Below are 144,179 nucleotides of genomic sequence, written 5' to 3' on the forward strand. Positions count from 1 at the left end.
AAACATCTATAGACTTCAGCTACAAAAAAAAGCTTTGTGAAATTTTAATAAAAATCTAAGCAATGAATAAATAATTTAGCTGAATTAAAGGGCTAAAACCCTTTTTGATTTATGTTCAAATTGGGTTTAGAAAATATACATTCTGTAATACTAATACCAAACATCTTTAAAGTGGGAAAGGCGATACGTTTTAAAACTACAGAGCTGTCTGCCCCTTTCCCCCTCCTCCCCAGAGACAAAGCTTAACCAGGTTGCCAGCTTGAAGGAAAACTATCCCTATCCTTAAAACTGAACAGAGTTTCATTTGTCAAAATGTATTCATAACGGGTGTATGAATGGAGGTTTCAGGGTGTCTTTGGCATGTTGAAGTATCCCCATACTGATGCAATGTGATTTTAGAGTTGAAATGTCACGGATTAATGGTGGTTTTGATCTTTTGCAGCAGCCCATTGAGGATGTTCTTCACATCATGCTTTGTTTGTGGGGTGTTGTGTGGGGATGGAATGACTGCCCAGACTTAAAAATCTAGGCACTGCTCAGGGACACTTCAGCCATGGATTGAGATAGGAGTGTTGTTTCTTCTCTCCCCCACCCCCAATTCTCATGCTGGTCATGGGGATTTAACTGGCAACCTTCCAGTCCGAAGCTAACTTCTCCAACCATTAGGCAATGGCTGTCCCTAAAGAATGGATACAAAAGATTGAATTGTGTGATGACTTTCAGGGGATCTCAGTGGAGGAGCTGCTGTGTCCCTTACAGCTCCTTGACCCAGGATGAGGTCATTTGAGTCATTTAGCACCACATTCAGCACAACTCTGCTACACAGAGGAGATGCGGCCCTCATCTGGCAATGCCACAACCTGTTCACGAATGGCTTTGCTCACTATGACCCCTGAGACAGACTCCCAGGTGTGCCAGACCAACCAAAGGTCTGCTGCACTCAGGGATGGGTGGTATACACATTTCTCATACCGTCTCAAAATATTATTGCGGTATATGGTATTACTGTGGGGAGGGGGTGCTCTGTCAGGCTGCCTGGAGCCTTTTATGTGTGAGCACAAAGTTGAGTGAATTTAGCTAAACACTGCTCAGCATTTCACACTGACACGTGTTGACAATAAAAACCCATTTCTGAGAAAGCACATTTCAGCAACTGGTGGTGAATGAACAGAAAAGTTTATTTATTTATTTTTTTTAATTATGAACACATTACACCAGTTTCAAGTACACAGACTTGAGAGCTAGCCAATGGTGAGGAAACATCTGAATGTTGTGTTTTGATGAGTCATGAATTTGGCTTTTTAAGTTGATCATTCAGTTCCTGTAAAATTGTATAGTTGCATGAATTGACACCAAAGCAGTTCTACTAATATTGTATTACATTTACATTACATTTACATTTATGCATTTGGCAGACGCTTTTATCCAAAGCGACTTACAAAAGAGGATCTAACATTCAAACTACAGCACAATTTATACAAAATACCTTACATGCAATAACAAGTGCAATATGCCAGGAAGTAATAAGTGCATTAAAGAAAGACATTCAGTGCAAAAGATACTCTCGGAAGAGTTGGGTTTTCAATGATTTCTTGAATGCAGAGAGGGTTTCTGTTGCTCTGATAGTGCTTGGAAGCTCATTCCACCAGTGTGGTACCAGAGATGAGAATAGCCTCAACTGACCTGTACGGGGGTTGGTCGTGTTAGTTGGCGCTCCTTTGAGGAACGGAGAGGGCGGGCGCTAACGTATGGTTTTAAGAGTCTATTGAGGTAGATGGGAGCAGAACCAGTGAATACTCTGAAGACCATCATTAGTGATTTAAATTTGATTCAAGCAGCTAAGGGTAGCCAATGCAGCTCAACTAATAGGGGCGTGACATGTGCTCTTTTTGGTTGGTTGAAGACCAGGCGTGCTGCAGCATTCTGGATCATCTGTAGCGGTCTCACAGCACAGGCCGGAAGACCTGTCAGGAGGGCGTTGCAATAGTCTAGACGGGAGATTACTAACGTCTGAACGAGGAGCTGTGCTGTATGTTGAGTTAGATATGGCCTAATCTTCCTTATGTTGAATAAGGAGAAGCGGCACGATCGAGCTACAGCAGTAACGTGATCTGCGAAGGTCAGCTGGTCATCAACCATGACACCTAGGTTTCTTACAACCTTGGTGGGAGCCACTGATAGGGACTCTAGCTTGATGCTGATGTTGTGGGGAATAGCTTGCTTGGCTGGGAGGACCAGTAGTTCAGTTTTGGATAAATTCAATTGGAGGTGATGTTCCTTCATCCATGTAGATATGTCAGAGAGACAGTCAGAGATTCGAGTTGCCACTGAAGTGTCTCCTGGAGGTATTACAATCTACAGTAAAGTAAACATTTTACTGTCAGATGTGAGATGTAAAATAAAAATTCCTGTCAAAACTAAGATGGATCTCTCAGAATTATAGACATTTGACTAGCATTTCTTTTGAGTTATTGTTGATGTAATTTCATTCACATGCAGACAATATTAACTTGAATATAAAGGAACAAATTTTCCACATAGAGTCAAATAAGTTTGGCCACCTGTCTTTCTCTTCTGAAAAAAGTTTGTTCAACTACTTTTGTGCCAGAAGCAATGTGCTGGCCATGTCAGCAACTAGTGCCGGGCAATTTACCACGATTACGATTAATGAACGAATTTATTTTTGAATTTTTGACCCTCATAATTCAGTGACGAGGCTTGTACTGTAAAAATGAGATTATTATTAAACATGAGATATGTTTTCTAATGTTGCTGGGAGCTTGTTCCTGTTTTTTGAGTGCTGTTTATAGTCTGATTGTGCTTTGGTCTTTTCTCAGCGTTTTCATTTGACTTTGTTCAGTGTCATCTTAATTATAGTCAAAACACACCACATCCAAACAAGACGCTGTGTTTTTCTTTGGTAGTAGCTGCTCAAGTTGCTTTGTCAGCCTTGGCTTTAGGTTGTTTCCATGTGTCAGATCGGGGCAGAATCGTGACTACAGCTTGGTAGCATGGTTTTAAAGGGACAATACATGAACACACAGTGGGGATATAACAGAATAAAAATAATCAATATAGACAAGATTGTCGATTAGAAGTGCTGAATGTTGATTTTGATTAATTTTCTATTAATTGCCCAGCCAAGGTTCTCCAGCAATGGTTAACTTCTCCTCTTCCAGTACATTCTGGATTTTGCCTTAAGGAATGGAAGAAAGTTTCAAGCTTGTTTTGGCTTTGAAGGTTGAATTCAGAATATCCAGCTACAGTTTGTTACTGTAATCTCACTGATTTTTAAACTAAATTTCCAGCAGTACCACCCTTTAGCAGATCTAGGCTCCTTTGGGCAAGGATGTTTAAGAAAATTGCTAGGGCATTGTGACTTAAAATAGCACACACAGTAAACACACAGCAGTAATTGTCCTTCATAATGACCACCGCTAGATGCCTAATCACATTTTGAGTATTGTTTAGGTGCAGAACATATTTCCTCATCATACATTAAGAGTTGCCATAGCATTTGCTCATGGAATTAATGGTAAAATCAGATTATAATGGCAAAAGATGCCACAACACACAAACCTAAAATATTTTGGGTAACTAGGGCAACCACTCAGAAAAATAGATATGCTTTTCCTGCCATTCTTTTTATTTTTTTTACAACATTTTATTTTTTGTTTCTAAGAAGAGGTGATATTTTGCTGGCCTTTCTCTTCAGTTTATACTTTTGATTCATATTTTAATTTTATGCTCAATTTCAAAGGCTTGAATGGTCAAAATTTGGACTTGCCTTTTAACTCACAAACTTGGGGAAACTTGCAAGCTGGTGGTCAATGTAGGTTCAAGTCCTATTGAATTAAGATGTTTGTATTAAGATGTTTCATTACCCTTGACACCAGTGATCTAGTGCAACAGTTGTTAGAACCTTGAAGGAAAATCAAGTAATTATGAATCAAAAACAGCAGGTCACTGTTTTTTTAGTCACTGATGTTGCACCAGATTCAGTTCACATGTTTTTGCATTCAATACACATTCACTAAACTCAAATCAAGGCCAGGCAACTATGAAACCCTGATATCTATTTCTTCCCTCCTCACCCATTCATGCCACCTTGAAGTTTGTTTTGGATTCTGCTTATTAATTCCCAACAGAATTCCTATATGAAGTGCCAAATGTTACCCACATATATATATATTTTTAGGGGGGTTTCAACTGTGGTTTATGAATTGTAGCAATTTTGTTGCCAAATCCAGGTTTGTGCAATTATGAACAGGAATAGCCACAATTTTAGCAATTAAGCCAAATTCTTGCTAAATGTCATCATCTTCAGCTACATAGCCCTCTTTTTGCTATGTAGACTGCTTTTGGTTTTAGTATTTTGTCTCACTTTTCCCTAACAAGGTGTGCTGTCACTTTCAGGTAATCTTGGCTGTCACTGTTCAAGGCAACTTTGCTAAATGTACTCAGCTCTTATGTTTGTCTTTTCTACCTTTGTACCATGCAGGGATCAGTTGGTTAGTCACAACATCATGCTAATTGGGATTTAAAATGTTATCTAGCAGTATTTAGAGGATAGTGACTCAATTGAGGCTGTAGCAGTTTGACTACTGTCATGATTGGACAATGTCTTCCGTTTTTGTACCTGGTTTGTTTTCAACTCATTTCTAATGTTGAAAGGGTTGTTATAAACTGGCTGTACTTGATAGCATAGCTATGGATCTGGCTACTGCAGCATCTGGGCTAGGAAACCACTATCAGTTTAATACTGTACACTGCTGAAGCTCAATCATACTTTGTTAGATTTGCCACCTCCTTTACAAAAGATCAACTTTCCATGGTCCATCTTCTTCTAATGCTACAGCAGAGTATGTTGATGTAAAACTGTGTGAGGACGTATTACACAATGTCCTGGCAGATAGGTAACTCCTTACAGATGTACTTTTGCATTAATCTCAGCCTTGTAGTTTAAACACAATGGCCCTCGTTCATGAATATCCGGATTTTTCAAAATGTTTGTAGTCTCAATGTTCGTAGGTATAATTTACACCAGGTATAATTAGGTAGAATTTACACCTGCTCCAGCAAATGTGTAAAGTGTGCGTAATGTCCCAAAGACGCTGAAAGTATCATCTGAAATGACTGAACATTAAATATATGTTACTATAAATATATTATAAAGATTCCAGCCTACCTGGAATCTTTGGGTGCAAGGCAGGAATACACCCTGGAGGGGATGCCAGTCCTTCACAGGGCAACACACACACTCGCACATTCACATCTACAGATACTTTTGAGTCGCCAGTCCGTGTGTTTTGTTGGACCGTGGGAGGAAACCGGAGCACCCGGAGGAAACCCACGCGGACACGGGGAGAACTCACCAACTCCTCACAGACAGTCACCCAGAGCGGGAATCAAACCCACAATCTCTAGGTCCCTGGAGCTGTGTGACTGTGACACTAGCTGCTGCGCCGCCATGCCACCCCCCTGCAGTTAATCGAAAGTCTGCTAAATCATTTTGTTACTCAGTTACTTAATGTGGATCATTGCAATATAAGAGTTTAGTCTGTAACCTGTGTAAATAGCTGCTGCTGCTAGATTTAACAGACAGCTCTGCACAGAGAATTTTATCGTTTTTGGAGAGGATACAGGTTTATGGTTTCTCAGTGGTCAATTCACTTTCGAGAGCCATTCTTTGAGACTGGAATGTTTAATACATTAATTGTTAAGCCCTCAATCATCCAAGCATCATCCCAGGAATTTTAAGCTGTGTTATACTTGACGCATTGTAACTTGTGCAAGGGTTTGCATGTCAAAATTATAAAATCGCAGTGTAGTCTCTGAAATAAGTTTTTCCAGATGTTTTCCTTGATAGTATGAATTTGTGAAATCACACTATTTACTATAATGAAGTATGATAATATCAAAAAAAAAATAACTGCACTGCCACAAGGAGATATGTTAAAGGTTAAACAAATACATTAACACAGAGAATATCACTAATGTTATTAGTTTTATTTTTATTTGAGCACGTAATCTCACTGCTCAGATAATAGCTTCTTAAATGTTCTTTTCTCAGGTGCCTAAAAGCTTTTGCACTGAACTGTAACTCAGATTTCCCTCACTGTAATTTTCCATAAGTGAGTAAAACATATACAAAGAATGAAACTAAAGTGCAGATTTGAATGCACGTCAATAAAACAGATTTCTGCTCAGAACATTTGTTTCTTTTTGCTTTTCTGTGGAGACTTAAAGCTTTTAGCTGTGGTTCCTTAGTCCGAGCACTTCCTTATATGGCGGTCATTGAAATTAATGGGTGGAGATTATGGTAATGGAATGTTAATTGCAAAGAAATGGGCACGTCCTCCCAATTTGTGAACATTTAGTATTCACTAACATGCACACGTTCTACTAAAAAAAATTGTGATAATTCAGCTTTTGTGAATCTGGCGTTTGCTCTTGTTTTTTTACGAAAGTTTCATGAATGAGGCCCAGTGTGTTTGTAGGAAGTGTAACTTTATTTTTTTTTTCTCTCTCTCCATCTGTTTAGAGTTAATATAAGCTTCGAGTTTAGTTTTGGGTGCTTTTAAGCAGGTTATGGGAGACCTTCAAGTTATGTCCGTGATACCTTGTGTTGGGATCTCTAAAGATCTATTTAACTTTCCTTAACATTACAGACCTGCGTAGCTTCTTGTTCCTTTGATTTTGGTTCATTTTTTTTATTCCACCTTAAATGGTGCAGGCATCAGAATGTAACTGCTGTGGAATGGGAAATTCGAATAAGAAGCTGGTGAGGTTACCAGTCTTTTGTGCCTTCTTTATTTAATTACCATAAGAGAGGATTTCTTACTTTTTAGTAACTTCCACACTTATCTGCATTCTCCCATTCCACCTTAAAGGATGCAGCAATTAAGTTCTGACACATGCACTCTAAGATGGAATGGGAAAATTCTAACAAAGCATGAAGATGAATAAGCAGCCTTGTAATGTTTAGGAATATGATGCAGATCTTTGGAGGTGCTTCCCAACATAACGTAGAAGGGACATAACAGGAAAAAATCATTTAACATTCTTTAAGAACCCAATGCTAATACCACAGGTTGTATTGACTCAGATGGCTGTGGTGGGCAGGCAACTCCAGTGTGTTTGAATTTGTATTTTGAATGTTCTATCTAGCTTTCCATTCCTCACCAATAGAAGTACGCTATATTTAAGTGACTTAACAACTAACCTACTTTAGTGAGTAGCTACAGAAGGTCAGAAAACATCCATTTGTCTTAACTATACCACTTTAAAAGAATTGTAAGAATGTTCTACAGTCTCAAAGATGTGGAGTGAAGAATTTACATATACCTGAAAAACAGCTGCCAAATTAGAGGATAATCTCCCAAAACTGCTGGCAGAAAGGAAAATGGCCTGTTTTATCAATGTGCATGTGGAGTAAATGGTAACAATGTTACAACACGTTATTGAACTATTCAGTTGGTGATTCTGATTGTTTTAAAAAGCTACATATATAAGAAAAATAATATAAAAATGAAATATAAAGCTCTCTCTCTCTCGATATATATGTATATATATTATTATTATTATTTTTTTTTGTATTTTGGGTGGGTATGCAAAGAATCCGTCCTGTATCTATTCATCTTTAAATTGCCCAGCACCTGAATACATACCTGAATATTTAATTCTATTTCAACAAACAATATTTGATCAGAAATTAGTGGCCTTCTCCAGATACCCAGTGTAAACCAAAACTGTATTTTTTTTCTTTCTGCTTTTGTTTTTAAAAATTTGGAACTCTACTCCAATAAGGCAGTCAAGCTCAGTACAGCTTTACTAAAAATACTCTTTTTTTTCTTCTCTTCTCTGATAATATTGTGGGGGGTGATGAGGAATATGTAACTCCTGAAGTAGTAACAATTGACAATTGAGCAGTGTGAGAGCTTGTGAAGTAGCCCATTTAGTATGCACTCAATATTAAATATGAATAAACCAAGTAATAACTGATTCATGCTCTCTAAGATTATTTTTAATGTACTCAAGAAATGCAGTGCCTTTGTTGAATGTGGTCTATGACTCAGTTGCTTTCAGCAATGTGCACAATAAGTTCTAACCTAGAAGAAATACCTCCACCTCTTTCTAAGAGACAGACTTCAGTTGGTATATCTGCACATCTGTGTGAATATCTGTTGAAGACTGCATTGAATCATTAGGCAAGACTTATATTAAACTAGCTAGTTTGTGCCTGATTTTTAATTTTTTTTATTATTGTGTGTATATAATTTTTTTCCCCCTAGCAGCTTTATCCAACTTATTAAAATAGTTGAGTCTGCCTGTTTGGCCGGTACTGTAATAACCTTTTCACAATAGCTTTACTTAGTGATGCAATGACTTTATGCTGCAGCTGAATGTAGCTTTAATTAAGTAAATGTAAGTGGATGCATTGATTTTGTTGGAATGGCTGATATTAAAGTACAATTCATGCAATTTTGAATGATTTTTGCATTTTATTTGTAGAACTTTTGAAGCAGTAAAAGACCAAACATCAGTTCTTTAATTCGGACTCCAATTTTTCTTCTATGTCTATAAAAATAACACTGCTGGAAGACAGTTAACAGATTCCAGCTAATTGCTAGAGTATAATACTGTCAAATCATTATCTGAGTGTACTCTGTAATGACTTGTAAAGTTCACTTAAACTTAATATTGTCTTTGTTCTCTAGATAGTGATCAAAATTTATACTGGTAAACTAGTCAGTAATGTCAGGTGTACGGCCATATGTAGGTGGCATGTAAGTCTGCCTTATAACTAGGGCTGTTGCATAAGAGTAATCACCTCACAGTCAAGGAAAAATCTTAACAAAATCACATGGGATTGTGGATGCAAAATCCTGTGTCCAGGTGCAGTGGCCATGACCTTCACATGGGTGTCTACAAACATGTCACTCCTGGAGTAGCAATATCCTAGGACTGCTAGGGTTTACCTATTGCACGACTTTTCCATTCTGCTAGTAGCATGTGTCTGACTGAAAGAACAATGGGTTACTTAAGTTCATTGCAATAATGAATGGCTTTTTTTTAATTTGTAACCCACATTTGTGATTTCATTCCACCAATCCTAGCTTTCTCAACATTGCTCAAAGTTCTCAGGTAAGCAAAGAGGTCAGTCAGATTTCCATTTCTAATTTTTGTTCATTACTATTCTTTCTGGGAACAATTCAGAAGCAAAATGAAATGAGTTATATGATAGTAGGGGTCAAAAACTGCCTGGAAACAGCAGTGTTTTAAAAATTATACATTACTACTATTTAAACAGATCATGGAAATCAAGCAACAGGTGCTGAAAACAGTCATTCTTTGTGAGCTCTGTACACTCTCAGGAAAAGGAAAAAAGTACTGTAAGGTACAATATTGGTCACTAAAGGTACAGAATGTGTATATGTACCTTTAAAGGTAGGACACTGTTTAAAAGTCCAGTTTTGTTCCTTAAAGGTACATTACGGGGCGTTGAACCTTGTGGGGTTTTGAGCAAAGCATGTAATGTTTTGTTAAGTCACCATAGAACTAAAATTGTGGAAACGTGGTAGAATATCTTCTACAAGGTATGTATTAAGGGTCTTGTTGCCTGAAAGTTTTTAATCAGGGGAGATATCACATTAGTGCTTGCTGAATATCATATTTCAAAACATGATCATATTTACATTATGTCAGTTTTAAACAGCATATAATTGTATGCTGCTGCATTTGCTTGTTTTTTTGCTCCTATAATAATAATAATAATAATAATAATAATAATAATAATAATAATACATATTATTATTATTGTTGTTGTTGTTGTTGTTATTGCAATTATTGTTATTGATTTTTAAACACATGATGGAGTGTATTTAGACTGGTGATCTCCAGCATCCACTAAACTCACTCACCTGTAAAACTGCTAGAGTGAAGCATGATCCATTGCTCCAGAAAATGCATTCCCTCTGCTCCAGTGATGTGCTTTACACCTCTCCAGATGCCCTTTGGCACTGGATGTTGTGATTTTTAGACTTCTATTCAGCAGCTAAACCATGGAAACTCAGGCGTAGTTCTTATGACCTTACTTGAGGCAGTTTGTTACTCAATGGTGAGTGTTGTAGCTTTGGAAAGGCAATTTTTATGCACTTCAGCACTCTGCAGTCCCACTTTAAGCTTGTGGGGCCAGCATTTCACAGCTGAAATGTTCCTAGTAGACTTGTCTACTGTACAAGTACAGCATTTACTCATTCCTAAGAGAATAGAAATGGTTGGGGTCTAAATTATTTTTTTAAATACTGCAATGCTTCACTCAACATTGTTTTGTATACTTGGCATTTTATTTAGAATGTTACTTTTTTGTCCTAAATGTAGCACAGTTGCTTACTTGAAATGTGAGCTGTCACCGTCTCCAGTCTATCAGTGTCTCCAATGAATGCTCTAATCCATCAAGAGATCTGTATCTGACCTTTTTTATCAAACTGTGCCTAACATGGTCAGTATCAGCTTTTGCAGAACCTTAATTCCTTCGTTCCACCTCACACATTTTGTATGCAATATCTAACACTATAAGGTCTGTTTCCCAGTTTTTAACGCCACTTGTGTCTTTTTGTGGATAGAATATAAAATGGCTAGTTAAGTTGCTAGTTCAACTAAAGCAGTAGTTTGCCATGTTTACACTTTTGTAGATAAAAGTGGATTCTTTAGATACCTGCGTTTTATAAACAGTATAGCATTGCAGTTTGTGTGGCGTGATCTTGCACACTGCTCACATATCTGAGATAAGAGAACAACGCCTTTCAGGATCAGTTTTCTCAACCCTGGGTTTGACCAAATCCTCATCGAAAGAAAATCCCACTGCTTTGCCAGCAGTGGGTGTCCTGTGAGTGCGACTGTGTATCTTTGGTTTATAAAGAGGAAAAATCTACCTTTATCCAGCATGACAGGCCTTGTTTGCACCATCAGACAAAGCTTTACTACCACAAACAAAGTCCTGTGTGAGGCAGCAGTGACATTTTCAGAGTTTTAAATAAAACTGAAATAAAACTGGCTCCCCCTGATAATGTATATATTTAACAAATCAAGTGACTTGGTCATCTCAGAGAAATGCTGCATCTTTAATAAACACATCCCTAAATTTTTCTCAAACCCTTTTTGAGTACATTTACATGCATGCCAATAATAGTTATAATTATTGGATTTTGGCAGATATATGAATTTCAAAAGGAAGTGTTAACAGGTTCAAATTTCTCTTTATGAAATTAAAGCAGGTATAAGAATTACCCATGTTCCTCACAAAGCAATAAGGAATAAGGACCTAAAGGAAAATGGAGAAGCATTTTTCATCTTTACCAAGACTGTGGGACCACTCACTCACTGGGAACCACTCACTCTCTGTTGTGGCTTTAAAAATCCATAGTTTTCAGGGATTTGTGATTTAAGCTGTAGTGGTGTACACCTGAAGGGCACCAGTGTCCCATTCTGTTAATGCTTTGAAACCTTACTCCCCTTTTGCTCACTCTTTGACGTCTGATGTCATTGACAGAGTCCCCACTTCATGGAAGGCCTTTGGAATTAGAACGAGTGGTAGTGACTGTTAAAGCAGGGAAACCATTAAAATATGTAGTGCCCGATGCCTCAAGGACCAGAGTGGAGAAACTGGTGTAGAGCACAAATGATGTTTGAATGTGAACTATTTAAGATGGAACTTAGGAGTGGCAAATTATTACCAAGCACTGTTTAACGTGGAAAGATTCTTCACTACCCAATCTATGCCCAGGCATGGCTAATCCCAAAATGTAGTTCTCTGAACCCTGCCCTGGTCCTCCTTTTCAATTGGTTCAGTTAGACTTGTGAACCCCACGTCAGTGTGATCGCTAACTAGAATGTGATACTCAGTGTAAACATAATGGCAAAGGGGTCACTCTGATCTACTGCTGAGTGTTCCTTGCAAGTTTGGGGGCTACATTTTAGCAAATACAGTAGGGGATTCATTCAAAATTAATGGTGCCCTCAATGCTGAGAGATAGAGGCAGACTGGCTCAGTATATTCTGCAGCAGGACAATGATCCCAAAAATAGTCCCCACAGAGCCCTGATCTGTCTGTGATTACAGGAGGCAGAAGGATGTGAGCAAACCATCCACAGAACTGTTGTTAGGTATCTAAGATGTTTGCAACAATCTACCTGCAAGTGTACTTATATTTGGTGATTAGTTTGAAGGCAAAGGGTGATCACGCAAATATTCATTAGATTTAGATTGCTGTTCATTCACTTTACATTTAATTTGACACAAATAAATTAAACACTTCTATTTTATAGCATTTTTTTCCTATAGCTGAAGCATTTTTATTCCTTACCTGCCCAAAACTTTTACACAATACTGAAAATAATTTTGAAACAATACGTGGTCAGGAATTTTAGTGCAGTCTATAATTTTTTTATGTGTACGTGTCATTCAGTGTGTGGTAAATTCAGTATGTTCCTAGTTAGTGCAAGAAACACTTGTATCTTGGCAATAAATTGTCATGTTTTTGTCAAATATCTGGATTAGTGTAGACCTTTTTTGTTAAGAGTTTTTATTTTTTATTATTTATTTATTTATTATTATTATGATTATTATTTTTGTTTTTTCTCTTTTGGGAGCTTACCAAGAACAGTTTTAGGCAATTCACATGGAGCCTAGTAAGCTGTTTACTCACTGGGTATTATGTCCCCAAGCTTTTTTTTCTCTGAGGTATGCTTAATCAATTCACTGATAAAATACCAATGGTTTCTTCTAGATCCCTGAAAAAAGCTTCAGTTCTGGCATTTAAGCTCAAGGTTCTTCAGCAGTCTGAGATTTTAAGCGACATTCAAAACCAGATACTCCCTTTACTGTAATAAAATCAGTTATGCAAATGCTTTTGCATGCAGTCATGGCCATGATTAAAAGCATCCTGCCTATCAGTTTAGTATGAAATGGTCTTCAGATTTGAGTGCATGATTATGTGATTCAGCAAATCCTAACATCTTTAGCCCAGAATGCAACAATTTCAAGTTGGCCACACCTTATATTCCACTGTTCCCTTCTGCTAAAGATTTTGTTCTATTCAGATAAATTCCCAGAAGCATCTAACAATGATCAGTCCAATTCACATCAAGTTCCCCCCAACACACACACACACACACACACACAAAGACTGAATTTTAACATACTGAAACCTTAACACCAAATCCAACATGTTTTTGTCGCAGCACTCTAGAAGTCATGGGAAGACACTGATAGATGAAGAAAGAGAAAGGGATTCCTTGTTTAGGGGCAATAATATTTTATTTTGAGCACTGCAACTAAATGCTACCCTGGATTCACCTCATTCTATAGAACAAAGTGGGATACAGCACTTCATTCAGAATTTAAAGCAGTAAGGAGATGTTCTGAAGGTGGCTCCATAGGTCAGTGGAGTTTGAATCTCTGCTTTGGTGTTACGCCTCTTAAATAAAGATATTTATTTATGCTTTAACTTTATTTTATATTTTAACTTCTGCATTTTTATAGTCAGTGTGAATGCATCCGGACAATAAAAAAAAGTTGGAACTTTGATAAACAATATTTGGCATTGATAAGTGTTTTTCAAAACCTGCATTTTTCTCATCCGTGAAAATTGCATTCCATGTGAATATGCCTCAACAATTTGATGTTTACTTCATTGAGAAATGTTATTATGAGGATGAGTTCACAAACTATTTCACTATTTCAGTGTAGCACTTTAACATTGTGCAATGTTGCTGGACAAAAGTGTGAATATTTAATTATATTAATGAGGCATAGCCACTCCATATGTTCGTGTGTATTCAGAGTTTGAAAGTTGAATAGAAGTGGATAGTATTCTCTTTCTGAAAGGACTGTTGCACTAATGTTGCAGGAAGCTCTTGCCTGGGGCTGTTCTTAGCCTTAAGCTCAGGGTAGCTAGGTAAAATTAATTTATCTGTAATCTGTAGCACTCAATTTCTGTTCTGATATCACTGTTCAGGGCACTACATGTAGGACTCTTAGGGTTGCCAACTTTCTGAAATGGAAATAAGGAACATGGGGCCTAGGGTGACGGACCACTTGTAAATCCTTTTCAACTGCAATCAGTTACAACATAAAGTTAAATGCCTTCTGGACATACCTGTCATTTTTCCAAGAAAAGGAATAGTCAGTAGCCTTTCTGAACAGAGGCCAAGCAGAATCAGTCCATGTATTTGGTCTAAAAGACTTTACATTATTACATTACCATATTTAAATGATGTCCAGTAAAATGTCATAGAATTAATTAAAACAAATTTGCTGTTAATGTCTTACTTTTATATCCTATGTGTTAATATATAAACTAGTCTGATTATTTAGGACACTAAGAATAGTTTGATGAAATATAACAACCTCGGTTATAAAGACACTAATTCATTAAATGATCTAAATGTGATTTTTGTTTACAAATGACTTTGATTCTAAATGTCAGTCGGGTTTGTCATCTCCCATCATTATTTCTCCCAAAATATGGTGCTAATATTGTCTAAAAGCTGAGCTGCAAGATCCGAGTTACAGCACCAACCTGTTGCTTTTAGCACAGCTGCAAAACAAACCCCTGTAGGAGGGACTGTCTATTCAGTCTTGAAGTTAAGTGATAATCAATGAGAAGCACATTCTCTATTTAGGAGGTCTCTGCCCCTCACTCCAGCTAAGGAAACACATCTGAGCTTCTGTCTCAATCAAATCTTAAATCTTAAGTCTAAATGATACTGACATTACTAATGGTAGGTTATAACATGTGTAAACCTCATACAACCATATTGCTTAATAAAATTTAGTTCACAATGAAGCTGAATTGAACATCACTCAATTGTTATATTTAGATAGATGCAGTAAATCAGTATTCCCTGAACCTGGAAATGTGCCAAGTGCCGTAAATCCATAAATAAAATGACTGACAAATCAGCATGGGAAATTAATGTTCATGCCAAGCTTACTAATGTGTTCTGATCACCAGTGCATCCTAAATGTTACACTACATTTCTCTTTTCCTGAAACAGAGTATTCCTAATATAACTCATAAAGTAAATTCTGGTGTTGCAACTGGGTATGATATTCATGCACCTTAATTAAAGAATATAGTACAATTTTCTAGAAGTACTGGAAACCGTTGAGGGTACCACTCTTTTATTTGGATTTTGTCTGCCTCCTCACAGGATATAGATCAAGGCTAACATTAAAATGTTAAAGTAGGTTTGTGTACCTGTTCAGGTTGCCTAAATTTACATTTTCATAAAAAAATGCACATTTTAACTTAAAATTACAAAGCACCTTTTCTAAATTGTACAACTATAAGCACAATTACTCTATTTTTATTAAGTTTTATTTTGATGACTCCTTTTGAGTCCAGACAGTGATGGTTTAATGTGTCCATCTGGTGAAAATGCGTGTACGCAAGTGTGTATACTTGCAACCTTGTGATTCAGCTTTACTGACACAGCATGAAACACAGCTGCAGCAATCAAGGGAATCTGAAGATGCAATTGCTGGAAATAATGAAGTAATTACAAATGAAATGCCACTCATAAAAACAGTAATCTTCCGTCCAATCCTTCAGCATTTATTGTGGTAAAACAGAATTTTTGTGATTAGGACTGCAAAATGTTTACTGCCATTCTTTTGAAAGGTGGGAAGCCCTCTTTGTTGCTTTAGAATTTCCTATTTCCTCTCAAGTTTTCCAGAAGCAATTACATCTCCAGTAATGACGTGTGTTGTGCTGAATTTTAATGACTCCACAGATGATGGTTAATGTAGTGTGTGATGTGCTTTCAGAGTAAACTGCAAATGCTCTCACCTCAATAACTGCTATTTCTTATCAGTAAACCACATGTGTGAAACAAAAGAACACTTTCTTTTACAGCCCTCCAGTTTCTGGTTATTTACTTGTAAATGTGAGATACTCCAGTACTAGATTAATTTTATTATATTTTTTTAATAAATTGTATGGCAATTGAAATGACAAACAAGGTACTTGACTTATTTATTTATTTACCCCCCCCCCCCCTTGAACCCTGTGAGATTTCTAGACTTTTTTGCATAATACTAAAAATAGTGTGCTATCTATGTATTTAGAGTCATATACAGTATTGTATCACATTTTGATTTAGAAATGTGTGTGAGGGCCTTTAGGCCTTCAGTAATTCCTAAATCAGTGAGGCTCATTTATATTTGATATGGTTAAGTTCATGAAAATGTTTCATTCCAATGTTGCAAATGTTATAAATTGTTTAACCAGAGTATGTGTCGTTAGATTTAGCTACTTCCTTTTCATAATTAAGACGTTTAATGAATAGAAGCATGTTTAGTAATTTGAATTGTCTTCATATTCAGTTCAGTGCAACACTGTAGTGCAGCAGGTAGTGTCACAGTCACACAGCTCCAGGGACCAGGAGGTTGTGGGTTCAAGTCCCAATGTGGGATACTGTGAGGAGTTTTTTGTGTTCTCCCCGTGTCCATTGAGGTTTCCTCCAGGAGCTTTCCTCTCACGGTCCAAAAACACGTGTTGGTAGGTGGATTGGCGACTTCAAAGTGTCCATATGGGTGAGTGTATGATTGAATGTGTGTTGCCCTGTGAAGGACTGTCACCCCCTCCAGGGTGTATTCCTGCTTTGTGCCTAGTGATTCCAGTTAGGCTCTGGCCCACCACGACTCTGAGCTGGATAAGCAGTTACAGATTATGAATGAATGAATGGTATTCAGTGCATTATATAGTAGTTACATTTTGGAAGTAGATTTATAGCACCTGTGGTACCCATTAAGGTACTGTAAAACAAGAATTAACAAAAAAATTACCAGGAAAAGCCAAGAGTGAGCAAAAAATAAATCCATTATAATGCAAGGTAACATAACCAGGATGTTATCTAATTTAAAACTCTAGCTTTGCTAGATATTTAGCCCATTTACTAGCCCATTCCTTCCGGTTATTGTATAACATTTTATATTGTCAAATATATCCAACAACTAACTACAGCTTAATGTTTTGGAATCAGGACTTTAATGTCACTGAATTAAATCATGGCAGACATCTGCAGCCGAACATTCTACCACCAGTATGTCAATACCCAGGCAATAATTCCTGCCACCCACATAATTATCTTACTTATGGCAGAAATAATTATGAAATGCAGAAAAGTTTGACTCATAACAATAGTGGAAGACTTTGTGACATATTACATTTTATGCAAAGGCAAGTTTTCATTAATATTCTAGTCTGGCAATGACCCATCACTTTGAAGCCATTAATGAATTACTACTAGCACATTGTGTGGCAAAAAACAGTGCACCAAATGGTGTTAATGCTCGTTGATATATGGGAGGAATATCCACAAAAAATATGCCATGAAGATGATAAAATGAAAATGCAAATAACATTTTACCATCATGAAATAATAACATTTAAAACAAATATATTCTTTTTCAATTTAAAATTTCACTGAAACATGGGGCATCTGACAAATGAAATTACATTGTCTTCAGACATGGCTGAAAGGCCTCAGACCACAGGGGGTTAGCTTGTTCCTCGTTTTTTTGCCAACTGTTTATATTTGTCGTGAGATTGTGCTTTGGTCAGAGTTTACATTTGACTTCTTTTTGTCCAGTGTTCTCTTAATTATAGTCAAAACACAGCACGTCCAAACCAAAGACCAAAACCAAGCTCCTCGAGTTGCTTGATCAGCCTCTGCGTTTACGTTGCTTCCATTTGGCAGATAGAGGCAGAGTCATGTGACTACAGCTTGGTAGTGTGGTTTTAAAGGGACAATACATGAACACACAGTGGGGATATAACAGAATAAAAATAATCAATTCCCCTGCCCCATTACCTACCTAAAAATACTATAATCCCAGAATGTTGCACAAATTTAGCAGCAATGTGAGAGTAGTTAATGTAAATCTATTTTGTTTGAATTAATTATGGAATGGCTGTTTATAGTGCTGATGTTATGAAAAAACAGAGATTTTGTAGCTGTAGAAATATTTGAAAATATTTGAATGAAATTATCATCAGGGAGCTTTCGCATATTTGAGATACAGGCTTTGTTCGTTTGTATACAACACCTGAAGTAAAAAAAAAAACACTCTCATCCAGTATGCCAATTATATATATATATATATAATGTGTGTCTTCTAGAGTATCACCACCACAGGAATGCTTAAGGTAAAATGTATGTTCTTTCTTTAGGCTCTCCTAGCCAGTATTCTAACCAGCTATGTGTGAAAAGGAGTTTTCTAGTTATTTTTGAGCAGAGGCTATGGTTTAAATCTTAGATTCAGGTTCCAGGATTTTAAAATGACTGGCTCACATGAATGTACTAGGCCATTCAGGTACTCTAGCAGTTGCAGCTGTCTCATACTTGCAGGCCATTTTAAAATCATGGCCTGGAACCTGGATTTAAGGTCTGGATTGAAGATCTGGTTTATAGTGGTTTATACTACAGTTTGTACAGAATTTGTGGAGACACCTATAACTCATGAATCCAGCTGCTTTCTTGAGCACTTTTGTGTTTAAATTTGTTCCTTGTATCCTCATATGTAGAAAATCTTTGCCAAAAGCATGGAATGCACTGGAGAATTTGGTTAGGGCCTTAAGCTCACCATGTTCAGTTAAGGTGTCTGCCAGAAGTTTATAAAGACTGCATGGGCTATGGAGCAGTGTAATTGTGTTATTTGGACTGATGGTGCTACTTTCAATATGTATGATGAGTTCCCGCTCACATTCCTGTGTGCAGTCAATCTCACAGCAAGGTTACATATCAGTGAAGAGTTGCCTTAAGAATATGTGCTGTTACTGCAGCAAAGAGGACAACTCCCTATCAGAATAAATGTTTATTTATTAATAACACCTGCTATGTTCAGGTGTTGATAGAGTTGCCTATAACCTAAATGAAACCTTTTTGCACACTTGAAAAGGAGGATTTTAATGTTTGTTCAGTAATATTTGCACTACAAATTCTGAAAAATACATTCTGAGTACTTTTGGAAGGCACCCTTCTATTAAACAGAAACATGCAATCAGATTCCAGTGATGAATGAAAGGACACTAAGAACCTCTGAGTGCCTCTTTGTAGCAGTGATGGTGAAAGCCAAGATGGAGCCGTGAGGTTCAGTGGCTTCAGAATGATTAATGAGTCCCCCACCCCTACTGTGAACTCCCCTCAACGACACTTGTCCCTGAGTGAAAGCAAATTCCTGGATGTTCCTGCTTAGTGTCGTTGTGGTTAAAAAGTCAGTGTTAACCCACCAATTGGATCACTTGGAAAACAGACACACAATTTGTCGTAAAACATTTCCTTTTAGGAGAATGTAATGCTGATGCTTTGATCTCCCCTTTGAGAAGGTTTTTCCCCCAAATTAAAGTGCTTCTTCTCAGCATCTAAAACCTTCAGCTTATTGTATATTTAGTTGAGTACTTGCACTGATACTAATTATTATTGGATATATTCAACAGGATATATATCTAATGTAAGTGGACTTAACCTTCTTTATACTCATGGACTGAAGCTATTCATTCATTAATTCTCTATAACTGCTTTATGCAATTTAAAGTCATGGTAGGTCTGGGGTCTAGACAGCTTTACTGGGCGCAAGGCAGGAACACAACCCTCTGGTGACAGTCAATCACACACCTATGGACTAATATTTACACAGCCAATCCAACTACCACCTTGTTTATTTTAGATTGTAGCAGGAAACTGGAGGGCCTGAAGGAAACTCTTTGCACAGACAGTTCCAGGGTCTTTGTTTGTGGGTTCAGTCCCTGCCTTGGGTCACTGTGACACAAACACTACCTGCAGACTGCCACCTAATTATGCATTCATTTTAAATTAATGGAATTCTAGTCTCTAAATTCAGCATGTGGCCTCTCCTGGTGCAAAGTTTTTTGTGTGTACAGAGGGGCATGTAGACTAATCATAATTTATAAGGACCTTAAAGGAGCAATGCATGAAACAAAGAATCTAGCTGCTTTAAGCATAAATTGGTTCACTATAGGGTGGCACGTTGGCGCAGCAGGTAGTGTCGCAGTCACACAGCTCCAGGGACTTGGAGGTTGTGGGTTCGAGTCCCGCTCCGGGTGTCCTCCCTGTGTCCGTGTAGGTATCCTCCGGGTGCTCTGGTTTCCTCCCACAGTCCACAAACACACGTTGGTAGGTGGATTGGCGACTCAAAAGTGTGTGTGTTGCCCTGTGAAGGACTGGCGCCCCCTCCAGGGTGTATTCCCGCCTTGCGCCCAATGAATCCAGGTAGGCTCTGGACCCTCCACGACCCTGAACTGGATAATCGGTTACAGATAATAAATGAATGAATGCATAATGGTGATGGTTCATTATAGGACTACATATAGCAGGTCCCCAATGGGGTGGCTGTGTTTAAAATAAGTCTGACAAGACTGAGCCACTAGGTGTCAGTATACTGTTCAATAACAGAATGAATCATTGGTAAAATGACTAACTGCAGTTTAGAAATATATTAATTCCCAAAACAGTCTTCCTCTAAGTGCTATCAATTATTTGACATTGAGTGTAGTAATGAATTAATTGCCTGATCTGTTTATTTGCTGTAGTTAAAAGAAGCCCGTGAGAGATGTTTTATTGAAGCCATGTAAACCACTTGTTGGTGGGTAATGCATCCTCTATCAGGGCCATTTGCCCCAGGCCTGACAATCACGCTTCTCCAGCCTCCATAATCAACCTCCGTCTGGCTCCCGAACCTGCTCGTTATTAAAATACATTGCTTATTTCAGTCCCCACTGTGCTTAAAAAAAAAAAAAATACAGAGCACGCTTGGCATTAAAAGTTAAGCAGTAATTAAAATAAATAAAGAAATACAGCTGATATGGCACCCTAGGGGGAAAAGAATCTGTTGTAAATTGAGCACACCTAGTAGCTCCCATGCAGAATAATAAGGCACTGGAGGATGAACATGCCAACTGTGAAGAATGATAGGTTCACAGTGGGTCTAAGTTTTATGAACACACTGAAAATGCAGATCTTAAAGGACCCATAACCCATTACAGCCACCTCCACCCCACATACTTCTATCAAGAGGTCCTCTTAGAGCATACTCTACATAGCCAAAAGGTCTTTAAATGAAAACTCTGATTGTGGGGAAATGCTGTTCTCTGGTCTATTCAGAAGCTGACTTTTAAGATGGAATCATATGTTTGAGGGGGGAAATCACTGTTTGTATGTGACTGAAATTGAATGTCTTGTTTTTATTCACTGTTGTATTCTTGTTTTTATTCACTGTTGTATTCTTGTTTTTATTCACTGTTTAAATAATCACAAACTATTTTGTAAATAGTTTAGATTTGTAGCTTTTGGCACTCTTTTAAATGTTTCAGTTTAACAGTGAGGGACGTTTTTTGATCATAGAGAAATACTGAACATCAGCTTTGTATTACTTTCACAGCACTCCCCTCTATGATGACTGATTAGATATAACTTTTACTGTTTAAGCTCCCAATCACTGCTAATTCAAAAATACAAACATATGTAGGACGTAAATATGTAATTATTGAATAACATTTGGTGGAATGGTTTAATGAAAATGGGAACCCACACATACAAAATAGTTACATTTTTGTATCTAAATATGGTGCAGGAATTAAACTGCAGGCTTTTTCACCAAGATCAAAGCATCCTTTTTGGATTTGAAGCTTAAATAATAAATGTAGTGTAGGTGTGACAGATATGGCAAAAATACATTATCACAATTATATATTTTGTGGGATCACGATCTTGATTTTATCACAAAATTTTTCATTCTTGTTTTTGACCTCAACACTTCCGGTATTCTTTCCAAATTCCACCTGAAATAATACCCACATCTGGAGGCAGTGAATAAACTAGAGGCAATTTTCTGAAGTAATGTTACTGAAAAGCCTTCAGAATTTTTAAATATATTGAAATGAATCTCCCTGTGAAGGACTGGCGCCCCCTCCAGGGTGTATTCCCCGCCTTGCGCCCAATGATTCCAGGTAGGCTCTGGACCCACCGTGAATTGGATAAGCGGTTACAGATAATGAAGGAATGAATGAATGAATGAATGAAATGAATCTTTAGTGGTCAAAATATGATCAAACAACAAAATATTTTAGGCTTTTTTCTAAATTTAATTTGGAATCTTCAAAGACCCCAATTTCTCCATAAGGAAAATGATTAATTTTACTACAGGATTTTTTTTTTTTTTTATCTAAGCTTAATGGCAACATTTCACATTTTAACTTTCTTGACTAATCTCATACACCTCTCCAAATGGCTTTTACCCTCACCAAACAGGAAAAAAGTTCTGACTCACTTAGATTTATTGATATTTAGTTTTGTTTTGAATTTGAATACTTAGTTTTATTTAGAATTTGCATCCACCCCACCCCCCCACTCATAGCACACACCGCTAATGCAGTGTCAAGATGCTAGTTTACACACTCTGTATAGTTTTTAAATATCCTGTTGTCCAAGCTTCCATATTAGCTGAGTAATGTAGCCTGCAATTAAAATGTACCCATCTTGTGATTTTGAAAATTACAATTTTTTTAAAATACGTAAATCCATTTCTATGTATTTTTCCCTAATGTTAAATTTGTAATGTAAAGAGTGATTGTAATAATTATACATAAAGGAATTATAAATCTATAGAATAAAAGAATTAAAAGTAATATATAATGGATATTTAGTGGAGTCCCATCACATGTTTTAAGCCTGGGCAGTCCATCAGTGACCTTCAGAGAAAGGACCAAATATACTGATTGTTGCCACTTGTCAGTTTAGACTCCTCTCCCACAGAATTTCTTTTTTTTTTTTTTTTCTTGAGGATTATAAACAGACCAAAATGGTATCTGTCATTTTTCCCCTAATCTGTGATTCTGCCAATGCTCTGCTTGCAGCACAAGCAGGAGCATAGCACAGGGCTAAATGCTTTCTACAGCCTTTCAGTGCAATTCCGTTTCTGCTGAACTTTCACTGAATGTCTCCACAGAGGAAAGACCTCTACAAACTTTCACTAAGAACAAACTAAACACTTGATGTTTTTATAGTTAAGCAGACCTGTACCAGATTGAATTACAGGGAGCCTGTCCTCAATGGATTTGTACCGTTTTACACAATGATCACTGCCTTAAGAACACCTGGCTAATAACAGTTAGGTCTATGTTTTTTAATTCATTTCAGCATGGAAACAAAGTGGATAAAATCCTCCATATGCAACTCAACGCATGTCTGATGCAGCAACTCTGTTAGTGGACATTTTGTGGGTGAGTGGTTTTGGACTGCACAGCCCCATCCAGCATATCCCAAACATTTAATGGGGTTGCAATCAAGGTGAGTTTAGAGGCCAAGGAAGTGTTGAGAATTAATTGTATTGTTCCTCCAATTCTTGAGTGATTCACCATTTAAGAATTGTAGTAGGATGGCATTCCTAGTGCATACCAAGAGAATGCTTCCCAGACAATTACACCACTGGCCTGTAGTATTTCAGTATTGCAACCAGGAGATGAGGATTCATTCGGTTTCCACCACATGCGGACACGTCCATTATTGTGGCTCAACAGGAAACTGGACTCATCACTCCATAAAAGACATGCGTCCAATGTCCATCCATGCCTTGCTTTTGCCCATGTAAGACATTTGTGATGAGGTGTGGTCAACAAAAGCCCACGTGGTGTTCCATGGCTGTTGTACCTGAGTTGGTTCAGGGTACATTGCATGGTTGTATTGGTGGGTAAACTACTCTACTGTGGCATGTCGCTTCTTTAATACTAGTCATGATACGAGATGCTTGCCCCTCAGACCAACCATGTGGCCAGCTGCCATGTGACTTTTGGCTGGATGTTTGATGATTCCTCCATTCTTGGTACAACTGTGATACAGTGGTACAGGAGCAGCCCACATGGAGGTGAGCTGGCAGTGTTTCATCAACAGCTGCACAACATTGCTGGTAAATGTTGCCTTCTGCAGTGGACAGGTCAACAACTTTGAGTGTTGTCTGTGGCGTAACCACCAATTGGGGCAATTTTATCAGAGATCACATGCCACCTGCCAGGTTCTTCTAATCCAGTTCAACAGGAATTACCATTATTCAGCAGTTCCTCCTTGAATGGGAATGAATGCAACTAAAAAAGAATATTTAATTTCAGATAGAAGGAGGTATTATTTTAAAAATCAAAAAATAATTTAACTGGGATGTTAGTTTCTTTTCAGCATATAGATATGTGGTAACATTGAGTAGGCATTAGTGCTACACAGTACTGACTGGCTGCAGAGCTGAGGCAGGGCTTTGGTGGCAACCATGCAACTCCTGATGGGTTATACCTGTGACAGAGGCGATTGCTCTAAGACTGCAAGGGAAGCTCAGCTTCCCCTAAAATGTCAAAAAATAAGTGATCAAATATATTCTGTTGTGTGTACATGTCATTGAATAAATATGCACTACAATGGGCTTCAGAATCAGCTTCTTATCACTAGTAAAGACTAGCTTCACGGTGCTTTAAACAGCGTCCACAGAGTTCAATAGCGAAGCAGAGAAACGAGGCGAGTGATTGGATAAATGCTGGGCTTTGTCCCGCCCATCGGACGCTCAGCGTCTCTGGGGGTCTATGGGGCAGTGGGCTGGCCTCGGCTGGCCTGGACGCTCAGATTCTGCATGATGATTGGATGATCTGTCTGAGGCTGAATCCCTTTTTGATGGACAGCGAAATGAGCGAATCAGCGATCCTTTGGTGTAAAGATCCGTGGGAGCATTAAATTTTCATTCTGTTCTGAGTTGAACCAGACTTTCTTAATCCTCTTAGCGGCATTTTCTTTGTTAAAAACGACTAGCGACAAATCGAGCTTCTACTTCTGGTGGGTTTTTTGTAGCTGCTTGTGTTCGGAGACTGACTTCTATCACTCTTTCTGACTTCTATCGCAGTTTCTGTCCAGCGGGTGCTGCTGAGCCCCTCCACCGTCACAAAGCACTCACAGGCGGACACACTTCACATGGGCCAAGGCTGTTTAAGTAGCCTAGCTCTGCTGGCCATTGAGAGGACACTAGTCCCTGGAAAAGACGCCTTGTTGGTACAACAGGGTCACAGATCATTTTCTTGAAAAGGAACGGAGGGTAGAATTTACGTATAAATAAACCGACACATTTTATGATGTAGGCCGAAATTGAGATTCCCCTCCCTGAAAGACCAGCAGCCGCCACTGACCTGTGACTATCCTTGTTAAACATGTTTTACAACAAGACACACTTATTAATCTTGTTACTATCATAAATTTTAAATAAAAAGATACATCACTAGTAAATCCATTTTTAGTAACTGGGTTTGGATACATCTTTTAAAATTGTTTTAATGTTCAGTGAAACCTTGACTTATGAGTGAATCGCCTTGCGAATTTTCAGAGATACGAGCTGTTGATAGGTGTATTTTTTTTTAAGCTTCATGATGCGAGATCAGAGTTACAAGCAAGCAAGCTTAGAGCTACCCACCACTAGGTAGCCCAGAGAGCATTGAGTTAATCTGATTATCTTGCCATGCAAGCATGTCGTATCACTGTTTTTTGTTTTTTGTTTTTTTTTGGTATCATTGTACAATTTAAGTGTGTAGTGAATGACTTAAACAATAGAGCAGAGAAAACTCCCCCAACCTCCTCTGATCTTCAAGGTAAATACACCAATTTATTGCTTTACATTTTGTTTCATACATTATATATAAAGTACTTTTTCTCTTATTTATGAACACATAACTAAAATTTGTGTGGTTTTTATGGGGCTTGAACGAATTAATACCATTTCAATTAATTTTAATGTGGAAATTTTATTTAATACACGAACAATTGTGTTACGATCTCGGTCACAGAACAAATTAAACTCATAAGTCAAAGTATTACTGTATTCTGAATATCCCTTTTAAATTAGGCCTTTTGAAATAACTAAAGCGCATAAAAGAGCAGTTACATTATCTTTATAGGAGCTATTCAGATTCATCCTTATCTGTAAGTTTCATAAAGTGCATATACAAATTTGAGTGCTTATACGGGTGGTTGTCATGGCCAGAAGAACTGTAGAGGTCAACACATTGTTGTTTTTTATATATATACATGACAGTGCATAGAGTGAATCATTACCTAGAGATTAGTCTTTAAAGCAAGCATAATGAAAGCGATTAACACCCCCCTCAGTCTGTACCTATCCAAACACATGCACCTCAGACAGATGGTTTAAGACTATGGTGTCCCAGGCCACATACTGGGGCAAGGTAGTGGAAGTGCAAGCTGTACAAGCTGCACAATGCACCTGACGTATTGGTTTTCTTTCATCGTATTAACCATTTACAAGTAAGTTTTGCATTAATGCTTCATAATCCCTAATTAATTTTGCACTTGCACTGTAATGACCTTAAAGGCCAATTCCTTTAAGTCTGCAGATGTGAACATGGCACATCACATGCGTCACACCAGACTGTACACATTGGTCATACCTTCTGCGCAGCTGTCACCAGGGGCTATATTTTTAATGGACACCACTGTTTTATAACGCAAACACCTGAAGTTCTGGTTGTAGTGCATGTGTAGATTATTGTATGTATTGTATGCACAAGTCATACTGGAAATGTCATTCATATGTACTTGGTGTTTACAAAACAAAATACAGAGAACCCTTAACAAAAGAAATCTAAATTGATGATATCAAACATTGAGTTATGCTCTTCATGCCGATTTTGCTCAATCTGATCCTGAACGTGAACCTGTTTCCATTGTGTTTTACATTTTTTAATTCCCAGTTCCAACATCTGATGTAACACACCATACCACCATGACTACTGGTACTGCTGCTATTACTAGTACTTCCTGCTTCTGATACTTAATGCTATGACTAGGACTAATATTGCTACTGTTAACCCATCTTTTCCTATCACTATCAGTAATCCTACTATAGCTACTGCTAATGCTGTTTGTTAGCTACCTCTATCCCAGCTGCTGCTAATGTTGCTATCACTATTGCTAATGCCACTGCTAGTGATTGTTAATACTATTCCTGCTACTATCTCAACCACAGTTTCTGCTATTGCCAGTTTTTTTTTTCTTTTACATCTGCTAATGCAGTCACTACCACAATTGCTACTGATAGCTAAAACTACTGCTAATTCTGCTATGGATTTTACTGCCACAAGGTTTGCTGATTGTAATTACTATTCTGCTAGCTGCTGCTGCTCCAACTACTGCTATTAGCTACAGCTACTGCTGCAATGATTATCACTAAAGCTACTGTTACTGCAGCTATTAGTATTTCTGCTACATTTCTTTTGCAATATTAATGCTTATGCCACTTCAGAATTTAATGAAATGTAACCATTGAATGGAGATTTTAATCTGAAATGATCTAGTTATTCATTTAGAAAGTTTTGGCAATTGTAAGGAAAATTGGCAATTTAATCAAGTCCATTGCCACATTAAAATTTTTGACAGTTGTTTGTAATGGAGTTGTGGTGCTGCACAACTCTGAACAGTGTCCAAATTGTCAGCGCCACAACTGAGCACACAGCATTTTCACAGATCTGCATTAAATTAAATCCATATCCAAACCACAAAACCACAGTAGAGCATAAAATTACACAAAAAGCCAAGGCCAGGTTATTCCAATTAAGTTGCTATTCTTGTATTGTACAACCTGTCTTTTTTTTTTTTTTTTTTTGTCAACATCATTAGTGTAACTTTTTCTCAGTTGCTAACCAGTTATAATTACATCTATGCTGTAATGTAATCACATAACTCCAAAATGTTCCTACTTGCCAGCACCTATGTTTTGCATTATAATATTCCTGATCAAATTTTCTGATTTTCTTAAAATATTTTCCCAAGAAGAGGAAGAATGCCTGATGAAGTTAGTCTTGTAACCTTTAGATGAGTTTTCCTTTGAGAGCACTAGAGTAAAATGAACTGCTCAAATCCATTGGCTGCAATTTTTGCCAATGAGTATAATGCTCAAATTCAATACGTATAAAAGTAACTAAACGTACAAAGTTTGCATTGTAGTTTCACAGTATTTCATGTCTTGTTATTTTTATTTTATTCATGTTGCTTATTAATGCTGCATCGTCCATAATGATAGTAATAGCTGCAGCATTGGTTGAAATACTTTGTCAGAATCCATTGCAGCAAAAGTTGGAACTTATTTATTTATTTATTTATTTTTATTTTTATTTTTTGACAAGGGTCTTTGTTCTTCAGAGGCCTGTTTCTAGTTTAACTGAGCAAGCGTAGGCTCATAATTGAAAGACAGTGTAACTAAATGCTGTTAGCTTATAGTGTGTAGAAATTACTACACACTAATACTGTTCCTACTGCAACCTCTACTACTAATGTCCTGCTACCATTAATGTTGCAGCTATACCTACCAATATTGATTACTTCTACTAATAGTAGTAATGAATAGTTTTGCAACACATTAGCAAGCGTATGACGCGTATAAACCTAGCTCTCATGATAATCCTTGCTCTTAAATATAATCATTTACATTTCTTTGTAATGACTGATTCTGAATTATTCTCAGAATTCTGACTTTATTCTCAGAATCTATTTTTCCGCATGCCGTGGGCCTAAAACTCTGTCGTAGAAAATATAACTGGATCTAAAAGTAAAAACAATATTCTTGGAATCTCTGAATAATTGAGTAAAAAGGTCTGTATAATTCCAAGAATAAAGACAGAATATTTGGAGAAACACTGTTTGGGTTCTTATTTTCTATAATATACAGACAGACTCACAGTCTGTGCACAATGTGTGAGTTGTGAAAGCAGTCAGTGAAGCAAACAGAATTATTTATTAAACGCATCCACACGACATGATGACTAAACCCCGTCAGTGCAGCCCCTGACTGCGATGCCTAAGGCTTTAGTTTATTGTACGAGTCCATGAACCATAATGCGATGGAGCCTTGTGGGCACGCCAGTGTTCCACTCGCTCTGGATCCATCATTTTCGTGATCATTAATTGTATCCTGTGAAACTACATGCCCTCTTCTGAATAAACAGGTTAGTGCACCAATTCAGGGTTTATATACTAATCACAATCTGGTCCTGATGTGGAAGAGAACTGAGTGTTTATTCCTGAAGTCTATACCATAGCATCACTTAAGCAACACACTGCATTCCACAATTACAATGTTTCTGCCCCATTATATGTGCAGCTAATTATTCTTAGATTATTTTCTAAATTACTCAGAGATTATTCTTGGAATTCTGACTTTATCCTCTGAATTTTAAAACTCCATCATACTTTTCAGAGAGGGTGGTTGAACATTAATATATTGTGTATTTGCTTTCATTATATTGGAAAGACCACCTCACAAAGCTTGACATCCTAAGTACAGGTGTTTATTGCACATATGGGTTTCAGTTTCTCAGCTCTGCCTATTAAACTCTTTGTACCTTTGACAGGCAGATTAATTTCTCATGTACAACAATAGCCTACCTTCCTGTAGAAAATAACCTGTAATTCCCAACAGTGGCTATTTGCTTATGCAGAATCCCAGGGCCCCCAGGGTAATTTATGAGTTTGTGGGCAGGCAATGAATTTTCCCACCTCAGTGCCATAGAGCTTCTACAGGAGCATGAGAAGATGCTGAGGTTGTTCTCAAACACTAGACCCCTCTGATCAGTATGGCATTTTCCCCATTTTCGTCACTTATCTCCCATGCCCTTTAGTCGCTCAAATCCTTGCAGATAAATTTCCCCGTGTCTCCAGCTCTAACTGGGTCACTGCACCAAAAAATGTGATGCCTCAATATTGTACCTTAGACACTTTACCGAACTCCAGTGGATAATGCCAGGATGGCATTGAACACGATTATTGTCTGCCATGTTTCTGCCTGTACTTCACACAACAGCACGTTGGTAGTTAGGTTCATTTGTCTGTATAATGGCTCTGCTGCCTTAGGCCTGGTCTAATACCCTGCATTGTCTCTTCTCCATGCGCAGGACTGTCAAAGCTCTGTTGTAAAATATAATTGGATTTTTGTGCTGGAAACGAACATCCTTTCACTGCATCAGCCTGGAAAAGGAGTAATTCAGCTTTTTTCCCCTCCCCCATTATTTTTTGCTTTCCACAGCTACAGCACTTTTTGGAGATCGACCATACTACGGCTCAAAGTAATATGTAAGAATTTCAATGAAAGACAAAGGTGGATCAGTAGATCAGAAGAGAGATAGACAGATAGGTCCTTTTCCTCAAACAAGCAAAAGATAAAAGCCTAAGGAAGCAACCATCCACAAGCGAGATAGTGGAAACATTTTGAACACAAAAGGAAGGTACAGTAAGCACTCAAGCAGAAACCTGAAATCATACTTCCCACATTACATGTTTTAAATGTATTGGAGACCTAGAGTTCAATCGCAAAAAAAAAACAAAAAAAAAACTCCTAACAGCCATGCAACACTTGGTACACTACCAAAACTGACACCAAGTAAGCAGTGGTCATGGTCACTTAATGATCTGGGAAGAAAACGGTTAAGATGTTTGGGCAGCAGAGATTGTTTACAGATTCTAGAGCAGTCCCAGATCATTAGCTGCATTCTCTCAATGGACACAGTGCGTTAGCCTGATTGCTTTCTCATGCATATTCATGTAATCCATTTCTCAAGCATGCTACACTAGAATGTGTCAAAACGTGTGCCTCAGCATCGTCAGTTGGTTAAATGTCCACAAGCTTTAACATATGGCTAGAATAATAAAATCTTATTGTAAGCATGTAATGCAGTATTCATGTTATTGCAAATGGATTGCTTTGTATAGATTTGTGTTGCATACTAAGAGGAAATTGGTGTAGTACCAATAAATTTTCCTGAAATATTCTGTAAACATTTGAACCATTCTCTAGTTTAAAATTGGCAGCATGGTGGCGCAGCAGGTAGTGTCACTGTCACAGAGCTCCGGGTGACTGTCTGTGAGAAGTATTTGTTCTCGCCTTGTGCATGTGGTTTTCCTCCAGGTGCTCCGGTTTCCTCCCATGGTCCAAAAACACTCATTGGTAGATGGATTAGTTTGTAGGTGTGAGTGTGTTGCCCTCTGAAGGACCGGGGCCCACTCCAGTGTGTGTTCCTGCCTTGCGCCCAATGACTTTGGGTAGGCTCCGGACTCACCGCAACCCTAAACTGGATAAGCGGTTACAAACTATGAATGAATAATTTGATATTTCAATCTGAATAAGTATAAAAATAGCAACCTTACTCAGATCCAATGGCTAATATCAAGTAGAGGTAAAAGGAGACACCAAAGGTCATAGGTGCCTCTCACAGTTCAATATTTCATGTTTATTAGAAGGATGACTCCTGACAAAACCACCTCAACACAACTCTAAAATGTCAAACGTTGCCTATAGGTCACATTTTACTCCATCAGCAGAGCAAATGGTATTCATGGAGTTAGATGAAGAAAATATGAGAATGCATAAGGGGAATAGATGGAAGGAATGCAAGAGGGGACCAGAGCAATAGAGAGAACAAGAGTAAGCAGACAGAATAGACAGAAGAACAAGAGCAGCAGGAGAGGGAAACAGCAAGGGAGTGAGAGAGAAAAAAGGGAGAAAGAGACAGATGGAGAGAATAAGCAAGTCTGATGGAGAGACTGAGGGAGGTAGAGGGTGAGTTGGAGTTGCGATTCAGTCCAAGCTTTTAATAAAGCCCAGATTGCGCCAAATGTCTTCTGGCAGAATTATTATTAGTAATAACAGACACAGAGGTATTCTGGGATAGGGGTAATAAAAGCAGTAATAGAGAGGGGGTGGGGGTTGAAGGGGAAAAAAATCCTAAGCTGGTCATTCTTTTAATGGAGTTTACTTCAGCTACATCTTCCTGCACAATAAGCAATTCTGTGCAGTCGATAAAAGGTCTGCTAAATTGTTTACTTCCCTTGCAGGTAAATCATCTCAAAATTGGCTGCATATTAGTTTTTCCTCTCTCCTCTCCCCCCTGGGTGCATGTATATGGGTCTTCTGATTATGAAACAGAATGCTACAAAGCCATGACTCAATGTGGCCACTTGAGTAATTACCCTCTCCTCCTCACAGGAGAGTGAATAATGTCCATGTTTAATGCTGTATGTAAAAAGGCTGAATGAAATCAATAGATTTTGTACAGTTACATGGCAAGGGGCTATTCTCACTGAAAGAAACCTGCATGCAGTGCTTTTCAGGAACGTGGCTCATGACTGCTTGTGAAGCTGTTTGGAGGCCTTGCTTTGTCACTAAACATTAATGAACCTTAAAGGACTAGTTCACGATTGTTATTAAGACACTTTTCTTCACCAATTTTTTAGCTCTCCAATTTGTGAGCTCGACTGATCTAATGTGTTTACGAAGCCCCAGTGGCTGTAAATGAATGAAAAAACAAACTTGCTCAGTCCGGTATGTTAGTCTAACTCTTCCACATTTTCAAATAGAAATACAAAACCCAGTCCTAATATTTTGTTTTTCTGTGTAAGATAAGTCCCAAATTAACAGATGTTAAATTTCTAGAACAGTTCTACAAAATATGTAGTTTATAATTTAATAATATTCAGTCATAAATGTTATTCTTGTGTCAGGACTGGTGCAAAACCTGTAATACAATTGAATAGAGAATTAATTACCAGAGATTAAGTTCAGTGTACATTAAACGAGGGATGGGGGGGTTAACTAAAGCAGCCAGAATAATTCACTCCTCTCTTCTTGGATATTAATACTGTCTGTCCCTTATTATAAAAACGGCATCAAATTTCATATTCTCTCAATTTCTCAAGGATGTTACTTCTCAAGAACAAACAAGTGCTGTATATTTCATAGTTTGTCCACTACAGCTTACACCAGCTCCTCCTGGTTGATTCCCCAGGTATTCCCAGATGAGCCAGGAGATGTATTCCCTAGAGCAGATCCTGGGTCTATCCCTGGGACTCATTCCTGTTGGCCATGGCTTTTATACCTCTAACATTTCTGTAGATGCTGCACCTTTGCATCGGTTGATCTCATGCTCGCCTCACTTGTGAACAACACCAAGATTCTTGGCTGGTTCTCACCCTCTAACTGAAGGGAGCATGCCATCTGTTTCCAGGAGAATACCATGGCCTCAGACTTTGATCTGCATACCGACTGCTTCACACTTGGCTGAAAACCACTCAAGTGTATGCTGGAGGCCTTGGTACAAAGATGCCAGGATCACAAAGTTAGCAAATAGCAAAGATGACATCACTGAACCCCCTGACAGAAGCCCTCCTGTCCCAGAGTGTGCCTGCCTCCCTATCCCTATTTCCACTATCAGGAGTGGAGACGAGCCACAGCCAAGACCAATGCCATGCTGAACAAGCCTGACTTACTAAGCACAGCTTGGAAGCTGTTTATCTAAGGCTTAATTAAGTGTCATAAAGTGAGGTTTACACACAATACAGGGTGGGCCATTTATATGAATACACCTTAATAAAATGGGAATGGTTGGTGATATTAACTTCCTGTTTGTGGCACATTAGTATATGGGAGTGGGAAACATTTTCAAGATGGGTGGTGACCATGGTGGCAATTTCGAAGTCAGCCAACTTTTGTTTTTTCAATGGGAAGAGGGTCATCATGTGACACATCAAACTTATTGGGAATTTCACAAGAAAAACAATGGTGTGTTTGGTTTTAATGTAACTTTATTCTTCATGAGTTATTTACAAGTTTCTGACCACTTGTGTCAAAATGTGTTCAAAGTGCTGCTCATTGTGTTGGATTGTCAATGCAACCCTCTTCTCCCACTCTTCACACACTGATAGCACACGCAGGAATGCTAGCACAGGCTTCCAGTATCCATAGTTTCAGGTGCTGCACATCTTGATGGTAAGGTGTGGTATATGGGGTACAAAGATAGTGGGGCCATTCTTAAGGCCACTGGATATGCGGAATGTGCTCTTTATGCACTGAAGCTGGCACATTCCCTGAGTTTTTCCAGCAAGATGGTGCACCGCCACATTATGGGTGTCAGGCCCGAGCATTCCTTATTAATCCATATTAACAGTTTCCTGGAAAGTGGATTGGTCGTCGTGGGCCAGTTGAATGTCCCCCAAGGTCTCCCGATCTGACCCCCTTAGACTTGTATCTTTGAGGTCATCTGAAGGCAATTGTCTATGCTGTAAGGATACGAGATGTGCAGCACCAGAAACTACGGATACTGGAAGCCTGTGCTAGCATTTCTCCTGCTGTGTTGCTATCAGTGTGTGAAGAGTGGGAGCAGAGGGTTGCATTGACAATCCAACACAACGGGCAGCACTTTGAACACATTTTATAAGTGGTCAGAAACTTGTAAATAACTCATGAAAGAATAAAGTTACGTTTTTCTTGTGAAATTCCCAATAAGTTTGATGTGTCACTTGACCCTCATCCAATTGAAAAAACAAAAGTTGGATCCAAAATGGCCACCATGGTCACCACCCATCTTGAAAATTTCCCCCCTCCCATATACTAATGTGTCACAAACAGGAAGTTAATATCACCAACCATGCCCATTTTATTAGGTGTATCCATATAAATGGCCCACCCTGTATAATATTGCGGCATGGTGTTGGTGTCACTGTCACACAGCTCCAGGGTCTTGGGGTTGTGGGTTCGAGCCCCACTTAGGCTGACTGTCGTTGATAGGCGGACTGGCTGAGAGTGTCCATAGGTGTGAGGGAATGTGTCACCCTTCGAAACATTGGCCTTGCACCCAGACGTGCTACCATGACACTGAACTGTATATGTGGACAAGGAATTGAAGAGATGATGAAGAAATTGAATGTTGATCATTGTAATACGGGTGCTAAATGGCCTTCTTTTGTGAAAGGTTTTATAACCACTTGTAAAACTGAGCTGGGGCCTAGTTTTATGGATTTTGGGCCATCCATGACCTTTTATCTAATCCAGCCCACCTCAGATTGGTGATTGAATTCTTAAGGCATGAAAACTCTGCTGTGTCCTGAGTTCTGAATCATCTTTGACCATTGTGGTATCCTATCCTATCATGTCTTCTTAACAACAGCTTCCAGTAAAGGTTGGTTTTGAACTTTTAGCAATTACTAAATGTTGCAAACCAAGATCACCCACATGACCTACCATTTAAGGTGCTTTTACCCAGTCCATTATCTGTCATATTTTGGCCTTAGTCAGATTTGTTTAGATCCTAACACTTGCTCACTTCCAAAACATCTGCTAGAAGTACAGACTTATTGCAATGGCACATGTTCATTTTTGGCATATACATAAAGTGGTCTCTTCATCTGTCAATGGTATTAATGTTGTGGCTAATCAGTGTATATTAGAGGTTCTGATACAACTCATAATCTGATAAAATTCAAACAAATCCCTTCAAATCTACACTCTGAAGACCTAAAGCTGTAAAAATGAAATATCCTTAATTCTACGTGCAATTGTTTTTCTGCCTTCCCCCAGCATCTAAACATCTGCCTACAAGCCTCTGGGACTCATTCAGGAGTGAAACAGCAGACTTAACAGCTTCTTAGTCAATAGCATTCACTGCACTAAAAAGAAAACTACTTTGCCAGTAAAACACACTGTAAAATACTGTATGTTCTACAACCGCCCACACCACTGCCTCGGGCAAAAACACCCTTCCATGTCTCATCAAAATAAAGTAGAAACACCTAGATGTTTATAGAAATCTACACTGACACATTACCTTTGAAAGGTATAGAGGTGTTTCATAATATATTTGTGTACATGAAGTTGCCATAAGAATAATCCATGATTAAATCCCTATAGTCTGTGAAAAATACAGTATAGCAACTTGGGCCCATTGAAAATATGCACCAAATGTCATATTCATATTTAATTGCCTGAGGCATACAACTTCTAATGAATATGCCAAGGCATGGCCAGCACGTCATTCATCAGCAAGGACCAAAATATTAATCTTATACATCTGATAATTATTTAATCAGCATACCTTGTTTTATCATCCATCTTTAGTGTCTCTCCTCTTCCATTTAATACTGTAGTAGGCTGGTGAATATGCTCAGAGCTAAATTGGCTCATCAGGACTGATTGGGCCAAACACAAATGGAAAATACAACTTGGCTTCAGGCTAATTACATAGCAGCGCTATTTGCTTTCTCCATGTGGCTGGCTTGCTTGTTTCCATGGATGTTTAAAGAAATTGGATGGCAGAGAAAAGTGAAAGATGCAGTCAAGGGTCTTGGGATGGCCAGCGGCAAGTGCCAAGTAATTCACCCGCTGCAGACTGGAGAAGCACCTAACTGGGTCCTGACCTTAGAGACACCTTGTTCATTTGTATCAGTGTCTGGTTCCATATCAAGCAAAGCTTAACAGCATCCACTAGTACAGTGCATCAGCCTTTTATCCACTTTTATTGCAGCACTATGAGACCAGTCAAAATGGCCCTTAATTACAAGTTATTTGTTTTCTACTTTAGGCAGAAAAAGCAGAAACTTTTTCACAGAAAATTAGAGGTCTGTAATATATTGTCTTCACAGGATTTTTTCAGAAAACTTCAGTTTTCCAAGGTCAGTCTTAGCAGTTGATTGCATGTTTTTTTTTTCCTCTTCCCAAATTAATTTTTATTCTCCATGCATACTTTTAGACTCCATGCATACTTTTAGACTCAATGCACCCACAAAATTGTCTACTCACATTAAAGGATGAATTAACCCCTGTGGAATTTCTCAGAAGCATTTATGTTGAGATTTAGCCGTCTCTTGTACTACTTGGAAAACATGTTTTGTTTTATTGACAAATTTCTGCTCATGCATCTGCTACAGTTCAAACATCAGTGATATACAGGTTCTGGTCAAAAAATTTGAATATCATGAAAAGGTTGGGTTATTTCAGTAATTCCATTTAAAAAGTGAAACTTGTATATTATACTCATTCATTACACAGAGACTGATATATTTCAAGTGTTTATTTCTTTTTATTTGATGATTATAACTGACAACTAATGAAAACCCCAAACTCAGTATCTCAGAAAATTAGACCCAGTATGTTTACAATCTGCTCTGACTTAAATTCGAGATGCATCTAGTGGCGTGCATGCGCGTTAGTATGAACCATGTTCTCCATATTGGAAAAGTCAGTCCAGAAATAATTCATGTCTCTCTCAGTTGCTGTTTTTACAGAAAAGCATGTTTTTACTCAGTGGATGAACGTGAATTGTCTCATTGGTTGTTGTCTCAGTTGTGCCTGTCTCACTGGGGAGGACAAAACAAACATGGGGAGGGCCCAGGTTTCCAGAGGGCAGGGCCCAAGGGTGAAAATAAAGCCATGATAACAGCAAAACGGAGCAGTGTGGCCTCATTTTCAGCTCATGACGCCTTAACCCCACTACACCTTTATATAGAAATTAGTTGTTTAATGATGTATACATGTGTAAAATCTTGGACAATGCACTTTATGATATTATATTTATTTTATTTTTTTTTGAGCTACTATAACATAGATTATAAAACTGTAAATCATTTCATATTTCAGCAAGAATCAAAGTCAAAGCACATGTGGTATCAACAACAGTTTATTACATCTCCACCATGAAAAACAAGCCATCATTGGAAATTCAGTCTAATATAATAGTGCCAGGCCTCAGCAAAATAAGTGCTATATTCAATATTGCTGTTCCGCCACCACAGCGCTTTAATGGAAACGGGCTCGATGAAAATCCCTAGCTGAGATGGGTCTGTTGAAATAGAAGACTGAGTCTAGTGGTCTGTCTATCTTTGGTGCATTGCGTATGATGATTAAATTAGTAGAGGATCAGATATCAGGTGTTTGGGAGATTTACTTGTGAATGTCAAGAGATAAACAAGCACCTTTGTGGATGGTAGATTGATATGAAGAGGGAAATAATTTCTGCATTACGGGTGGCATTTACTGAGCTTACTTTAGAGTGGAAATGCAAATTCAGTTTAAGTTGTGCTCCTTTCCATGAAATTCCACTGTGGCATTACATTCACCTCAGCTCAAAAGCAGGATTATGATAATTTGTGGTCTTGAATGGGAGCTATAATTATTAGTGATCTGGAGCATGCTCACTGTTCACTCTGTTCTTCAACATGACATTAGTGAGAGAAACACTGCTGCTCTATATGGAACAGCTAAGAACAGATAAGCATGCCCCTAATGAGATAGTGAGTTACCATGTCTCTATGCATCCGGTCATGTTTATACATGAGAGCATATCCTTCTGATGTGTAGATGCTGATAAGTGCTACAGTGAAGGGGAAAATGTTCAAAAAAAATTTTGAATTCATATGGCATGTTTATACAACAAAAAGTTAAATATTGCAAACTGTTTTCAACATCTTCAGTATTTTCAATTTGCTGTTCAGTTTTGACCCATTTCCCTTGGCCATTCATTTTTAATTCCCCAAATCTGACAAGAGTCCTTGCAAGTCTTCCATGTTTTCAATGAAATTAATAGTATGAATTTGCCAGGCACTTATTTACAAAATAGTCTTTGAATTTTGGCTGTTTGGTTTTATGGTCTTGCTAAAATCATTTTCATACCAGAAATGTTCTTTACTTTCTTGGTGGACGAGATGAAGGCTGCATGATTTCTTTATTTCAACAAGCATTTCCTACAAGCCTTCTTTTAGCTGTATTAATGGTGCACTGTCAGACATTTTGTTAGAGGTCACACTAGAGCACCAGTACGCTCATCCCTTCAACTATGCCGGCCCTATCCTGTTTTCAGCTGCTAAAAGTGCAAAAATTTAAAGGTTGCAAAACTTTAAGCCAAATGGAGCACATTTACAACAAATTCACAATATTAGTTACAGCTAACACACTCATACCAGTCACTCATGAAAACAGACATGGAACATACTAACATTTTTGCAAACAGAGTGGAGAGCTGGTAAATGGTGAGGGAACATTGCCTTTCAACCGAGAAAGGTAAATGACGCTGAAGAAATGAAAGTAAAATGCAGTGTACATGCCCTGAATTAAAAAGGAACACCAAACTGAGCAACAGTACAAATTGTATTTAGAGCACATTCAAAAGTGCAACAGTAAATCCAAAAGATGTCTGTCTGCTCTCCCAGTCTTCTACCATTCTGAACAGCAACATGGGAAAAGGGAAGGGAAGTTATCTGGAGAGGAGAACTAAGTAGAGTAGTGCCAGTGAAAGCAGGCTTTCCCAGTGTGTTCTCACAGGCCACCATTATGCCACTCAACAGGGTGGAGGAGGCAGCCTCCTGGGCAGCAGAGCACATGAAGTTTCACTTTGAGGAGAAAAAACTAGAGTCCAGAGTCATGTTGGAGGCTTTCAGTAGTGCTTGGTGTTCTTTTCAGAAAAGCCAGTCCAGTGTTGAGTCTTCTCTTGCACTTTGTCAGAGGCTGTTTTGCTAAAGATTTTGCTGTTGTTGTTTGCTTTGTGCTTGCAGTCACTCGCTTGTCTCTTGTCTCTTGGGGAGGGCAAAATTTGTGTGGCCTAATGTTTCCTCAGGGTGGGACCAACGTGCACAAGTGTCCATAACATGAACACAAGGGTCTGAGAACAGCTTTTCACAGGACGTCTACTCCACTATATCTTTGCATAGACATTAGTTGTCTAAAATGTCTGATGTTGCACTTTTAAGTATAGCTTTACAGGTTAGACTTATACTAAAGTTTCCTGTTGTGCACAGTGTGTTGACAAGAAATAACGAGTGAAGTGGAAACTTGTATGGAGCTCAGGGGGGGCATATGTTGGCCTGTGTTCTGACCCAGTGTTAAACACCTTATAGATATGAACACCTGTATTAGTCTGAAGTGAACTGTGAGGGGAAAACAAATGAAACAAATTTCAATGGCCAAAAAAAAAAAATCTCCTCCCACGTGCCTTTGATTTTCATTTGCAGTCTGTGCTGAGCAGAATGTTAAGACATGATAAGGAAATGCCAAGCGTGGAGAATGATGGGGAAATGACTGTCCAACATGGTTCATTATGAAGAGTACATACTCTTAACCTCCTAGTGCACTTCCTCCCAAAAGCAAAAAAAAGAAAAAACTATCAAGGATGCATCCTGCTCCAGACTGATAACTGCAGCCAAGAGACTCAGCTAGTCCTCCTGCTTTTAAAAGAAACCTACAGTGAAAAGCAAAGGAGAGAGAAGTACAGAGAATGTGAGAAATATGGGAAAAGGGTGTTGATGAAGGGAAAGGGGGTAAGGGAAGAGCATGAGGAAGTGTGAGGAAAAGATAAGAGAGGAAAGGGGCAAAAGTAAGTATGAGGGAGCAGTGGGGAAAGAGGTAGAGAATTAGGGGAAGGCGCAAGAGTCGTGAACAAGTTTAGAAATAGTAGTGTAGCTCAGCTGAAAAATGGACATAGAATAAAGGGAAAGGAAAGTATCTAATAAGGGAAAGATCGAAAAGGAAAGGTAGATGGTGAGTTCATAAGGGGGCCATATTGTAGAATGAGGGGAAGAGGGGAAAGAGGAAATGTACTGATAGTGGGAAGTTGGAATGGAAGAGAACATTGGAGAAAGCAAGAGAAAATGTGTTTGAGCAAGAGGGAAATAGGGAAAGTATAGAGTAAGTGGGCGTTGGGTTGAAAGAGTTATATAGAAAAGGAAAAGAGCAAGGAAAGGAGGGTAGAGAGTATGAAGAAAAATACAAAAGAGCACGAAGGGTGAGCGTGAACTGGAGGGTTCGTTCTTTTCCAGCATGATTAGTCTGGGCAGCGGCTCTGAAAGCCTGTGCATAATGTTCTCATCATTTTCACACCACATGTCTCCGTAAATAACAGCAGCAGCAGCCTTGGTTACTGCTCACACAGCTTTCTCTCTCCCTCACTCCCTTCCTCCCCCTCTCCACACACTAATGCACAATACCAGTGTGATCAGAAGTTTACCACATCAGCAGAAGTTGTGGTCTGTGTGAATGTGTGCATAAATAAGTTCAGGAAAGCAGAAGATCCTATAAACATTTCACTTAGCGTTTACAGACAAATGCCAAGTGCATGCTGGCATCCCTTCAGTCTCCACTGTCGGATATGAGCTCGAGCGTTCTTTAAATTCACTACAGTGATAAATGTCCTAAAAGGTGCCATGCTGAGAGGCAAAATTGCTTTTCAGAAGCTAGGCTTCAGCATATCCGGTAGAAACGCGTTCATATAATGTCTTTTTTTGTATATCACCCTCGCGAAGATGGTGCGGAGTTGTCGACTCCACCCGATGACAGTGAATAAATGGATTTCTGTCACTTGGCTACGTTGTATTAAATCAGCTGTCTCTTTGCTTTTAAACAGAACTCTTTAAATGAAGGCTGAGTCTGAAGAGGCAACTCAATGAATTTCTCCTAAATATTATTAGCCTTAGGCACAGGATCTCATCAGTTTACTACCACAAAGCAGAAATGATTTGAGCATTTCTCCTTACTCAGAACTCTTTGAGAAGCAAATGGCACCAGAAATGTGTATTTAAAGCCACTGTCCGCTCACTCTCTTCTATACTGTCCTTTTTGACCATGAATTGCACAATGATCCAAACTTTTCTTATTAGAGGTGGGTTATTTGTTTGTTTTGAGATTTTCCTTTCCTTCTGATGGATTTAAGCTGAGCTGGACTAAATGTTTTGCATGTCTGCTCTACACAGCTGTAGTTAGTGATATGTTTACATCACTGACCTCTATAAAGAACATGCTTTCTAGTCTATCTAGGTAGGGATGGTGGCTGTGCTTAATTACAAATATTGTTTAATTTATTAAAACTCATGGATCTTGACTGGATTGATTTTTTTTTATGTTTCTCCAAATTCACTGTAGCCAAACCCCCCCTAAATAGCAGCTAGAAATGATATAACAAACATTAGCATTTCTTGTCAACAATTTTCCATAGTGACTGCAAGTTTTAATGTGTGCGTAGTATAACTGATGTCCCTAAAACACTGTGGCTGTGGATTCTTACTGCAGCCATAGAACTGTAGTTTTTTAATAAGTTCCTTTTGTTGCTCTACTACTCAATGATTTAGTATTAATCTGCCAATGCCATTCCACCCCCCCCCCCCCCTTTTGAGAATTACAGTCACAGCTTCTATCAGAATTTGTGCAAGCAGCTGGGCTGCAGACTGCATGGATTATTTAAACTAGGACAACACTTTAATTAGTGCCATTAATAATTTATTACATTGAAAGGTTAAAATATCCTATTCTTATATGAACTTTCCATAATGTAGATATAAATAATTGAAAGAATCTTAACTGAAATATATGTTGATGTGACATCATTGAGTTTTGTATCATGAACTGTTAACACAATGTTAAAAGCAGCTGGTGTCTTCAAATGGCAGAAACAAACACGCTCATAGACCAAAGCAACAGCATTATGTTTTATGCAGCACTACATGACAGATTAGTTGAGGCAGGCAGTAAATGTTGGGCTGCGTGTTTGTGATGTTGTGAACTGAGGCCCTCGGGTGGGACTCACAAACCCTCATTCACCCCTTTTAGCAGTACTGGTTTTGGGTTGTGTTTTTTTTTTTTTTTTTTCTCGTTTTTTCATGGCCAGTGATGTCAGGGAGAGCCTAAGAACCCTCAGTCTTTCAAAGTCCCCTAAATATTTCACTCCTCCGTCAGAGGAACACTGACTCTTCTGTTTGTCGTCTTTGTGCTGTGCCTTTGCACCTGTTCCAGCTCAGAGTCCTGAACTGTTGCCCCACTGCCTCGCTCCCTCTTTCTCTCCCTCCCACCACAGAGCTCTCCTCCCTTTCAGAAATCACTCCCTCAGTCCAATGCTATGCTAATTCCTTCCCACAATACATGAGGTGAAAGAAACACATTGCTTGTTATCCCAACGATGACTACTGCTTTCTCTGTAGGTAAGTCTGCTGATTCTTTTGTTTGGCTCTGGTTTATTGCAGGCTCTTTTTATCTATAAAGCAACATGTGCACACATGCATATAAATGTGTAAAAAGAAAGCTGAGAAAGGTTGAAGGTTAGTATAATAAGGCCAGAAGTTCTGATCCTGAAGTAAAACAAAGCCCATGTAAACAAAGTCAAGCCAAAGTACATGGTCCCACTCCACCCCTCTTTGTACATCACTCACTCACGCTTACCCTTTTGATTTAGTTCCTGAGAGAGTGATGGAGAGCACAAGAGGCGGCGCGACAGACAGAGCAAGAGAGACTCAGGGAGAGTGAGGGAAAGGGACAAAATGATTCAGGAGTGAGAGAAACAGATATAGAATGTGAGTGAGACTGAGTGAAGGGGAGAGCAAGACTGAGATGGGAAGAGTGTGAAAGAGAGTGCGCTAGAGAGATGAGGTGCTAGAAAGCCACTGAAGGGTGTCAATATATTCTAAAATTGAATTAAACTGTTATTAGGGAAATCATTATCCTACACTTGAGCTCTGGGATTTGGTTAATTTACTGTGCCACCCTGCACTAAATGGAATAGGTCCTGTAAGACTCCACTTGCCAATGATGGCTATATTAGACAAAGGCTCAGTTCTAATCAGCAGCCTCAACTTTTGTGCTGTTGTTGTCTAAAGCAATATTTGTTCCAGCCATTGTCACTACATTTGCCATGGTGACATAATGTGCTTCAGCAGACTAATTGCGCCTTATCTGAATGGCAACATTTGCTGCAATAAAAGCTGAGACAGATCATTAAAGTGACACAATTATGTAGACGGTTTCCATGAGGTAAACATTAAACATTTCACTTGAGTACTCATTAGGATGCTAAAAAACTATGAACTGGCAAAAACGGGCAGCAAGTGGCACATTGTAAATAAATACCCCTCTGCCAAAGCTGCAGACAACAGCATCCTGACCCATGTGTTACAATGCATCACTGACCTAACTTGTTTACATTATCAGTAGCACATATGGGACATTAACTGTATATTGGAGGCTTTTGTGCCAAAATGGATTTTATCAACTCAGTTGCCTGTAATATGTATTCTCCAACAGGATCCATATAGCAGTGGAGATTAATATCTCTAGGGCAATTTCCCAGCCATAAATGAAGCCCACTAAAACATAAGATGATATTTTTAATGGAGAACCATTAACACCAGAATTAGTCAGGAACTATAGTTAATCTGTCTGCTGAATGTTTCAAAACTTATTGTTTAATGGTAAATATTTACAGCATATGGGACACAATCATAAAATACAAGTTTAATATTTGATGTCTTGGTCTGTGGCTGTAATGTGAAGAAGGTTTTCAAATGGAATTCAATTTACAATTAATAGAAAATCTCACACTGCAAGAAATATATAACACTGTTGTTATTTTTACAACTACTGAACTGTGCTGCATTTATATACCCCCCCCCCCCTCCCTCATTTATTACATTTCCAGACATATCAGGACAGTCATGTAGATGGTTGGGTAATATCTGATGGAGGTGAGTATTTTTCTTATTCTGTGATCATCCACAGTAGTGTAACAGTTAAGCTGTGCTAGATCTAAATGCCTCAGATGTTTGACTTGGTGTCACAGACAATGAAACAGAGTCCACAAGTGAAACAAAGGACCTGCTACTTTTGCACAGTAACTGGCTATTCAACCTTTAGCTGCAATAACTGAAAAAAGTATTTTTCTTTGGCCTCACATGCTTTTTCACCATGAAAATTATTTTGTTTCATTTTGTGGCTGGATTTTTGGGTCTGTGACTATGAAGGCTTTAAATTAAGCATGTATAGGTCATTTCAACTATTAGCAGTATCTTTAATGCCATTTTGGTCTGCACTGGGACCTTAATAAAACTATTATAAACTTGTTTATTTTGTGGTCTTGGATTCCACTTTTTCTTTTTTAAATGACCTGAACCTGAGTTCATATCCTCCTAAAGATTGAGGAACCTTAGTCAGGTTTGGATTTGATAAAGAATTCACTTTCATAACAGTTCAGTGTTAAACTGTTGGTTCCACATCTGACTCACTGACATTGTCTCAACCCCCTGGAGGATAATGTGTTTGCATTTTGGCAGAGTTTTCTGAGACTCCGTGGAAGCCTTTAGAGCTTTGTTTGGAAGGGTTATTTTTGTGTCACAAGATGTTGGATTCTGCCTTCTTCACTTTGATGTTCTGAGGCAGAAATATTCAAATTGATGTTGTCTTTTGGGCCTAAAATAGACCAGTTTATCCAGCAGTATATATAAATATATTTCTAAAACGCAAATTAGTACTTGGTGTAGAACTTTAGCTGCTCAGATTTTGAAACCAAATTGAATTTCATTTTCTTAGGGTGTTAAAAGTAGTTATTCTGTAGTATTGCTTTATAGAACCAATGCCTGTAAATTTGTTTTTCAGAGTTCTGGATTAGATATAAATTGGGCTGATACCACATGCCAAAATCTATGAAAATCCAAGGCAAAACCTGCAGGATTATCAGATATCGGGGCATTCGGGAAAAAAAAAAACATTCCCTCTGGGATCAATAAAGTATCTATCTGTCTACAAGTTAGTAACATGAGATGCAGCAAGCTCTTGATATGCATTTGCAGTGTTGCAGGAAATGGCTGGGAAGTTCTGCATTTGAGTGTTTGTTTATAGGCTGTGTTTATTTAAGAGCAGCAGCCTGATCTATGGCATTGGATCGAGTGGATCACGAGTGGAGAAAATTTAGTCTGAGGAAAAACCACGTCAGGCAACAGTGCTTTCACAAACGAGAAAACATTTACCGGAAGGAAAATGCATTTTGAGTGAAGAAAAATCCAGCTTGTTTGAGGACAGTCAAAACAGTGTGGCATACTCATTGTTCTCAGGTTCTCCCTGCAGTCCACTCGGGTTGCCATTACTGATTGTGAAATATTTCTAGATTGCACATTTCTAGACATTTTTAGTCGTCTGCTCATTAGCGCAGCAACGTGCACTAGGCTCAAGGTATTAGATTTTGGTATTGGAGACTTGTTTGCGAGTACGAGTAAATGAACACAGTATCGGGCAAATACCTAATACTAGTATTGGTATTCATGCGTCTCTAGTTCAAAATGAGTAACATGTTTCTATGTAAACTTTCAGTACTTGTCACCAATTTACTAGGGGAGGCCTTTCTACTGCTGACATCTTCAGATCCACAGTTAATGACAAGGCCATGAAGGGCAACTAATGACAACAGGTCAGTCTTTTCCATTGTCACCAACACTCTTCAATCCACCTATATCCTCTGTCCAAACACACCTAAACACACTAGTTTACTGTATCTTGATCCATTTTAGCTAGTATTTGTTTAAACTTCTTCATTGTTAATGTACAGAATGATTTCCATATGTTTGTCAGAGATCACCCTTCCTTTAATTTCTACTTCAAATGACAAATGCAGGGGTGCGTCTAGGGCTGAGCATTCAGTTTGTCAAGGAAACTAAACAAAAGGGAAAAATGTTGCCTTCTGTTTGCCCATATGTTGTATCCACCCCCACTCCTAGACAAAACACCCACCCAAACTGTACACAAATGAGGACAAGATAAATATTTTGGACCTAAAATGTGCCAGAATCCTTTTCCACAGAAAAGTGTACATCGTTGTGCTAAAACATCTGTAAATGCCAGCAAAAGACAAAAAATGGCCTAGCCAGCACAGTTTTTCCAGTTTACAGCTTCATAGTTGGCCTTCCATAACCACCTTAAATGTGTCCTTACAGATGGATGTATTTTTTTTTCCCCCTTATTGATTTTTCCATTCTACATTAAATATCATTTTAGGAGTCAAATGTTTGCTTCTTATTTTTGTATTCACACATTAAGTTCCAATTTACATGTCAATTTACAAGGGTAATATTGGTGTTATTCACCAGCTTCTTATTTGATTAACTTTAAATAGATGACTAGCCTAGGCTGAATTTAGCTTTGAAAGACAGTGACACACCCCGGTCACTTTGTTATTTAGAACAGTAAATAATTCATAATGCTCATTTTAACAGACAAATGTACCAGATTTCCAGTGTTTTCATTGACTCACTTGGTTGTATAATGTGAAACTCTCAATAAATTTTAAATTTGATGCCTCCACCCAAAACCACAGGCTTTGTGAGCAAAGAAGAGTTCATGACTTGCTAAACTTTTGAGAAAAATGTCAAAGTTCAAAAAGGAACATGAATCCAGATATTCAGTCCATGTAGGGCAAGGCTGGAGAATGTGGCCTTTTGAATGTGTTTGACTGTACAGCTTCGCTCTTTGTCCCTAGGGATACTTTTCCAGCTGCACATTGGTTGGCTCCCACCCCTCTGGCATGTATCCTGCCATACCAGGCACTGTTCCTGGCCACATCAGTAAAATGGAGAAGCTGGTATCCAACAGTGCAGTGAGTAGGAAGCTCCTGATAATGCAGGTGAGCCACAGCCTGTCTCAGTGGCCCAGTCTTACTGTCAAATTGCTTCTTGCAGTGCCTGCAGAGGTGAGGCTCTTGAGACCGTGCTCCATCACTGCCGGCTCTGCTAATGCAACATTAGAGCACTGCTGTCTGTCATTCTCTTTAGCTGCAACCCACTCCAGACACTGCTGTAGCGAATTTGTTGAAGTACAGATAACATTCAAATTTCAAAGTTTCCAAAGATGCATGTATTTACTACGACATGGGAGCTGAATTGGGATCCCATGAACATCACACTACAGTAACTGAAGTCTCTATAAGTTTTGTATAAGTCTGTTAAAACTTCTTACGTTGGCTTTTGTGCAGTGAAATTTACTGACCAAACTATGACCAAATTCATTATTAAATAATAGGCCTGTGAAATTTCAAGAAAAATGAAGTTATAAGTGCAGATCCTTTCTCTTTTGTTGATCTGATTTATCACCCAGAGCACCATGCAGGCATTTTCACAATGTTATGCATAACTGCACTAGAATAATGTATGTGCCCAATAATTATTCAGCTACAGTTACTCAGGCAATTTACTTGGGTAATTTCATGATCAAAAACTAATTAAATGGACGTGATGTGCAATGTCTTTCCACTCCCCTATCATCTGAGGAAAGCAAGCAAGGCACTTTACAATATCCTGCAAAATTTTTTGTATCTTACTGGTAGCTGCGCAACAGGTAGAGTACTGTTAATACAGTATAGTTATTTTTAACATTTGCTATATATTTACAGCTAGTGTACATCAGTTCCATTGTTGGACCTAGTTTGGGGGTCAGTAAAATCAGTCCAGAAACTAACTAGCCACAGTCCTTGAGGAAGTAAGAGCAGAGATCTTTTCCTTTTCTAATGCAGGGGATCATATGAGAAAAGGTGAGCTCCCTAAAGTAGGAGTAGTTAATGTTTTCATGGGAGCTGAAACACCTATGTGAAATAGTTCAATAAAATGTGATGTCTCTGTGGTACCTTTAAGATTTTAGTGTCTCTGCTGTAAAAATGAAAAACCAAAAGCTAGACATTATCACAGAAATAACATCAAATATCAATAATTGTTCTGAGGTTCAGTCTAGTTGGCAGTACTAGATAGTCTAGACACATCTACAGGTGGTATATACCCACTGGTAATATTATGGAAAGAGAACAGTACAGGGTGAGCCATTTATATGGATACACCTTAATAAAATGGGAATGATTGGTGATATTACAGGATACTTCTTCCTGTCTGTGGCACATTAGTATATGGGCAGGGGGGAAATTTTCAAGATGGGTGGTGACCATGGTGGCCATTTGAAGTCGGCCATTTTTGATCCAACTTTTGTTTTGTCAATGGGAAGAGGGTCATGTGACATATCAAACTTATTGGGAATTTCACAAGAAAAACAATGGTTTTAACGTAATTTTATTCTTTCATGAGTTATTTACAAGTTTCTGACCACTTATAAAATGTGTTTAAAGTACAGCCCATTGTGTTGGATTGTCAATGCAACCCTATTCTCCCACTCTTCACACACTGATAGCAACATTGCAGGAGAAATGCTAGCACAGGCTTCCAGCATCCATAGTTTCAGGTGCTGCACATCTTGTATCTTCACAGCATAGACAATTGCCTTCTGATGACCCCAAAGATAAAAGTCTAAGGGGGTCAGATCAGGAGACCTTGAGGGCCATTCAACTGTCCCACAATGACCAATATAATATAGGAACAACCTGATATCATGGCTGAAACGTACCTATGCTACTAAAAGACCACACCAGCTAAAACGTACATTTAACTACGTTTAACTTGATATGTGCCCCCTAGCCTCTAAGGCCGCTTGGAAAACAGCATGCTGAACCAAAGCATTCAAGTAGAAGAAGATTATTTAACTTTTTTTAGTGGAAAAATGTTTTTAGAAAATTTTTGCAATCAACTGATATGCCACGTGTATTTAAACACAAATAAATGCAGTATACAAAAGCACACACACACACACACACACACACACACACACACACACATATATATATATATATATATATATATATATATATATATATATATATATATATATAAATCTAGAGGGAGGTCTTGCTGTCAAGCAAAATAAAATATCCTACACAGACAGATATATATATATTCACTCGGCAGGTTGCAGCTGCTCTTACTCGTGCGCGAAACTAAACTACAATCCGGCATTGTGGGAAATGTAGTTTAGTTTCGCGCGCGAGTAAGAGCAGCTGCAACCTGCCGAGTGAAAATATATATATATATATATATATATATTCATTCATTCATTATCAGTAACCGCTTATCGAATTCAGGGTCGCGGTGGGTCCAGAGCCTACCTGGAATCATTGGGCGCAACTCCTCACAGACAGTCACCCGGAGCGGGAATCGAACCCACAACCTCCAGGTCCCTGGAGCTGTGTGACTGCGACATTAACCTGCTGGGCCAATGTGCCACCCTACACATTTTTCCACTAAAAAAAGTTAAATAATTTTCTACTTGAACGCTTTGGTTCAGCATGCCGTTTTCTAAGCGGCCTTAGAGGCTAGGGGGCGCATATCAAGTTAAACGTAGTTAAATATACGTTTTAGCTGGTGTGGTCTTTTAGTAGCATAGGCCACGATATCAGGTTCTATAGGAATGCTTGGACCTGACACCCATAATGTGGTAGTGCACCATTTTTCTGGAAAAACTCTGGAACCTGCCAGCTTCCGTGCATAAAGAGGAAAACACATCATCATGTAGCAATGTTGCATATCCAGTGGCCTTGAGGTTTCCATTGATGAAGAATGGCCCCACTATCTTTGTACCCCATATACCACACCATACCATCAATATGTGCAGCACCTAAAACTATGGATACTGGAAGCCTGTGCTAGCATTTCTTCTGTGGTGTTGCTATCAGTGTGTGAAGAGTGGGAGCAGAGGGTTGCATTGGCAATCAACACAATGGGCAGCACTTTGAACGCATTTTATAAGTGGTCAGAAACTTGTAAATAACTCATGAAAGAATAAAGTTACGTTAAAACCAGGCACAACATTTTTTTCTTGTGAAATTCACAATAAGCGTGTTGTGCCACATAACCCTCTTCCCATTGCAAAAACAAAAGTGGGTTCCAAAATTGCCAGACATCAAAATGGCCACCATGGTCACCACCCATCTTGAAAATTTACCCCCTCCCATATACTAATGTGCCACAAACAAGAAGTTAATATCACCAACCATTCACATTTTATTAAGGTGTATCTATAAATGGCCCACCCTGTACATCCCAACATCACTGACATAACTTCCTGGTCCTTTACTGTGAATACAGCTCAGCATAAATCACTTTCTCCTAAAAGCAATAAATCTATTTGCACTTACCTGTTTCACCTAGAACAGGGGTCGGCAACCTTTACCACTCAAAGAGCCATTTGGACCCGTTTCACACAGTAAAGAAAACACTGGGAGCCACAAAACCCTTTTGAAATTCTAAATGAAATAACACTGCGCATAACAGGTTTTTTTTTTTGCCTTTGTGCTATGTATAAACAAACTATACTGTGTTACATTTATGAAATCAATGAACGACTGCAGGGAAAATGAAATAACATTTCTGCATGCAACAAAACATTTTTAACTCTGGAAAAAAGACGTTGGGTTGACGGTTAAGTAAAATAATTAATGTGTATTTGAGTCCTTGTAGTAATGGGGAAAAAACGCTGAACTTAAATTATCCACTGGCAGCAAACAAAAACACTGTCCTCTCTCTGCTTGCCGTCATCCTTTTACTGGTGCCTTGCAGTCCGCTGTCAAAAAGTTCAAGAAACCGCACACTGGCGGGTGTCGTACGTTGGAAGTTGTGACGTGTATTAAGAGCGACAAAATATTTTAAATATTAAAATATTTTAGATGTTACAAGATCGCCATAACCTTCATAGAATTACATTTTGAAAATGAATGAACTAAAATAAAATATATTTTAATTAAATACTCAGTAATTATTTTCAAAAGCTGAGCCGCGTCAGAGGGATCAAAGAGCCGACCCCTGACCTAGAACAACCAACCTGCATCCCAACAAGTCTGATTTTAAAATGGAAAATTACACAAACTGCCCTGGTAGTGACAAAGATGCTCCATGCAACAAGATCAGCAAATTTGCCATCAGTCCTTTTTCTTCTGAATCCCTCTGCAGTCCTCTGTAATAAAAATCCATTCTCTCAAACCACTTTCATGCCAGAGACTCAAAGGTTAAAGTCATAGGTAGCATGAAGAGAATGCACTTCTGCTCAGTGTAGTTTCTCCATAGCTGTCCCACAGGGCTTGGTGCTAGGTCCTCTGTTCTTTTTACACCTGTTTGATGTAATATCTCTCTTGGTTTTTTCCAGTATCATGCTGATGACCCATACTTTATCCTTTTCTTACACTCTGACACTCAGATGTCATGCCACAACTGTGTGCCTGGCTGACATTTCATGGACAGCATCCCATCTGAACCTGAAATCCAGCAAGGAACTACAGCATGCTCTTTTAATCTCCTGTGAGATTTCCATGGTCACTCTTTTCACCTTAAGTCACAACAAGGCTCCGTGCAGCTTCAGACAGTTTTCAGTCTTTGTGTTTCAAATCTGACTTATTCATGCAGGTTTCTGCCCTACAATTTACAAAGGATTTGACCCTTTTTCTGTAGAGGCCAGCCAGGTACTTGTTACATCTCGTCATATCAAGGCTTGATTATATCATCTCGCTTCTTGCTGGTCTTCCTCTGCGGGCAAGAAGACCCCTGAAACTGATCCAGTATGAAGTAACATGACTCATCTTATGAATTTTACTCATGTAAGTCCTCTGATACTTTTTCATCCTAGAATTCCTGTGGCTGCTCATATCAGATTTTAAACTGAGGCTCACCTACAAAGCCAAAAATGGAGGACCAGCTCTTCTGTGCTTGATGGCACTGGTCAAAAACAGATCTTTATTTTGAGCCCTTCACGAATAACATTTTGAACCACCTTCCTTCAAGCCCCATGGAATACAAGCGTCAAGGTTCTTCAACTGGGAGCCAGTACAGAAATTTTCACTGGCTGCCTGAACAGCTGAGTTCCTTGCTGTATTCAAGCACAGATTGAAGACTCATCTCAACTTTCAAGATAAGCTTTAATCTAGTCCTTGTGTGGTGGCAATAGATTAAGACTTTAGCATAAGCATTACCAAAACAACAATAACAAAAATATATACAGTCAGTTCTCTTATACTAACAACAAACATATTTCACTCGCTCGCAAAAGCAGAAGAAAAATCATAACAATTATAGGAATACAAAATAACTGGCATCCACTCCTACAACAACACACTCCATGCAAATTTAAAGGTAAAAATCAGCATGAATGGGTAGGTGTCAGCCAATCATAGGACATGCATAGCCAGATGTCACAGGTAGAATCAGGATGCACCAGTAAGAAGACCGCAGCATCCATCTGGAAACCCAGAGCACCTGTCAGGAACGCAAAAGCAAAATGCGACACACAGGCAACAAATACCAACATGAACAGAAAAACAAGAAAGGTATATCTCCCAAGATGTAGAAAAGAAAAAAAATCTGTTATTTTGGATTCATATTTGTAACAGTTATGGTGTAGACAAAGTCACACTGATATTAGCATCTATCTAATGCTGTAAATATACTGTTTAAGGATACTGTGATTATAGACTCACACAAAGTTATGGATTTGCTGCCTCCAGCTTTTATCCTGAATATCAGGCATATTAATTGACTTCATAGTTGTTATCTTAGCATTCTATAATTTTTAACTCTGTTAAATTTGCATAATGTTTTTTTCTTAATGAATCATGTGCATTTTGTATCCTGGGGTTTCCCTTCTCCAGCTGTAGTTACGAAGTATAACAGATCTTAGTCCCACATACTGAAGATAATTTAAATAAAAACTGCATACATGAATATGAAAAGTATTCCTGCTACAACATGCAGTGTTTATGGCACCATTCCTGCCTGACCAAATATTTATGTACGGTCCTGCTATAACACAGAAATATAAATATGCATATTACAGTTTGGTTAAATTACACCGACTCCCTCTGTCAGTCAGACTCTAGGTAGGCTTTTTTACAAACATTTGTGAAATAACAAGTCGTTATAAGCCTTATAAAGCATGTATCTGACCCTTGTACTGAAACATTGTATTTTAACACAGTGCTACAAACCATGTCCTTTTACTTGTACTGCAAGGGTCTGAGTAGCAGGAAATGTTTTATAAACCAGCTGTAAGGTGGCAATTCCTGCAGCAAAACAATGCACATGTCAGAGAAATTGACTTGGAGAGACTGACTTGGCCTTGTTCAGATGATTGACACAGCCAACACAAAGTTATATGCACCAGGGCAAGCGCCTGTCACCCTACTAGTCATCAATAGCCATTAATAATCCAGCAAATAATTGGTGAGCATATGATGAATGCTCTGCGGATGGCAAATAACATTTTTTTACACTGGTGAGTTTCCCAGATACATATTATTCACACTCTAAATTGAGAAAATTTGAGAGTGGCCAGTGGACAGCTTTTCTATTTTTCCTCTACCTTTGTAAATTTCCACATGATCTCCAAAGAGTGTTTTCACATTTTCACAGCCTGGTCTATTTTTGGGAAGCACACTGTTAATCAGAGAAGAAAAGAAAACTAGAGGGAGGGAGAAGGTGAGCACAAGCCAAGCTTAATGCATGCAACCTGATATGGTCTGACTGCATAGAGATGAGAGAAAGGAAAGAACACACACAAACATAGACAAAGCTGTCAAGGTTCTGGCTAATTAAAATATTATCTTTGCTCTCTCACAGATTGTGCCTCACAAAGACATCACTTGCATTCATTGTGGAGCCGTCTGCATTTTAAGTGAATATTTACCTCTCATAACGGCATGCCGTCGGCACATGGGTAAGTACTTGTGACTGGTGATCTCACTCTTTCAAACTCCAGCTCCATCGTTATTTTATCTTCACATAATTCTTGTGGAGAGGTCTTATAAAAAACCTCCAAGAAACTCTGGGCTGTTGAGTTAATTTTGTATTGAGTACATGTTAATTCAGCACTTATAACCTTGTTTCCAAAAAGTGATGCTGTGCAAAAGGCACATAAACAGAATTCAATGTGGTCATCCTTTAAACCCTAGTTTTAACAGAGTAAATGTTCAGACAGATGTAGTTTAGTTTCGTAAATTGATGTTAGTGCAAAAAATACAAAACTTGTACCAGTTCTGTGTACTTCAGAATTTACAGAGGCACAACTGTACTCCTCTGCTTGTGAATCAGTTGTAGGTGCAAAACTGCATCTAGCAAAGACCCTGTTAAACACTTAATAGATCACTTTAACCTTGATAGGAAATGAAGAACAAGTTAAAAACAAATTAATAAAGTAGTATTTTATTGTGGGGCGGCACGGTGGCGCAGCAGGTAGTGTCGCAGTCACACAGCTCCAGGGGCCTGGAGGATGTGCGTTCGATTCCCGCTCCGAGTGACTGTCTGTGAGGAGTTGGTGTGTTCTCCCCGTGTCCGCGTGGGTTTCCTCCGGGTGCTCCGGTTTCCTCCCAAAAACACACGTTGGTAGGTGGGTTGGCGACTCAAAAGTGTCCATAGGTGTGAGTGAATGTGTGTGTGTGTCTGTGTTGCCCTGTGAAGGACTGGTGCCCCCTCCAGGTTGTATTCCCGCCTTGTGCCTAATGATTCCAGGTAGGCTCTGGAACCACCGCGACCCTGAACTGGATAAGCGGTTACAGATAATGAATGAATGAATGAATGAATGAATGAATGAGTATTTTATTGTTATTTGCTCATAAATGTGAACATAAAATTAAGATTTTAGGCTTAGATTTTAGTTTGGCATCATTTGCCATATCAGCATCCATATTTCTTCCTCTTACAGGTGGGGTACACAAAGTTTGATAAAATTGTGTAATTACAGAAATAAAAAAAGTCTTTAAAATGAACATTCTCATGAGAATTTAGGTTGTTACATGCTCTTACCATTATTTCCTGTGGGCAGGGAATATTGGACTGCATTAGTGTTGTAATATGTATTTTTGGTAGGTTATAGGTTACCCTATGTTAGCGGCTATAACCAAAACACACAGCTATGAACCATGATTACCTTGTCTGTTGCATGGCTGATTTTCTTTTAAATATTTGCATTATAAATGCATTACTCAGTGTAACACTAAACGAGAGAGCATTAGCTGCTCAAGCTTTTGGAAAGATACTTTACTGACACACATGCTTCAGTCAATGGCATGAGTCAATAGCAACAGGTCAGTAACATGATTGAGTATAAACAAGCATCTCAAATATGATTTAATCTTTCATAAGTACAGCTGGAACACTTCTGAAAACCATTCTCTGAACACATTTCATGCTGCAGAAACTGAAATCTGAAACAAATGATATCCTATATCATGCATGAATGGGAAAACATTCCACTTCTAGAACTTGGTCTTTCAGCAGTTGGTGGTCTCAGTTCTGTTAAGAGGTGATGTAACACTGGTTAAAAAAATAACTCCTTTCCCAAATATCTAGAAATATGCTGCTTGAATCAAATGATGGGCAAAACACCAGTAAAAATTTCTCTGTTTTTACATTTGACTTTTTACTGTTTTCAATTAAATCCAGGCTTTAAATGATAGCACATCATGCCATTCTGTTTTTAATGATGTTTTACCTTTTGTTTATTTTATTAACAGCAAATTTACAACTGGTACAGAATGAATGGATGGAAATGTACAGTTTAATAAATCTATAAATTTATTCCTGTTTGCTTGTGCACCTATAAATGTAATTTGTACAATAAACAAACAAGTTAGGATTTGTGATATAAGGGTTGTATGGTGTCCCACTGAATCAAACAAAGATGTAAACATAGTAAGAACGCTATGGGAATGGGAACATTAAATGGAATATTAAGGGCACATTAAAAGTTTCATAACCCAACAATAGTGGTGAACATGGAACACTGCAGGAGAACAACATTTTAAAAGAACCAAAACATTAGCAAAAACACGAACCCATTCAGGGATAACATGGCATGAAGCTAGAAGAGAGCAAACTGCAGAGAAAAAAAATGAGATTTCTATCAATAGCAGGGAAAAAAGCATGTGTGTTTTGTGTGAACACAAGCATTAATGAAAACAAAATTACAAACTAAACCCCTTCATTTCTATGCTCCTTGATGTTGTGTACTCATTTCATGATGTTGAATTTTGTTGTATTTTGCTCGTTTGCTTCCTGAATGTGTATAAATCTCATTATGGATTTGCTTTTTTTTTATTTAATTCATCACCTGCAAATATGTATAGTTTGTCATCTCAAAAGGTGTATTATATTTACAAGAAACTAGAACATTCTCCCTGCTTCACAGACCCTAGTTTGATTTCATCCGCAGCAGTGACTGAAAACATGATGATATTTAAAAAACGAATCCTCTCACCTTCCCAACCCTGCTCCAATTTCTTTCATGCAGTTGAACCCAAAAGTCAGCTGAAAATCAGTGACACTTCCACTAATTCTTGTTCCTAACCTAACTGCATTGCTATTATTCATATATTTGAAGAGCTGTCGTTCTGCCTTTTCAATTGGATTTCTGGTATAAAACCAGGCTTAGGTGATCTACTTCTAAAGAAATACTATTTGTGCTGATGGATCATGTTGTTGAAAGAGATATCAAAGGAAGACAGAACAAACTAAACATTTTCTCTGTGCCTTCTCTTAGACAATGTGTTTGTTCTTTGATCATTTAAAAGTATTGTTTTTGCTAGTATTTGCTATGGATGTTATAAACCTTATAGATTTTCAGCCTTTGAACATGCTTTACATATTACTGTTACAGTCTGATTATAATTCACCAATAATGTAATTTTCAAAGGTGTTATGGCTCTGGCTACATGTTTATATTATATTCAAGACTTAACTCTGCACCGTCTGGAAAAAGACCCTGTCAGGTTTGTTGCATTGCATTGACAGTTTTCAAACATGTTTGCTTTTAAAAAGCCAAACTTGTTTACTTTTCCTAAAAAGATTTAGCTCTAAGGTCCATGTCTAGTGTTTGCCTGTTAAAGTAATACTGATGGTTAAATTGTAACAGCCACGCTAGTGTAAGGCATGAGTCGGTTTAATTGGTTTATTAAGTTATATCAATTTAAATGGAAATCCCATAGTTTTCAAACCTGCTGGATATAGTGGTTTGATTTGAAATATTATAATGAAGAGAAACATATAAAATAGTTCAGAGTTTTCAGAACAGCTAAACTGCTCACCCACCACGTGTGTCCAGCTATACATTGACAGCGTTGAATTTTGACTATAAATATGTATCAAATAGTGCCCCAAAAACCTTGCTGTTTAACCAAAGTATACGCAGGAACTGAATTTAACATGGTGATAGCAGAGTTTGAGGCTGAGCATCTGACTCTAATTGGCTGCTCATCTAAACTCCAATTTGTTGGAGAGGGCCTAACTTTGAAGAGAGTTATAAGCGTGTTTCTGCAATCTAGAGGGCTGTAGTATAATGAATCCCCAAAGTTGGCTCAAAATCATGTAGCATGCACACAGCTTTACTGAGACTCATGGGTCCAATCACCAAACTACTAAAAAAACAGTGGTCAATATAAAAATGTAGTTTTAGTCAGGGCCTATTTTGTCTTACTGTGCATGCTTCCATGCAATATTTGGCTTTCAAAAATATTTTTTTGGTTTATCTGAAATGTTTCTATCAGACAGCAAATCACTACTAATTTTGAGGTAACTGTAACTTTAAAGAAGCTTTAGATATATTTAATGTTTGGTATCAATTAGTATCACTAATGTATATTTGAATCGTTGGAATTGCCCTTTAAACAGCAAAGTTAGTCTTTTCTGTAAAATTAAAGCATTACTGTTTTTTGTTTTCCTTTCCCCAGGCAGATGTACATGCCTTTTCTCTGTGCATGCCTTCGAGGGACGCTGTATTAGAATTATTATTCCACAACCTTATTCCGATCAACTCTGCTTACTGCGCTGGGATTGGACACCGGCAGCAAGTCTTCTGCGTCACGATTGGTTAATGCCCCCTCGCCTGCCATGGGAGTGGATGGCAGTTTCTACTCACTGGTCGTGAGTGTGAACTAGGAGCCAATCTCTATGCAGAGTGGCCGGTCTTGTCGGAATACGGGTGGTCGGGACCAATGAGAAGCGGAGTTGACTTGTCTCTGAAATAAATTGGTCGTTTTGACGTCGCCGTGGAGCAGCGTTTTGAGCAGCAGACACGCACTCGGGAGCGCGCATTCTCAAGGAGTGTATCACAGGAGATTAACGTCCCGCGGGAGCTCGGACAACGTGAGAAATGACTACAGATAAACACACCAAATTATACAGCACTAACTCTTACGGTCTAAATGTTCTTCATTTCCTCTGAACTTCCACTTCATCATCAGAAGAACTCTCTCACCTGGACGCGGGACACGGGGCGCGGATCACGTAACTGAAAGAAGAGAATCTATACATTTTAAACCCTCTTTGAAACGTTCTAGCCGCTGGACTGTAAGCTACTACGGATGACACTGGAGCTCGCTCACGGGCTCCTCGCCGCTTCACCTCCCGCTCGAGCGCAGTTCTCCTCCCGCCTATTTCGCTCTTCTCTAAACTGTCAGGTGAACTGAAGGCAGACCCCACACATACACAAACGGCTTTAGTTTTAGCAGTTCTGTGTGGAAAAGTTGATTTTCTTAGTAAAGAACGAGGTTTAACACTTTACTGGTTTTGATAGCTTTGTAGGCTGTGGACATGCTTCTTTATTTCATAGGAAATAAGCCCAGAACTGGCTGATGTATTTGTTGTTTTCAATCTTAAGTATTTTGTCTATTTTTTTTCCAGAGGACTCTATTTTTGTTTTTATAATGTAAAGTGCTAAAATACAGTAAAATAACATCCACTTGAACTATTTCATAGGAACAATAAAATAATAAATGATTAGTATTTTTAATAAGCTAATTTTCAGAGTTTTTTTAAGATGATAAAATAGTTAAAATATTCCTTTAAATAAACTTGTAATTAACATTACCACTTTTCTTTTAGGAGTGGCACATTTTGGTCCAGTTGAGCTGTTTTTGCAAATTGCATTTGGTTGCATTTGTTACTCACACATTAGATGATCTCTATACTCCAGGCTCCAGCTGACTCCCAGATTTTGTCTTTTTTCAGTTCCAGAAGGTGTGGAAAGTCCTGAGAGAATGTCGAGTCGTGGGGTGAAGCATGAGCTGCTGGTGTATTGCTTTTAGACTGGCCTATCTGATGTGTCCATGGGAGTGTATTGTTCTAAGCCTTCACTGCTGGGTTCTAGCCTCTGCTGCAGGCTCCCGTGATGCCGCTGGTACATTTGGGTGGCTCCTTTCAGACAAAGGGCCCTTTCACCACTCTCAGGAATTTGCAGAGTTTGTGGAGCGCTACCAACAGGGCTTCAACACAAAGTACAAAATTTACAGGTGAGTTGCTGGACACCTGGTTTCCTATTTGAGAAGCAGTGAGTCTATTGAAAATTGCAGAATGTCTTGGGCAGATGGGGTCAGTGCTCATTGCTAAATTTCCATCATTGACGCAAATATATCAATGCTAAAACATGTTCAGATCCAAAATGGGCATCTGCCTGGATAACCAGTAAGCTGGAGTTTAGTGGAGTGGAATAAAACCGTACCAGATGATTACATGCAACTCATAGCAGGTGAGGTGTTGACAGAAGTTGAGCTGAGTTTGAGCACAGAGGATTATATGAAGTAACAGCAGTGTGAAGAGGCTGGAAGCCAGCTGAAATGAGGCTGACTGACATGCATGTTTGGCAGGACTGGAGACCCATGCCGCCAGGCACAGACGGAGGTGGCAAGACTGGAGTTAGTCAGATTCCCTCTTCTCTGTATCTCTGCTCATTTGTGAATGATCCACTGGTCTTTTTTCTGTCAGTGGCACAAAATAGGAGTCAAGAGGAGTGCAATTGTAGATGCCGGATCTCCCCCTGCTGGTGGGCAGGGAGGCTGATGTATGAGAGGTGTGTGTTTGTTTGCATGTGCCCGCATTTGCAGAAGCTTTGAAAAAGATTATATGCAGTGATAGGGGCTATATCTAGTCGTCTTGGCTGTGATAAAAACCTATGCTATATATACGTCTTTTACTCTAAAGCAAAGACAGTCACTCTTAATTTCTGGTGCTTTGTACAGAGCAAACAAATTGTGATGCCATTTAAGACAGCCATCAAATATTTGTATGATTGTACAGTTAGCAGTTGGTATAATGGCAGAACATTTCTAAATAAAAAATATTGTCTTTGTTGTCTAGTTATCATTTTTCAGTGTTGCTAGAAAAAGGATTTATTGTTGCAGTGTTTCCCATGGGGTTGATCTGAAACATGCAATGTCTGAAAGCACACATCTTGTGTTTCCCTGAATCGCTAATGGGAAGCAGCTTTAACCCATTTTAACTTTTTCATTTTGGTCATTCATAAAGCATAATTTGCTTTAGGCTTTGTGAACATGTGTTGACAAATGGACCATTAGAGAATATTTGGAATGACTCTAATAATTCTTACATTTTTATTACTTCTAAATGTATTCAAAGAGAATTTGGTACAGCAGTTACAAAAATGATTAGTTCTGTAAATCTCCAATAGCATGGAGATAGCAAAAAAAAAATCTTTATATATATACACACCAAATGGGGAAGTTTATTAAGTGCTCAGTAATTCCACAATGTTGATGCCAGAAACAATTGCTTAGTGTGCATGTATTTATATTGTTTTATATAAATATATAAATACACACACACACACACTTTAAGCAATTGTTTCTGGCATCAACCTTGTGGTGGGCAGTTAAGAAACTTCCTCATTTGGTTATGAGTTTGGTTATGACTTTTAATTGCTGCTTTAAACCTGATAAAACAAGATAGACGTTTGGCATGTAATACAGTAATATAGTAGAAAATACAGTTTATTTTTAATGAATGCATTAAAGTATGCTCCCTTCATTCCATGCATGCAAATTATTATAGACCCCACTGACTTGAAGTGTGTATGCAGTCTTGCTCTCAGATTATGTGCAGAGAATTAGCAAGACAATGTTTGTGTGAGAGAATTACTGCTGATTTTCATTGTATCTGGAACAGCTCGGTCTAAGCCGACAAGTGATGTCACCTAGCGCTTAGAGAGCTTTGCTATTAGCATGTCAGGAACAGACCGGATTTCAAGTGAGCAGGGCTTTGCTTTAGCAAACTTCCCCACAACAGTCTAACTGTCTGAATATTACCATCCCCTTCTAGGCTTGTCAGGCAGACTGTGGATATGTTTTAAAAATAAATATGTTTTTCCGGGTTCAATGATCTTCTTACGTATGAAAGGTCTTTCACCTGACACCATTTTTCTACAACATCTGTAAAAACAAAGGCACAATGTCATTTTCAGACATTACATTCATCTCTTTAACTAACCTGAGCATCTTTGGAATATGGTGCTTTAAACAACAATAGCATGGTATAAAAAGATTGGGGCATGGGAAAAATTACCCATTCTTAAACTTGAAAGAAATGGTAAAAATATCATTCCATATAGCCCCTGAATGGTGTACTTCAAAGACTTCAAAAATGAATTCAGAGTGCACAAGCACTGAGATTTAGAAGTTGAGCTTTCTGTGTATAACAATGAGTACCAAACAGATGTTTAGCTCATCATCACCACCCCAGCAGCTGATATCTTAAGCTGTTTGAGCATGCCTTCTTGAAGGTTGAATTCTAGTATAATTACCTACATGACTTTATTCGAGAAGCAGTTTCCGTACACATTTTCTTCAATAATAAACCTGGCCTTTTCAGTCGTGTCTCATAAGTTTCAATGTTTTACAAATAGCTTTCAATATCTAGATTTTAATTGGACAGCAACGATATATGTTAAAGACATGCATCTCCAGAATTGTACCTTTACATGAGAAGAATAAAATCTTACCTTTCAATAGAAGTGAATGTGAAGATTAAGTAATTTTGGAGCTTTTTTCTGTTGGTCTATGCATCATGAAATTTTCACAATTTGAGGACAGCTGCTGTGTTTAAATGTAGCTAACTAAAAATCCACAAAAATGGAGATATGTAATTGTGCAGGATAATTTTTTTCCATGTTAAGAATCCATGACTCTAAGCACAGTTGCCGACAGTAGAGCTTAAGCTAAGGTTGGCCAAAGTCATGTTATTTCATGTGGGTTTGTATTTTTACTTGAAATGTTTTAAAGGTAAGTAGTGTGAAGATACAGCTGTTTTTGTTTGTTTGTTTGTTTGTTTGTTTGTTTTTTTAATTAAATTGTTGAAAAATCCCCTACTCACGACTACTCAAGATGTGCTAAACTATAGCTCAGTTAGCTTTGTGCTACCTTAAAAACCCAGTGTTGGTTGATGGCACTGTACAGGCAAGTAGTGTGAAGATATACAGTGGTATGAATGTTTGTCAAAGTCATCTATGGTTTTACACAAAACATTTTTTTGGGGAAACTTGATTTAAAACATCTATAATTTGTACATAAAATGAACAAAGAACAAACTGATACTACAAATTATGCATACTATGAATTTGTCTAAATCCTGCTGAACTGTTAAAATGAATAACTTACCAATACCAATTTTGCAAACAACAAACCAATCATTCAAATCCTTTTAGCTATAATTCTGATACTTTTTTTTATTATTATTTATTAGCTCTGCACTAAATGTCCTGTATTACAGTATAGCATAAAATAAAAACTACATGTAAACAATACATGATGTGAAGCTCACAAGCTTCTCAAGAACATCTAATAAACAGGGTATTTTGGACCCTACCTTCCCAAATGCCTTCCAAACACCTGCATGACAAAGCCTGTGCTTCTTTGCTAGTTCCCACCCACATTTTAATGCTAAATACAGTATTTGGCACTTCTTTAAGGCATTGGATAAGTATATATGGAGCATTCTTAGCTCTGACTACAGTTCACTAAGTATTATATGCTTGCAATGTGACAGTCTCATGATGTTTAAAACTGCCCTTTGCTGTACTCTACACAAGTAAAACAAAATGAACAATATTTACAAGGCCAAAGAGGAAAGGAGTACAGAGAGACACAGAATTGAGGGTAGTGGAGTTGGGCCCTGGTTAATTGTCTCATTATTTATGTTTTAAGACATGTAAATCCCTAGAGTGTTCTTGTACTTGCATTTGTGTCACATTCAAGGACAAAACACCTAGCTCTTCAGCCATTAGATTGTTCTCTGTTCAGTTTATTAAGACTATGGTTTTACTTTGAGGGATGAATGGTGACATTTAACTTATATTTATATATGTTATATTTATTTTCCAAAAAAAACATTTGTGATTTTGTTCTTCATAATTTTAATTTTAAACCACTAAAATAGAGATTCAAGTTTTAATTAAAATTATTTGTATTAGGGATGGACCAATATGGGAATTCTGTGCCAATATTCGATACTATACAGGTATATATTTGCCAGCACCTGTATACTCACTTATAAAATACAGAAAAGTAGTTAGCCACATTTGGTTAGTTGAGTGCTACATACATAGTCTGGTTATTTTAAGTTATTTTAAAAAAGAATTTAAAGCTGTGACCACTCAATAATAATTACCACTTGAGCTTTAGCCGAGTCATCTTTAGCACACCTCTCCAGAAATGTCAGACTATGCAGCTCCAATTTAAGTTAGGGCAGATTATAAACAGACTGGGTATTATACACTACACGACTCTTTGTTGATTTTTATGGAGACTGGAAAAATGTCACACACTACGCGTCTGGGGATAACACTACACGACCCCAAACTCCCCAACCAAACATGTTTCCTTGGAGACAGATAAATATGGATGTACGATTTACTGTGATTGTTTGTGTTATTTGTGTAGATCCACAAAAAGCGAGGGGGGGGGACGTAAAAATGTCTTTGGGTCATGGATGAGAAAACAGCATGGTCTCTACACACTGTACACAGTGTTTGCGTCAGTTAAGGAGGAATGTAAAATTTGAATACAGTTGGAATAAAGGCTGTAACAGTGTGTTGTGTGGTGCACTATGTTCTCCCACAAATAATTCTTGATCTGGGGACATGTGCAACCAGCACTATGTAATATATTGTAGTTTTTCATTGTTTTACCGTTTAATCCGTCCTCCACGATAGAGCTCCTCTGCAGGCACCTTTGTTTTCTTTTTGTGCTTTGTTCTCATTGGCTTTTGGATGGACTAGTTCAGTTCAGTACACTACGCGGTTACATCCAAAGTTGGGTCGAAAAAAATCAAATGTTTGATATGCTGAGACTGATCTGATATGCAATTTCAAGGTGAAAATATTTAAAATCGGGCTAAAAAGTCATGTAGTGTTCAAGCAACCACAAAGTAGCACAGGTCAGCAGCACTTCTTAGAAAGTGCATTTCACAGTCGTGAAAAATATCCTCATGACTCTTCAGTCTGGCTAGACCAGTGGTACTCAAATTTTTCTATCATTCCCCACCTAAGACAAAGTGGAAGTTCTATGCTCCAACTGTCCCATATCTCCACAGAAAATGGTAATAAAATACACATGCAGTTTACAATTTTCTAATTTATTTAAGTAACATTAACAAATTTATAAATCAGTAGTTTATCATTATAACACCAGATAAAACATTAACATCAATGTTCAAAAATACATAAAATTGGCCTACTAATTAAACTGCTTCAGTTTCTCACTTTTCAATCTGTTCAAAAATTAGCAAAGGCAGGTGCAAAGGTGTAGGAGTGATTTAATATTGGTGTAGACATATTTAATGAGTCAAAGCCCACTCCATACCCAAACTATTTGATAGCTATAACCAGATTCCTGTAGATAAGGCAGTAAAATACTGCATTTATTATGATGTGGAACAGCATTTGATTAACATTAACGTTTTAGAGTGAGGCTGTGTCCCAAAAAACACACTATGGAATTTTACATACTACACTACAGAAAGCACTGCTAAGGGTGGTATATATATATATATATATATATATATATATATATATATATATATATATATATATATATATATATTCATACTATTCAGTGCAGCAGAATGCAGTTTGGGACATGGCCAGAGACTAACGTTAACTTGCTCCATGTTTAAAGCATGTTTTTATATATATAAAATATGAAAAATCCATTCTACTGATAGATTCAAAGTTTTATTTATCTAGTAGTCTTTAAAGTAGTCTCAGCCACAAATGCTCTAACCACAAGTTGAAGGAGAGTCTTATACTTTCAATGAGTTAAGTTGGCCTCACTGTCAGGATTCTGCCAGTTGTGTTCTGATTGACTGTCTGCCACCTCCTACACGTCATGATTGGTCCATTTAAGTGTCAGTCAAATCTATTTTCCTGCCGCAGGAGACAATTTTTAGTCTCTGAATAATTAGATTGTATTAGATAAATATGAAACATTTTATATATCAGCATCAATATAGATGTGTGGTTGACTAGCAAATGGTATTGGTAACAGGTGAGAAATAGCAGTCTCATCATATTTCAGGCCTCATTGGTCAACAGCATCATTCATTAAGAGATATATACTGGGTGTGTTTGACTAGTCAATCCACATTTAAGTAAAATCCTTTTGGTTAAGTTTTTTTCCAACAAACCATGGAAGAACATTAATAATGACCATTTCTTAATGGCATCAGGAATGAAATGTATTTAGTTACAAAAATGAAAACTGATAAGCTCAGTTGGGAAAATGGCAATAGCTTTTTTTAAAATGCTGATTAGCAGATCTGTTTTTGTAACCCTTTGTCATTATGCATAATTATTTTAGTGAGCTTTTAGCTACAATTGATGTGTATCATCACTTTGATGGGTAAGAGGGACTGACATCACTATTGTGTGCAGCCACACTGCTGTCTTGTGCATTTTGAATCACTGGCGTGTAGCACAGATACAATCAAGTAAATCAATATAGTTGGCATTACCCTTTATTGCATTATTATCTTAGCACTCCTGAAAATACCACTAAAATAACACAAGCTCTTTGTTTTCAGATAGGACAGAATAATTCATTGCGTTTTTTTTTTTTCTGCCAGATCTTTTATTGAGAAATGTGACCCAAGAAGGAATGTTTTGCCATTTTTCCTTTGCACGTGGTGCATATATCCGGTCTTACTCATTTCTCTTACTTCCAGAAGAAAATTGTACAATATCCAGTCATTATTGCAGAACTGTCACTTGAGTACCCTTAAGCTGTAATGAAATAAATGTGCTCTGCAGGGTTTTTTTTTGTTTGTTTGTTTTTCTTTTCCCCATCTGTGATGGTCCAGTTCATGTATTATAATTCAAATATGTGATCTGTCCTTACAGATCAACATTTTATGATGCAGCTTTGACACAAACCCTGCAATTATTGCTTGACTTCTGCTTATTGTAATTGTAATTTTTGGAATGTGGCTCAGTATTAAATTCGTTATTAGTTTGTATGTTATGTGATTGTTTTTGTTACAGATTGGAATATGTTTCTATGTAGCTTTGCGGGAGCAGCTGAGTGATATGTCTAGCATTTTTTTCCCTCAATGTTTGACAATTGGCATCAGCCAATGGCATCTGAACAGATTGTTGATGATGATGATGGTAATTATTATTATTATTATTATTATTATTGTTGTTTTTGTTGTTGTTGTTGTTGTTGTTGTTATTTTTGTTATTTTTATATTTAAGGCTTTGACATTTAGAGTTTTAGCTAAAGATAAATGTTAAATGATGACATAGATTTATGAAGCATTTTACTACTGTCATATTCCTGAACAGGTCTTTGTTATAATGATATACCATGAGGGATAGGGAAACATCTGAAGCTGAAGCCAGAGAAAGACCTGTACCATTAAGAGAATTTTGTGAATTTGTAGTCTTTCACCTCTGTGCCCACTTGTTTGCAAGTCTGTAGTGTGTACCCATTACAAATTAGATTAGTGTGGTACTTTGTTTTGTTGCAGTTGTGGCATCCTATTTAGTGTTTTTCTTCGCTCCTAGATATTTTACAATCAACTAAGTGGTGGTATTTAAAAGTGGAAGCATTTAGGAACCACAGGAACTCAATGCAAGTAGCAGACCACAAAGTTACAAGGTGATGAGTGCTGAGGCACACCACATGTAAAAATCACTAGTGCTTTGCTGATGCTAACTAGGGATGCATAAATTTAATTTTTTTTAAGTGTATTTTTGTGCTTACCGATATTTGGAATTAAGCAATCAGAAGCATTGTGTAATAGCATGGCTATTAATAAAAAAATGTTTAATTAAAAACTTTATTTATTTCTGGAACTGTCCATTTTTATTTAGCATTTTCCCACACTTCACCACCAATAATTTGAATTTCCCTCTGAGATCAATGAAGTTTCTATCTATAAATTAGTAACATGAGATGCAACCAGCTCTGGATATGCATTTGTACAGTGTTGCGCATCTTTGCTAAAACAGTTTATGCTATACGATAACGGCTGGGAATTTTGTATTTGGGCTCTAGCACATCAAGCAAGTGCAGAAATCCCTGGTTGTTGATGACCGAAAATGCTTGATCATCAAGAACAATATACTGGGTAAGAGAGAGAGCTTGCCAATATGGCCAGAAATGTTATCACAATAAGTATTTATTTATTAATCTCACTATTTATCACAATATAAAATTTTGTCACACTATGACAAAAGACATACTATATGATATTAAATTTTTTATCCAGACATAACCTATATATTGTGTCATTCTTGGGGCATTACCACCCCAATGGTTTAAAGAAGCAGGAAGAGTACAAAAATAGATTAAGATTTTAAAATAATAAATAAATAAATAAATACTCCAAGTGCTGAACCAGGAGGAAAATACACTGAGTGAAGAAAAACCCACCTTGTTTGAGGACAGTCAAAACAGGGCCCCCAAACACACACATCCTGCGCAAGAGGGAAAGGTTCCATACCAGACAAAATACACTCCAAAAACAGTGAACAGGAGACTATAACATATTTAATATATATATTTAATACATTCACACAAGCACTTGAATTAAACCTATTATAGACTTTCTTGCATTCTCACATATATGTGGTCACCTACGTTAATTTACCATAATAGCATGAGTATACATGGATTAATTCCAGATCGCTGACATTTTGAGCTGTCTACTCATTAGCACAGCACTAGGTACAAAGTATTGGATGTTGGTGTCAGAGTCTTATTGTAAATGAACATGGTACCAGGCAAATTCCCAATACCAGTATCGGAATTCATGCATCTCTAACAATAACTGCAGAGTTCCAGACATCCTCTGGCATTAACAGCACAAAAACTGTGAGCCAGGTGCTGCGTGGCATGGATTTCCATGGCCAATCAGCTGCATTCAAGCCTTATAGTAAGTATAATGGCAAGTGTCTGTGTAAAAGTGTAAAGTATGCTGCCACTGGACTATGTAGAGATCAGTCAAGCTTGTCTATCTGGCGGTCTGCTGGATGAGTTTAGGCTCAGCATATACCAGGTGAACATTACCTGCCTGACTGCAATCTGCCACCAGTCAAGTTTGATAGAAGTGGGACAGTGCCAAGGCTCATGTCTTTCTGGGATTGGCCAAGGCCCTGTAGTTCTAGTGTAGGGAAAACATAATGCATCACAATACAAAGACATTTGGACAATTGTATGCACAACACAAGGTCCATTTATATTTCCACATTATTTCAAAACTGATTTTGAGCATGATTTTGTGATGGTATGGTACTCTAACACTGATACTACCTTTCAAGAATTTGCATTATCAGCTTAATATAATTTTAGTAAGGTACATTATGTATTTATAAAATGATCAGCAGAGAAGTAATTTGGTAAACCTTTTGTTATACATAGTCTTAATTGATTAAAAGATTTCCTGTAATACTTTATAAGTGCTTTATTTGCTTTAAGGTGAGCATAGTGGAAAGCACATACCTTGTTAAACCTGTGGCATTTCTTGCTGAATGTTAGCTTATCTAACTGCAGAGACCACAAAATATATAGTCATTTTTCCAGGTGACATTTCAGATATGTTATTCCTAATGTAATATTCCCAGTATGTGGCCAGTTATCAGGCTACAAGGTGAACTGAAATATATATCATGTCTTGAATAATGGCTTCTGTGACCTTGTCCTTTGCCATCTTATCACTTACACTAAACATGTTTCATACAACCGTTCATCAGGAATGTTACTGCTTCTTTAAACAGGTTTAGTCTTATCCTTCCAGATATGCAGTTGCTAACTAAAGCTCTCCTGTGGAATACATAAGTACCTAGTTTGCATAATATTCTCTTTGAAAATACATTGAAAAATAGAGATGTCACAAGATCCAATACTTTGTTGCCAAGTCGATACTAAAAGTCTGAAAACTATATGGTTCCTGTGTCCTGTGGTACTCGGAGGTCCCAAATGCTTCACAGATCTCCCAGACTACACGCTAATAAGCTCAGAAAGCTAAACCAGCACCAACATGAGGGATGGCGTCGGCAAGAGAAGCAGCAGAAAAAAAAACAGCTTTACAAAACATTCAAAGAACAATTAATATATGATCCCCATGTAGCTTAGTAAACGTGAACCTTCAAAGTAAATAATAAAATACAATAAAGATATTATTCAGTGTTCAATTAGTCAATATGATTTTTTTCATATTCAACAAGATTTTGTTTGAGGTGGTGAAATATCCCCTCCATTGTTACAGGCATCTTTATATCTTACAAAATACCATGGTTTATTGTACATCTCATATTGTGTAACCAAACCAGTGACTAGATTAATATATATTCCAAACAGAATTAAATATCTTTTGGGTTTCCAAAGTTTTGGAAACTTTAATAATTGGAATGTGGGGAGACATCTATATAAGTCCTATAGGAATTCTTGCAATGTAGAAGTCTCAATGGCAGGCACTGAATGACAGTGTTGTTTTCCCCTGGCCTCCCCTGATTGTTTCAGTGGAGTTTGTTGTCACTGTTGACTCCTTGTACTCATAGGTCTCAGTGGGGAGGTATGGCAGGTAGTGCTTCAGTAAGTCTGCCCCTGCTGTGAGGCTGCACCAGGAGCCCAGTGGTGGATTAGCCTCTGGCTGCATCTATAACTGTCCATCAGATCCTGATACTCTGACACAATGTCGATCATGACTTGGTGCTCTCTCAAACCACCACAACCGCCCCCCACTCCCACCAGTCAGTCTGTTGGCAACTGCTACAGCCATAATCAATCACTTAATTCATTTCATAGAATTTATGTAAGTATAGCAGAGTGTGTTTGTTTTTTTTGTCTGAATTACCCTGTTTAATGGGCATACTTAAATTAATTTGTTTGCTTTTACATTGTCTTTCATCATTTGGTTAATCTGTATGTGTTGTAATTTTTTCTTTATCCAATCAAGTTGATTGTCAAGGTGTAGCGTTCAATATGCCATGCTGAACATCTGTTATTTTAAGGGCAGAGTGAATACAGAACCCTGGCTAGAATTCTTTGGACAAGAGAGTTGTCACACATTGTGTGGGTTTTTTTTTTTTCTCCAACCACCACCACCCCCCCCTCTTCACCATGGTTCATGATTGCTTAGTCAACCATACTTCAGAACTAAAAAATTCCCTCGCCCAGATTGTGGCATTATGTAAGACCAGTAGGGGGGACTACTGGTTTTTCAGGGACTTGGAGCAATTCCCAGACAGTTTAAACATGGTGTTTTTGTGTAAATGTATGAATAAATAAATATATAAAAATAACAATTCAGACTACAGGGACCTGGGTCATGCAGCCATCACATTTTTGCACCGGGGGCCTTATCTGTATGTGTCTTTCCCCTTGAAAGCAAGCTGTGATTTTGCTGGCCCTCATTTTGGAGCTTTTTCTTTTGCTGCTGAAAAGGCACCAATTTCACAAATGCATTTTATACAAAGAATCTGGATCTAGGCACTGAAAACTCCAAGCAGTCAAATGTTTGAGTTTCACTCTTACTCCCTTTCATGGGACTGAAGGTCATCTCCTAATCGGGCATGTTTGTGTGTGAAATTTCAGAGAGTTCGGACGCTGGAAGGTGAACAGTTTGGCTCTGGAAAGAGAAGACAATGGCATTCCTTTCCCACTCGACCCAGAGTTCATGCAGACCATCAGGCAGCTGGGCCGGCGTCCCACCCTCAGTAGCATCACTGAGAACATCATCCGAAAATACGGAACACACTTCCTGCTCTCTGCTACGTTGGGAGGTACCAGAGTAAAAACACCTACTTGTTTGCATATATTGTAATATACTAAACTATATTCAATATTACGATACCCTCACAAATGATTAACTGTTGTTAAAAAAGTGTACAAGTGGTCATCTGACACTATACTGTACAGAATACAGTGATAGAGCAGGGCATAATAGCAAAAGTATGATTCATACATATTTTCATGATGAATATCAAGATTATTTTGACAGAGACAGTGCTCCATATTTGCATATCTGTACAGACGTTCAAATAGTCCTGCAGTAAATGTATTTAATCAGCTTTTATTTTCTGTTTTAATCAAATTTGTAGATTGTCAGGGCTTTTTAGAGGTAAACTTTTTTCATCAGAGTTTGCACCAGGATCTAACATCCAAACACGTATTCAGCCATGCCTTCCCCCTCCTGCCTTGTTTTTATCAGCTCAGAGTAAAAGGGGGAAAACTCACATTTCTGAGCTTATTTTAGGGTTGACATGCTAAATAAATAGATTTTTTTTGCATACTTTTTGCTGTGTGTAGTCTGTGCTGCTTTGCACACAAAATGGGCTTACCTGTGGGTGCTTGCAGGATGTTTCCTCCACAGAACAAAATAGAGAGAGACAGGAATCCATGGAAAGTGACAGAAACTTGTCATAAATGGCGCAAATGTGGAGTCAATCAGTGGATCCCTAAATCGTTTAAGTTAATCCACAGAATTGTTCTGTGGCCCTGGGTATGGTTAGTGAATGGCATTTTCCACTGCATGAAACCTATTCTGCTCGGCTTGGTCCCTAGAACCAGATACTTTTTGTCCCTGCTCGTGCCTGGTATGGGTAGACAAGTAGGTACTAAATGTGATGTGTAAACCCTGCAGAGCACTGATAGGCCAGAGAGATCTGTCAATCACCATGTAATGCAGAGCTCCAGCTCGAGTTTTATGTGGCTCCATAACATTACTCTGTGGTGTTTTGAAGAGATTCAAATGCTCCTTGGGACAGTGGCTGACGAACATCGCCTGCAAAAGCCAAAAAAAAGGGAAAACTCTTATATGGAGCTGTGTTCAGTCTGAAAAACAAAAAACATGCCCAAATACTCAACAAGTAAATAATGCCTAATGTTACATCTTAAGTTGTGGTTTTCATTGCCCATGGTTCCTGTTGGATCTGGTTTTGCGACCAGCTCCATTTCGAGAGAGAGCTGTGCTATTGGAAAAGCAACCAGCTAAAAGGTAGTCAAGCCATGTTGAGCTGATCCCATGCAGTGAAATGCACCATGCTGAACAGCGTGTAGATGGAAAAAGCCACTGGAATGATTACCCTTCATGCTCAAAACAATTTGGCCTTGCAGTGGGAAAGGCCCCACTTTTTTTCTATTAATGTTTGGACATTCACTTTCTCCTTAATGTTTTGTGCTGCAGTCCACTTTCTTCCATATACAAATCTTTGACAGTCACTGGAAAAACAAACATGGAGGACCAAAGTTTCTTCTGGGTAGGGACTAATGGATGCACAGCCCTCCCTAGATTGAATATAAAGATCTGATAATTAAAAAACACAGCATGTGTGTGGACTCTTTCTCTGCTCAGAACACCTTTATTCTATTATGTTTTTACATAGAAATTAATATTTATAATGTTGGATATTGCACATTTAGGATTGGCTATAAGTGCTTATATTAAAAGTTTACAAACATACATGGCCTCACTCATACAGGAGCTTTTCCAGTGTGAACAATTATTTGTTTATTATCAGGTTCAGCTGCTAGATTTTATTTTAAATAAATATTTACATTAAATATTTAAAAATAAGAGTAGGATCCCTTTTCTTTGAACCGTGCCAAATTCCTGCACAATTGTCTATAATTTTAGTGACAAATGTATAGCAATTCAGTGCATCTGTGTTCATTTATTTTTTGTTTAACATTGTTAGTAAAATTGTTTCAGTCTTGATGCCTTATTTCTACCACATGAGGTATGCCGTTTTAATACATCAACTGTGTTGTATCGGGAATCGGACGATATGCTAAGTTCGTGAATCGTATCAGAATTGAAAAAGTCAGATCAGTGCATTCCTACTTATTGTCCATTTTTTTATCAGCTCCACTGACCACATAGGAGCACTTTGTAATTCTACAATTAGACGATAGTCCACCTGTTTATCTGCATACTTTATCCACATTACACTGTGCCCTTCAATGGCCAGGACCACCAACGATTAGGTATCATTTGGGTGGTGGGACATTCCCAGTGCTGCAGTGACATTTACCTGGTAGTGGTGGTGTGTGTTGTACAGGTTTCCAATCTCTGTCCACTCTGTTACACAACGATTTCATTCGTTCACTTTGTAGATGTAAAGTCAGACAGTTGCTGTTGCTGCACAGTTTTTGTCCTTTAGTCCATCAGTGGACACAGCACTGCCCACGGGACACTTTTGGCTGGATATTTTTGTTTGTAGACTATTCAGTCCAGCAGTGACACTGAGGGCATTTAAAAATAATAATAATAATAAATAAATAAAAAACTCCAGCAGCACTGCTGTCTGAACCACTGATACCAGTACATCACACACAAACACATCAGTGTTGCTGCCACCCAAATCATATCTGCTCTGTTGTGGTCCTGTGGGGTACCAATCATTTAGTTTTATAATTATAGATATGGTATTCCATCTGTTTCTCTTCATATTCTTTCCCCACCCTGCTCTTCAAAGTATTCCTGTATGGTCAGTGAAGCTGATATAATGGACAATGAATATAAATACTTGGCAGGTGTTGCTGATCCAGTGATCACTCAGTGTAGATAATATATCATGGGTTTTCAAACTAAAGCCTGCTGCTTTAATTTGACCGGCCTCTTTAACTACAACAGCATAAAGACAGTATGGATGTGTCTTTAAAGCAATCCAGTGAGTACTTAGTTGTTCCTGGCAGTTCTTTTGAATGAAATACAATACAACGTTCCATCAGCATTTAGTCAAAGTTTTTGGTACAAACAGTTAAGATCTCATCCTGTACTCAGAGTCCCTCCTCCCAAACCCATGCCCTTTCTCCCTAAAGTGAGAGGCTGTGGCTGTAGGGAGACAATGTGCTGTAAACACGCTACTGCATCAGAGATGCCGTTTACATCCCATCTTGTATTGGGACAGTGCCATCGGCTACAGTGGTATATTAGGGCCACTTCAACTAAGCATTTTGGCAAGAAGTTTCCCCGGGCGCTAACACACTTCAACTTGGGGCTATCAGATGATTCAGATACTTGCAATTGTCGCATTAGTTTATGTAGTTAAGAACAGCTAAACACGAGAGTGATATGTTTGAATCTCACTGTAGTAAACTGTTTTAAAGCAATGCAATTTGTTAAAGCTGTAAGATTGGAGACAGTAAACTTTATGAGAATGTTTTTTAAAGCTTCAAGTTATGTTTTTTTTGGGGGGAGGGGTTAAATCTTGACTTGTCACAAATCATGGCATGACAATAGGTGCAAATGACTTTAATCAAGAAGACCATCAGATAGAGTTGAGATTAAATAGATTTAGCTATTTAGTTATTTCAGCTGCACAACAAGCTTGGCTTTCATCTGGAACCACTGAGGGTTTGAAGGGTTGAACTAAGAAAAGTGTAATATTTTTTCAAATATTTTTATGTTTATTTATGGCATTAATGCATGTTGATATCATCAGTCTAAACTGGTGTATTAAAAAAAAATATTTCACCGCAACAGACAATTGTCTTTACACTTGGAAATAGAGTTTTAGTTATTGAGTGTACCTACCAAAAAACCTACCAGGCCATTTATGGGAAATAACATCTAAACTAATGGTTTGAAATAATGCACTTATTAGTTTGTATCCTGGGCTAACTACTGCTTTCTTTTTTTGTTTTATAGACAGAATCTCAAAGTGAAACAATGGCAAAAATCTCATCATTGCATTACAGCTGAAAGATTGTTTTTCAGCCAGGACTTTAATACTGACATGTAGCTTAAGGCGGAGTCCATCACTTTTTTGTCCCAAACTACCAATGCGCTGATTCACTGTGAGCTCTTTCCTTTACACTGAGTTTTGGACCAATTTCTTTAGAATAAGTAACTTTTATTTTTTTTTATGTTATTTTAATTTTTATTTTAGCATATAATTTTGCTTTAAAATGTGTTAGTAAGAAGAATGCAAACCAAAAAAAGCAAAAGAACTGCCCTTCAAATTGTCCGTGGGCAAGCTTGTTCACTTTAAAAAAATCAGTGCTGGGTATGAAAGGAAGAGATTCACAAAGTGTTATTTAAAATAGCCTAATATCTTTAATTTGCTGCATTTGTCTCAGCAACTTGTGAATTATTATTTTTTTTTTTTTTATTATTTGTTCAAAAAATTTTGTAATCCTACAAAAAGGTCAATTGGCAATATGTCAGTGACATTATTAAGTTTAAAAGAGCATCTCAGAAGGCTTGAGCATTCAGATGTACAGATGAGGAAGTATTGCCGATTGTGAAAGACTGTATGAGCAAATTTGTTCAAGAACAAATATATCTTACATATTAAACATATATTTTGAATTAAATGGCATAAAACATGAAGCATTATTCTTCCATAGTGCATAATAAAGATCTTATATTGTTGCTTTCCAATTTAAAGTCAGGCATCTGTTTCTATTTTTAATTGACTATATCATAGGAATATAGCAATTGTATGTTGTGTGAAAATTTAATGATCAATAATAAATGAACCGAGAGAAATGTTCAAATTACTTTCAGTAATATATTTTTACATTTACATTCTTTAAAGGTTAAGGGTTTTTCTTTCTTCTGTAAAGTTGCTATTTTATAGATGCATATTTTTCATTGAACAGTGACACTATGAGAGACCATGAGTAAAACCAGTATAGGCTGGCTGTGATCATCAGGCCCTCAGGTGCTGCATTAAAAATAGACAAGATTATGTAGAGGAAATTACTGCATAGGCTCAGAACCACTTCACTAAATTATTGTCAGTGAACAATTTGTTGCTTCATCCAGAAATTAAAGTTCATGAATTCAAAGAATGTCAGGAAAACTGGAACGAACACTGCTGCCTTTTCTACTAATTTAATATGGTTTGAAATGAAGTGGGAAAATATCATGTGGTGTGCAAAATCAATATTTGAAATGTTTTTGGAATTCAAGGATGCACCGTCTTCCAGGTTAAAGAGAAGAACCAATAAACTTGAGCCATTGAGCAGGTGAAATACTATATTGAGCAATGTGAAAAGATTTCTGGCGCAAAACTACAAGAATTGGTCATCCAAGTTACTAGATGCTTCGTAGTGTTCTGGTGCATTTTGGAATGTATTTCAGGAATAAAATTCAAAATGGGCAAATAGATTTTAGGCATTTTCTATAACCAAATACAATATTCCATATGATGTAAGTGTCATTCAGATTGTAACAAACAGTTGTATCAAATGTATTCAATGTTTAAAACAAACATAAAAAAGTGGTCAAAATCAGTCTTTGCAGAAAGTGGTAGGAATGTCCCTATCATTGGCAACATACCACCAGATTGTCTGCTTGTACTGTTGCATCAATAGGTATAATTTGAGTCCTTGTATGAATCATCAGTAAGCAGAGTTAGACACTGGACATTTGATCTGTGGTGTGGTTCTATTTTAAGGTTTATGTTTATATTAAGTAGTAGAGCAGTTACCATGAACAATGATTTTATTTAAACACTCTAATCATTAAACTGACAGCTTAAATAAACTAAGTACTTTTTCTCTGACATATTCAGCCTTTCTATACTACCTCCTGTACCCCCCCGCCCACTGTGCTCTGACATGTTGCAGGTGAGGAGGCTTTAACTATATTTGTGGACAAGAGAAGACTGAGTCGAACAGCAGACCTGAGTGATTCGAATAGCACGGCTGTGACTCTGGAAGCTCTCCACCAGCTGGCTGCCTCCTACTTCATAGACAGAGAGAGCACACTACGCAAGTTGCACCACCTCCAGATTGCCTCCACTGCCATCAAGGTAACCCTCTGGCCTAGATGTGTACAGACCCAGGGACCTGACCCCGTGTCTCAGTGGTTATATTTAGGATTGGATCAGAGATAGCTGGGTTGTGTCCTATTGCTTGGTGGATGCAACTGTTTGAATCTTCTGGAGGGCAAGTGAAGGATTGAATGAGTTAAAGCATGGCTAGGCTTGTGTGTTTTAGTGAATTTGTAGCTTGTTTTTGCAACATGTAATAATGCCCATGATAAATTCAGTGACTAATATAAACTTTGAGAGCCAACTTAAAAACTCAAATGCTTGCATGATATAAAGTACAAAAATGTGTGTTAATATTAGGAAACGTCCAATAAACATTTTGTGGCTATACCCCTTTCAAGGTCTAAATATTCTGAGGACTGAAAAGGTGGTAATTTCTTAAACAGGAGAAATGTAGTAAGGGGCAGATATCTTGACACCAGATTCTTGGCCACATTTATTCTACTCCCATTGAAAACGACTGAATATTCTCAGCGTCCTTTATTCTGTACATGGATTTTTGCCACAGTGAGATGAAGATATATGGGACTAGAAAGCTACTGTTAAAAGAATGGTTAAATTCTCCCTGTTATAGATCATGATGCAATGTAAAATGTGGCCTTCCTCTAGTGAACATATGCTAGCTTTGGAAGAGGAAATATGCATGAAATAAATAAATGAATAAATAAAACTCAAATTGCCAGATGAATTGTGCTTCAGGATGAGAAATTATGTCCCATTTCAGTATTTTTCAAAGCAACACCCTCATTTGTCATCCATTTTGAATATAACCAAGGTGTCATTGTCCAATGGGCAATGGACTGATAAGGAGTGTTTTCTGCACTGCTGGTAATAAATGGATGTTTAACTTCATTGAGCAGAGACTGAACAGGAAATTCAAAAAGTGCCATCAATTGAGGAGTTCAATTTTAATTTACAGATGGGAGGAGTGCTTTTTCAGACATAACATTAAGAAATGTGTTAAAATTACTTGAATAGTCAGGGGTTAAGTGTGCTTTAATTAATGAAGTGTCAGTTTGGGTGGCCATCATAATTTCACTTCCCCTGGTATCCAGTTTGTGATTTAATTAATTAATTTATTTGCTGTGTTATTTTGATGAATCAATCAGCTACTCTCGGAAGAAACTGGGAAGGCATATGTAGGTGTGCCTGACTCTGTATCATTTTTATTTACCCTAAATATATTTATAAGACCAAATGTAGTACAAATTTAAATTAAGTGATGCATTTCAGTGATATTTGCTATGACAGGCACATTTCACATACATGACTCCTGGATCAATACATTTCACCTGTAATGTTTAGCGTTATTTAACATTTGTGAATATTGAAACGCAAATTTGACTTTCTAACCAGTAGTGCTGCTACTCTGGCAGGTGACCTCTGACATGCTCTTTACCCTGCTCTGTCTGAGCCAACATGGGGGAAGCACCAACTGATCTGGTTGCAAAACAGATACAATCCTTTTTGCAGATTGCCAAATACAACACGAGGGACAGTAATAGTAAAAGTAGAGCTAAACCCTTTGAGAACTCTACGATTTTGCTGCTGTGGCTAGAATAGCAGCACTCTTCAGCTGTGAAACTGCTGAACCAAGATGGAAGGACAGTTTACTGCACAGATTTCTGGTCCCACTCCCATTTTACCAGGTGACATAAAATATAAAAACCCAGTGTGACCAGGGCTTAGCGAAAATTGCTAACCAAGCTATCTCAAAGCAGGAAACAGGATGTTGACTCCATCTCCAGCACTACGGTCACATTACATGTTGACCAAGGTTTGGCAGAGCCTCTGAAGTGGACTGTAGTAAAGGTTTACAAACCACTGAGCTGAGAGCCGTGTAGTTGTCCTATTGCAAGCATGTTAAGCTGTCATTGCATTGTCAGAAATGTGATGTGGTGACTGGCTTCATGTGTGTGGGTCCACAGTCCAAAGAAGCATGGAGGTTAGGTGAATTGGCTACTCTAAAAGATATTGCAAAGTATTGGGACACGACACTAAACCTGCGTACGGAGCTTTTAATTTCCCATACACACTCATCCAGAAGACCATTTTTGAGGTTAGACATTGATATTTGATCTCGGTTCATTCAAAATGTTGTTGAGGTCAGAGCTGAAACAGAAAAGGACATTTCTCACAAAATTTGAGGCTTACAGTTGTCCATGTTGAAAGATTTATAGTTACTGGAAATAAGTCGCATAGGCCATCCCGTGAATCACAAACCCATAGGATTATGCTATCTTCAATCTCCATCTGTTGTCTGACACTTGAATTTTTAAATAATACTATGGTTCACTTAGTGCACTCAGTTAATCATGGCATATCAAGGAGGGAAGACATGTTACAAGCTGGCTTGTTGCAATGATGGCATCTTATTTAAAGCACCACACTCAAATCCAGTGATCTTTGTAGAATGCCCTATTAAAGTTGAGCGATATGGCCAAAAATATTATTGCGATAAGTGTTTCTATATTGATCACTCTCTATTTACCACAATATTAACATTTTGTCATGCTAACATAGGACATCCTTCTAAAGATTATATTATATTAATACATCCTGATGTATAGTGTCAGATCCAATAAAAAAAATTGCAATTGGAGCAAATTGTGTGACGAAAAAACTAATCAGACAACAAACAGCGCTCTCGCAAACATGAAAACATTTCCCGGTATGAAAATACACTGTAGAAAACCTGACCTTTTGTGAGGGCGCTCAAGAAAGTTACTGCGCTTGTGTTCTGACTGGGAGGTCACCATACCAGACAAAATAGACCCCAAAACAGAGTGAACAGGAGACTATAACATATTTAATATATATTTAATACATACACAAAAGCACTTGAACATATGTGACTGCATGACTGCAAGACTATAATACGTTTTATTCATTTACCTTATACGCACCTGATATCAAACAGCTGTCTATGCTAACCTGGAATAAAAATTAAGGTTTGAACTCTATTACCCAAAGCTTATAATTATGGAGCAAAAATTAATCAGGAAACAAATTGATATCGTTTTATCGCCCAGCACTATGCCCTACTCTTTTGTTTATAAAGCCAGCATTGTTTTTTGCTTGATTGTGTTATACATCTGTGGCAGAGAAATGGAATTAAATCCATGAATTGTGATTATGGACAAAAGTATTGGGACAAGCATCCTATATTGTAGCTCCAAGTCTTCTGTCCCTATTAAATTAAGTGTTGCATCCTGCCTAGAAACCTGTACTCCAAGTGCTTTTCTATAAAATGCACTCAAAATTGCCTCATCTCATGCTACAGTAAAATTACTGTGAATCACATTCCACTAAATGGAATAATAGTTCTATATAAATAGTCCTATACTAAAATAATAAGCAGCAACTTAAAAAATTAAACACTAAATTTTTAAATGCTTTACATAGTGAATCTGGTGTGTCTACTTTAGTTTAGTTAAAACTAAAAGGGTTTAGTTTTAAATTGAACATCTTATCCTTTCAAATAGGTTTCACTTAGCTCATCATTATTATTATTATTATTTAAATTTATTTATTTTTATAAAAACCTCCTTCCCTACTCTATTCCACACCCTCCATTTGCTCTGGGCATCCTTCCATACACACATTAACAACAGATGTAAAAAGTCTTCCTGCAGGTGTTGCTCTGTGCTGAGAAGGTTTATGCTCTCTGTACAGGTCCCTAGACCATATGAATATGATCTCAGTCAATTATGTTCAATGATACGTTTAACATTTCAGAAGCAGCCATATTAAACTGTGCATCCATGTTTAGCTTAGTATAAATGTATTTGCATCAAAAATATGTAAAAGCAACACAAGCTGCCATATGTGTGATGTAAGCAGTGCCACCGATTCACAATAAGCATGAGAGGCAAGATTGGATTGGATTAGTATTACCATAATATTGTGATATAGGATACAGAAGGTAATCCTGTTTTTGTGGTTAGGGGGACCATATAATCTGATTTTTTTAAATTGTAATATATAATAAGTAATTCATGTGTTTTCTCTTAAATGTGGTTTACAGCCTGAACAAGTAATTTGTGTATTTATTTCACCTATCTATCACTGACTTTGGAAATTTGGCTGTGACAGTTATACTGCTTAAAATCTATTTGATGTAAGGCTGGCTTAATACTCTACATTTTTGGGACATGGAAATATTATTATTTTTGAGCAGCTCCAGGCTCATTGTATCAAGTGTATCAGGTTAAAACTTGAAGGAATGCAACATCTGTCAGCAGTCGATACTCTGCCTTGTTTTCCTCTTTCACTGCATTAAACCAAAGCAAAAATATGAATCCAGCCAAAAGATGGAAGAATGCAAGGAATTTTGCAACTAATCCTAGATGATTTTCCTTGTAAAAATGCATAGCACTCTTTCATTTATAGGGCTCAGCTGAAGCTGAAAGCATTAACGACAACTTCCTGTTCTGTGAAGTTTCCTGCTGCTTTCAATAAGGTTTATTTTCTATGGAGCAGAATATAATCCCATTCTGATGCATGCTTCCATCCCTTCGATGACAAGCTTATCCATAGAGCATGCAGACACAAGAGGGTAAGCTAACCGGAAAAGTTCTTTTAATAAAAGCAGCTGCTGAGATTCTCAAAGACCATTGAAGTGTGCATAAACACAAGCATGATGCAAATGTGGATATGCCTATTGAAAAGAGTCAGTGAATGTGCCTATTCACTAGAGTCAATTTAATGTGTTATATTCTTTGGTGTGTAACAGGAAAGAGCTGATTTAGCATTGAGTACTAGCGTCAAAATCTTGATTGATTCCCCTGGAACTATTACTGAAAATCTGACAACACTGATTCAGTGGACATAACATTGCTTTAGTGAATTTATTAAATAGAACTGAAAGTGTTTGGTGTTAGTTCGTAGTCCAACGAAAACCAATTTTTTAGATGCTATGTAAGACATTTGAATACATGTAGATAGTGTAAATTTGAGCTCCCAACAGGTTTGCGGTGGTTTCCTACCCCCCTCCAAAAGTTCAAGTTCAAGTGCAGCTTCTGAAGTGCTGAGCCCAGAGTATCAATGACAGAGGCTCTATTCTTCCTATTACAGGACAGTGGAAATGATTTTAATGCTCTATTTTCAAGGATAAATTGCTACCTAGTGTGTTATTTTTGTTTTAAAGTTGCTGAATAACTTTTATCTTATTTTACTCTACCTCCTTTGGATTTTATCAACCAATTCTTATAATGCTTTGTTCTGTTATAAATACAAATGATAAAATTGGAAGCCTAGGCCTGGAAACTAAAGATTTAGCTGGGCATGGTGAGCAACATGAATACAATTAAAATTGTACATCTGTATGGTTCAGCCATTACTCATTAATAGTTTGCAACTTTAAATTAATTAAATTTTTAAATTTAATACAAATTAATTCCTTTCAGTAGATATGAAACTAGAGCACCAGCTTGGACCAAACCAAATATTCCCCTTAAGCCATGTCACACCTCCACCCCCACCTAAAAACAAAAAACAAGTAGGTGAGCATCATGGCACTCATATGGGCACCATGGCTCTTATAATAGCCACAACATGTCTTGCATATTCCAGGCAATCACTCATGAAAACAGACATGGAATGCTATTTAGCCATCAGATTACCTGCACATTAAGGGGAAAGTCCTTTGGCTGCTCTTACCAAAATAGCAGGAGTGAAAGGTGCTTCAGACCAGTGGTTGTTTCTGCCAAGTTTCTCAGGGGAGCAGTGGTTGTGATGATTGCTAATGCCAGACTTACAGAAAATGACTTTTCAAGCAATATCACTGTCAGACAGATTTCACAGATTTTTAAAAATAAAATCCCGTGAGTCTGGCTGGAGTTGCAGCATGCTCCCGTCATTGTTTGGTGTGAGGTGGTCAGCAGAACTGTTTCTAACGTGCGTGGGGAAAATCTCCAAAGAAACACAAAGGAAGACAATAGCTCTGAGCAGAAATCTACAATTTACAGTACTGCATTGGTACCCAGTTTTCATTTTATGTATTTTTGTTGCTCACTTACTTAAATTATTAGATTATGCTGTACAATAGCTGAGTTACACAGTACTGTGGAAAAGTATTAGGCACCTCAAATTACATTTATGAAGCTATTTATCTGAACAAGTTTATTTCCACAATACAATCTAATACTGGGCATTAAATTTGCAATATTTTCTTTACTAAAAATGTGAATTTGTACATTTAAAGTTTAGAGAATTAACAAATCACAAATCTTGCTTTTAAACGTTTTTTTTTTTTTCCCAAAACTATTTCCAGAAATGTATATTTCAGTACAACTTTACAGCTTCAATGCATGTTTGTTCAAGACATTGCAATTATAAAACCAAAATTTTCTTGCATTTTCCCCTTCTAATTGGTGTGCCACATCATACAATGTAGTAATTTGTTAGTGCTTGTAGAATTTTACTTGATACATTTTAAAGAAATAATTTACTGGGAGGTGGGAGGAAACTGGAGCAGCTGGAGGAAACCCACGCAGGGTAGAACACAACAAAACAGTCCCCCGGAGTGGGGCTTGAACCCACAATCCCAGCCCCAGGAGCCTCTCTGAGGGTCAGTGTGGGTATAGTCCAATATACTAATGACCATGTGTGATTGACAACTCTCTATTACTGGAGAACTGTTTACATTACCATGGCAACACAGAGCCTTGAGACAGCAATTGCATGGTTATTTATTGTTTGTTTGTTTGTTTGTTTTGTTTTGTCCCCCCCATATTTTACTCTGAACTATAGTTATCATTTTACACAAGATACACAAAATGGCACAGGCGGGTAGAAATGGCATTTTACAGCCGTTCATGTATGAACCTATGGATGTCTTTTGTGGGATTATTTTGTTAATATAATTGTAGGAACAGGATAACTTCTAGAATGTCTTCAAATTGGTGCTTCCCCCACTGCTACTCTGGTTCACGCAGGCTCAGTGTGGCCGCTACCTCCACCTCTACTTTGCCGAACGAGTGGGTCTGCCTTCCCTGCTGCTACTCTGCTCTGTGCGCCGGCCTACTATCTATGCTGATATTCCGCTATGCATGCTGGATTGTGTTCTGTGTTCTGTTTTTTTCACTCCCTCCCCTTAGCTTGGTGAATAGGGGGATAGGCTACAAAGCTTTAGCTCACCAGTCTCTTTGACTCAGTGGAGGCATGGCTATGGTAGGATCGAGGAGAGCAGTACTGGTTATTTTTGAGGAGAGATTACTCATGTTTCTGTTTTGTTTTTTATTTAAACTTTGCTAAATCTTTCACCTAACACCTAAGTTTAGCATTATACAAAAAAACAAATTTCAAAATGAATTCCTGCTTCAGATCTTAGGCAAGAGATGTAATGTTTCTTCCTGTACAGAGAGAACTTATTTTAAGATTAACTCTGTTTGTTTTAATTAAGTGACATCTGGATGCACACTTGGCTGTTTTTACAAGATATACAGTACTGTGCAGAAGAAGGCACCTAAGATAATTATGTATATTTAAACGAATGCCTTCTCAGTAAGCGTAGTGCTTATATATAATCACAATAAATGCAAAAAGAAAAGAATTGTTTTATATCTAGTAGGTGTGAATGAGTGAACAATGTTTTGTTCAGATTCTCTTTGATTGCATGCATTTGTTAAATCAACAGCACATTATAAATAATATATAATGATTTTAAATAATCAGTAAAATTAGGTATTGGATGATAACTTCAATAATACGGACTGTCACGAGGAGAGATTTGGAAAAAGTTAAACCAACACATTCACACACAGAATATTACACTGGAATAATGTTATTTGATTTTATTCCAGTGTTGGGTGTTATTTGTTGTTTGTTTGTTTGTTTGCAAATAAACACTTACTGCTCAGATAAATAGCTTTTTTAATCTCATCTCTGGTGCCTAAAACTTTTGCAAAGTATCCTATATTTAACAAAACAATAAAAGAATAAAGAACTTGAAAGCTGTTTTTTTGCCCCTTTTTTTCTTTTCTCTTCCTTTCCCCCTTCCCCTTAACAAGCAGACATTCTCCTCCTGTCTATATCAATGGTCATGAATCTGCTTTGTGTTGCTAAATTTAGCATTAGCCAAAGTTAAAATGGTTGGATTCCTTTCTGTGGTCTTTCTGCCACTTAACTGTACTGACTCCCATTACAGATGTGCTCATTGCTATGCACAACTTCATCTTTATACTTGCCTTGGTCAATTTTCACTTTAGTTTGGACATCTGTGTCTGTTAAGAATTAATCCCTGATCCCTGTAGAGAATCCTAATTTAATTAATTGTGTGGATCAATAAAATGAATGGAAATATCAGCTTCAGACTTTCAGGCTTGCTGAATCTACACTTTTTGATTCCCTACTTTTTCCCCTTCTAATAAAGGTTATATTAATTTAATGGCAATTTAATAAACTGTTTCTTGATAATGGGTATGTGCTGATTGTGTAAAACATTAGAAAGATTTCCTTGTGTGTGTGTGTGTGTGTGTTTTGGGCGATAGGGTTGGTTTGTGATTTTTATTTTTATTTTTTTATCTGTCATTCATGTGGATCTCTTGAGTAATAATTGTGCATAACTGCACTCTGTATATTGTAATGATGGATTGGTTAGACTCTTAACTTGTAAATGTTATCTTTAACCTGATGTCAGACAAAAAAAACACCATTTTTATACCTGACTAAATTCGAGTTCACATTTAATCTCTGAAGGAATCTTGGTTACTTTTATTTGCCTGCTGGGTAAAGTATTAAAAGATCCCTCTGTAGCACAGAGAACAATTTGTAAGTGACAAGAAAGGAAATATTTTTGCCTCCAGGCAGCCACTTTGTCTTTTTATGTGTCGGCATAGCCTTGACATACAGTGGCTTTAAATCAAGCTTTTGTCAAGGATGATTGAGTCATGATTTTTCCTTCACAATGATGTTCTGAAACGAGGCAAAAAGACCTGCTGTCAGTCTGGCTTTGTCAGAAAGGCATCACAAAGATAGTGATGTTCACTTATTAATGCCAATAACAGAAATCTGCTTTCCGGTTTTAAAATCACAGTTATAAAACTTAATGATTCTCAGTTTACTCTGTTAAGTTATTTAAGTAATTTCATGGTATGGATGTGGTTCCCCCCCCCCATCCCTTGGTATATATAAACTCTAAACTAAATTTCAGATTTTTCATTAGCAGTTTTTTTAAAGTAATTGTCTACATTATACTTGTGTGCAATACAATTTATAGGTGGTAAACAATGTGGAACATAACCATGCTAATTTACTGTTTCAGGCATTGCACTTGTGCACATTCTTTTCATTTATTAATGCAGATTTTTATACATATTGATACTTATCAATGGACTGACTTGGATGAATTGGAAGAACCATTTTTGGCACATGGTACCTGATGACATATCTGTCACAGACCCAATCTGAGATGATAGATGATAGTGATACTATAAAATGTATCACTCACCCACACACTTCTATTGCGTTCATGTTTTAAACCCTACAGGAATTGGATGAGTATATAACTGTTTGTAGATCGGTTGTAATTAAATGTTTCCCCTTGATAATATAACAAGCATCCAGGTTGTATTAAGATTACTACATGATATGACAATGTCCCTTGCCAGGATTTTAGTCTCTAGATGTGGCCACTAAGGGGGTTTCTTTCATCCAGCCAGCATTTAGTGTAGAGGAAGTTCAGGTATCTGTCCAGTGCAGTTCCACCAGCTCTTCTTCATGAACCTCCAGGCATTATCAATGCCAGGGCTTCCTTATAGTTGACTATGCCTGGTATACCTCAATAGATGTCCTGGAGGCATCGTTATAAGGTGCCCAAACCACCTCAACTGGCTTCTCTCAATGGAAAAGAGCAGCTACTTTAATATCTGAGCTCCTCACACTATCACAAGTATGTCATGCAATTCATTAGAGAACTCAATTCAGCTCAATTCTCAGTATCCACAATCTCATTCTTTTCATAATTACTCAAGGCTTATGACCATTGCTGGGTTTGGGGAAGTAGATTAACTGATACATTGAAAGCTTTGCTGCTTCTTCCCTATGATGGTCCAGGACAATGACTGCATTACTTTTGTTGATGTATCTAACCTGCAGATATCCCTTTCCCCATCACTCATGAACACTCAAGACACTAAAATACTTGAACACCTTCACTTTGGGTAGGTTCTCTCCCTCTACCTGAAGGGGAGCATGCCTTCTGTGTCAAGGAGATAACCTTGGCCTCAGACTTGGAGGTGTTGATTTGCATATGGACCACTTCACATTCTGCTGCAAACTGTACATGCTGGAGGCCACTCTACAAGGAAGCCAGAAGGACATCATCACATGTAAATAATAGACATGACACCACATGCTCTGCCTGACAGAAGCCCTTCTGTCAGAAACTACGCCTTGCCACTCTGTCTATGACTATCAAAAACAAATGTGGAGACACATTTGTAGGCACAGCCCTGGCAGAGACAAACACCGACGCTGAACAAGCTTGACTCACTGCAGAGAAAGTAAACACACATTAAAATCGGAATACAAGGACCAAACAGCTTGTCTCAGCCCCTGGCACACCACACTATCAGAGCACCCTCCACAGATTCTCAGGAAACATGGTCATGCATCTTCTCCAGATCCACAAACCTTTGTTAATTACATTAGCAACTTCTCATGCCATCTCAATTATGATTGTCGAGCTGTGTGACAGTCAGCCGATGACTTGAGTGTCCTTGTACTCGTAGTGTCCCAACCTTGCAACTCCTAAATATGACAGAAACCAAACACCATTCGAGGTTGGTTCCAGGGCCACAGTGTGTAGAGGTGAGCCGAGCTATATCTAGCTGATATCTCTTGGCCTTTTGCATCAGCAACAGCTCCTATCCTGCCCAGTGCTTCTCTTGCATGGCGAGGGCAAAAACCTTGGTAGACATTAGCCACTATAGTGTAAATCTGATAAAAAGACACCTTAATTTTTACCAAAAAAACAGCCACTATGAATGCCTACCACACTCTGTACAAAGTAAATGCAGGTAAGGCAGCTGGCACTTGAGTACCTTGCCATGTGCTCAGAACATGCCCTTGAAGCCAGTTGCTGAGTAAAAGCTCTGTCATTGGCCCAAGCAGTTATTCCAGCTATCATCAAGACTACCACCATTGTGCCAGTGCTGAAGTATTTATCTGTTTAGTCCCTGAATAACGTCCACCCTGTTGCACTCTCAAAGTGCTTCAAATAACTAGGTGTTTCTCATTTGAAATCCTTTCTGCCTGCCACACTGGACCCACAGAAATTTGAAATTAAATGTGCAATTATTTGTCAATGTGCAACATACAACAAAATGTCTTCCACATTTAACTAGTCTGTGGCAGTGTGCACTAGGGGCTGTGAACAAACACTCAGAGCAGCAGGCAGCCATCCCTGGCACCTAGGGCACAGTTGTGGTTTAAGCCTTGCGCAAGGGCACCTCAGCTGTGGGTCAAGGGAGCAGGACAGAACCGTTGTGACTGTCGTGGGAATCGAACCAACAACTTTTCAGTCCTAAGTCCTAAGATTTGGACTGTCATATCTCACATACAATACTGTTCATAGACTTTAATTCAGTATTTCACACAGTGATCCTCTCCAAGCTGATTTCCAAGATTAAACCAGCTTGGTATCAGCTCATCTTTCTTCAACTGGATTCTGGACTTCCTAGCAGAACTTAGTTTGTAAATTAAGACAAACTCCTCTCTTCCTCTTACTACTTACACCTGTGATGGAGAATGATTGCTGCTTCATGCTGTTGTACTGTCAAAAACATGAGCACAAACTGCTTCTGTGGTACTTTAACTGCTCCATGTCTGATTGCAGAGTGCTCCAGTGGGTGATGATAATTTGCAAACGCATCACAAGCACCCAGTTACCCACCATTGCAAACATTCATCACAGGTGCTACCTAAACAGAATAAGAAATATCAGACACTTTTCATTCTTACCATGGACTTTTCACACTTCTCCCATCTGGTTGACATTACAGAAGCCTTTGCCCCTGCACAACCATGCTCAGAAAGAGCTTCTCAAAAAGAACCATGCTCAAAGAACTTTTGACCCTGCTGAATTCCTCAAGTACTTTAACTGTATCATGGCCCTGCCTGCACTACAACAGTATTTTATGTTATTACCGCACAATATATATTTTCGGTCTAACTGCAATGTTCTCACCCACAGTTACTGTACATACTGTATATTAACCCTCTATTTAAAATGCTTCATAATGCCTCTGAATACTTTTATTTAAAAAAAAAACATGCTGCTCTCACAGACCTATATTTGAACACTCTACATGCATATATCATATTTGTACATTACAGTTCCACTATACTTCTGTTACTGTTATTTCCCTTTTTGTTATATGTAATAACACTATTTTGCACGTTTAGATGCTAACTGCTTTTCTAATCTCATTACAGACCTATTTGCCATCGGAGACTGTAGTGGGAGTTAATAGCCCTAGACAACATGATCCTAGAGAATGTTAGATGACTATAATATCATGGTTTAATCAGCTCCATTAATGGTGAATTGAGTTCTTAGTTTAAGAATAAGTCTCTGATATATCAATTCCATGTATTTGTAGTAGCAATCAAAACTTTGGACACATCATCTTATTAGTCATTGATGGAATAGGGCTATTTACTGTATAGAGTGGGTATCAGCCCTACCTCTACACAACCCATGTTATGGTTCCAAAAACATTAATAAGGCGAGCAGTTCTACAGGGTGGGCCACTTATATTGATACACCTTAATAAAATGGGAATGGTTGGAGATATTAACTTCCTGTTTGTGGCACATTAGTATATGGGAAACTTTTCAAGATGGGTGGTGACCATGGTGGCCATTTGGAAGTTGGCCATTTTGGATCCAACATTTGTTTTTTTTTTCAATTGGAAGCGGGTCGTGTGACACATCAAACTTATTGGGAATTTCACAAGAAAAACAATGGTTTAACGTAACTTTATTCTTTCATGAGTTATTTACAAATTTCTGACCACTTGTGTTCAATATGTTCAAAGTGCTGCCAATTGTTTTGGATTGTCAATGCAACCCTCTTCTCCCACTCTTCACACACTGATAGCAACACCACAGGAGAAATGCTAGCACAGGCTTCCATTATTCCAGCACACCATTGTTTTCTTGTGAAATTCCCAATAAGTTTGATGTGTCACATGACCCTCTTCCCATTGAAAAAACAAAAGTTGGATCCAAAATGGCCGACTTCAAAATGGCCACCATGGTCACCACCCATCTTGAAAAGTTTCTCATCAAAGCACAAGGTGGCTACTTGGATAATCTAAAGTATAAAACATTCTGGTTTGTTTAATACATTTTTGTTTACATAATTCCATATGTGTTTCTTTATGGTTTTAATGTCTTCCATGTTCATTTACAGTGTAGATAATAATAAAAAACACTGAGATGTGTTCAAATTTTTGGTACTGTACATTTACCATGTGGAAAATGGCCCAAAGCAAAGGAAACTCTCCCTGAGTGGGTGTGTCCAAAAATTTGAATGATACTGTATTTATTTATTTATTTATTTTTGGTCCATCCAGCGTGAGCCTCCTGAGGAAATAATTACTGAATGTACCTAAGTAAAGCCTGTGTAATCAAAATCTAGAAGTGACTGGCAGCGTGTTATTAGAGTAAATAATATGAATATAAAAATACCAAACTTTAAATTTCTTTTCAAACTTGTTTTGAATACTTTGAGAGAAGCATTCTTTTATGGATGTCAGATGAAGTGCAGGATAAGTCAATAGTTAATGTTGTTTTCCATTATGGGCCTGTGCCAGTACCACAGTGATTGATGTATGTTTAAGCATGTTCACATCTCTATGTATGTTTGTGGATCATTGCAATACATTTTTTCCCCCTTTTCCTTTAGGTGACCGAAACAAGGACAGGCCCTCTAGGATGCAGTAACTATGACAACCTCGATTCTGTCAGTTCAGTTCTGGTTCAGAGTCCTGAAAACAAGATTAATTTACAAGGTAGCACATTCATAATTGAGTTATATCCCAGTCTTCTTGCTGAAACTGTAACTGTCTTTCTGATCTTGTCTATTTTTGATGCATTCATATAAAAGTTGGCATTTTATGTGCATATTTAGGTTTTTGTAAGCAAAGCAAAAACTTTGAAGAAGTACAAATATACATACTTTAATGATACTCAAGGATTATTAATTTTGATATACAATAAATTTGGTTGAAATTCATTTTTCTGTTTAGTTATAGGTTGAATGCACAACATGATACCTTTCACTAATGAATGTGCCTGTGTCCTTCCCTCAGGGCTTCAGGCCATTCTGCCAGAGTACCTGAGAAGTCGATTTGTTCAGGCAGCTCTTAGCTACATCGGCTGCCACTCAGAGGGTGAGTTTAAGTGCAAGAACAACGACTGCTGGTGTCAGTGCAATGTGGATTACCCTCAGTGCAACTGCCCCAGTAAGAACCTGGAGGCCATGCAGGACAACCTGAGGCTCATTAGAGTCTCCTGGACACAAGCCAACCAGGAGTTTGAGGAATCAGGTAGGTTATTCCAATTGTATAATGTAGGTGGGTTTCCATCCAAAACGTTTTTCCATCCAATATGTTTTGTGTAATAAAGAAATATCGGCAAAAAAATGCGAAATGAGTGATGTTTCCATCCAGTGCACTTCAGGTGACGTAGGCCCCCGTGATTAGTGATGACATTGATTTGAGGGAGAGAGAGAGATCTGAGTGAGTCGTTTATATCAAAAACACACTTTATATTAAAAAGCTTGATAAAATATTTTTTGTTGGGGCGTCTGTGTCTGTGGTGTAGATATTGTTCTTAATGTTTTGAATGGAAAGTAAAATGCTGTGTGGTCTCTGACTTTTGTGCAGTGCTGTATGTGTGTCTACTATATTCCACACATGCACTAAAATAAGAAGCTCGGGTGATGGTGTGAAAACAGAGTAGTAAAATTCAGAGAGGAGAGAAGAAGAAGGAGAGTCGAGGGGAGTCCATTAAAAGCCTGTGGTGGTGGGATCAGTCCGGGTCTCCGGCGAATGTGGTGTCGCAAGTGTGTATACACCAGCTGAAACGTCAACCTTCATTCAATAAGCCCTTTTCCATTGACCTTTTGCTCATTTGCACTTTAGCAATATTCTAACTTTACCACCTCATCCAGCGTAAAACTCTTTTTGCAATATTTGGGTGTTTTTTTATTATTATTTTGGCAGTTTTCCATCCAGGGTTGTTCATTTGCATTTTCATAATTCACAAAATCTCGGTGGATGGAAAGCCACTTTGTGACTGATAAACTAGTAATCTCTACATAAGGGTTTTCTTGTAGTTGTGATCTACTTAGGATGCTAGTCAGTAAAGTAATAAACCACACCCTTATTACTTATAGCTGATTTTATATTGGTAAATCTGGATGTTTGTTAGAGAATGGGTTTTTTAAATAACAAAATAGATGACTAAATTATGAATCGGTAATCTGAAATTGAGTACAAAATGAACATTATTAATTCATAACTGTTTTTATTTTCAGTTGTTTAAAAATTTCATATAAAAATGTAAGCAGTGATAGAAAATTACAGGACTGTGACTTAGTTTTCAGTGCATGTTTATCACTCAATTAACTGTTGCCCTTCCTTTCATGGAAAGGGTTGCTGTCTCTCCCTGAGGTGGGGAGTCTGATAGCTACTCCACTGCAAGCAGAGAATATCTAGCTTCGGTTAGCTAAGAAGTATGGAATGCTTAAATGGAAAAACTACAAAATCCCTTAACGGCAATTAAAAATATAAGTACCATTAAAACGTTATCACAATAACATTTATTTTGACACCCCTAGAATTTCACAGACTAGACAGCCCTATAATTTCAAAACATTACACAATGAGCAGTAGTCAATAACAATTTAAAATCTTCCTTAAATGACAGAGGATAACCTAACCTTCAGACCTTAATACTCTACGTCAGCCTGTGTCAACTACAATATTCTAACAGGAATGTGTAATGCAGCTTTATAGAATCCTAGACTGGAAATGTTTGCCAAAGACTGCAAAACATGTGAAATGTGTTATTGTTAAGGGTCCAAGTTATAACTTATGTTAAAATGGCACACTGGCACTAAGCTAATTTTATCATGGCATGCTGATCTATGAATATCCTTGGCTTACTGTGGGTTGACTTGGATGTAGAAATTGTCACCTTGTTGCAAGGTGGTGTTCTCTGACAAGGAAATGGTGGGAAGTACTTCCAGAGAACAGTTGTCACTGTGCTGAAGTAGAATTTTAGACTTGCCATACTTTGCTATCCCTGAAACAGGCATGGTGCCAGAAGTGGTCAGATTTATTCATAACACATCACAGCCCACACTGGAGCTCCACCCCCTGCAGTGACAGCAGGCTGGGGAAACTTCTGCCTAATGTCTGCAAAGCAAACAGAGAAGCAGTAATCACCCAGGAAAGGAAATTTATTTTTGCTTTTCTGTTCTGCTGAGGCTTCTTGATTTTGCTGGCTGTAATCAAAATGCAGTACATTCCTTTATCTTAGCTGCAATATGTTACTCTGTGTGCAGAATGTGAAAAAGTAAACTTTTCAATTACCTGCTGTCACTGAGATCCAATTACATGCCATTGGTAAATTGTTAGGCTTTTATGAGAAAGTGTTAATTATAGACATTGATGTCTTTTTCCCTTAGATATTGTGTAGCATTGATCCAAGTATTCAGTGTGATACAACTATTGATTTTTTTCTTTGCCGCTGATGGAACTTCTCCAACTAGATATGTGTAGTAAAATTGTTGCTACCATATTTACACTGTATATCATCCTATACATATGTAGTTGTTTTTTTTTTTTTGTTTTTTTTGTCATTTTAAAAATCAAAACCACCTAAAAGACAGTGTTCAGCAGTTCCTCAAATGTACCTTGCTGTCCTTGCCTTTCAGCAGTCCCACAGGAGTACTTTCAATTTGCCTCAAAGGAATGAAAATAAGGTTTCACTTGCTCCCACTCACTGCCCATTTTAATGTTGATGCATTTCATCAAACAAGATTGATTCTGTTTTCTAACATGCGGCAAGATCATTCAGATCACTTATTCTCCACACTTGTCTGGTTTATAGAGGAGTTACAGAATTTTGTGAGGAGGTTACCAACATTCTACGCTCTGAACACGTCTGCTGTGCAGTACTTTTGGAAGATGGACCCTGGAGTGCACCAACGTTTTCAGCTGCTAGAATCCAGCACCCGACAGCTCCTCAGCAAAGCACAGCGGATAGTCAGCAAGCTCTTCTCCCTCAGTAAGAGATGTCGAACTCAGCCCAAAATATCTGTGCCCAGAGAGAGGTAAGAAACAAATGACAGCAGTCTGCTTGTATGTCTGATTAGGGGGATATAATAAAAATTCTGTTAATGATTGTTGTTCTGTTAATGATTAATGTAGTTGTAACAATCAAATTCTTGTCATTCACGTCTTGTCATTAACAAATTCTTATCATTCACGATCTAATTGTCAGGACTGCAGGGCGGACTGATGGAGGCGGACGTACTTGCTAAAACATAGACAAAAGTTATTTATAACAGTAAATAACAAAACAGAAACAGACTAGGGTAATATGACAGAATACTTAAACAAAGAATGACCTAGACAGAGAAACTTGAGCAGAGACGAAACTGGACAGAGAAACCTAGACTGAGGGAGCTAAACAGACAGAGAGCTAAACAGACTAAACCTAAACACAGAGCTAAACAAACGAACTAAACAGGGAGAGCTAAACAGAGCTACCTTGAAGACTGGTTGGAGGAGTAGCACAGGCACTGACTATATGACGGGAGGTGGGGGTGGGCGGAATAACGGAGAGTAGGTGGGTGAATGTGGGGAGTCGAAGCGCAGATACAGCTTAACTTAGCACGAATTTCGATGTCTGCTATTTACACTAATGCAAAATTGCTAAAACTACAATTTCCTAATCTTAAAAGCTCACTCAAGTCTGGGCGTGCTGGGAGACTCGCCTACTGGGGTCAGTGGCCATTTCCAGCTGCCAGCTTGGCGGAGGCTCGGGTTCATTTCTAGAGTCATGGTTCGTTGGTGGAGGCAAAAAATATTCAAATGCCTGGTTCGTATCTTGGAATCTTTGTTAGTATAGCCGTTCGTTAGTAGAGGTTCCACTCTGTGTGTATATATATATATATGGGTGAGCAATATGACAATATTAGATCGTGAATGATAAGAATTTGTCCATCACAGAGAGATTGTGCTAATGCACATACTCCGCTGTAGTTCTTATAAGTTGGTTATGTACTGTGTACATATTACACATCAGTCGAATAGGTAGACTCACAGGACACCGGTAATGTACTCTAAAATGTATGACTAATAAATTAAAATCAAAAGAATTTGTTATTCCATACATCTCTTCCTTGCAAAAAAACAAACAAACAAAAAAAAAGAAAACTGTGGTACCACGAAGCCTGAAGGTTGTCCAATTCAAAAGAAAACCTAATTTGAGTCAATCCTCTTATTGGTAATCATCATGTTTGTGTAAAAATGACTTGCAAAAAGAAGGAAAACAACAATTAAAAATAAAGTACAACAAATTAAAAAGTAGTTCCACGTGGATCTCCGCTATGGCCGTGTAGCTTGGGCGCTCAGCGACACGTCAAGTCTGTAGACCAACCAGGGGCAATCCTCAACCAAGGAGGCAGGGAGGCAGTAAAATTAATAATTTTCCTTATGGAGATGTTGGGGTCTTTGAAAATTCCAAAGGAAGATTTTCTATTTTCAAAGAAGATTCCAAATTAAATTTAGAAAAAAGCCTAAAAGCTGTTGTTTTGATCATATTTTGACCACTAACGATTCATTTCAATATCTTTAAAAGGCTTTTCAGTAACATTACCTCTAGTTTATTCACTGCCTCAAGATTTGAGATGTAATTTCAGGTGGAAAATAAAAAAAATAAAAAAAATAAAAACCTGGAGAGTGTTGAGGTTAAAAACCAGCATGAATAATAAAATCGAGATCGTGATCCTGCAAAAATATCGTGATAATGTATTTTTGCCATATCGCCTACCCCTATATATATTCAAAAGCAATTTTTTTTGGTCTCATAAACCTTATAGCACATTAATTATGTGAACTATTTAAATACACAGCGCAGGCCATATGTCTATGTCCAAGGTCACTGTGGGGTGCACAGTCATATTAATACTTGTATCTTGGCAAATATCCCAGTCTCTCTCAAACCACAGATCAAGTTTCAAGTGTAACTAGATGAAAGGTTCTATCTTTCTATCCAAAGACTAATGTATGTGAAGTAAGTAATGAATTATGCACTGGTTTGACATATCAATCCATTAATAAACCACATTTGGTGGGAAATTTGTAGGCCATAACACAAATTTAACAGCTAGATAATAGTGGAATAAGATGGGCCAGTGTGTAAGTTGACCATCTTCCTGTTGATTTACTAATGTATAAAACTGCAAGTAATTTAGCTAAATATCAGCCTGAATTAGTAAGATAGCTAGTTTTTTTTCAGAATGGTTGCATTGGGGCAGAGTGAGCCAAATGTGTGTCAGTTGAGCCAGTGGACTGATGTGCTGAAGACGTTGCCTCAAAATCAAAAGGTTGGAGGAAATGTTTGTTATAGTGATATGCATTATTCATTCTAATTCAGTTTCAGTAGTTTTATTTAACTACTTATAGTCTGTTTTTCAGAATGTTTTTCCAACTGCAAAATTATTTCCCAGCTGTTTTAGAAATGGCATTTTTGCTGAGCCAAAGAACAGATTTATTCACCAAAATGACAAAAAAAAAAGGAAAAATTGCTTTAATTTGATTCTTTGTTTTAATTCTCTGCTATCATTCTGTCATTTCATCATTTGTTCCTGTAACAATGCTAATTGAACTTTTTTAAAACCCCAGTCTGCTTATTTTCTCTCTTTTTCCTCACTATGCTTAATCATCACTAATTGTTAGCTTGTGGAGGAAAAAAAAAAAAACAATATCAGGAACATTTTCTAGACTGGCCCAAGACCTTTTATACTATACATTTATGGTGAACCACAAAATCATGATATTTATGTGAAATGTAAATGTGATGCAAAAGGGCAGCAAGTGTTAAGTTATAATATAATCCCTGACAAATTTGACTTCATTGGTGCTGTTATGGAAAGGAGAACAATATTGCTGATTTAAGCTATTGTTTTTCTTTTTTCTTCTATTATAAAATGTTTCCATTTCTGCACAGTCTTGGAATATGGTAATTCCCAAGAAATCAGTTTTACTCGGCGTAAGTGGATGGAAGCATGTTTTGACTCTGGTGCACATTTCCATTTCCAACTCAGTGAAATATGCTGACAGGCAGTGGAGATTTCCTCCATCGCCACCCACCTGCACTCTGACTGTCTCTCAGGCAACCTAGCTCCATGAATATTTACACTTTCTCTTGGCTTAAAACATAAGCGATGCCAACAGAAACTGTTTTTCTCAGTGAGCAGAAGTTGCAGGGCATGGAAAAGATATCTTCAAGGCTCATGACAAGACAGTGCCAGAAAAATGTGAAAGACTTTACTCTAGAATGGGGAAACTGGTTTATGTAGGTAAAGCTGATGGATTATGTATCTAGATGGCATTGCTTCAAACAACATACCAAATGGTTTTGAGCTTATTTCCATTACAAATCACATAGACGTGAATGTATTTATTTTATTTGATTTCCTCAATGATCCAGTTATTACTAATTTTGCATGGGTAAAAGAGATATGAAATTGTTTATTTATATCACCTGACCCCACAAATTATTTACTATACCATGAATACATACTATAAAGTACTATACAAAATATACTACATTTTCTTTTCACACATCATGGCAATTTAAGAAGGATAATCTGTTATGTACAACACTACCATATTCTGCTGTTATACTTCTATTGGTGGTGTTTGCCAGTAGATAATGTTTTTCATTTAATAGGATCTAATTGTATACTGAGAAACAGGTCATTTTTGTTAGTATTTTTTTTTTTTTAAGGTGCCTGTTTTACTTGAGCTAAGAACCAGTGGATGTTGACTATTTTACACCACTACATTATAATGCTAAAATATTACATTTATTCATTAAAATGCTAAAAGTGTAGCAGTGTTTGAGAATTAAAATTACTAATTAAAATGTTTCCTCTGTTCTGAGTAAAAATATCTCAGCTTAACTACTTTTTGTAGTTGTGTAACAGTTTCTTTAGAGTTGTGTAACAGTTTCCTAAGAGTTCCACTATTACCCTCAGGGTGTGCCTAGGGAAACAAAGGTGTTTATTTGTGTGCAGAAAAATGGACTTGCCATTGCTGCCAAAACACACTACCCACAATACATGGTACCATGCATCATGTGTTTTTTCCTTCTTCAAATTTATAATGGTTTTCTGTGGTATACTTATATAAATATTACATAATATGTTCCTTGAATGTACACTTTAATGGAAAGAATGTGGGTTTTTTTTTGTCTTGCATAAATATACCACCTTTTTCCTCTCCCCACAGGGCTTTCAGCTACTGGCTGAACTACATCCTTTCCATTATGTATTGCAGTGAAAACAACCAGATAGGTACCTATATGGAAGAGACACGAGCCTGCTTCTGTCCATATGAGCCTCCAACCTGTCAGGGGGTCATTCCCTGCATGGTGGGTGATGGGCCCTTTTGTGCCTCATGCTCCTATGAGAATCGTTCACGATGTGCTAGCTGTAATCCAGGTTACATGTTAAGCCAGGGGAACTGCAGGATCATTATCCCTGACTCTACTGACAACTATATTGGTTTTGAGACTGACCTTCAAGACCTAGAAATGCGTTATCTCCTTCAAAAGCGAGATGGAAGAATCAGCATACACGCAATGTTTATTAGTAATGATGTGAGGCTCAACAACTGGTTCGATCCCTCATGGAGGAAGAGGATGCTCCTGACTTTGAAAAGCAACAAGTTTAAATCCAGTCATGTCCACATGCTGCTAGGTATCTCACTCCAAATCTGCCTTACTAAAAACAGCACCCTGGAACCCGTGCTGTCGGTGTACATCAACCCGTTTGGAGGTAGCCACTCTGAGAGCTGGATCATGCCCATAGACCAGAATAAATACCCTGACTGGGAGAGGACCAAGTTAGATATCCCCCTTGACTGTTACAACTGGACCTTAACTCTGGGAAACAAGTGGAAGACATTTTTTGAGACAGTACACATTTACCTGAGGAGCCGTGTCAAAGCAGCCTCGGCCCAAGGGAACAGCACTGTCTATTTTGAGCCATTGGAGTACATGGACTCCTCTCGGAATCTGGGTTACATGAAAATCAACAGCATGCAGGTGTTTGGATACAGTATGCACTTTGATCCAGAGGCTATCCAAGACTTGATCTTGCAGCTGGATTACCCGTACACACAGGGCTCACAGGATTCAGCTCTGCTGCAGCTGCTGGAGATCCGAGATCGGGTGAACAGGCTTTCTCCACCAGGTCAGCAGCCTCTGGATCTCTTCTCTTGTTTACTGCGCCACCGCCTCAAACTCTCTTCTACTGATGTGACTCGAATTCAGTCTGCTTTGCAAGCTTTCAGTGCCAAGCAGCCAAATTCAATGGAGTATGAAACCACCAAATTATGTAGCTAATCTTACAGTTTACTGTCCTTGTAGTTCTCGCTCTTACTAGAGCTGAACCGATAATCGTTTTGTATGGAAATCAAAATTTGAGTGTAAGAGTTACAATTTCAATTATTTAACTTTGTCTTAAATTTGGGAAATTAAACCTAATGTAGAGCTTGTGAACTGGTAGTCTGGTATACAACAATTCTTCATTTATGCTTAAAAAACATAAAACATTGGATGTGTTGGTCTTTTATAGAAAACAGTCACATTTGAGCTGTAAAGGTAATATCAGTCAGTAAATTTACTACTAGATATTTGCCCCAAATTCGTTCAGCCCTGGTGCTTACTATAGAGTAGACCTGGCTGAACCTTTCTGAAATTCTGAACTGCTACTGGTGTCCTTTTTTCCCTGGGGTGATTGTTTTCAGTATTTTAGTGGACCCCTTCAAACAAGGACCCATACCTTGCTTTTTCTTTTTTTTTTAAATTTTGGATTGTTTTTTAAACTAGTTTCAGAAGAGGAGCACAGATATTATAAATAGAATAGAAATAGAAGAGGTATACATGTAGAAAATATCTTCATTTCCTTTCAGCATGTTTTTTTTTTATTGCATCACTCACCATGGCTTATGTGCATTAAGCACAATAATTAATGTAATCAGGCCCTCCTACTAGAAAGAGTCCAGACAACTCAGCTGTACTGTTCTGTCTGTCCTGTAACACATACATATACCAGTGTCTCATTCTGCAGCAGGTGACTTTGTGGGTAGAGCTATTTTCAGATGTTTGTACAAATATGAATATAGGACAATGAATTTTGTTGAAAAATATGATGCGCCTGTTCTGTTCTGTTACCCGTGCTTTTATTTTTATAAACTTATTATTTGTGTGGAGTTACAAAGGTAATATCCATCAAATGTATAAAACATGGGTTTGTTAATACACTAAATAAATGACAATTTTTATGCATTGTCTGGTCATTGATAAACACACAATATTCACAAAATGTAGTGCAGAAGTCAAAATGAATTCATATAGTTTCCAAACAAAATGACCATTACAAACAAGAAGACATTTTAGAGGAGATCAAATAACTGGTGGACCGTCAAGAACTATTGCAAGTGTGCTTAAAGCTTTCAATTTTGAGAGACAGAAGAAACATACATCTCTTCAGATTTGATAAAAGCCTCAGGTGTCTAGTCCTATTAAGGCAATAGACAACAAAAGGATTAAGGTAAATTGGAGAGGGCCTCAAAACCCAGGTCCTTGGAGCTGTCAGTGAGGAGTTTGGTGTGTCTGGGTGGGTTTCTTCAAGGTGCATCCGGTTACCCCCACAATTAAAAAAAAAATGTTATTACATGATTCTTTGGAAATCCAAAAGCAAACCTACTGGAAGCTGTAATAAAAGTGAATCATGGAATCATTCATCCATTGTTTGTAACCGCTTAACCAATTCAGGGTCACGATGGGTTCGAAGCCTACCCTGAATCACGGGCCACAAGACAGAACACACCCTGGAGGGGGTGCCAGACACATTCACTCACACCCTCATACATGTGGACACTATTGAGTCACCAATCCACCTACCAACGTGTGTTTTGGGACCGTGGGAGGAAATCGGAGCACCCGGAGGAAACCCACGCTGACATGGGGAGAACACACCAAACTCCTCACAGACAGTCACCTGGAGCGGGACTTGAACCCACAACCTCTAGGTCCTTGGAGCCGTGTCTGCAAAACTACCGGCTGCACCACCGTGCCGCTCAACATGAAAACACTAAAAGCTAAATAATAATTATTGAAACATTTTTACTGAAATTTGATTAATTTTTGGAAAACATGTTTTGGGTTATGTTTTTGTTTTTTGAACCCCTGATATTTGTAATTATAAACCGGATGAAATGTAAAATATCCTATGTCAATCCATTATCAATTAATCCAGAGCTGTGCATAGGGCCAGCCCATTAGCATTAGCACTTCAAGTAGGTCCCAGCCCCCTCTATTCCTACCAGCAATCATATCTTATCTTTCACTGAACTTTTAAATGAAGTAATATCCTAAACAAAACTGTTATAGTTGTTGTGGCCATTTATAGACCAATCACCAACATGTACATTGTCTTTCATCTTATAGCTGTCTGAAATAAAACTGGTAGATGACAAGATCCAACACTTAACAATGAAGGTTATTTGGGGCCCAGCCTATTCTCTTCATCTTTATTCAAATCACCCAGAAGGCCCAATAGTGAAGTCTGGTATCCCAGACCAAACCCCTCCATGCTAGATTTATGGCTATATCATTCTTATATATAGAGCCACACTGGCCTCCCTGGTGACTAAGGCCATACCAAGCATTGATGGCACCATTAATGTGTGCTCAATGCCACTAGTTCAATGTAGACTATACACACAAGATCAACTGCCTGCACTAACTACTACTGTAATTCCACACTGGGCTTCCTTTTGGCTAAGGCACAGTCGGTGCACGCTTGGTTTCACCAGTTCCAGCTAGACTTGAAGCGTTACCATCAAACACAATTACATGACACAATGCACCACTCATCTACCCTGTCCTCCATGTACATAAAATACACTTTAGCCTTTACACATTTGTAGTGCACTTCCCTGACTGGTCTGTTTTCTCATTATCCACAACCACTGAATACCCCTTTCAGCTACTTCTGAGAACTCCTTCACAGCTAGTCTTAGCTTTCAGCCTCTAAAGCTTGTGTCAAGCTGAAATTACCATGGGAAAAGTCACCAGTGGCATATGTTTCTCTAAAATCCCAACACATGCCTCCACCACTCTCCATCCGTGGTACATTCTCACATGAAAGACACTGTTACATGTTTCACTGATGTCTGTATTTCTGTACATATCTCACTCATCCAGCTCATCACTTTTCAGTGTGTTGCAGGCATCAAATACAATGCATCTGGAAATGATTCACAGTGCGTCACATTTTCCATTTTTTTATGGTACAGCATTTTTCAAAAATTAATTCAATTCATTGTTTACCCTCATAACTCTACACACAATGTTTTGCAAATTTCAATTAAAAATCAAAAACAAATATAAGTGTTCATGTACATAAGTGTTCAGTCTTGACCATGATACTCAAAATTGAGCTCAGGTGCATCCTGTTTCCACTGATCATCCTTCAGTTGTTTCAACAACTCGATTGGAGTCCACTAGTGGTAAACCTGGTTGATTGGACATGGTTTGGAAAGGCATTGAAGGTCACAATGAGCACAGTGGCCTCCATCATCCATAAATGGAAAAAAAAATTGGAACTAACAGGACTCTTCCTTGAGCCAGGTACCTGGCCAGCCTTAATGATTGAGGTAGAAGGGCCTTATTCCTTTAATCCAGAGGGTTACTCTGGCAGAGTCTCAGCGTTGCTCTGTGAAAAGGGTAGAACGTTCCAGAAGGACAACCATTTCTGCAGCAATTCACCAATCAGGCCTGCATGGTAGATTTGCCTGACGAAATCCACCACTCAGTAAAATGCACATTATAGCCTGCTTGGAGTTTGCCAAAAGGCACTTAAACAAAATTCTCTAGTCTGATGAAACAAAGATGGAACTCTTTGGCCTGAATGCCAAGCGTCATGTCTGGAGGAAACCAGGCACTGCTTATCACTTGGCCAATGTCATCCCTACAGTGAAGCATGGAGGTGGTAGCATCCTGCTGTTGGGATGTTATTCTGCAGCAGGAACTGGTAAATTTGGGCAATGTGCAGAGACATCCTTGAAGAAAACCTGTTCCAGGGGGCTCTGGACTGAATCCTGGGGCAAAGGTTCATCTTCCAACAGGACAACAACCATAAGCACACAGCCAAGATAAAGGGGTGGCTTTGGAACAACTTGGTGAATGTTAAGTGCCCCAGCTAGAGCCCAGTTTAACATTTCTGTAGAGATCCTAAAATGGCTGTCCGCCAACGTTCCGCATCCATCCTGATGGAGCTGGAGGTTCTGCAAAGAAGAATGTGAGAAGCTGCCCAAACATTGGTGTGACAAGCTTGTAGCATCATACTTAAAGACTTGTGGCTTTAATTGCTGCCAAACATCTTTCAAGTAAGTATTGAGGAAGGCTGTATATATATATATTTCAAGCAAACTTTATTCACCTTGACATTGTATGTAATTGTGTGTAGAATTATAAGAATTGCATTTGGAAAAAAGCTGTAACATACCATAAAATTTGGAAAATAATTAGTGTCACACACAACAAATAATGTGACACACACACCCATGTACGAACACATAAATATACAATCCCCATTTCCAGACATATTGGCAACCAGTGCAAAATGTAAATAAAATTGCAATGATGTGCAATTACTTAAAATTTCAAATGTAAGAACAAATTATATTTATTTTTAAATACATTTGCCCATTTTGAATTGTCACCTGTTCCAATACATTTGTGTAATGCTGCAAAAAAAAGTTAGTGTATATTGTGTATACTGTAAAAAAAAGTGTGTGTATATATATATATATATATATATATATATATATATATATATATATATATATATATATATATATATATATATATATTCTCCTTGGACCTTGTTGAAAGCAAATGGATTAAACAGGCCATCTGCTGTGAATCAAGAATTTTAATAATACTTTTTTTCCGCTCCCCCCTTCTGCAAGCAAGAGAGTAACACATTCATGGTGAATGGGTGCGGGAGGGGATGGAGGAAGTGTTGGGCAATCCGTTCTATTGTTTTGGGAAAAAAAGACAAAGGCTGCAGTGGGTATACTTATCTTTTAATATGGTAGCAATGTATATAGATAAAATAAGACTACAATAAGTTTGAGATTTAATGAACCGTATTTTGTCCATTCCAAGCTGAACTGCATTGTTGAAGAGCCAATGCATGAAGGCAGAATTGCTTTCTACACAGGTCAACCAGGTCTACAGAAATCCACTTTGCTTTGACAGAGGAGAACACCCTCTCTCCAGCCCACTCTGTCTCACACATTTACATTGATGGATGGCAGCTGAGAGGAGAGAGACAGGCAAAGAATCAAAGCCCATCAGCTCAGATGGTTTGTTCACAACGTGCAAGTTTATGGTTGGGTCAATTTTGTGTTTTCCCTTTTGACAGCTTAGAGATGCTATAACTACATTTCTAGCAAACTGACTGTCAAACATACTCAAGCAAATATCACATTTAAGACACTCATTCATTTTTTATGTGGTTGAATACTTACAGAACATACTAACTGCAAATGGGTGTCCTCTACCCACACACTCGAGTCCAATTTCAACCACAAAACACAACATTGGCATAAAATAATACACTTTCAAAGAATGTGACAAGTATTAGACTCATTTTACATGAAATGTGATGTGTATTATAGAGTTCAGGACTTTTGTTAGATCAATAATAGTACCTTTCATTATATACCTCTAAAGCTTCCAGTAAAAGCTAAGATCCTCAAATTATCCCCATTTTTTTCACAGTTAAGGCTTTAGACAATGATGGCAGGCACTTTGGATATTAAGCTCTTGCAGGGAACATATTTTCAGCACTATATTCAGCTTAAATTTACAGGGGTTGGACAATGAAACTGAAACACCGGTCATTTTAGTGTGGGAGATTTCATGGCTAAATTGGACCAGAATGGTGACCAATCTTCATTAATTGCACATTGCACCAGTAAGAGCAGAGTGTGAAGGGTTAATTAGCAGAGGGTAAGAGCACAGTTTTGATCAAAACTTTGCAATGCACACAACATTATGTGTGATATACCAGAGTTAAAAAGAGGATAAATTGTTGGTGCACATCTTGCTGGCGCATTTGTGACCAAGACAGCAAGTCTTTGTGATGTATCAAGAGCCACGGTATCCAGGGTAATGTCAGCATACCACCAAGAAGGATGAAACACATCCAACAGGATTAACTGTGGACGCAAGAGGAAGCTGTCTGAAAGGGATGTTCGGGTGCTAACCCGGATTGTATCCAAAAATCATAAAACCATGGCTGCCCAAATCACGGCAGAATTAAATGTGCACCTCAACTCTCCTGTTTCCACCAGAACTGTCCATCAGGAGCTCCACAGGGTCAATATACACGGCCGGGCTGCTATAGCCAAACCTTTGGTCACTCATGCCAATGCCAAACGTCGGTTTCAATGGTGCAAGGAGTGCAAATCTTGGGCTGTGGACAATGTGAAACATGTATTGTTCTCTGATAAGTCCACCTTTACTGTTTTCCCCACATCCGGGAGAGTTACAGAGTGGAGAAGCCCCAAAGAAGCGTACCAGCCAGACTGTTGCATGCCCAGAGTGAAGCATGGGAGTGGATCAGTGATGGTTTGGGCTGCCATATCATGGCATTCCCTTGGCCCAATACTTGTGCTAGATGGGCGCATCACTGCCAAGGACTACCGAACCATTCTTGAGGACCATGTGCAACCAATGGTTCAAACATTGTATCCTGAAGCCGGTGCCATGTATCAGGATGACAATGCACCAATACACACAGCAAGACTGATGAAAGATTGGTTTGATGAACATTAAAGAAATTGAACATCTCCCAGGGCCTGCACAGTCACCAGATCTAAATATTATTGAGCCACTTTGGGGTGTTTTGGAGGAGCGAGTCAGGAAACGTTTTCCTCCACCAGCATCACGTAGTGACCTGGCCACTATCCTGCAAGAAGAATGACTTAAAATCCCTCTGACCACTGTGCAGGACTTGTAAATGCCATTCCCAAGACGAATTGATGCTGTATTGGCCGCAAAAGGAGGCCCTACGCCATACTAATAAATTATTGTGGTCTAAAACCAAGTTTCAGTTTCATTGTCCAACACCTGTACATTCTCCAGTATGTAGACTCTCAGATAAAAAGGTACGGTAAAGGTACATTATTGGTCACTAAATGTACCTTTAAAGGTAAAACAGTGTTTAAAAGGTGTATTTCCTATAGGAGAGGTGAATATTTGTAGGTTTTCATTATAGAACAGTCAAATAAGGCGACATAAGTCCTGGAGATGAATAAAAACACAATTTTAAAATCTACAATTATTATAGAACAAGGTACAATTATGTATTCTTGTGGGTACCACCACAGAGACAAACTTTCTGATAGTGTACAGAATAAATAAACTGTTGTTAGGCAGAATTTAATGTAGGGAAATATGTAAAAAGAACCTTTTTGTGAGTACTAAATTCTCATGTACATCTGTTGAGAAAAGATTACTGACATAAACAAGTGCAAGCACCAAGATTTTGGCTTACTAGCTCTAATATATGTCGATATATATGTTGACAAATTACTGTTCTGTAGAAACTCTAGGTAATTTGTGGTTTCCTATCCTCCTTCACAAGTTACATAGTATAGTTTCTACTGTGCTGAGCCAGATTTGCAATGACAGCCTCTATTGTGCCTATTACAGGCCAGTGAAGCATCTAGAGCAGGGGAGCTCCTGCTTGCTACTTCCTGTTATTTTGATTGCCTGCAGCAATTTTACACTACACATCATCTGACAACACATGCAAAAACTGGCACAATATTTCAGTTCATAAGGCTGACCGAAGCCATATTTAATTGTTTTACTTTTTTGTGTGTGTTTCTTTTTAATTTCACTGAGGTGCATAACAAAAATTTGCATGTTTTTTTGCATGGTTGCGCGTTTTCTGAAAACTTATGGATGCGGAAGGGATGGAGCAATACCACTAGTGACCATGGGGAGCAGTGCAATATATGGATGGTGATGCTAATCACTCTGTCTCACTCACAGGTGCACTGCTCACATGCCTGATGAGCAGGGCTACCCAGCAAAGCAAGTTATCAAATGCCCTAGTGGACATCCGAAAGTGCTGGAATTGATGCTCGTCATCAGTTTCCCTTATTGGTAAGACACGTGAATAAAACTCTCCGTCCAAATGTCGTGCAGTGTTTAATGGCCTCACAGATTACTGCCATCTAGAATCATGCTTTATTTAGCATTTTGTAATTAAATACAGAACTACATGTTTGATTTTTAATCTGAACTGCCCTCTACTGCATCTGTTGCTCAACATCCAAGGAAGTATGTGTGCAGTGACTGTTATATCACTTGAAGTGCACACAGGAATTATAAATGAGCCTCTATAAGAACTTAAAGAGGCAGCACAACGTTCCTGGACAGCAGTGCTCACGCTGTGCAGTTGAGCTGGCACATTTTCACAGAAATGTTCAGCATCTTTCTGGGTGGTTGTTGTCCCTTCATGCTGTTGACCACCAGCATCATCCCTGTACCCAAGATGTCTTCAGTGTCCAGCCTCCATGGGACATCCATCCCAACCATTCAACAGGAATTGCCATCTCCTCCACCCTCCACATTGCCCTCACTCACTGGAATACAGACATCAGAAAGCTGTTCAAAGATTTCAGTTCAGTATTTGACATCAAATCTGAACCCGCTGGGCCTGAGCACTTCCCTCTGCAGAAGGATCCCAGACCTCTGGACTTGGAGACCTCAGTCTGTCTGGATCAGGAACAACAACCCCAGAATCACCTTGCTGAACACTGGTGCCAAACAGGGCTATGTGCAGTGAAATGAGACTGAAAACGTTAACCTCCCCATTCACATTCTCACCATTTTACAGAGGAATTGAAGAGTCGCATTACTCTCTGGTTTGTGAAATTGAAGAACTGGCTGAAATTGATAGACAGCTAAAAGGAGCATGTCACATACTCTCCATACCTTGCAATCCCTTGCATAACATCTCAGGAATGTTTGCTGCTAAGTACTCAATTTTAAGGATTACTGTACAGTTTCTTCTACCTCAGTAACTGCTGCACTTGTGTAATAAGCTGACTGCTGATGCTTACATGCCAAAGCAAATGTATCTTCTATGTAACATTTATTCGGGACTGTGTACTGTCTGTGCTCCTGTCTTTGTGTGCCTTGTCCTTCCTTATTTATAGTATTGCTTTCTGCTCATGTTACACTTTTGCATTGTGCAGTGATGTGTTTTGTTGCTTCACCATCATCCTGAAGGCACATTGACTCACCTCATTGTGTACTTTTATCTGTTTTTAAAGTCTCTTGATTTCTACTGAGCAAACACTGAACAATAATACAATAATTGCGAGTTATTGAAATCATATGGTCAAGTGTTGCATACATTGGTGGACTTTGGATCATTCTTTTTTATATGGGTGTTTCCTTTCTGCTGTCTCCTTACTATTGGAACACTCTGTACAAGAACTTTTGACACAGCAGAGCAGTTGAACAGCAACAAAATGACCCATAAATGCAAATAATACTAAATCACAAAATCTAAATAAAAAGCTTTATTAAGCTTTTTCCTGTTTTTAGATTCAAATGTTCATAGTAAAAACTAGTTCAATAAGCAGACCAAAAAGGCTCCTCCATGCCTTGAAAACAATACGTAACTTCAGAAAGCATCTGTTTGCTCTGGATCTCATTGCAGCGGGAGGTCTGCCAGTTATTGTGCAGAAACAATTACATTTTCCTCCTCAGGTAGTGGATGCTGCAGAACTCTCATAATGTCAGGTGCACAGAGGAAAGATACAGTATATTGCCTGAAGTTTTGAAGTTTGTGCCACACCTGCTCATCCATATTTTTTCTGAAATTAAGGGAAATAACAAGATATATATTCTTGCATTTTTTAGGAAAATTCCTGTGAGGATCTGATTGCATTCACCCTTAAGGGCTTTAGTGGAATAGGATACAGATGTTGAGATGATTTCAAAGGTAGTTGATGAAATTCATCCTCACAAGACTGAAGTTCTTTGCTGAACGGTCCAGTGCTTTACAGCCAGGCCTTTAGAATAAGTTCATGTGCAGCTGCTTCAGAGCATCCCCTTTAATTCTGTGCATATTTTATATACAGGATATACAAGCTGGTTTCACTTTAGAATTTCGGTGTCACCAATTAGTGCACTTTAAATGGGCTGAATTAACTCTGTCTAAACGTACAGTAATCTTAAACATAAACAATTATACTCACGTATGTGTTATTCCACTTTAAAGGCTTGATCATCATTTAAATCCATAATGACAGACTGGATGTTTTTGTATACTTATTCTGCACTCATTCTGTGCAGATGGGTTAGACAAACGGCGACAATTTTCTAAAGATGATTGAATCTTCAAAATATTATAGCATGTAAAGCATAAGATTTTTATCACTGCAGCATTGCATTACCCTCATGCCATGTCCGTCATAGTTCACCACACATGCAATCAAGAAACACAACCAAAGTGACACTGTCTTCATTCATCCACTGATGGAAAGTGTGCATCCACAAGAGTCAAACAACTGCAGTAAAAGATGATTTTAATGCATGAAAGTGAAATAGCACAAGGTATTTTCCCCATTGGTAAAGTCAAGGTGACATTATAAGGAAAACACAATTCACCAAGAAAACTGCATCCTGCATAACTTTATGCGCCATGAGTACAAGGTGCCCTAGCGCTGCAGCCAGACTTTTCTCAGCAGTAGAATAACACCATACTAAATATGAACAGGTTAAAGTGCAGCCATTATATTCAAGCCATTATATTCAAGTTATGTGCATATAGCAGCAAATTGACATTTGCGTAAACTGAATATTTGTGGTGCAAATGTTTGGGTGCTTGAATTATATTTCTGCTACCCAGAGGGGGTTGACTGAAACTAATTTAGTGGCAGTAAAACCAAATTAATAGAGTATGGGCTTCCAAGCACACAAAGTAATTCTGTCTGAAAGTTATATTAAAACCCAGCGCAAGCAGTGGTGAAAAGGGCCCCATAAAAAGCCATCATTTCTGCCTTGCCAAAAATGCAGCATGCTCTCTCTTACAGCAGTAATCATAATTTAAATCATCTCATCTCCATTTGGTTCCAGAAAGCCACGCATCCAGCCAATGCTGACACTGTCTCCATAAACCATCTTTAATAGAAGCACGTGTTCCAAACAGGGAACATCAAAGTGATGAGACAGAGCTATGGAGTTCTGGAACTGATCTACCCCAGCTCTGCCCATTTTACCAATTTTTGGCAGAAAATCCCATTTAATTCAATGAGTGAAATATCAAGTACAATAAAATATGTCCCAAATTTCATAAGATTTGAGACAGATCTCAAAATATTAATTAGATTTCATCTGGATAACTTTAATAAGATATGGTGATTTTATGTTGTAGAAAAATATTTAAATATCTGACCGTGTAAAGTTATTGTTGTTGTTTAAGTGAAGGGCGGCAAGGTGGCGCAGCAGGTAGTGTCGCAGTCACCCTCCAGGGACCTGGAGGCATTGGGTTCGATTCCTGCTCCAGGTGACTGTCTATGTGTTCTTCCCATATCCGCGTGTGTTTCCTCCCACGGTCCAAAAACACACGTTGGTAGGTGGATTGGCGACTCAAAATCTGTAGGTGTGAATGTGTTAGTACGTGTGTTGCCTTGTGCCTCCTGCGTTGCGTCCAGGGATTCCAGGTAGGCTCTGGACCCACCACAACCCTGAACTGGATAAGGGTTACAGATAATGAATGAATGTTTAAGTGAAAATTTGAAGTTTTACAGGAAAACATTTTTTCCTTTTGATCTTTAGATTTTTATCAAAGTCACTGACTGGTGAACATTAACCCTACATGTTACATTTACTGACCATTCGCTAAAATGACACTAGAGTTTTTAGAGTTACATCCATACGAGCTGCTCTGTCATATACATTGATAATGTATTCTTCACATTTGAAGGATGAATGCTGTTCCATTGCTATTAATTTAGAAAGGTAATTGTCATAGCAATACTACAATTACTAATTATATTCTGGAATCAAATACACATCATAATACTACAAAATACTTATGACAGATATGGGGATATTAAAAGAAATTATATCAAATGCATATATTTAAAAGATGCTTGACTACTTTATTATTCTTTGCAGTTATGTAGATATGCAGATATTATCATTTGCAAATTGCTGGTATTTGCTTTTTTTTTTTTTTTTTTTTTTGCTGATAGTTTGTTTAATTTTTGGTTGAAATACTAACACAGTATAAAAAACAGCTAATGTGTCCAGAGAAAACAATGTAAGTTCAGTGCCTCAGTAACATTCATATGTAAAGTGTTCATCTGGTGCTATATTAATGAGGACCTTACAAACCTCCTTCATTTCATCTTCACAATGTGTTCTCCATTTTTTCTTTTTTATCTCTTTTGTTCAGCCTAATTCCAAAAGCATATGGAAGGAAAAGCTAAGTGACTTTGGAGGTCTCTAATGTGCATTTGAAATATAGCCCACCATTACCCAAGGTTATCAAACTCAATTTTTGAGATTTAGGCATTCAATTTTGCATCACCTCTCCAGAGCTTTAGTACAGACTGTAGGTCTAGAGTCAGTGATGAAGCAATTTAAAGGATCTTCTCTACTCTCCCGACATACTGCCCCACACCGAGCAGACCACCCTAACTGGAGCAAGAGGTAATTAAGCAAAGACAGCCATATTAACATTACAGTAAGAGCAGCTCAACCCACAACTCATACCATTTATTTAATGGTAAGAAATTCACAGTTCCAAGTGTAAGGTTCAATTACTATTTCAAAATTTCTGTTGCTGTCAGAATAAACTATATATCTTCAGACAGTATCTTTAAGTTGTAAGTACTAAAAAACTAAACAACTGTGGATTTCCAAGACATTAGTCCTCCACCCTAAAGCCCCAACTTGGCCCGGAGGAATGTTTCAAGTGTTTGTTTGAAAAAAGACAATGTATTTTTTTATTTTATTTTTTCAAGTAAAATGAAAAACTTACTAGATCTAACAAATGTATAAACATTACGGGACTAATTATATATATATATATATATATATATATATATATATATATATATATATATATATATATATATATATATATAGGAATTATTCCTATATATAGGAATTCCTTGATTGCCTCCCATAAAGAAGATTTTCTTCACTCTCTGTTCATATTTTTGCTTGGTTCTTTCATTTTTCCAGTCTTTTACATGGTTTCATAAACAAAGCTCTTTTTTTTTTTGATTTGCCATTAAAACCTTTTGCTTTTCTTTTCCAGGACATTCTCTTATATACGTATTTCTCCCAAGCAGGGGGATTATACTGCACTTCCAATGTTTTGTCTAAGAAGCCTCTATCATTAACCAGGCAATCCCACCCAAACTAATTCACACTTAAAGCATTCAGTGTTCAAAAACTAATCCTTATATTAAATGATGCCAGGTTTGATGGTGTTCTGTCTGTTTTCTTAATGAACTACATCATAAGTCTTTAGAAACCTTTGCTGTGTTTTGTCTCATTACATCTAACTTTCTCTACTTTATGAAAGTGTTTGGGGATCTGTTTTATACCCTCAAATATATTGGGAAAAATGTATAAATTAATCTTATGGCTGCTAAGTGAAAAATGGCATTTGGCACTTGCACAGAATGTTTGCTGGAATTTTTCTGGTCTCTGAAAGCAGTCCTCTGCCCCAGACTTTATCCCTAGATGCTGCAGATTATTATTAAATGAAAACTCAAATTACACCACCTAATTACACCATGATCAGGAAATTCAAATGGGATATATATGGACTGGCATTGGATACGTTACATCTTATCCTGTGTATTCATTAAAATATTATATATAAAATTTAATTAGCCTTTGTTTGTTATGAATTAATAACCATTTTAGTGGACTGTAATCATTCTTCAGGGGAAGGTTCTCCACCCTCTGTTGGGCTCACAGTCAATGTAATTATATTTCATTTCTGAGCAGTAATAACTTGCCCCAATCAGAGTTCCTGCAAAATCACTTGTTCCCATAAGCACTCTGATGCCTGGTGTGTGACTGAGCTCAGCTTGTCCTGGAAAAGGGGAGTAAAAAAAAGAAGCCTGTAGGCCTGAATCATAATGGCTTCTTTGATAGTTTTTCGGCAGTGTCTTCACAAACATTTCATTTGTGTCAGTTTAAAGAAGCAATATATTTTATTAATTATGTTAATACTGTGAGTTAATCGTCATGAAGTTGAGCAGAAAAAAATGTTTTTTTAAATGTCTATTTTGCTCATGCTTACCATTGGTGCCCATATTTGTGGATGCTGAATGTATTATCAGCAGGCAGTGCACCCTCAACTCTTCAAATGTTAGTAATGATTTTGAAGGCGAAATGCCCCAGGCTAACTTTCTGCAGTAAACTTATCTGTTTGAATGAGGAATGTCTTACAGAATCTCCCACACTAGAGTTACAGATTGCAAAACAGGGAAGCTACATTTTTTAGAAATGGCTGTATACAGACTAAAGAAATGATCTTATTGATCTACTGTACTTACTACACAGCACTGCATGAGAGCACATGTGGGAGTGTTTAGTTTTCAGATTTATTTTAGCTTTATGAAACTGGGGTATACACATACATTATAGAACAAATGATTGGCCAATAGCACTACGTATAATCACTGCCCTTGCACAGAGGAATAAATGTGATTCATACTTCAGATGCCTGTTTGTATTAATATTACATTTTATCTGAACATCCTCTGGCACTTTAACCTCTAACCTTACACTTACTTTGTTTTGAAAATTGCTCAAATATTATAATATGAACAAATGCATAATATACAGTCTAGATCAGTCAAGAAATTATAGGAAACCAAAAGTCCTCAGGCCAAAAAAGTGTGAGAGCACAATAATTCTAGATTTGATTTAAAGACAGTGAGAAGCACATCTTTCCAACATTATTTCTATAATATACTGTATAAATTATATTTCTTTTATTTTCAGTGCAAAGAATCGAAGAACAGAAATTCCAAAACTTTATTCATTTAGTTATTAATACTTTTAAATCATAACTTTCTTTTGCTGAGTTGTCACTGCCATCACTGTAGCAGCTGCACCACTTTGCTTCCTTTGCTCTGTGGAGTGCTCACCTTCACCTCACTCCCAGATCCCACCACATGCCCTATTTATAGGAATAAACAATATAACTGTAAACTCCACAACAATTTTTTTCTTCTTTTAAACCAACCTAGTGTCCCCAGAGTTCTGATCATAGCAATGATGCATCTGGTCTGTTGCAGGAGGTAAATTAGAGGTTTCAAGAAATTGGGCCTCTTAAGAGCTTGGTTACAGATGTATCCATTAGAGTGTTACACAGATATAACCACATGTTTAAAGCACTGAAGTTCTTTTTTGGTACTGAAATAAAAAGACCATATAAATTGCATTGACATGAGATGTCCATGAGTGGTTGCAAGCATGTCACTAAATCTAATCACAATTACCTTGGAAGTGAATGCAATTACTGTCCTGAATAACAGGGATTACATTTCTAGTATCTTTTGACTCAACCCTGATTTTCTTCCATGATTTGTTTTCAATTTCATATGTGTATGCAGATGTTTACTGCTTTGATGTCTTCATGAGTCATGAGATCTGATGTCAATGTCAAGTTGTGAGTCAATTAATAAGAGAGTTGTGTTTGAATTGAGTCAGTGTCTCTAAAGTACACCATGGGTCTAAAATAGCATGAAATGTGAGTTTAGAATTTCAGCTGGTTGTGAATGGCATCCCATTGGCTGCTCTGCTCCTGTCCTGAGATATAACTGTGATAATTGTGGCATTTTCACGCAAGACCAGCCTGGGGACATTTTCCAAAGCAATATACAGGAGCACTCAGAATTGCCTTTTCCTCCCTGGGGGATATGTCAGACAAATTCAATGGACTGGAAAAATAATTGTTTGTTTTGTATGCCATCAGTTTTCCATACAGTAAACAAAATGAAAGAGAACAGTGGTGGGAGTTTGGTGCATGTGGGGAGAGTTTCAGGCTCTCACTGTGCTCCTGTCTTTTGTCGCTGTCCAATTCTGATTATTGCAGTGACTTGTGCTGGGTGATGATTGGCACAATACGCTGGAAGGAGGCTGCCACCATTTCCAAACAGAATGAGGCAGTGCTGTGCTGCCTGTCACCACCACTTCCCTGTAGTTGGAGGAAACTGGGAACTTCTCCTAGCCATTTTCCTCATTTATAATTATTTTCTATTCATGACACTTTCCAGACTTCCTCCTGCAGTTCCTCAGTTCTCTCCTTACTTCCATTCACTGTCCCTCACTTCCTTCCTCAGGCTGACTGTCAGTGTGAATAATGTTACATGCATTTTTGTGTGGTGCTACATCCAAAAAAATGATCAGGCAAACATGAAAATGTCCTCTGTGTTTATACACTCGTCGTCCATTTTACCTCCACTTACCATAGTGATGAAGATTGTACTTCTGACATTACAGACTGAAATTCATTTGTTGCTCTGCATATTTTGATAGAACCCTGTTTCAACTCTTTGTTCAGTGTTCAGCCTGACCACAGAGCAGGTATTATTTTAGAGGTGGATCATCATCATCATTGCATTCAATCTGACTCAGTGGTAGGCTTTTGCATGTATGTGTGCGTGTTATGTGTATATATATATATATATATATATATATATATATATATATATATATATATATATATATATATATATATATATATATATATATATATATATATATATATATACATATGTTCTGTTATTTATGTTGTATGTTATTTATATATATGTTCTGTTATTTATATACAGGGGTTGGACAATGAAACTGAAACACCTGGTTTTAGACCACAATAATTTATTAGTATGGTGTAGGGCCTCCTTTTGCGGCCAACACAGCATCAATTCATCTTGGGAATGACATATACAAGTCCTGCACAGTGGTCAGAGGGATTTTAAGCCATTCTTCTTGCAGGATAGTGGCCAGGTCACTATGTGATGCTGGTGGAGGAAAACGTTTCCTGACTCGCTCCTCCAAAACACCCCAAAATGGCTCAAAAATATTTAGATCTGGTGACTGTGCCGACCGTGGGAGATGTTCAACTTCACTTTCATGTTCATCAAACCAATCTTTCACCAGTCTTGCTGTGTGTATTGGTGCATTGTCATCCTAATACATGGCACCGCCTTCAGGATACAATGTTTCATTGTCCAACCCCTGTAAATTTAAGCTGAATATAGTGTTGAAAATATGTTCCCTGCAAGAGCTTAATATCCAAAGTTCCTGCCATCATTGTCTAAAGCCTTAACTGTGGAAAAAATGGGGATAATTTGAGAATCTTAGCTTTTCCTAAGGTTTCTAAAGTTAATATTCGGATATTCGTTTTTTGGATAAATATGTTTATCAATACAGGCAACGCTCCACTCAAGCAACATTCAGGCTCAAGCAGTAAAAACAGTGCTCTCCCCACTCCACCCATATTCAGACTCATCAAAGTAAAAGTCTTTGTGCAAATTAAGTCTAAAATTCAGTTATATAAAACAGCCTAATGTGCTAAACAACACACTTACAACGAAGCAAGGTGTAGTTCATTTTGTCAGCTTTGTTCCTGAAAAAAAAAAGCAGTGACAACAATGAAATGAAAACAAAAAAGACACCACCCCACTCCCCTAGTATTCGAATATTCACCAAATATCCTGGCTGAAGCTCCAAAGTCCTAAAAATTGTATTCGGGACAGCCCTAATATATAAATAAATAAATATGTATAAAATTATATACAGGCACCACAGGGAGGAGTTTTTTGAGTGGCGGGCAGTTCCTCATTATGGTATTCTTGTGGCTGCCAGCTCTAATGAAAGGAAAAATTGGTGTGGTGTGTCAGAGCTATGGATTAATGCCCTGCAGCATTGGGGGAAGTTTGGGGAATAGAGCAGCACAAGTTCGTTATGGCTAGATATGACATTTTTAACACAATGATATTCCCTTTAATAATACAGTATTATAGTCAACACAAGAGAGGAATCAGAGGCCCACCTGAGACAGAGCTTGGCCCAGAGTGGACAGTGTGCAGCTGAATATGTTCTTTACCAGGAGGATATAAGGCCACATTTCAAACAGCAGGCCTCTTCCTCTGAGCTTTATTATTAAATACAGGGCATGTTGCATCTCCAGCAGTCAATACATTTCTTTTCCAGGGCCTTAACATTAACCATAAAAATAGCTCCTGATGATGGTACATATATTTTCCTTCCTGTTTGTGCATGTTTAATGTTGCTGTATTGATTTTGCAATTCAAACACAAAAGGCTGGTTATGAGGCTTATTTGAATTTCATTGATCATATCCATAGCTTTACAGCTCACAGGAACACTGCTCAAGGGCCAACATCACACTGCAGACGGAGAGAATATTTATCATTATTGAGTCAGTCTTCACTTGGAGAGAGAGTAAGACTCAGGGAGAGGGGAAAGGAATACCCATTAAATTACATAAGATATATTAATTAATTGACTGTAACAGCTTATGCATTTCAGGGTCACGGTGGGTTTGGAGCCTACCTGGAATCACTGAGCACAAGGCCAGGGCCGTCATTTGCAGGTGACACACTGACGCCTATGGACACTTTCACATAACAAACCCACGTACCTATGGACTGTGTTTTTGGACCATGGGACGAAACCGATGGGGAGAGACAGTCCCTGGAGCAGGGCTCAAACCCACAACCCCAGGAGTCTGGAGCTGTGTAACAGCGACACTACCTGTTGCGCCACCATGCTGCACTATGTAAGAGATACTGAAAGAGAATAAAAAAAATAAAATAAAAATAAAAATAAAACTAGAAACAGCAGGGAAGTGAAACAGAAGAATGGGTAGGGCGTGCAAACAGGTAAGACACACTAATAGCTATAGGGCAAGAAACAAGGCAGAGAATAATAAAAAAAATCTGATAAATAGAGAATGTGTAGAAAGAGAAAGATTAAAATACATTTAAGAAAAGGGTAGAGTAAAGAAGCGGTAGGGGAAAAAGTGTCCAGCAAAAAATCTCTTAACATTGGTAACAGACTGGTGTATTTGAGGCTAAAGTACACTGCCAACAACAAAGATGCAAAAAAATATTTATTAAATGCCAAACTGGTGGTGTGGATTTGTAGAAGCAGACTTCCCCTCCACAGGCCACTGCAGTGAGAAGGCTGAGCTGACGCCGTTACGTTCCACAGTTCCTCAGAAGAACTGTGGGCTGCAGCGTGAAGACAAATTACCCTTTGATTTGAAACGGAGCATTTCCTTAAATACCTGCTGCGTTAACGAGGCCCTGGTGCTGCGTCTGGGTCTCACTTGTCTCTCTATTAGTGTCCGGGGCCCAAGTGGCATCCAGAGGAGGGCTAGGCCTGCACTGAGTGATTAAGTAAAGCTGGGAGCTGACAGGCTGCTGAGCCTCTGAGGAGGGACACAGTGGACTAATGCAGACCCTAGTTTAACAAGGCTGTGGAGCTATTGGGGGAGAGGATGTTGGGATGAAAGGAGGGGCCCGCAAACTACCTTCAGAAACTCCCCAACGAGAGAGGAGGAAAGGAAGGGGGTGAGCTGACAGCAGTCAAGCAGGCCCCTAATGAGCAGGCCCTATTGGCTGCCTGAAAGCAGGACTGAGGCAAAGCACTCAGTCAACTGAGGCAAAGGTGTTGGTTTCAGATGTGAGCGCTCCAGTCTTTTCCATTCTGCTTCTGTAGCAGTTGAGGGGAAACAGGATATCATTGGACTGTTTGATGTTTTGAGTTTTTTTCCCCCTAGAACTTGCTTCGCTTGTCTTGATTACAGTCATTACAGCAATTGTTGAAAGCAAACTGACAGATAAGTTGATGCTCGTGAGGTGCTGCAAACAACTAAATATGAGAGAGCACCAACAGATTCTCCTGTGGACAGCAAATTGTTTGAAAACACATTAATTAGCCGCTGGATCTGTTCATCATTACGGATGAAAGCTCTGAAGTGCTGACCGCCAACAGACGAGTTTCACACAGCGAAGGCACAGATTAGACTGACAGACTCTCTCCTTTTCCCAACAAGGTTTCAATTAGCCAAAGAAAAGTACCACTTTAGGTAAAAATGCAACTTCCATCAATTGAAAATGGCTCATTTATTGACTTTTTCCTTTTTCAATGTATTCCTTTTATTTAGAAGGTAGCTGAATAAGAGAAACTTTTCAATCACTATAAACATTTTAGTTGATTAGCTGTGTGTAAAAAAAAACATGGTTAAGGTTTAAAAGACCTTTAAAGATTTAAGTAATATCCATAAGATTTATTCCCTCCCTTGAATTGTCCATTCTACCCACTCAGGGAATGAGTTATCCTGTGTTGGGTGGCCAGGGATCAAATTCACAATCTCCAGATAAAAGAATATAAAAAGGCTGTGCCTCTTCAAAGCCCATTTGGAAACTTTTATATAAGACCCACATTATTTTTTAACCTTATTCACTTGCAGAAAAGCAATTACAGAAAAGAAGTTGCTGAGACGGATGAGGGGGAAATGGATGCAGCAGTCCCAAATGTCCATTATTTATAAAGGTAAAATATATTTATCCACAACACTTCTCAGTGCTTGAACAAATATGTGTTATTTTCCCCTTTCCCCCAATCTCTCACACACATTTGTCAGGTTCATTACCATAGTTTTCACAGTTAACATTTCAAAATTCAAAGCACAACTCATAAGAGGATACATTTGTGTGTTTTTCTTTTTTAATAAACTGTGCTAAGGCAGGGGTTCCCAAACTAGGGGCAGAAAACTCTCATTTGGCTGCTTGTTTCACTAATGTAACTCTTGGGGAAAATTATTTTCTGCTTTTTCATTTATTAATATATTACACAAATTACTAGACGGGTAAATCGTTAATTAATTCATTCATTGTCTTTAACCACTTATTCAATTTAGGGTTGCAGTGGTTCTGGAGCCTAAAAGGAAGCACTGGATGCAATGCAGGAACACACCCTGGAAGGGCGCACAAGTCCATCACAAGGCAATACACACACACACACACACACACACACACACACACACGCACGCACGCACACATTCACTCTCACACCTATGGACAATGCTGAGTAGCCAGTCACACACACAATCTACTAACAAGGAAACTGGAGCACCCAGAGGTTAATCAATGCTGAGAAAAGTCCTTTGTTTACAACACTTGTAATTTTGGAATTAAATATTTTAAAACAAACACATATATTTTAAATATGTTCATAACATCAATATGTGTGGGTTTTTTTTGTTTTGTTTTGCCAAAAAGGATACATATGTGCTAAATAATATCATATAATCTTGAATGTTGCCCTTGTTATTTATATTTATTTTGCTTCACAAATGGCAAAATCTAAAGTAGAAATTCTATATCTTGTAGAAAACAAAATGCATCATTACTTACAGTCAACTTCACACAAAGAGAAATGCAGCAATCTCTCTTTCTCTCTGTATATGCTCAGCTCAGCTTTTTCAGCAGCCCATTAAAACTACTCTGTACTGTCATTGTGTTAAGGCTGGAGCTGTGCTTCACTGTGTCTCTGTGACATGTTCAGGAGAGTGTATGATACACTGTTTGTAGGTGAGAACTGAAAATGCTGCAGTGAGGAATGGACCCTTGTGCTCCCTAGACACTCGCCACATCCTCATTATCCCACACTAAATTCAGATTGATAAGCTGCAGGACATCCTCATCCTTAGCACTTCTCTCTGACTGAGTGGATCACTGTCAAAGGAGCAGGAGCTGGAGAGTTTTCCACACTGAAAGGGGAACTTGCTTATGTAGTTAAATTTATGGAATGCCTGTTCTGTTTCCACTGAAGCACTCAATATTGGTTCCAATATGTTTAGTGTTTCTGCTGAAATAAAATACATTACTTTAACATGGTTATTCCAGTTTGTAAGTTTGACAGCCCTAATAAAAACACACCTGATATATTTAATCAATGTTAACCACCAGGTAGGGACCTGGAGGTTGTCGGTCCCACTCCATGTGACGGTATGTGAGGAGTTGGTGTGCTCTCCTCGTGTCCACCGGGTGCTCCGGTTTCCTCCCACGGTCCAAAAATAGTTGATAGGTGGACTGGCAACTCAAAAGGGTTTGTAGGTGTGAGTGCGTGAATGAATGTGTATGTATTGTGTGTGTGTATGTGTGTTGCCCTTTGAAGAACTGGCACCCCCTCCAGGGTGTATTCCTGCCTGGCACCCAATGATTCTGTGTAGGCTCTGGACCCCTGAACTTGATAAGTGATTACAGATAGTGAATGTAAATGAATTAATATTTGCTAGTATCAGAATATAGTCAGTATGATGTGGCAGCCATCCATGGATCCAAGATAGTGGATCTGATAATTGGCCTAGTGCTCACTTAACACTTTCCAATCAAATAAACTGGTTCATGAACCACAGCTTCTGTTTTAACTTCTGTTTTAACCAATACAGTGTCAGAGCCATAAATAAATGGACAGAATCAGAAAAGTGTCATTGTTTATCTGCTGTTTAGAACTGGATTAGATGATAGTGATATATGATACATGTGTAAATGATGTCAGGTTCTGTTCATTTAAGTTCCAAGTAGAGTATTATTCCGGAGCAATCCTGCTAAGCTTGTGAATGAGAGGAGAAAAGTAAAAGAGAATGTGTCTTAAGTTCCACTGACCACAGCTCCAGAAAACACACAGATGGAGAATTTTCTGTTTTGTTTTTTTGTTTTTTTCTTGTCATTTTATTTTTTGTTTTTTTTACAAAAAACCTACTATTCTTTAGTTCGAGTTGAGAGCAGATTTTTGCGGTTCCCGAATCTATTTACGTCAGTGGGAATGTGCCAACGGGAACAGAAACAGAACTCAATGGAAGGATGAATCAAACCGTATAAGTTCAGTAACCAAGAACTACTCTGTATATGATGTGGGAAAAGTGGGCAACAGATGGCTGAGCATCACCCCAAATCACAGAAGTGTTGCCTCATAATGCTCTCCAGCTGAAATGATTCAATGGAAGAAAGTTTCAAGCCTTTTAGAGTAACTTTGAGGAGACTGTAATGGATTTCACAGAGAGAACAGAAGAGAAGAAAGATATTTCAGTAGTGGGAATCAAATTTTGACAACCTGCCACTTTCTCTACACTGTACCTTTCATGCAGCCAGTTTTGAAGTTGCCTCAGAAGTGTTAAATTACAATTAATCAGCATAATAAAAATGTTAACAGGACAAAGTGCAGAAATCACACTGTGCAAAGGACAGGCATCAAGGGGGAAGTGTGTAAGTTTAGGTATCTAAAAGGAACATTTTTTTTTCCATTTCCATATTTCCAGTCCATTCAAAATATGTGAGTTTATTGAATATGTATGGCCATTCATTACTGTATATCAACACTGCTGATGTTGAAACCACCCGTTTTCATGTCTCTGCATGGCTTCCAGTATATCATCAACTATATCCACTTATCAGCTCTGGCACACACACATAGTCTCCGCACAATGCAGCCAATTATTTTCCTTCCCTTAGAGAAAGATCCTGCAATGCTGACTGTAAACCCGAAACACTCCACTAGCTTGTCTTTGAAGAGAGATGCTTTCTCGATGAAGGGGGCTTAAATTAGCAGTATCCCCAATTTAAAATGAGCGTTGGCTACTGGAGACCAAAAAAAGCAACCCACTCCTCTCAGTTATTTCTGATAGGCTGTTCTATGTTCTTCAACATTAAGCACTAAGCCTACTACAGAAAAATACCAAGAAAATGCTTTCTTCACCCTCTCCTGCCTTCCTGGTTCTCTTCTGCTGGTCAAAATCAGCATCCAAATGGCAATGAGTGCTGTTAATATGAAGGGAAGACACATATTTATACAATAAATGTAATGGCCTGAACGGCATCAAAATGGCACAAAAAGTAACAAATAATTTTGAGATGGTATGAAAGTCTTTAATCACTGTTTGAAAGAAAAACTGCCATTCATTTCTAAACGTAATAATTTACACAATTTATTTGTTTATTTATTTTTTAAAAAGCAAAACACACTAATGGAACTGACTTATAACTCACACTCTCACATTTAACAGGCTGTAAATCCTCAACAGTAGGAGCACAATTTGCAGGGTGCTTTTGGGGATTAAAAAAAAGCAATGCTTTGCCACCAGTAATACCGTGTCCTCATTTCCAAGTAATTTAGAAACATATCTACTGGCCTATTTATTGTAATTGACAAAATGTAAAGAACACCTGCTGTGCTCAAATGCTGTTGAAAATAAATTTTTTTAGACAGCTGTGCTATGCTCTCAGAAGTTAGTATTAGTGTGGATAAGCAGGGGGAAGCTTGGCAGGTCTCCTGGTGTGAGCAGTTGCCTGTTTTCTGCAGCCTTATATTCCTCACAGATAATCAGGGGCAAGGGAATTCTTTAGACTAATCCTCAGAAAGAAGCAGCTAGGCCCATGAAATGCTATCATCATTAGGTGATTTGCTCAAGCCGTGCAACATCAGCGTCGCCTTGGGAGGTCGAGGAAGATCTAAAGACCTTCTTTCTCATCTCATCTCTCTTTGTTGTCTTGCTGTGCTCTACTAATAATGCCAACATCACAGAGATAATTTCTACCACTCAGAACATGCCATGGTAAGGTATTGCATGGAATCTTATTGCTTCAATCAGCTCCATGCTCTGTGAATATACTTGCTTTTTCAGATTTTTTTTAATTAAATTTTTCATGATTGACAAAAGGCTCCATACATTGAGGTTTTCATACAGAGTCCAAATTCAGATTGTAATTGAATCCCATACAGTTACAGAAAGTCATATGTTGTGTAATCACATTCTAGCTCTACTTTGAATACAAGACTGAAAAAAAATGTTAACAGCATGGTGCAATAGAACCATTTCAGCATCAAAGAAAAAAAACCCACAATGATAAAATGTCATTGTGTGTTTTGTTTGTGAGAACAGCAGGAGTCCTGTTCCAAACAGTTTAGTCAAAAAAAAAAAAAGTGAAATTTATGAGTTCTTAATTGAGTGCTTTAGGGGGAGTGTTTTAGTACCCTGGTGAGGTGTTTTTGAACAAGTCCTTCGTAATGACAATGGCACTCAGGAAAGTAATGCATATTTATGATTTATAAATATAAATAGCAGTGTTTAAATGCATGGGCTGTTTGTCTTCAAGATTTCTATTCCTAATTTATTATGTCAAATTAATTTTGAGCCTAAAGCTTTTCAGTCTTTTACATAACTCCAATGGATACTCAGATTATATTTTCAAATAGACACTATACTGAACTTGGTGCTCCTATTAGGGGCTCTATACAGGGGTCAATAAAATGTATTTTGTTTTGAATAGGGAGAAAACACTTATTATATTAGTGGTGTTGAATTATATCAATCATATTTGATAGGTTTATTGCAAATACCTGAATATGTGAAAAAATGTGATAATAACCCAAATTTCTAAATGGGTTGAAATAATATTGATTGCAACAGTATATGTATTCAGTATAGTTTCATGTATTTTATTGGAATGCTTAACAAAAATGTACAGAACACTGTAAAAGGTACAGAACACAGTATTTAAGTTAAATTATGTATTAGGCCTGCAAAAAAATGTAGGGCATCTGTGTGCACTTTTTTATTCCTTATATTAATACATTTCTCTTTCCAAAGACTTTTAAACAACTCATGTAAAGTCATTTACAAACCTATGCTCCTGCTTTATACCAAATTACCAATTCCAGTCTTAACTTCAGATATTTGTTTGCTGCAGTATTAATAAAAAAGATGTGTTTACATACGGAAGAAGAAAAGCTCATTTTTATTGCACAGCCCAGAAGACTGAATTGCAAAGAAATGAATGATTTCTCCTCTGAAAAATGTCTGTTCAAGACACTTAATAAAAATCTGAACTTTTGAATCATAATGACATTGAAACTGGAGCTCTTCATTTCCATGAAGCCTGGAGAGAAACAGAAGAGTCAAGTTGAGGCTGACTGTTTGTATTTGAGTGAACGCTACTTTGGCTAACAGAGTGTTGAACTCCTTAACTCATAAAATGTTATCCAGCAAAACAAATGAAATGTTGTAAAACATTTGTCCCAGGTTACTAAAGTCAAGTCTTGTCAAATTAAATATATATAGAGAGATTAATTTTGGTTTTATATTCTCCACGTTTCCTTGTTTCATGTTTCATGTTTCCTTCTCATACAGCAGATGCCATTGTCTGTCTTCACTCTCAGTTTGAATGTAGGTTAAAATGCATATAGCTTTATAATTGTCTGTGAACATGTAAATGCATGTAGTAACTTAACTGCATGTCACTCAGCATGTCACATGGTATGCTTTCAAACTCAAGTTAATTTTTTATTGTCTTTTCAAACAATAAAAAGTGCACAGTATGCAGAGTAAGGAATCAATGTTCCTCCAGGACCAAGATGCTACACAAATCTCCTCACAACTACATAAACTGCTCAAGTGCAAAAAGTTCAAGTACAGTACCAATAAACAAATACTGAGGAGGATTGACAGAGCAGTTGTTGTTGCATTCTCCACACCTGATTTTTTTCTCTTTCTCCAAACTTCTGACATGATATAGAGTATAAAAACATCCATCCATCCATCCATTATCTGTAACCGCTTATCCAATTTAGGGTCGCGGGGGGTCCAGAGCCTACCTGGAATCATCGGGTGCAAGGCAGGAATACACCCTGGAGGGGACGCCAGTCCTTCACAGGGCAACACAGACACACACACATTCACACCTACAGACACTTTCGAGTCGCCAATCCACCTGCAATGTGTGTTTTTTGGACTGTGGGAGGAAACCGGAGCACCCGGAGGAAACCCACGCAGACACAGGGAGAACACACCAACTCCTCAGAGACAGTCACCCGGAGCTGGAATCGAACCCATAACCTCCAGGCCCCTGAAGCTGTGTGACTGCGACACTACCTGCTGCGCCACCGTGCTGCCCAGTATAAAAACAGCCAAAGCAATATTTTCCACTTCAATACAAAGTACATTTACTCAAATATGTTTCACATCTGGTATATAACAAACAACCGTCTCAATGATGCTGCATAGAAGGTAGTGTTGGATGATCGAGGGTGCTGGGAGGCTTTTAGAACACTTAAAAATAAACACTCTTTAATGATTTTGGTGTGGATATAGAAGCTTGGCATTTTGTGCAGGTTCTTACAATGGTTCTTCACAAAAACGTGGTTCCTCAAAGAACTATGTTCCTAACCAAGTCTGTGGGATCACTCCAAAGAGCCTTTGTTGTCACCTGTATTTTTATGAGTATTCCTTTGCCACAGTGTGTTGTGGTGAAACATGAGAATTGACACATAAGGAAATGAGGATGAAAAATCTACAAAGTGAAATAACAAAAGCCCAGGCTCCTACACACTTATCTTTATTCACTTTTATGTTTCTTTGTGAGTGTCAGTGGGCCTGCTTGTGGTCTGACTCATGGCTGAATTGAGCAGTGCAATAAAAACAATGATAGCCCCTGGTTTCCATGCCCTGAGATAGACTGTCTACTTTAATGATGTATTGAGGCAATTGAAATGCGAATGTTTACTCCTGTATACTTGAGTTCAAACAACATCGCTGTGAATCCTGATGCAGGTTCCTCAGAAGCCTTTGACTTGAAGCTGGACTCTCATATAGAGAGTACATTCACAATCATCTCTGGCCAAAGGATGATGTTGAATGAAGAGCAAATCTGTGGTAGAGGAGTCTGTGGCAGAATCGCACACACACTCACACGTACTCTCCTGTGACCCACAGTCTGAATATCAGAAGAAATAGCGCAGATGATTGCAAGAGATTGCAGCGTGCCTTCTCTAATGGCCTGAAAGTAATGGCTCTCAACTATTTCCATTTTTCATTGACATTCACTGCTATTTTATCACACGAAGAGATCACTGTTCTCCTCTAAAATCTGGAGTTTTTTAAATGTCACAGAAATGGAAGATTACAATGATTTGACTCATTCAAGAAAATAAGAAAAAGATAATTTTTTAAAGCTTATTAGCACCATCATTAGAGATGTTTTTGTTTGTTTGTTTGTAAAAACTGCTCATCAGAGGTGGTATTTGAAAATAATGATGTTATCTGTATTTCATTTGCCATAATCAACATCCATCCATCCATCCATCCATTATCTGTAACCGCTTATCAAATTTAGGGTCACGGGGGGTCCAGAGCCTACCTGGAATCATTGGGCGCAAGGCGGGAATACACCCTGGAGGGGACGCCAGTCCTTCACAGGGCAACACAGACACACACACATTCACTCACACACTCACCATAATCAACAGTGTTGATTTAAAAATATATTATATGAATCCAAATATTTCACCAACATAAATTTACTGCTAACTTGAATATAGTGCCTCATATTCAGACACTTAAATGTGGATTGTGTATTTTCACATGCTCTGTCTTAATATAATCACCCCATAACATTATGCGTTAGTCCTAAGGCCTAAATATTATATTTTAATGCAACTGAATGAACAGTTTCAGGGATCCCCCCTTTTATTTTAATCTCTACTTTATGTGACCTTCCAAACATCTGCCCCCCCCTGAGATCCATGTTCTATGACCCAGAAGTACTGAAAGCTGAACAAATAATTTTTTTTCTCACTAGGGGCGAAGTGGCTTATTGGTCCACACACAATTTTTTTTCTTATATAAGGCTCTATTATACATTTGAAGTATTGTTAACTGAGAAAGATAAAAATATGCAACATCCAATATCCATGTAACATGCAGAATATATGCAGCAATATAAAACCAACAGCCAGAGTTAAATTACAGGCTATCCTTGATTTCCAAGCAATCACACCATCTGGGAAACAGAGCCATAGCTGTGGTGTCCGTCCTCCAAAATAGACATGTTTCAGATACAAGCCAGTACTTTTCTTCCAGCAAATCAAATACTCACAGTAGTGTTAAAAGGTTGTAGAATTTTGACTCAAATGGAATCATTCAGTATCTTGCTCTACTCTGTTCTTTAATTTAAAAAACCCACATTGAATATAGAAACTGTTACAAAACTTCACCTCAGCTATGGATTTAGGGAGGAGTCAGCATTGTTCTTTCACTCCCCTCATTCCCTATTTTCCTGTTAGTTGGGGGATCAAACCGGTGGCTTGGTTGCCCAAGTCCTGTTCACAGATCTTACCATTACCATGCTCCATTTCAAAATATTTTTGCCATAGCTACTGGACTTGGACAAGCTTTACAGAATATATCTCATCCAAAAATCGAATTTGCACAACAGTCTAAGCACAGGCCCTACCATCTGATGGTGAAGGCTCAGCTACCTGAGGCCAGGAGTCTATAAGTGAATAATTGCCTTGCTACACCTAACGGCAGCATCTGTTAGCTAACATGGCATAACTTCACTGTTAGTGTAATTCTCCGACCAACTAAACAACGGTATTGTGTTGACAGCATTTTGAAAAGATGCAGCGGATACCTGCACATGCTGACATTATCCTCCCACCTGTTGAACCTATATCAGTTTTATCTCATTAAGAAAATTTAGGCCAGGCATCACATATTGTAGACTGCATTAGAGGGCAGAGTGAGGATAGGTCAAGACATAGTACCACAGTACAATCCAGAGAAAGAAATGTAGGTCATGGACATAGGCCTTTGCTTTGCCTCACTACAAATTTGTTAGTCACAAAGTACTCGGTCTAAAACATTATTGTGGTTTTGTTTGATTATAACCACCTCCCCTTGTTGAAAGAATGTGAATTTACTTCTAAAAAAATACAAGGACTCTTGTCCATGTGCTTGTGTTTTTTGTTGTGGGTACACATTGTTCCTGTGGAGATAGCTGACAGTGATATGCAGCTACAAATATGAGTTGAGACATCTACAAGATCCAGAGGAAATGTGACTTTAACTGTTACATCATGACATCGACTTGTCAGAGCAGATATAACTGCTTTATATGAAAAAAAAAATAATAATCAAATGCTGTGTTCATATACAGTCTTGTTTCAGGAAACAGGATTTTACCTGTTATCTTAAATAATATTTAATTTGATCTGGGCATAAGAACTGCTGAAATACTATACATTTATCATGCTCCTTTTACAAGTAAATGATACATGTTGCTTTGTAATTTATTTGCATACTTTGTAGAAAACCAATATCTGCAAATTACAGAACTAATGGGGCAAACAATGATTTCCAGCAACTGATTTTCCTGAAACAAGGAGTGCATAACAAGCTCAGAAATATGAGTTTTCCTTTCGGATTTGACAAAAGCCACTGGCTGTTTTCAGTGAAACTCAGGAATTGTGCTTTGATTCATGTCTTGGCTCAGGGTACTATGCAGAAATGTTTAGACACTATTGCATGAAGCCCTGCAGGGCATATCCATGAAACACCTGCTTTCTACATTTTTAACTGTGCATCTTGTCAAAATGTGTGGACAAGTTATTGTTCTGTGTAATGGCCACAATGTAATTAAATCTAACTCTCTAAATCTCAATCTATAAATCTAAATCTCACATTTTCTGTTTGGCATCATCATGTACATTGTGATTGTTTTATAATAATAAAGCTCATTGGTACTTGCCTAGACATGTATATTACTTTCTTTTTTTTAAAGGACATTTTAAGTTTTTTGTTTGCATTTGTGTTTGCTTGTTTGTGTTTTCTTTTCTTTCTGTGATCACTGTTCAGTGGTATAAGTGGTCATCAAGGAGTACATCAACAAAACAGTGGTAAAATATGAACAACTAAATATAACCAAGTCAAAGGAAATTCCTGAACTCAGAATCTAACTAAATAAATGTAGTAAAATAGATTTGATAAAATACTGAATATATTTAATAAAATACAAATAATACCACTATTGTTTTTGAAATATTTTTACCTACCTATACTACTACCCTACCTTCCTGTTGTCTACCACAGTTCAGACATATCATACTACCTTTTCCCACAAAAAAAGGCTCTGTTTTATGTTTTATTCTGATGTGAATCCTTTGAGTTTTCCCCTTGTTTAAATTCATCAAACAGCTTGGGCCTGTCACCTCACTGTTCATTTGTAGAGACACTATGGTGATTTTCCAGCAAAGGGTCAGGGTCACTGAATGTTTTAAAATGTTTACAAAATCAAGGTTGAACTGATCCACATGGGGGTCTAGACGAGAAAGAATCACATGCCACGGTGTCCTGTTGCTCGTAAAGAATTAAATTTTTGAAGCATTCTCTCATTCCAAGAGCCAGACCAATAAATCCCCCACATATTGGACATTTTGGGTGGATCATTGACACTTGTTTTGTGTGATTCTGTTCTTTCTACACATATTCATTTTCTCAGCTCCAATTATCATAGGTGCACTTTGTAGTTTTACAATTTCAGAGTGTATTCCAACAGTTGCTTTGCATATTTTGTGTGTGGGCAGTGTCCAGTGTCTACTTCTACTACGGAGGAGGAGGAGGAGGACGGCCAACAAACAGACATCTATGAGGTGGAGGTAAATGTGTCAGTGACCAGTGAGTAGGCACAAATTTAAAAAACTCCAGCAGCTCTGGAGTGCCTGATCCACTCGTAACAGCAAAACACACACACACACACACACACACACACACACACACACACACACACCACCACCACAGCAGTGTCACCTCAGCACTGAAAAGATTATAGAGGTTTTTTTTTGTAATCTGTGCAATGTCCTGTTAAATTAAGGTCTCATTACATTTTGCAATTTCATTTTTACTTTGGAAACGTGTTTTTCCACTTTCACTGTATTTCTTTCAGTTTTCCCTTTCTCTATACAAGAAGATCATTTCATGTCTAATATCAGAATTATATCGGACATATAATCTAAACATAAATATCTTGCATAATATCTGATGGAATATATCATGAGAGAAATAAATAATGTGAGGTCTTTTTGTAGTGTACTGTATCTCAGATATGAATATACAGGGTGTGCCATTTATATGGATACACCTTAATAAAATGGGAATGGTTGGTGATATCAACTTCCTGTTTGTGGCACATTAGTATATGGGAGGGGAGAAATTTTTCAAGATGGGTGGTGACCATGATGGCCATTTTTTAGTCAGCCATTTTGGATCCAACTTTTGTTTGTTCCATGTGAAGAGGGTCATGTGACACATTAAACTTATTGGGAATTTCACAAAAAAACAACAATGGTGTGCTTGGTTTTAACGTAACTTTATTCTTTAACTTTATTTGTGAGTTATTTACAAGTTTCTGACCACTTATAAAATGTGTTCAAAGTGCTGCCCATTGTGTTGGATTGTCAATGCAACCCTCTTCTCCCACTCTTCACACACTGATAGCAACACAGCAGGAGAAATGCTAGCACAGGCTTCTAGTATCCGTAGTTTTAGGTGCTGCACATCTTGATGGTATGGTGTGGTATACGGGGTACAAAGATAGAGGGGCCATTCTTCATCAATGGAAACCTCAAGGCCACTGGATATGTGAAATTGCTACATGATGATGTGTTTTCCTATTTATGCACTGAAGCTGGCACATTCCCTGAGTTTTTCCAGCAAGATGGTGCACCACCACATTATGGGTGTCGGGTCCGTGCATTCCTATATTAACAGTTTCCTGGAAAGTGGATTGGTCGTCGTGGGCCAGTTGAATGGCCCCCAAGGTCTCCTGATCTGACCCCCTTAGACTTTTATCTTTGGGGTCATCTGAAGGCACTTGTCTATGCTGTGAAGATACAAGATGTGCAGCACCGGAACCTACGGAGACTGGAAGCCTGTGCTAGCATTTCTCCTGCTGTGTTGCTATCTGTGTGTGAAGAGTGGGAGAAGAAGTTTGCATTGACAATCCAACCATTGCTTTTCTTATGAAATTCCCAATAAGTTTGATGTGTCAAAACTAACTCTTACCTTTGAAAAATCAAACGTTGGATCCAAAATGGCCGACTTCAACATGGCCACCATGGTCACCACCCATTTTGAAAAGTTTCCCCCTCCCATATATTAATGTGCGACAAACAGGAAGTTAATTTCACCAACCATTCCCATTTTATTTAGGTGTATCCATATAAATGGCCCACCCTGTATTATTCAGCTTATTTTAGGCATATATTACTTGTTTTAACTTAGTGTAAACCCATTTATTCCCATACTGTGAGATTAGCCTTGTTTTGGTAATACAGGTTGAATATCAGTTTCCCTGCTGTAGGAGGAAGAGTGTAGATAGAGGTATGTGACCAGTTACTAAAGAAATAATCACTACTGCATACACAGAGACTGAATATTAAAATCACTTTCAAACATCATTAACACTAACAAATTGGAAATTTCAAGAGGTTTTTAAGCACCATGCAAGCACATAGAGGACCAGTTAGTAACGCTGTGATGTTTGGTTGATTACATAAACAGCTGCCAGAATAGCAAAAAAAGATTTACATGGACAGGTGGCAGGTTCTGAGTGCATTCAGCTGCTAAACAATGTGATGAAATGTGCCCAGTCAGGCTTTATTAAATGATATTGTTCGCATGTCATTACTCTTCTGTATTTCTGGAGCTGCAGTGTGACAGATGAGAGAAGCTGAATTTGAAAGAATGCCTCAGGGAATAATCAAACTTACATCCTTTTCACCTCACCTCAAACGGCGTTGATCTGCCAAGACATGTTTGGAGTCTAAAGTTTGTTTTTGTTTTGCACCGGAGATTGAAGTTAACGCAGCTAATACATAATGGAAGTTTTCTTGATGAGGTTCACACTGCACCAACAATCACATACGTGTCTCAAAGCACACCAACCTGTTAAGTCTCCAGCAGATTTGGTTATGTGGTTTCTGACAGAGAAAGTGGAATGGCATTTTCTCTAAAAGTTCTCTAAAAACAGAAACAGCAGTCATCACAAATCCTGAATTATGCCTGTTTGTTCCATACTTATGTTTTTATAGAAAATTATACATAACTGTATCAGAAACCACAAAAGTCAGTCTACTTTAGATTCATGAGCTAGCTGATTTTGATTACTGTTGTAGTTCAATTAACATAATAAAAATAGATAGTGTTGTGACAGTTGCACTTTTGTTTTGACCCAGTTATGCACAATAATAGTCTAGTTATAGTTCCATTTGAACATTATGCATTGTTTACATTATTTATTTTTGTAAAAATAAAAAATCTGCCACTGCCTTAATTTATCAGCGATGGCCAGTGCCATGTACCCACTTAGCTGTGCTTAAACTGGATTATCCATATTTTCCTTTATGAAACAAGGAAATGATAAAGTGAAATGATAAATCCAAAAAAAGGAAAAATAAATTTGCTGCATCTCAGTGTCAGAAGTGCCACCATAACTTACATTCACTTATCCTTCTGAGCAATAATTGATAAAATGTTGTATGAGCCCAGAACCATGAAGCTGAACTGACAGAAACATGAAATATCTGACAGCTTGTCTGATCTGATTTACTTTTTTTTTTTTTTTTTTTTGCATGTTTTAGGCCTGGCATAATGAGAAATCCTCAGCTTGCAGAAGTAAAGGAACTTAATCCATTTCAAGCCGCCGGTTGTTGAGAAGCTGCACTTGAAATGAATATTCAACATGTAAATCTAGCAAACTGCTTTTTGGCAAGAAAATACTCTATCACTTCATAATTATCACTTCAATCAACCAATACAATTATAATATTGAATAATAATATTATAATATATATATATATATATATATATATATATATATATATATATATATATATATATATATATATATATATAGTATTGAATAGTTTGCATAATAATCTGAATTTAAGCAACTTCACAGTGATGACTCTTTATAGAATTATGTTTTGCATGAACACGTAACCTTGCCTTACCTTATTTATTGATTGAATGATTGATTGTTTATAGGATATTGATAAATCAAAATCAAACTGTGTGTTGATTCAGCCATTCCACTCAAAAGAAAACAGCTTTTGACCACAGAGCAAACTCTGTGTCCTCAGTCCTCATCTTTCTGAACCTGACAACTGCCCTTAAAGACTCCCAGTGATGTTATTTTTTGTCTATAATAAGTTATATTATAGTTAATATTCTAGATTTTAGACTTCATAGTATTTTATTATGTTCCCATGAAACCAAAGCTGCTTTGTGTACTCAGAATGCTGTCCTAAGTATCCGAGTCCAGAAATGTTCAAAAAAGAATCTGAAGATTTGTGTTAATGTTGGTCTTTTACAGTATGATAAACATTACAGTTTATCTGGGAAAATTTGTTTTCTTGTTCCAAGAGAACATCAAGTTCTATCATGCTTCAGATCTGAAAAAATCACAATAGGTCTGTCTTTCATTTTATTGTGAGCATTCACCAGAGTGCTATTGTCTAAAAGGACGTGTAACTGTCAAGAAGTTGTTATTGAGGAAAGGTTATAGATAAAAAAAATAGATAAATAAATATATATATAATAATGATAATATTAATAATAATGCTTGCATATCAAACCAAGAAACAATTCCCAAACAATTTTGTACCTCAGAGCCCAGACCTAATCCACACTGAACTAGTTACAATTACTTGGATTGTGAGAAAATGAAAGTGCAACCAATGTCTGAAACTTTTGAAGGTTTTGGAGAATTATTTGGAAAAATCATTCTGACTCCACTAAGTATGAAAAATAAACAAGTTATACTTAATATATGTTTAATATGTTTTTTCTTCTCCCTCAACATTCACGTGTGAGGTGACCTTGAGTAAGATACCTTACACCCAACTGGTAAACAGAAGCTGCGGCTGTCTGTATGTGTATCTGCTAGTGTGTGTGTGTGTGTGTGTGTGTGTGTTTGCATGTAAATTTGCTCACTAGATGGTGTACTCACTGTTTAATGCAGTCTCCACAAGTGATTTCCACAAGTGGATTAATAAGTTATAATACATTAATAACATTGTAATACTTCCAAGTGTATGATTTGAGTTAAATAAATGTAAAGGAGTTAGTAACGTGTCTAATTTATTTGTGTCCTGCTGCAGATCATCTGGCTGCATAATTAGCAACTGTAGGTGTAATGTTCTCAGAAAAGGTCAAGCAAAAGAGGGCTGGCAGTGTGCGCTTGTATGATACACACCTTTGACCATCACACTCACCATTGTGTGAGATTACTGCAGGGAGTCTATACGGGTCAGTAATCTACTTAGGCTGTGTGAAAGAAAAAGAGTCCAAGAGCTGTCAATCCTCAATCAACACATAATAGGTGTTTAGAAGTTCCATGCGGCTAAAAGAAAGCTTCATAGAGGAGTGTGACTTGCACATTTCCTGTGGAAGCTAAAACTTAGCTTCACATGAATTAGAAACTGTTGTTATCGTTCAGGTGTGTATAAACAAGTTTAATATTCATGAGTTCTCATTAAATCCCTACATCAAGGGCTGATAAGTGGGCTCACATTTGAGCAGACTCATATTTATTTAATATTGTTTCATAGTAGTAACTGAATAATTTACTGTAGTTACTGAATGATGAATCATAAAATTTAAAAACTGAATAATAAGCCTCCAGTCGAAGGGGCTCGTTCTGAGGTTGTATCTGACCAGTTTAAACTTTGAGCAACTACACTATGGGCAAAACAATGACTTTCCTCAGAATGCTTTATTTTTAAACCTGTTCCTATGTAAAAACAGCCAGTTGAAGACTATCCAGACTCCAGGTCTTCCAAGACAAATCTTCATTTTAGAAAGAGAAATAATCATAAGTCAAACAACCACACTTCATTATATGCTTATTAACCAATGTACAATTAACCAGTATTACTGCACTTTTATTTAATCTCAGTGTATATACAGCAATGTGCCGATGACATTTATCTATTCATATATATCATAATATATGATCTATCTATCTATCTATCTATCTATCTAGGACAGTTGCCTACAGGGAGTTCAGATATAAACACAAAACACAAGGGACACAGGAGACAATATTGTCCTGGCGTAATTGTTATAAAAATAAAATAAATATATATTTCAGCTACTTACTGACACCAAAAAAAAAACACCCAAAAACTATTTTCAATACTTTTCAAAGGGATTTGCACCTTTCACTCTATTTAAAGGACTATCAGACATCAGCCAGAGAATTTGTCTCTGTGCTACTTGTCTCTTTACTAGACTGGTGCACACTCTCCAAGATACAGTGATAGATTCCCCAGCACAAAACACTACACATCAAAATGTTACCGTACAAAGTATGACTTTCTTAGATTATTACATTAGATTAATCAGACAAATCCACAAACAGGCTTTGTTTCAGAATGATTTCAGAACAACTCACTGAGCAAATCAGAAAAAAGTGGGAGCACGTAGTTCATCCACATGGGAAAACGTTCACTGAACAGCACAGCCATAAAATGCAGACACACACACACACCATTTCAAGAACTATGAACCTATTCACTCAGTTATAATCAGCTCACACAGCTCCAAGCATTCCAGACATCATCTTCTCAAGACATCCTTTTACATCCAACTGCCCACTACTTGAACATGCACATCTTCCCCAGCACCTTTCCCAGAACCTGCACATGTCAAGATCATCATCTTCCAAACTCTCGTTCTCTAACTTTCTCAGATCTGACAGAACACAGAGAATATCCAGAAGTCTTCAGAAATCCAGCCAAGGTCGAGGCTCCTCAAACACAGCTCTGATTTGCACGTTAAAGCCAGGCTTCAATAAATGAGGATGAAAAGTGACAACAAGCTGCCCACTGGGCCCAATTCCATCCACATTTTTCCTGACAAGAGAACTTTGTGTCTTTAGTCCTTATACTCTTTTACCTCTACTTCCTTTGACATTGTGAAACAAACAATGATTATTTCAGTGCATATGTGTTTGGTATCAGCACAGTGCTCCTGTGTGCTTCTCATCTTACCTTCAGATAATCCTAACTGATAACCTGCAAAGAGTTCAGCACTTGTTCCACTTCAGTTTTCCTTTTGTATAAAATTACTGAAACCTAGGGCTGTCCCGAATACCATTTTTAGGGCCTAAATATCTTTTTCTTCAGGCTTCAGTTTCGCTCGCTTCCTATGCTCACTAACCTGCTAACTAGCTGGCTAACTAAGGGCACAGCATATACACAGATTAACCAGTTTGAGTGAAAGTGCTCTAATTTCAGGCACAAAGCTGACAAAATGAACATCGCTTCGTTGTAAGTTCGTTGTTTTAGAATGTTAGGCTGTTTTATATGACTGAGATTTAAGCTTCATTGGCACAAAGACTTTTAATTTGTTGAGCCTGAATATACCCATATTGGAGTGGGGAGAGCACTGTTATCACTGCTTGAGGCTGAATGTGGGTTGAGTAGAGCATTGCCTTTATCAAAATCCACATTTATTCAAAAAAACTAATATCCTAATATCACAATTATACACAGAATACCTACCCAATGAAGAAATATCTGAATTCCCAAATTCTTGGGGCCAGCCCTATTGTTCAGAAATTCAGAGCTTAGCGCCTGCTTTAAAATTAATGCTGCACTGCGGCTCCCAGCATGGCTCTGCTCACTGAGTCTTTTGCTAACTCGTGCAAACATGGTGCCATTAATGGCACAGTGTACACATATACGCCAGAGCTTCATGGAGGTGTTCTCACTTGAGGTGAAAAGTGACAAAATGAACTGTAGCTTTGCCATGCTTCATTGTAAGCAGGTTGTAGCGTGTTAGCCTGTTTTAGGCTTCGTTCAAACCTTTTATGTTGCCAAGGCTGACCAGCGTGGGGTGAATCCCCGCAACCTGAGGACGCTGTTCCGTGCTCCTAAATTCGCTAAACCACAGGCCTCAGCTCCTGCCAGGATCGACATTGTGAACGCCAGATCACTGGCAAATAAAACTTTTATCTGTCGACCCCCTAAATACAATAAGGATTTCATGAATTACTTTTCTGATTTTCTGGCTGGACATATGCCGAACTATGATCACATCCTTATCGTTGAGGACTTTAACATTCACGTGTGCTTTCCTGATAAACCGCTGGTGAAGGACTTTGTAAACATCATTGACTCTTTTAATTTAGTGCAGTATGTGTCCGGGCCCACACATGAACATGGACATACCTTAGACCTTGTTCTGTCTTATGGGTTGCCTGTGTTAAATTTAGAGATCTATGATAGTGGGTTTTCTGATCATATGCCTGTTTTATTTGATGTTGTTTTCTCCTGTGCTGCAGTTAAACCTTGTGCTCCTGCTCGGCTTGGTCGGAGTTTTAACTCTTTCACTGCCGGTCAGTTCACCTGCGCTTTTGACCAGCTTTGTTCTCCTCCTGACCCAGCCTCTGTTAATACGGAGGAGCTCAGCCCCTGGTTTCACTCCTCCTGCCAAACCATACTGGACTCAGTGGCTCCATTAAGAACTAAACAGCCCAAAGTTAAACCTGAGCCTTGGTTCAATGACCGAGCGAGTGCAGCAAAGCAGAAGTGTCGCAGAGATGAACGCCGATGGAAAAAGGATAAGCTGCAGGTTTCAATTCAAATGTTAAAAGACTGCTGGCGTTCTTACCGGAGCACTATCAAAGAGGTTAAGAGAGAACACTTGTCAAATATTATTATGGCAAATTGTCATAATCCATGTCTTTTATTTAAAACCATTGACTCTGTTCTTAAGGCCCCTCAGCCTGTCTGTTTGGAAGCATCTCCTGACATGTGTAATGACTTTCTGCACTTTTTATTGATAAGATTGTTACCGCAAGAGCTCTTATCACAGCTCCTGCTTTTGACCCCTCTGACTCTGCCCCTTGCTTGGCTGTGTTTGATAGGTTTGAGCCGGTGACTCTGTTGCACTTGGAGGATGTGGTGGGTCATTTAAAGCCCTAAGGTTCTGCTTGTGATATTTTGCCTCTGCACTTTCTAAAAGGGATTTTTCATACTATAAGGCAGCAGGTTCTGGCCATTATTAAACATGAGTTTTAAACATGCTGTAGTACAACCCGAGCAGCACGGTGGCGCAGCAGGTAGTGTCGCAGTCACACCCGCTTGGGTTTCCTCCCGGTGCTCCGGTTTCCTCCCACAGTCCAAAAACACATGTTGGTAGGTGGATTGGTGTCCGTAGGTGTGAGTATGTGAGTGTGTCTGTGTTGCCCTGTGAAGGACTGGTGCCCCCTCCAGGGTGTATTCCCGCCTTGCGCTCAATGATTCCAGGTAGGCTCTGGACCCACCGCGACCCTGAACTAGATAAGCGGTTACACATAATGAATGAATGAATGAATGTAGTAGAACTCCTGCTCAAGAAACCTGGCCTCGACCATACAGTATTGGCTATTTATAGGCCTATTTCCAAGCTGCCCTTTATTTGAAAAATCTTGGAGAAAGTTGTTTATGCTCAACTGAAATTATTTTTGGATGAGCATAATATTCTGGAGGTTTTTCAGTCTGGTTTTAAAACCCTGCATAGTACAGAGTCAGCGTTGCTCAGGGTTTTCAATGACATCCTCCTGGCCATTGATTGTGGGGACCATGTAATTCTTGTCCTTCTGGGTCTAACTGCGGCATTTGACACAGTGGATCACAACATTTTAGCTCCCCGATTACAGCATCTAGTCTGCATTTGTGGTAGCGCTTTAGAATGGTTTAGGTCCTATCTGACAGACAGAACTTTGTGTGTGAGCTTTGCTGGCTCAGAATCCTCCTCAGCTCCCCTATCATATGGGGTTCCACAGGGCTCAATCTTAGGACCCCTCCTTTTCTCACTTTATCTGCTCCTATTAGGCTCTATCTTGAGAAAACATGGCATCACATTCCATTGTTACGCTGACGACAGCCAAATATATATCCCTTTGAAGAAGAAAGATGCTTTCTCAATTAGACCACTTTTGTTATGTCTCAATGACATTAAAGATTGGATGGCTTTAAATTTTTTTACATTTTCATTAAAATAAAACAGAAGTGATGGTGTTTGGTCCCAGTTGTCCCTGTAAAGCCCCTCCAGTTGATTTGGGCCCTTTGACTTTGTATGTGAAGCCAACAATCTTAAACTTGGGTTTTAAGATGGGCAGTGATTTTAAATTGGACACACAGTATTTAAGTTCAGCTTTTTCCACCTGAGGCAGCTGGCAAAGGTGAAGCCAATTCTTGCACATGGGCACTTTCAAACAGTAATCCATGCCTTCATCACATCCCAGCTGGATTACTGCAATGCACTTTATTTTGGAGTCAGCCAGTCCTCCCTCAGACATCTTCAATTAGTTCAAAAGGCTTCTGCCCGACTTTTAACGGGCTCGTGTAAGAGGGAACATATAACTCCCATTCTGGCCTCTCTCCACTGGTTGCTTGTGCATTTTAGAGTACATTTTCAAATTCTCTTATTTGTTTTTAAATCTTCAAATGGATCCACCTTAACTTGCTGAGCTGCTACATCCCCACATCTCTGCTCAGTGCCTCAGGTCAGCTGATCAGCTGCTCCTGGAGGTGCTGAGGTCAAAACATAAGCTCAGAGGGGACAGAGCCTTTTCAATTGCTGCGCCAAAACTGTGGAATAACCTACCATTATATATTAGGCAGGCTTCCTCACTATCAATTTTTAAAACTTATCTTAAAACCCCTTTTTATTCCTTGGCTTTGAACACAGCATGAGAATTTTGCTTTGTTTTATTAGTTTTGTTTTATTTGAGTTATTTATTTCTCCTTATTGGTTATTTTTTGTTTTATAAACATTTTTATACCGCACTTTGTTTCAGCTGTTGTTGCTTTTAAAAGTGCTCTATAAATAAAGATGAGTTGAGTTGAGATTTAAACTGTAGCATTGGTCTTTACCTTCTGGGCTCTTTTCTTCACTCTCCCTGAGAATCATGCTTAGATAACCTTCAGTTACTACTTGAAAGAATTCCACAATTTGTGGTTGTCATCCATTTACAATGAATTTTTCTTTAAGCTCTACACTCACATTTATCCATTTAGTTAACAGGACCATGCTATCCATGATAAACCTCTTTTGTAGTTCAAAATTCTTGACAGTTTTTTGGTTCATTTGTATCAGTTTGCTATCAGGGTTTGCAGATTCTGTAATTTACTCTGCTAAAAGAAACCATATAAATAAATGTAAAACAACCAGTGCCGCACCTATATGTGATTGTAAATATTCATTCATTCAATGTCTGTAACCACTTATCCATTTCAGGATCCGAAGCCTACCCCTGTTGATGGTGCAATCCTTCGCAGGGTGTTTACTCACACCTACAAACAGTTTTGAGTCACCAATCCATCTACAATCCAGTGTTTTTAGACAGTGGGAGAAAACCAGAGCACCCAGAAGAAACCCACGTGGACACGGGGAGAACAAACCCAACTCCTCTCAGACAGTCACCCAGTACTCGAACCCACAACCCCAGGACGCTGGAGCTGTGTGACTGAGACATTACCTGCTTTACCTGTTTCTCAGACTAAATCCAATCAACCCCCAACTATCACCTCATCTGATGTTTCATTAAATCAGACAAAAACTGTTGGTTTGCCTTTAGTTTTGCTCAGACATTACCAATCCATTACCAGTAGGATGACTATATCTTGATGTTGTACATTCTGAAGCTTTGTATGGAAAGTACAGTCCCTCAACCCATGTTTCTGGAAACCAGGACATCATGTTTTATTGTGCCCTTTATATTTTGCTTTCTTTATGTGAAAAACAGTGGATACGCCAAAGTAATTTGTGTCTGCACAGCAATCCCGGGAGAGTGATGCTTGCTTCTAATGCCTGTAAAACATTCCCTCCAAGAGAGCGCAATCCCAGGAGACCTGCGATATAAACCCTGTCTGCTTTTGAGAACTTTACTCTATGGCAGTAAAAATGTTTCCTTTTTTGTTAGCAGAATATATTTCCATCTCTCAGTTCTATCTGGCTTTTAGCTCATATTGTGGATTTATTGCATATTGAGTTCCTTGTTCGGGTCTGATGATGCAGCATGCATTTCATATCATGGGGTATGAATTTACATCTCGCCAACATAAAATGACCTTCTTTACAAAGCAAAAACAGATATTTATTTAGCCCATGTACAAAGTATAGCATTCCTTAGGTTCTGTGCAAGTCATGCAGCACCACGGAGCCCAACATGTCATAACCTTCACTTTCAAGTATTTTGAATGCGACAGAGAGAAGTCAATTTTTTGTTTGTTTCTTGGTTATGTTTATATAAATTCCAGACCTACATTTCACTAATAATCTGATCCACACAGCTCATGCATACTAATTTGTCCTAGATAGAAGGAGTTATTGTCAAACAGACTGTGAATCTCAGCTTTTAGCAACAGAGACTGTAAATATCTGTCTCCACCTCCATAATATCCTGTTTTTTTGACAGACCGAGGTCTCAGCCCATGCTGCATTTTACTGTGTATAATTTAAGTGTCAAATTAACTCCTTTCTAGCCACTATGTTCACTCTAAAACAAAGAGCATGTTTTCATTATTGCAAAACACTACATTGGGTGTATTTGCTTTAGTGTTTCTATCTAATTTGGATCATTATTATCATCAGCTGCACACATCCATGACCATTTCATTATTCACACTTGATGTAGTTCATACCAATGAAGAATTTTTCAAGAATCCAATATTTAAAAGCACTGATCTATGTCAGATCCCAATCAGATATCTGGCATTTCTGTCAGCAGTGTGTTAAAGACACACTGAGCTTTGCAGCTTTAATTCATTCATTCATTCATTATCTGTAACTGCTTATCCAGTTCAGGGTCGTGGTGGGTCCAGAGCCTACCTGGAATCACTGGTTGCAAGGCAGGAATACACTCTGGAGGGGGCGCCAGTCCTCCACAGGGCAATACACACACAGTCACACATTCACAACCTACGGACACTTTTGAGTCACCAATCCACCTACCAACGAGTGTTTTTGGACTGTGGAGGAAACTGGAGCACCCGGAGGAAACCCACGCAGACACGGGGAGAACACATCAACTCCTCACAGACAGTCACCCGGAGCGGGAATCAAACCCACAACCTTCAGGTCCCTGGAGCTGTGTGACTGCAACACTACCTGCTGCGCCACCGTGCCGCCCTGCAGCTTTAATACATTTGGTAAAGACATATTGTAACTTGAGGAACAAGAAGCCCTCCAGTTTACCAGTCACTACTACCTCATTGTTTTTCCTGATCAAACAATGCTATTTAATATCTGAAACAATC

At 38.1% G+C, this 144,179-nt stretch overlaps 1 protein-coding gene across 2 annotated transcripts; it reads left to right on the plus strand.

The window, feature by feature from the left end:
* The first annotated feature begins 58,539 nt into the window (after positions 1–58,539).
* On the plus strand, positions 58,540–101,182 carry brinp3a.1 (bone morphogenetic protein/retinoic acid inducible neural-specific 3a, tandem duplicate 1). Of its 2 annotated transcripts, none has more exons than XM_066666614.1 (8): positions 58,540–58,984; positions 59,535–59,815; positions 71,408–71,595; positions 77,393–77,577; positions 91,514–91,619; positions 91,920–92,156; positions 94,729–94,951; positions 99,141–101,182. In XM_066666614.1, exons 2-8 carry the CDS (start codon positions 59,586–59,588, stop codon positions 100,255–100,257), a joined length of 2,286 nt encoding a protein of 761 aa, XP_066522711.1. In that variant the 5' UTR covers positions 58,540–58,984; positions 59,535–59,585; the 3' UTR covers positions 100,258–101,182. The 2 variants fall into 2 exon arrangements, with proteins under 2 accessions (XP_066522711.1, XP_066522712.1); XM_066666615.1 differs by lacking the exon at positions 58,540–58,984 and adding an exon at positions 58,990–59,074.
* The last annotated feature ends 42,997 nt before the right edge of the window (positions 101,183–144,179 follow it).

This window comes from Hoplias malabaricus, chromosome 3, assembly GCF_029633855.1.
Source record: "Hoplias malabaricus isolate fHopMal1 chromosome 3, fHopMal1.hap1, whole genome shotgun sequence".
NCBI lineage: Eukaryota > Metazoa > Chordata > Actinopteri > Characiformes > Erythrinidae > Hoplias > Hoplias malabaricus.

Coding starts and splice junctions, on each gene's coding strand:
- brinp3a.1 (XM_066666614.1), top strand. CDS start 59,586: ATGAGCTGCTGGTGTATTGCTTTTAGACTGGCCTATCTGATGTGTCCA. Junction 92,157..94,728: donor CCAGGAGTTTGAGGAATCAG/GTAGGTTATTCC, acceptor TCTGGTTTATAG/AGGAGTTACAGAATTTTGTG. Junction 94,952..99,140: donor ATATCTGTGCCCAGAGAGAG/GTAAGAAACAAA, acceptor CTCTCCCCACAG/GGCTTTCAGCTACTGGCTGA.